Genomic DNA, 109191 nt, shown 5'->3' on the forward strand with positions numbered 1-109191 from the left:
TGCAGCTTTTCCTAGATGAACACAGGCATAAACACCAAAAATCTGGGGGCAGAAAGGTTTTGAAAGCTTAAGAGAACAGGAAAGGAAATCTTGCTAGAAATCAGATTTTTCCCATTTTAAGGATATTTATTTACAAGATGTATTATGCTTTGCCTAACACACTCAGGAAGTGTGACCAGACCAGGAGGTCAGTGCTACAGTCATTCTCTGCCATACCAAACACGGGTTTGGAAAGAACACAGTTTCAAGAAAAGGACATGGTTTAAAGACAGCAAACTTTAATACTGCTCTACTACTGAATAAGTCAATCCTTAAGAATCTTATTAATATAGTCAGAATATTTGAGCAAATTATTATTAATAATTAATAGAATAGCTATTAATCATTAGAATCCTGCATTTCTCTGACCAAAAGGCTTAACTTAATAGGCAACCCATGACAGGGACTTTGATATAGCCTCAAGCTACACAACAATCCAGGAATTGAGGATAATCAGGCAGTCCTTGATGTATCATTTCCTTACACAGACATACAATATACAGTTACAGTAATATATATGAAAAGATATTGATGAATTTCATGTAGTATTTGACAATATTACGTGTGTAGATCACTTAAGGAATGTTCTCTAACTACCTATGGAACTTGCTCTCACTACAGATATCCTGAGGGAGAAGGGGCTGGAAAGGGAGGAGAGCCCCTTAAAAGGAATAATTTAGCTGGATGAATAAATGTAGAGAAGCAAAAAACTGAAAAACCAACTTACCAAAAACCCCACAAAAATACCCTGCACCAAAAGAGACCGACTAACCAAAAGGTAAACCTTGGAAGTCAGTAACACAAGTTACCAACCTGAGTCAGAACTTGCTAACAAAAACTTCATTCTCCATATAAATAGAAAAACAACACAAGGAAACGACTACAGCACATCTGAAATTGAATTTGAAAGAGTACAAAGGAAAAACAAGATTCACAATGCAAATGCTTAAGACAGCATACCCCCTAACTACAGAAAATTATAAGAACTCTCATCAGATCAGAAGTCCCAAAGCAGAGATTTTTTTTTTTGCAACAGTACAAAATACATGATGGTATCATTTGATGTTAGAATGACAAGCACAGAACTAAACATAGGGAAAAAAAAGAACTCTATGCCTGGCTTTTGAACAAATTTTAAAGGAAAGAATGAATCAAAGGCACCAAGTCAATGGAAAATGAGTTGACAGAAAAACATGTGTAACAGAGATTGTGCCAAACAGCTCTATTTAATAAAGTAATATTTCTTAGGAAAAATAAAAGCAGTAGGACTAATCTATCTGAATTACATGTGGTATTATACAGGAAATTGATAGAGACAATTGAGATTAACAAAAATTATTTTAGTAATTAGAAGATTTACTGACAGAAGGTATTATAAAAAGGAGTAGATTAAAAGAGGGGATAAATGAGTAAGGCAGTGAGTGGAAAACGGGCAAGGGAGTAAACAATGGAGCTTTGTTTTATTTCAGTCCTGCTACATAATACTAACATCTTTGGATCACAAATGTGGGAAGTACCACCAGCGGAGGCAAAAAGATGATCTTAAAAGATACTGGTAACAGTACTGTTACCCATGACAGAAAATTTTAAATGAAGTAGGCATCTAATAGAAGATGGTAGATAAATAGTTAACCAATCCTAAAATCAGTACAGATTCTGTGACTAAACTCACAATGCAATGTAGCCTTGAAAAATGGAAATGCAGTAAGATGTACCTACCATTCTAGTTATTCTCAGAAAAGCTACAGAAGCATAAAAGCCATTCTAACAAAGCCCTGGTAAAACCTTATATGGAAGGTGGTATTTGCTCTGGTAAAAACGTCACTCTAAAAACAAGATAGCTAAAGAAGAGACTGAAAGAGACTGTCTAACTTAGTCAAAACACAGACTGAACAGGACAGGTCGTTATTAGATGGCACATGTGGCTGTAGGAGATAACAGGTGGGTAGAAGAACTACTTAAGCTAGAGGAAAATGTTGCCACAAAACTGTATGTCTACAAGTTTGCCACAGTCAGCCAGGCTGGAGGCCCCGAGACATCACAGATCCAGATTTTAGAGCTGCTGTTCAGCAGGAAAGAAGACAGCTAGCAATTTAATTAATATTAAGTTTGACACAGTTATGATAGAATTATCTCCTGTAATAAGAAGGGACTGGACTAAATGTCCCACAGAGTCTCTCCTTTCAGTCTTCAGGCAAAATCATGCAAGTGCATAGTGCATTAAGTTGCATTCTTGTCTACAAACATTCCATTATTTTACTGATAATTACTGCTATTTAATACCAGAGTACCTGGATGGCGAAGATTCAGTAGGAACCAACTGAAGTTTTTTTGTTCATCCAGCTTTACTTTCAATTAGTCTGATAAGAAGCCTTCTTAGGATCAGCAAGAATTGTTCCTTAAAATTAAACTGGAGAATGTCTACTTGTATTTTATTTCTAAAGATTTCAAAGAATAGTTTAAAACCAATTTTATGTCCTACAACACCTTCTGTGGAAGTCTATCTTATACCATCAAACACGTGAGAGGATCCACCTTCCTTATAGTAGTCATGCCTACATTTAACCTATATAGAGTACATGAGTATTCTGAATTCAAACATAGTTTAAGAGTTTTAGAATCACTGCCATTATAACCATGTAACCACAGTAAATGCAGACATGAAGAAAATATGGATACAGAAAACAACTACTGATACTACAAACATCCGAGTCCCAAGGTTAATAAGATATGAGCAGTATTAAAGTTGAATGCCTGTTGACTTCACACGCGAGGACTTTCTTGTCATATCAAGAGCTAGTCGGCTGCCCAGATACCGACATCTAGTGTAGGCAGATATGACACATCTACAGGAGACTCTGCTGCCTTTCAGGAGGAGCTCAGGGAGACAAGATATTTAACCAGACAATTAAGAACCCCATCAGGTCACTGATCTCAGTCAAGCAACAGGCTTTAGAATTGGTACCACTGATCTAAAACATGCTTGAATTCACGCATTGTCTGATCAGAGCTGAAAAATCTTTTCAAGGTCTCCCACCCCCAATTATTCCACATGTTAAAAAAGGGCTAAATGGTTTCCTGCTTAAAATTAGCCTACATTTCATTGTATATCAGAAGACAGGACAAGAGAAAGAGATATTGAGAGAACACCTACACACTGACATTTCCTCATCTTTATGGAAGACTGCAATTTTAAGTCTTCATACTGCTATGGACCAAGGCAGATAGACACAGAAATCCAGTTTCTAACATTGTCCAGTATTTCAACACAAAAGGCCAGATAAAAAGCTGATTGTACTCTGAGCTGGGAGGGCCTTCACTACTATTTTGATATGCAAGTCTTAACAAGGACTACTGGTCTTTGTGCTTTTCAAATTAAACTTTACAGTGTCAGCAAGACAAGCTTAAGTAGCAACTAATGGGATGTCATTATGCCTAATGACGAACAGCCAACTGGTGGAATATCACACATTGCCATAATTGGGTTAGCCCAGTAACGTCGTATTAGTACTTTAAGAATTTAGTCTCAAGGTACTATTCAGAACTCAGAAATCTTACTCAAAGCATGGTATTACTTATTGCACTGGATGAAGGCACTTCTGTACTTGAATCATTATTAATTAAGCTCAGTCTGGACTCAGTTGCTTCTCCCAGTAACAAGGATGTCCACATAAATACAGGTGTTCCTCTCCAGATGCCATTAGTTAAAAACAGAGAGGGAAACAGGACCTGTGTAGTGTTACCACACAAAGTATTAGGATGAAAATCATGACATTTTTATAAATTAAAACAATAGTTTGTGTAAAAGATTCATGGCCATTTACTAGACCACAAGCCTAACCAGAAGGCACTGTATTCCTAAGGCAGCCTCCATAAAGTCACTTAATAGCTTTGCATGTCCTTTTCCTCCTCCCAATCCATACCACAAAGATGACACCTCAGAGCAATACTGGCACTGGCTTGTGGTGCAGCTTTAAACACTTCAAAGAGTAGTTTATTTTACCATAAGAATAATGCAATATGCAACGAAACATATACACCTGGAATTCTTTTTAGAGATTATTTGCAATACATTAAAGATCACTTTGATTAACTTTAAAACAAAAAAGAAGCCACAACACCTAAACTAGGAGACTAATCATTTGTAATTTTCATTGTGAGTAAAAAACAAAGACTTCTTATTGTCAATTCTAACAGCAGAACTGCTATCAGCAGATACTATGAGTATCCAATTATCCACTTCACCACAGTTGAAATATATGCAACAGTCATTAACACAAGAAAATTAGTCCATTTCCCTCATTTTTTCCCTCAGAAAGCCATTCGGCAAAAATTCTTGTTCAGGAATAATCTGGCTTCCCAAGTATAAGAAGGATAAGAATGCATCAACTCCAAAAGACAAGCCAAGTTTTATTTTGAGTCAGGTACTGACATTCTATGTAGCTTTGCTAACCAGTCAAGCTACTTCTAAGGGAAGACAGAAATTGGCAAGGGTCCGGTTCTTGCTTTAAGTTATGGAATAGATTCAACAGATTATAAAAGAAAGGGAGAAAAAAAAATCTAATCCTGGCAGCAAGTTCTACTCTTTAAACACCTACAGAGCACATTGAACCTAAAATGTAGCTCCTCATCCAAAAGATAGAAGGATTTACAATGCTTTAAAGGAAACAGGCTTTTTACTGTACCTTTTGTCAAAATGCTCTAAATCACACTGTGGTAACATGGACAAGAAGTTCCCATAAACCGATTTATTAATTTTGCTACTGCATTATTTGGGAACAAAAACTAAACATTTGATGAAAGCAAGAGTTATAAAGGTCAACATTTTTCTAATGCCTCTCAAAACTCCTACTGTATCTCCACAAGAACATACTGATTTTCTTCTGAGCTCACTTAGAATATGAAAGCAGATGGAAATAATCTTCTGGATCCAGCATGCTGGTCAATGATGCAACTGCTCCCAGCTACTCACCACCAGCAGGAGGTTTTTATGCCCAAAGCTCTGACATCAAAAAGGACTGTGAGAACACTCCTCAATCTGCTGTTGGCAGAAGCACTCGAATTAGTTCAAACTTCACTCACCAGCTGCACACCAACAGCCTTTTCTAGATTCAGCTGTGCTAAAGAAGTCACTGATCTCACTTCCAGTCACCATTTCCTCCTTCTGCCAGTTAAACTGCCCCTGTGAGCCTCCCTATACATGTTTCAATTTGATAGATTAAGAGACCTAAATCTTACACAGTTGAAAGTGTTCTGAAATTCCTCACAATAACAGCTCATTTAACAGATCAGAGGGGGTGATAGAGGGTATGAACAAAAAGCTAAAGGATATGTCAGTATGATGGCCTCTTTCACAAAGGCAGATATTGCAGGGAGCACACGTATCTATATCCTGCTTCAACATAATGTAAAGTAAAATTGTTTAGTTGGACATGTAACAAAAAGCTATTACACCTCACCTAGCGGCAAACATATTTCTTCAAGACAATTGTGGCAGGTTAACTGCTGGCCAATCATATAAAACATTTTCTAGAAAAAATACAACACTCCACGCTGGATCTTTGCTCAGAATGGTTAGTTAAACCAAAAGCAACAGCGACACCTTCTACATTTATGCCATGTAGAGGTTATTTTTTGACCTGGTAACGTAAGTTATCCAAAACCATGCTTTCAAAATGAAGAACCAACTATCTATACTATTTAGCCATAGCTTTAATGATATTTAAGATGTTTGTCCTGAGCAGCCTTCAGACCATTCTATACATGACTGGACAAAGACAGCGTTGGGCATGTTTAATAAAGGACAAAATTCCATTTTATACACAAAGTTTTGAGTTACAGATTAAACAAGAAGTATTGTTGGGAAAGAGATAAAAGAACAGAAAAATTTAGCAGCAGATGAACAAAGACAGGTGCACAATTTAGTATATAAATGTTTATGCAAAAATCAATGGCTGCAGAGGGACAGCGCCCAGTTCCCTTCTAGAGATCCAAGATAAAGAACAGAAAAGAAACCCTTGACTAAGCCTCCCATATCCATGCTCTTCCAATCTACAGTTTGCTTCAGCAACCTGGATATAAACTTACAATAAATATAATATTCTTGGAAACTTAATTCTATATATTGTAGAAGAGTTCATATCATGAAATGACACTTTGACAGGATTCTCATAATACATACATTAAATTGCAGGAGATTAACTTATGCACTAGAGTAGCAGTGGAGGCTGTTCCCTAATTAAGGCTGCTGAGCTTCCATAAATCTGGTTTCAGACATTATTTCCTCTAAAGCACTCCTTCAAAAAGTTATGAAATCTAAATAAGATTATAGCCAGACTGAAAGTACAATTTTCCCAACAATATTTAATCATAATCTGTTGCTGATCTATGATCTCCTAGAAACAGAGGTTCCAAATACAGCTTTCAGAAATCTCTTAACGTTGTAATACAGCACACAACCTCAAAGAAAAGTCATTAAAGAAACATAATACCAACTTTAACAGGCTTGCATAGACACTACCTATCATCCAGAGTAAGTACCATATTAAGGCAATCACATAGTATCTTTTTGCCTCGAGTAGGTTGTGAATGACCTTATTATTCAGGTCTTGCATTGCCAAACGACTCATCTTTCCATTACTAAAAGGCTCAATTTGGAATGCAGTGTCTAACAAAAGCTCCTGGGTCATTCCTATCTAGCCATTACTAGGTGGAATGTACATGGGAAAACTGCCACTAAAAGCTTAACTGGGCTCCCAAACCCCAACGCTCCCGCAGCCCTTCCAGCCTAGTGGTGCCAGGATTACAGAATACTCCACCACTTCTATGAAAGCTCCTCAGATGTCACACTCGTGTATTTACTGGCTATTGCTTAACTCTCTTCATATCTATGAAATAAGAAGAATTAGAGTATGTCGGGAAATTTCAGAATCTATACACTTTAATAATCAGGACACCCAATGTAGTCGCTATTTTCACTCAGGTAGTAAAAGTTGTAACATTGAGTGGTCTAGCTCACCAAAACTGAACAATCTGGTCAATATTTATGTGTAAAAGTTTTTTAAAATTGAACGTATGCTGCATTTTAGCTAATTCAAAGTTTGTATTGCTCCATTAATATTATCTTACAACCCACTCTTTATGAACTACTGTCGAAAGTCCCATTTTTCCCCAAAGAATCCAAAAAATTCAACTGTATCAATGACTTTTAAAAGCCTAGAATACAATACCTTGAAACTTCAAATGTATCTTCCTATTTAAAAAGATGCGGCACTACATTTCTTAGTCAAATTCGCTGGGGAGAAGCAAATGTGTGAAAACGGTCATACAAAGATGTACAAACTTAAATTAACCAAGGCTAGTGGAGCGAACTGACAGCACCTTCAACTAAATAAAACACAAGCAGTATTTGTGTGTCATATCCAGAGCTAGACCTAAAGCACTTCACCTGGAATGTCCAGATAGTTTGAAGCAGTTTCACAGACAGACTTTAAGCAAGCAGCATAAAAGAAGTAAGACTAAGAAAATATACCAAAACATGAGATGAAAACCAAAAAATTTAATACAAGTTAAAGGAAGGAAAAAAAGCATAGACAGAATTACGCTTCAGAGAAGAATGCAGAAAGTACGAGCAGTATGTGTCTCTCCTTGGATTTCTTTCTTTATTCCTCTATATACACACAAAAAAATAAAACAGAATCAGAGGACCACTGCAACAGATTTGAGTAATTTGCCTGTCCAAATCTCTAACAAATCGTTTCTGGAAAACTGCTAACAAACCTAACCCAGTACACTGCACACCCCTTAAAATTACTGGTATTTAGTCAAACCCATTTTTACTCCTGAGAAAAGTAGTAGTTCATCTTGATAGCAATTCACAGTTCTGGAAAATAAAAAGTGACCTAGCAATAGCGAGCATGCAGTTACAAGTACTACATTTCCGACCTTCCAAGATTTAAAAAATATATAAGTCCTTATATTATCTTTACCACTGGAGTATTTTTTTTTAAATTAAGGAATGCAAGCTATAAATTATAGATTTTCTACAAAATACTCAAATTCTCAACCCACACTATCTACTGGAAAACAAACAATATTAGCTGCCTGTCAATAATATAATTTGTAACAAACAAATGGAAGACTGTCAAAGAAAACATATTTCCATTGTCATTTCTTTCTTCTGAAATAGCAAGTTGTTTGAATAAAACCATTGAAAAAATAATTTCAGAACTTCATTTTTGTTACTTTCATTTCAACAATAAATACATATTCCTAATCTAACATTCACAAGAAATACTGCACTGTAGGATTGTTTTGATCACATCTTCTGCTTAGTATTCAACCAAAAAGCAAGTCTCAAGTACAATACTCCTTGTAGGAGACAAAACATAAGAAAAATGAAAGTTAATGCCTCAATGCAAAAAGGCTAGTAGTGTCAGACACTGTAAGAGAAAAAAACCCCAATACATTCCCTATTTTGCATTAGGCACACAAGATTTCTCTAATTGCATACTAACGAAAAAAGGACATCAATATTAAAAATTAATACAATTAAAAACACTCCAGAACTCCATGCACTTTTGTAGATTATGTTATCTGACAATGCACCCTAAACGAAGCATCCACCACTCATTTGGTTTTTTTTCCTATCACCTCCCTAATCCAGCTTTCTACAGAGATCACACAAATCCAACAACGTGTATCTTCTACTATAGGCTTAATTATGAGAACTAGAATTTGTGCAAATCTCTTAGTGTGAGTAATCTGAATTCTTCTTAGACTCAGGGTAAGAAACAGCTATGCCTCACTTCTTTTACTGTCTCATTCTGTCTTGCCCATAAAGTGAAACCCTTCTTCAGTGCTGAAAACTCATTTTAAAATGTTATTAAAAAAGACTGTAAAAAACAGGCTGTGACACAGTTTGCTCTCGATTCTACTTACACTTTGGATTATAGCACGCTAGATACATCCACATGCAGATTTGTCCAACATGCGACAGCAAAAAAAAAAAAAAAAAAAAAAAAAGCATAATAGATTAACAACCCTCTGCTAACACTATCACATGCAACACTAATACAACATTTTCCCCCCAGACAACATAAAGGCAGGTCTAAATGGGAACCCGCGGTAGCCAATGTGAGCGCAGCACGCTTGCGAACAATTACTGCTAACCCGAGGGGCTAAACCCGAAAAACCCACCCCTGCAACACTTGGCAGCCCAGACCCCCGCCTGAAGGGCTCCGAGCGCTCCCAGGGCCACCAACCAGCTCCCCCCTCGCCCGGCTCCCAGAGCGAGCGCCGGCCCAGGGACCAACATCCTCCAACAAGTGACCGCGGCAGCGCGGCCGGGACAGACCCCGGGCCGGGCCGGCGCAGAGGCTGCGGCAGGCCGAGGGCGCAGCCCCGGGGCCGACCGGCGGCCTCACGGCGGAGCGGGAGCACAGCTCCGGGCCGCCGTTCCGTGCCCCGCTCCGCCAGCGGCGGCCAGCCCTGCCTATATTAGGGAAGAGAAAGGGGGCCAGCCTTTCCCCGCCGGACCGGGACCCCCCTCCCCTTCCCTCCCGTCCCTGCCCCCACGCCGTGCAGGTGCAGCCGGCTCCAACGGCCGCGGCGGGCGCCCCTCCCCCCGCGCGGGCCCGCCCGCCCCGGCGGCGCGGCCGCCCTCCCTCAGCCGCTGCCCCCCGCTCTCCGCACTGCGGGCGCGGCCCACCGCCCCCCCACAACCTCCCCTCCGCCGAGTGCGCGGCCCCCGCCGCCACCGCCCCTCGGCCACCCGCGGGGGCGCCTTCCCCGGCGGGGCGGCGGGTTCCTTACCGCGGCAGCGCGGCCGGCGGGCTGGGGCCGGCGCGGCGGCGGGCTCACGCACGAGGGGCGCTTAACCCCATCGCCAGCCCCGACAGCCGCCCGGGTTCCTCCTGCTGCCGCGGCGGGGAGAAAGGCCCGCCCCGCCGCGCCACCGCCGCCAATAGCCGTGCAGAACGCCAATGATCAACAGCCGCGCGGGCCAACGAGCGGCGTGGCAGCCTCCCCTGGCGCTGCCCGCCAGTGGTGCCTCTCAACGCTTACGCGGGCGTAAGCCCGCCCAGAAGACGATAGCCAATCGGAGGGGTCCGCCGCACTGACAGACGGCTGTGACCACCAAGGAGAACCCCGCTTTGGCGCGGAGACCGGCACCGCAACGCCCGCCTACTGTGGGCAGCCGACGACCACTGGCAGTGCGGCGGCGCGCAGATGGACTGCTGCCGCCGCTAATGACAGCGCGGGCGCCCCCTTCTCCTGGGCTCCCGTCCCCCGGCGTGGCGGCAACTCTCCCTTGGCCGTAGCGTGCCCGGGAGGCTCTGCTGCCGCCCGGGATACGCTCCACCCCGAGCAGCAGCACCCCAGCCCCGCCGGGCGCCCCCCGCTAGCCCCCCCGGCAGGCGCACGCAGAGCCCGCAGCCCCTGAGGGGCCGGCGCAGGGCGGGATGGGAGCTGTAGTCCCGGCTTAGCCGCGCACCCTTTCGCTCTGCGGGCCCCTCGCCCTGGCTCCGGCCCTCAGCCGCTCTTCCCGCCCCTCTCTAGAGCCGGCGGTGACGCCCGAGGCGCCCCGTCCTGCGCGCCCGTCGCTCACCCGCCCTCCTCTCCAGCCCGCCCGCCCCTCTCGGAGCGGCCTGAGCCGTGAGGTAACCGCGCCGTCTTCCTTCCCCTTTCCCGCCCCCTCAGCCCCGCGCACCATCCGAGCGAAGCGGGGGCCGGTACGAGGCACCGCCGGGCAGGAACATGCCGGTTAACTCACTGCCGGGAAAGCCGGGGAGGGGGGCAGGGAGGCGGCGGGAGGGAAGAGCAGAAAACATAAAGGGAAAAAACGGTTCTTAGGCCCGGAAGCGCCGCGAGCGCGGCGGGAAGCGCCCGGGCGCGCGCGCGCACCCCTTTTAGGTTTCGTCACTTCCGGGCGGCGGCTGTTTGAGCCCAGAGCCCGCGAAGGCGCGGGCCGGCGGCGGCGGCCGGAGCCGTGAGTGACGCGGCAGGGCCCGGTCTGGCGGCCCTCGCCTGCGAGCGGCTCCTCAGGGCGGCGGGGAGCGGGAGGGGCCGTTTCTAGTTTGCGCCCTGCGGTTGCGCTGTGGTGTATTGCGCAGCGGCCTGGGAAGGAGAGGAGGAGGGGGGTGGCTGTGAGGGGCGGCCTGGGCCCCCGCCTTGCGGGTGGAGGCCCGGCCGGGAGCGCTGCCCGGCCCCGCGAAGGAGCGGGGTGTGAGGAGCTGCGCGGTGAGCGGAGTCGGGGGTGCCCTGGGTGGGACTCGCCCAGGTGACTCCTCGTTCTTTCTCAGCCCGTGTGTGCCAGGTCTCGCTAGATCTATTCGCTCTGGCTGCTGCTAGGTTGTCACAGCGTGTGCTCAAGGTAGTTCTGCTATTGCAGGACGCTGCTGTGTTCAGGGAATTGCGTAAATTAAACAAAAAAAAAAAAAGTTGCCTTCAGGCAGGTATTAAGGTGTCTCTTTACCTCAAGCCCAGTTCACTGGCCTGTGCAAAAACAGTTGTATGCTACAGAGCTTTGTGATGTTCTTTGTTCTGTCTGATTGCGTTTTCTTGTAAATTCTAATGACTTGGGTAGTCTTTCAATTCCTTTTTATTCCACCGGTGGAAAAATGGCTGATGAATAACTCTGGCAAGGTCCCCTGATTTTCTTAGAGCCTTAAATTCCCTATTAAGTTTTATTAAACGTACAATCGTGGAGCAGTTAGGACCATCAAGACAAAATTTATGAAACAAACGCTTGATGGAAACACTAATTTGTTTTAGGCATCTGCTACTGAGCTGCATTAAGAGTCTGTATTTAGTGATCTGTAAAAATAGTGAGTTTGTATTATATCAGCTTGTGTTGACAAACAGCTATTGCAAAACTTAAATAGTCATTGAAGTTCTCATCAGTTTTGCACCCAACCTTCCTATAACGAAACATCTTACCTGAGGTAATACTTTCAACAAGCTGGGTCTCAATACATACCTCTGGAGGGATAAGGGTCTCTACTGAAATGCAGTATAGCAACAGAAGTAACAGAAAGAATTCCAGATGGTTTTTTTTATTATTTTACTAGTATTTACACTGCCCTTATCCCTTGGTGGTTACTTACTTTTCCAGATCATTTATGAATTCTTTGAACATAATAGAAGCTGGAGCAGATTCCTTTGAAATGTTGGTGTTGTTTCTCTCACGTATGAAGCATCTACTTACTTGTATTTTTAAAAGGTTTCAGTGCAATTTTTTCACATGTCAGCTCAGTTTTCTTAAGAGTTTGAGAGTCTTTCTCAAAAGTTTTCCTGGAAATTATAATTACTGTACAGATATGTTCATAAACCTTAGTCTGTTTTAATTTAATTTTGAAAAATAGTGGAAACTGGACTACATCAACCAGTTTATAGGTACATTGTGGTAGATCCCCTTCAAAAAAACTTCAGTAGACCTGAAAGATAAGACTCACCTTTGCAAAAGATGCATTGACTCCCACCAAATAGATGCATATATCCTGGTGTTTACGAGTTCTACATTTCATAAATTTTAATGATTTTTATTCCCTGTAAGTGAATCATGCTTTCCCCATTCTTGCTTTTAAAAGTTGGGGTCATTTACTACCAGCTAGTCCTGAGATACTAAAGCAATTTTAGATGAAAAGTTACTGGGTTTAGTAATTTGGTTATTTTATCCTGGATTCCATTTTAAAAGTTTGTGAAAATACTGTACAGTTTTTCTTTTTATTTTTTGGCTCATAAAACTTCTGTAGCTGAGTGAACTGTCTGAGTGAGAAGTTAGGTCTCCACACCAAACCTTTTAGATCTATTTTGTCTGAGAAAACTGAAGTTCCAGAGCTTGTGACCTAGATATTTGGGGAAGTTGATGGGATGAACAGACACAAATGAAAATTTTGGTTTGGAGAAAACATGCACTGATCTTTCTCTTGGAGAAATTCTGAGTCTGCAATAGGTAGAATAACAGACACAATCTGGTCTTCTGCTACGCTGACTAGAATTTTTTTGTTTTTTTAAAAAAAGGCTTTTTATTTGTTGACCTTTCTACAGTGATGTATATAACTGATCTGTCTCAAAACAAAATGTAAATGACCACCACTGCCAAAGTCATTATACTCAACTAAGGCATTGATTCTCAGTATAATTATTACTTTAGCAAATAATTACAATTTTTTTTAATTACAAAAGCAATTTGTTGGAATTAATTTCTTTCTCTGTCTTGTTTCATTACTTTTAATTCTCATTTCTACACAGCCAAAATAAATCTTTTGTGGTGTCAATATACCTTTCATAGTGCCTTCTGTAGCTTCAGATATCAAAAAATACCACTGCAGGTATGAATGTAGACTGAATATGGATTTTTTATCACCACTGTTTAGTCAGAAATAATGACAAAGACCTTTGAATCTTCGGGTTATGATTCTTTGTATGATCATTAAAAAGTGTATGTTTACAATAATTGAAGTAAACTTCAAAAGTTTGGAGAAGAACCATTCAGGTGTTGCTTTTAAGGAAACAAAAAAGTACGTTTTAGCTGTCTAAGTTCTTAAAACTTCATTCTGAAGTGCATGTTCTCAGACAATCATATCTCAAGCATCATATGTTTCATAAGGTGTTTTTTACTTGCCATGAATTTAATAGTAATCAACTGTGAGAGTGATATGTTATATATGCACAGCTCATGGCAAAGTCCACGTTTGAAAACTTGTATCCAAGTTAAAGTAATAATAATGTAGATAAAGGTAAATGCAAAGGATTGGAGCATAAAGCTGATAATTAGGAAAATGTTGAGGTAATGTGATTATGCGAATTACTTTGCTTTTCCAGGCAGCAATGTGTGAAAGATTTAGTAATGCACAATTCATATTGCTGTCTTGTCATGTGCTCACACTAGTCATTGTATATGTTTTTATAATAATTGTTGTTCACTGCATGTGGACTTCTTTAATGATTCACCTATTCTATAATTATTCACCATTCATTTTTTAATTATTCATCTGGAGAAAAAAATAGACAAAACCTTGTACATATCTGAGATTTAGTGCTTTCTGTGTTGCTGCTTTTTAAGATAGATCTGCAAAGTCAGTTTTAACCTTATTAGTGACTGATGCAGAAACATTTTTTTATTGTAATATTGCTATGTACTGATGAATCATATGGGCCTCCTCTAATTCAGATTTATGCTTCTGAAACTGCATGGTTTTTATTCAATGTTTCAGTGAAAGAATCTTATAATCTAGTTCAACAGAAAGTTAATTATGTTAACATTTCATTCTCATATTGTCACTTACAACAGGCTATGTAGCAAGCTGATCAGAAGTGTATAATTTTCTCTGCTTTTATAGAATAGAAAATCATCACAGAAAATGAGTCAGAAATTTTCTTTAGGGGTGAATCACAGAACTGAGTGTTGAACAGGTTTGTTGGGTCCACCAATGCTGCAGTATACTTGTTTAAGGTTGGCTCTACAGAAATGTTTAGTGTTTGTTTTTTTGCCAGCAGTCTTGAAGTACCTTAATCAACTTTTAAAGAAAAAAAAAAAATACTCTGTGGAAAATATTGTGATAGAACTATTAAAGTGGTTATGATTGCTTCCCCAACAGTTATTGCTGAAACATTTTTGTTTGCTCAACTGAGAGGTGAAGTGGGTATTTACCAGAGCTTTATGGCTTCTTTTCTGTGAAATGCATCTCTTGGGTATACAGGACAAGCGAGACGCTTTCCTTCTGTTAAGCAAAGTTCACTGATGGACATGCATCAAAGAGCCTTGATACTGATCATAGTACTTTTATTTGTTGTTGAATGTTCCAGAGGCCCAAGGTACAAGAATATTGTTCCATTAAAGATATGAGAAAGATTCCTCTTATAAAAATGGGGGGGTGGGCGTGGGGGTGGGGCGGGGGGAAGCCTCAGTCAACAGTGCAATCACACTTGGATGGTACAGAATGGTTTGCAAAAGAAATCTAGATTTCTTTTTTTCTGTAACTGGCTAATTCATTGACATTCAGAAGGTATCCCTCTTTATCTTTGGACAGGTTATGTTCTAGGTGGTCTTCAGGCAGAAGTCTATGAGGAGGAGGTTTAGCAGCACTGGGCTTGTCTCTTATTAGGTTAGTACCATGAGTGTGTGACCTGATGTGAATCTAGGGAGAAAAGATCCTGTCTTTCTTCTGGTAGTAGCAGGCTTCCTGTACCTTGATCGTGCTATTGGAAGTACAACAGCAGCCTCTATCCAGCTGTGGAGTTCTTATTGCTGTGTGAACCACTGCACTCATCCAGTGAGTAGCATCAGGTCTTCAGACCCTTGAGTTACAGGTTTTTGAGACCAAGGTTGAAACCATGTTTATAGAGAAGTATGTGTATATACGCGCACATGCATCTGTGATTCCAGTTAGGACTGTTATTTTCATACATGTGCAACAATATTTCTAGGCTTTTATATGTGGGAGAAAGGATAACTCTTCAAGAATATGCTTCTTAAGATAGATTCTCTAGCAGCTAAATCATTTAATACCAAATAGAACAAAATCCATAGCACTGGTAAATACAACCCTTATACCTCAACTTTGAGTGTTGCACAATATTTTAAATTTAAATTAACTTTTTTCGCCCTCTCACTGTCCAGCACAATGGTACGTTATAATGGTGGTGGTCACATGCCACTTTACTGTGAAGTGGTAGTTGATGCCCACCAAGAAGGTAGACACAGAAGTTCTCCAATGTTACCCGGTTCAATGCTTTCACAATGACAATCTGATGGAACTTGATCATAGACTCATCTGCAGCATTTTCTTTCCAGTTCTCTGAATGTCTGTGATATCTTGATGGGTATGCCTATAATTCATCATATCACCAAAAAAAGCACTTACTCATTTTCTGTCTATCTGAATGTCATTAGTCTGACTGGTGATGTCAGGGATGCTTCAAAATCTTCATTTTTCTAGGGTTTTACAACAGTTTAGTGGATTTCCAGAACAATAAGGTGTCCCCCCCCCTTTTTAAGTTTTTGGGAGGGGGTGTTCCTTTTTGTTTGTTGGGGGGAGTCCAGTTACAGACAGTTTTGTCAACAGTACTGACAGAGCCTTTTTTTTTGTTCTCAAGACGTGGAAAATTCCCAATAACTTATTTCTGCAGTGCTCTCTAGGCCTCTCTTCTTTCCCTTTTTCTTTGGATCTCGCTGATTTTAAGGCAACATTGCCTGTCGAACCAGCATGGACCCAGCTGACTCAGCAGTGTAAGCGAATCCTGCCCCCCATCTCCCCTCTGCACCCCATCACCCCCCCTCACCCCCCCACCCCCGGGTAAGCACCATGGAGAGGGGCTCGGGGCCGGGGACTTCCCACAGCCATGGGAAACTTCCAGTAGGAACCCCCCCTCCCGGCCCAGTGGAAGGAATTTTGCACTTTAGTCTAACGTAGACCTGTGGAAGATGAGGTGTTAGAAGATGTTTCTATAGTTGCACTAGAACAAAAGCCCAGGCTCTTTCAACTTGGGCTATAGATAGATACAGTGCAGTTAGAGCTAGATTCTCTTCGCTGGAGGGAATGCCACTTCAGCTGGGAGAGTGTACATCAAGCTTTGTAGCTAAAATTTCATAAATGGAATTCTTTAGGAATACAGAGGTGCTCTTCTTTCACTGTGGCATACAATTTCATCTGAATCAATCTGTTTGTTTTACCTCACCTGTACTCCATGACAATAGAAATAAACTGTTACAAACTCTGTTTTGCAGGATTGTGCTTTATGGTGTTGATTACTTTAATCACTTGCATTGTCTCTAGGTCTGTCTTAGTTTGTAACCACTCAGTGTGAGGAAACAGGTTACTCAATCCTTCAGATCCTTGAAGTGAATGACCATTTAGCTCAGCACATTTCTTTTTGTGAATATAATGGTTCATCCCACCAAAGCCCATCTGATTTCTTCCAAGTCACTTCAGAAATATGTTAGTTTCAAAAAAACTGAGTGCAATATGTTCAGAATTTTACTGTCAAACCTGGTGGTACAATGTCTACTGTTAGTAATGCAGGAAGCATAGTTTGGCTGATATTCTTTGTTCATATGATCATTAAGGTAATCGTGCTTCTCATGCAAGCCATCAATCCAAAATAATTAGGTAATGCTTTGTTGTAAAGGTTTGTTCCTTTCCTCATGTTTAGTTAGTGCACTGCTGCTGAGCTTTTGAACAGTTTGTTTGTTTAAAGTCTATCGAAGTTGTAAGAAATCAAAAGCTAGTATTTCTTCTCTGTCCCCTTGGACAAAAATGAATGAAGGATCCACGGTTTTAATCTGAAGCACAGTATGAGAATTTTCATTGATTAATTCTGTGGTTTAAGATTGTTTTTTTGTGGGAGGAATAAAGCTCCTTACTCTTTTTTTGGTTTGTTTCTTTTTTTCTTTCCCACAAACTGGACATATTTTGCTCTTTTTTTCCTGATTTGATTTTAGGTTAAAAATTTTAGAGTAATGTTAGTTCTGTCATCGGAAGGTTAAATAACCTTTTTTTCCCTGTAACTTTTCTGAAAAATGTTTCCTAGAAAAGTTGTATTTCAATGCCTATAGGTAGGCTCTATTTAAATGGGCAACAACTTTCATCCATGAATAGGCAACTTTCTCAAATAGTTATTTCATAGCATTGAGGAAGTGATACATGCTGACCTCTTTGTGCTGAAGTAGTTAGAACATTTTATTGATATTGAGGTGGTGGGCTCTTCCTCCTTCATCTGCATTATTTTATGCTTTCTAGGGAGAATTCTTAAGACTTGAGAAAAGTTGTGGATACTGAATATTTCAAGACACAATGATTATCATTGTTCCATGAAGCTTTATTCTGTAATAGATTGCAGACCTGTCTTTTAAGTAAGACATCTTTTTTTGGTTTTGTTTCCCTTAGGTTCAACATGGCTAGTACATTCCAGGAAACACCTACACTTGAATCTTCTTATTCAGAAAATGTTGATGCTAAGCTGTCCTTTCTACCTGAAAGACTGAGAAAGAAACTGCTCCCTTTTCAGGAGAAAGGCATCATATTTGCACTTCAGAGAAATGGCAGGTAAAATTCTTATTGTATAATATGTTAAAAATAATTATTTTAGGTAAGCATAAATGCATTTTTACAAAGGCTATGCAGCACTAGCAGCTCTTATGTGAGTTATATTACAGAAACCTTTTGTAAACTGTAAGATAATGTGGTTTAAAATGAGGGGTTGTTTTGTTTTTTCCCCAGAGAATGAAGAAATGTTCAATACAGCATTATGCAAAAAAAGATTGTAGTATCAAAGATCTCCTTATGTAAGAGGAGGTTGATATCAGTAGGACTATCCTTTTTGTCATGTTAATAGAGAATTCTTAAAATAAGTTAATTCACATTTGTTTCTTTAGTTCTTAATGGCGTGGTAGAGCTGTTAAGAGAATGACTAACAGATCTTGATGCATCTGTGTGGCATTCTATTTTAAACTTGGTACAATTTTGGCATGTAATCCGGGTGTTCTGGAGCTCACTGAGCTGCAACAGCAGAGCAGAAGAAGCCTTGCAGAGTGCTCAGTTAGCAAGTGCAGCAACTAATAGAGTAGACATTCAACAATTACCTGATATATCAGAAATATAGTTTATGCCACAGAGACTGGAAATATTTTGCTGAGTAGGAGCCCGTTACTGAGTTACAGGGGCAAAGAAGAGGGAAGGGGAATGCTATCTCCACATTTATAAATTTTAAAAAATTTAGGCAGTTGCAGCATAAAGCCGTGAAGCTATGGGATGTTCTTTTGGAAATTAATGCCATTTTAGAGTTCTGACACAAATGAAATTATTTTAGATTAGGTTTTAAAGAAGGATGTAGTTAGTTTCTGATCATTTCATCATGTTGCTCAGAACAAGAAGCTTAGAGTCTGAGAGGGTTTCTTGCTAACGTTTGTGATATTTTACAGGAGAAAAGAAACGTGTGTATCTGTCTAAAGGTAAAAAATTGGAAAGGAAGTGTTTGTCATCAGTTCTTGTAGTTATATGGAACTTCCAATCAATTAAAATGTCCTCTGAGGTTTTTCACTTTAATTCTATTCATCTGGCCAAAAACTTTCAGCAATTACAACATTGCTGTATTCAGGGAACAGAGCAAGCCATCTATTTTATGCTGCCAGACTAGGTAGCAGAGTAGAAAGATGAGCCCAGCCATTAATTTGCAAGCCTGAGATTTAAAAAGCTTTATGCTGTATTGACATTAACTTCTCTGTGACCCTTGGTCACCTCAGGCACTTTCCTGCTGCACAGTGTGACTGCGAGAAGGAATGCATACGGTTTTAATGGATCACTAAGACTTTGATAGAATAGACAACAAAGTCTACATTAGACTTGAATTTAATAGCCCTTGGCTACCATATCTCAGTTGATCTGAGTCTGGTAAGGGGAAACAACATTTGTATAGTAATCAATTGAGGTGCATTTGTATATACAAATAGGGAAATAACAGAAGATATCAAATGTGTATAGTTTCTTTCATGTTACTTAGTATAAGCTAGTGGATGTATTTGAAAGTAGCATCGTCTTCTGCAGCCTATTATATAATATAGAGGTTCCTCAGGAAGCTGCTTAACTGTAGGACTAGATAAATTTTAATCATATATTTCTTTTTGTTTGAGAAGTAACAATTGCCTGTGATAAGTACCTAAAAGGGTTTGGAATACCTAGGCTAATGACTCTGACAAGGAGGGGATTACCTTATTTTCATTAGGGCTATGGGCTTTGTGTTGTTTAATTGAAACCTTTCACTAACAAAAGACTGTTGAGTTAGATGGCACTGGTAGTTTTACTGTGGCACATGTATGAAAGTATTTTCATCATGATTGCAAGAAATCTCATTCCTTGGCGTAGCAGATTCTATATGTTAGCTGGGTCAAACTGAGGAATTGTGTGCACACTCTCAACCAGCCTCTATATAAAGTAAAATGTATTAAGTCAAACTTTCCTGAGGACTATTTTTTAAAATCTGTCCCTTGCTCAGGCAGATCTAATTTTCTTTCTGTCCCAAAACAGAGAACAAGAGCCTCTGCTGCTTGTAGCTGAATTTTCTTATTAGTTTGTCAGCCCTTGGCTCACCCAAGTCTTTCCCTTTTGTGTACTCTGTAATGATTTAATTCTTCTTTCAGTGTTCCCAGTGGTATATTTTAGCAGGGTCTGGTACTTTTCCATAAAAGTGTCTTTTCTAGTTTTAAAAATATATAAACATAGGACTTGAAGTAAGCAGTATGTGCATTTCAACTCTTATTTCTTCTCTCCCTCAGGCTATGCACTCCCTTTGCAATCATCACTTAATCCATGCTTTGCTGTAGTGGCAGGAAACTGGTCTAAGAGAAAGTGCTCTATTGTTGGCTGAAGAGATTCAATTAATATTATCTAAGGTTAGACAAGCACCCAGCATGAAAAGGGACTTATTAGAACAAACTTCTATTTCTTGCATGGAAGGGGCTGGGAGTAAGATATTAATTCCATTGTCTTTTCCCAGAGCATAAAATAAATACACTGTTGTGATTTGTGCTTTTGATTCATTAGTAAATGAATCAAAGGGTTTTTCAGTAGATGCTCCGAAGGCATCATTTAGGCTAACAGAGACTGCCCAACACTTTACTAGGAAATAGTAATTCTAGAGCCAACAAGACAGTCTATAGTTCAACATATGCTAAGATAACCTTTTAGCTTACAGACATGCCTTAAAGGTAAATAACTGCATGGCTGCTTATTCCTTACTAGAGATTATTCTTCAGAAGTACGCTTGGGAATAGGTATCTAGGGATGAAAACAATATTTGGTCTTTATTTATAACCTCAAACATTAATGTGCAGAAAAGATGGGTGTACACAAATTCTGTCCCCAAAAACTATTTTATTTTTATGCTTTTCTTTCAGGAAAAGTGTAAGTTATTTTTAAAAACAGCATCAAATATGTATTTATTTATATAGGTTTTAAACTGTCTCTTAAATAGAAAGCAAGAAATTTGTCCTTTCCAGGAACATAAACTCTTATCAATGGGTTTAGGAAATATTTAGGGTTATTAGGGTCACTTGTGTGTACACTGTTGGGAGGTGGAGGTGAGCAATTCTGTCTGCTCTTTGCTGGTTATTGGTCACAGTTTGGGCTGATGTGGACAAATCCCCATTTCCGAAGAGCTCAGGGTAACCATATTGCAAGTGAAGAGGCATAAACTGAAAACCTTAAAGTAAAGATGTCATCTTGCTTGTTGGGTTTAGTTGATCTGAGCATCAGGGTGTAATTTTCAGGCCTATTTTATTCTCCCATGTAAAATCTATGAAGTATGCAGGAGGAGGCTGACTTGAGAATGAAGGTCTAAACAATACCGAGAAGTCACCAGACAATGATCAGGTGTTAGGGAAGAGGACGGGGCACTGTCAAAGCACAGTACTCTAGAAAAAGTGATATAAATTTGGGCAAAATATCCAAGATGCAGAGATATATGGGCAAATGGCTTGATTGTACTGATAAGGATTGTATTCAATCTCTTTTGAGCCCACATCTCTTTCTGGATATTAATGGCTTTTACTGTTGCTGTTCACAAACATAGTGCTTGGAAAGTCACAATATCTTTCTTCCACGTATTATTTTATATCCTCTCTTTATAGAAATGTGCGATGTCTGTCTTGTATAATATTACCATTTTTTCATCTGAATATACTGTAAAAGTCAGAGGCATACTATTGTTTGAAAGTTGGGTTGCTTGCTACTGGGTAACATGTAGACCATATCACTAAATGCTTTATCAAGTTTTATAATAACAACTGTCAGCATGTGATTTGCAAACATTGGTATTTAGCATTTCTTCTCTTGTGGATGGTATCTGAAAAAGATGCCTTCCGACACATGGATATCTTTTTTCCTAGAAATGTTGGCAGAACAATTTGTTTAAGCTGTCTTGCATCTTGTGGATGCGAAAGAGGACTTGGACATATCTACCACGCATTTAATGATCTTTTCCGTTATAATTATGTGCTCAAACTATTTTACTGGGGTAATCTAGTTTCATACTGTTTTCTTCTTACTTTCTTACATAAGGTTCAAGAGTATTAACATTGTAACTTCTGTTTGCTAGGGAGAAAAAAAAAAAATTAACTAAAGATTGAAATGCTTATTTGTACATTTACCAGGATCTGTATTTCATTCCAGTGTTGATTTATTGATAATTTTTGCTTTTTTAATGGTACCTTCATAAATGTTAGAGGTACCACATTAACTGATATTTATATGTTCTGGAGCATGTGATTTTTAGTTTCTCATACCTGCTGACTTAATGTTGTTTATTGAGTATAGACACAGTAAAAAAGAGGTAAATGACAATGGATGGCAGTAACATAAATGATGAGAGTAACAATGCAGAGTTCATATGTGGCATTAAGAACTATCAGTTTGAATGAAAGGGTTATTTGTTTTGTTGGGCAGTCATTTTCTAGAGTAAGAAAAAGTTGTATAGCATTTAATGTTTTGGATAGTAGGCTACAGAAAATCATTATGATAGTGAGCTCATTAAAGAATGGAGCGTGAGTGTCCCCCTATTGTTATAACAAGTCAGTTACCTGCTTTTCAAAGCAGTATTTTTTTTTTTTTCCACACACTGTGTCTCTGATCTCTGGCAAGCTACACAGGAGAAACACGTAGTTTATTCTTTGTTAATTAAACCAGATTTTTAGTTCAATGACTTTATCAGTCTTCACAGAAATTAATTCACCCCCTCCCACCCTCAAAGCAGACCGGAAAAACAGAGGCTCAAATCAAAATTTTCTCAAAGCTTATGAACACAGCTAGAAGATTCTAGCTCCAGTTCCTCACTGGATAGGTAGAGGGTGTACAGTCTGCTAAGGCTGTAGTAATTGAATCATAGAAATTATAGCTCTTGAGCAGGAAGCAAATAGAAATGCTTAGAATTCCTAGGCACACTGTAGCCCTTTGTAGGGCCAGGAATTTCTGGTAAAAGTCATATTTAAAATCTCAGGCAAATTTGTATAGAAATTTCTTTAACTTTCTAGGATGGTAGTAGGAAGGAGTGGTGAGAATGCACAGAAACTGAGTCTAGATATCCATGCATCACAGCAGACTACTTTTTTTTTTTTTCCTCTTGAAATTGAAAATGTCTAAAATTTTCAGAAGTCCTTATTCTGAATCTGCTTTGTTGTATCTCATGCAGCCTGCCTGAACATAATAAAACCACCCTATAGTCTGCATGTCCAGTGTGTTGAGCAGGGAAGGGGTGGAAATGTGTCTCTTAATAGAATTTTTTAAGCTTTCTTTGTCTAGACTCTGAACTAGACAGTCTAAATCAGGTGAATTCTTCTGTATTATCCGTTGCGTAGTATGAAAGGTATCCTTTCTACTTGGGTGTCTAAGGGAGTTATATTTCTACCTTTTGGAAGCTGATGTAATAAGAGAAAATATGTTCTGTCTACATTTGCTTCCATGCACATTTTAGTTTGTGCTAGAACAGTAGATCCTTTTCTCTTACACTTTTGTTTACCTGTTTTTCCCTTTCACTCTTATTTGTGTCACTTCTACAGAGTTTGGTTCTGGTTTTTATGTTGTCTATTAATCTTTCTTTCTCCTTCTGTATAATGCCAGTGTTGCTTTCTGTCTTGTATTGCCTAAGTTAATAAATCTTTTTACTTTGCTTTTATCTTTACTATTTTTGATCCATGGTTACAGATTGATTTGCTTTTTCAGTGTATTTCTTTTCTTCAGTTTCTTGTCTTTGATATAGCTATTATTAAGAAAATTTCAGAGAAGACAATATATTTTCTTTCATTTTCATTTTGAAACACTAAGCCTAGATCTGTTACTGTCTATGTCTAATTTTTCTGTCATTTGTTTGAAAAGTCATAGGTTGCTGCAAGTCTTTGTTGTGATTAAATGCAAGACTAAATGCTTTTTACCAAAGTCATCTCTTTTTTTTTTTTTTTTTTTCATAATCAGCTACATGGTTTAAAGGAACACTTACCAAAAATATTTTACAGGCTACTGTTGTGTTTTCCCCCAGTATTATGTCTCAGTATTTCTCTTCTGGGAAATGCAGCATTGTTATTTTCAGTTGAATTTTGCTTTACTGTTTTCATCTTTGTTGTAAGTCTTCACAACACCACAGTCTATTAGTTAAGCAAGTAGCATACAACTTCATTTAGGCAGTGAAAACATTAACCATTAATTTCTAAAGAAAAATGTAACAGAAATGGTTGGCATGGAGAGTTCATCTTTTATGGAGCTATAGCTATTTGATAATTATCAGTTTATTATGAGTGTTTATACTGATAACTTTTATTTATACTGATAATATTATAAGGTTATGTACTGAGTATTGATAGTGATAACTATCAGCATGTACAGAGAACATTTTTAAGAATTTTTCTTCATATTGGGCTATTTTTTCCTGAATAAGTTGCTGGAAATCCTAGTGAGCATTCTGACTATTTCTTTGTAAGCACATAACAATGACTATCTATCATTCTTATATGCTGCAGGTAAGGATATAAAACTGGTGTAAGTACCAAACAGAATGTCCTTTAATGACTCCAAATTTTGTAGCACCACTGTTGTTGTGAGACTGGAGATAATCTGAATTGTTGTTATGAAACTTGTGACTGATTTGATCTTATGACAGAGTTAAGAGTTTAGCATGAAAATAAGAAACAGACAAGATGAAATTAATCATAGTCTCTTTTGGAAGATCTACATATTCTCTCTGGTTTTGTCCCACTGACTTTGATAGATTTCAAATTAATTAAATTTGCATGTTAGAAAATGAAATTCTTTCACTTTTTTTTTGCCTTGTCTAGGAATATTTCTATGAATGTTTCATTTTCATTTGAGTTTTTACTTGGTGACTTGCAGCATCAAGTTCTATCAACAAGTGTCTCTGTTATTTGTAGATCTTCAGATCAGAGAGAACTGGGAATAAAAATAATTGTTATTATTAATGTGATTTCTGTCACTAGTCTCAGTAGATCATGGTTAGGTAGTGTGAAAGATCTCTGAAACAAGGCATAAGTCTCTTGCTAGAGTAAGAAAGAAATATTTTATTCCAACATATTCAGCAACTCATTTTAGATACATGAAATTATTATAATTTTGTGATAAATCTTGAGTCCATAAACCCTGCATAATAATAGATGAGCAGTTGTTTCCAGTCTTGGAATACACAGCTGAAAAGTAATCACTGGGGAAAAAGAATGGAATGGCCATTTAATTAATATGTAGAGTATCAAACAGTTAATACATTTCAGCATTTAAATATGAAGTAGCTCTGTGAGTACTGTGTTTTTAAAGAAAGGTTTCTTTTTTTAAAGATGTTGGTTTGTAATGTTTCAGAGTACATTTCACATCTGAGAAGTGCCAAAGGGGGATGGGGAGAGAGAAAGAGATGATTACATGAAGATGCTAGCTCACAGACTGAGGTTCAGATGCAGGAAGTATGAATGAGAGATTGAGCCAAATTCTGCAGAGCTTTCATGGCCAGGGAGGCTTGTTTGGAAGTGATGCTGGAGGAACTGGGAAGCAATTCAAATGGGACAAAAAATGCATTGTCAGTAAGTGAACATAGAATGTCATTCAGGAGAGGAGCTGGGTGGGGTTAAAAAAAAGATTTAAGAACAGAAAAAAGCAATGGTGGTAATCTGAGAAATTACCTGGGATTAAATGTGGACTTTTAGCAGCAGGAATAGAGAAGGAAATACAGATTTTTAGAAATGCAGGGCACAATTTGTTAGAATGGAAGAGAAGAACCAAGTGAGATAAGACTACAAATGAAGGTAATATATTGTCAGTAGTGATGGAGAGAGGGCAAATGAGTTTGGTGTTAGCTGTGTGCAATGAAGGTTTGCAGCAGGAGAATCCACAATGAAAAATCGGTGTGTGTAACTATAAGCATCAGGGAGAGGGCAGAATGAAAGTGATTGGTTTTGAGTATGTGAGACAAACCACTTTAATGCAAGTGAGAAAAAGTAAGGTCTTGAAGTATGAGTCAAGTTCTGACTGGCTTAATGGAAGTTGGAAGGAAAGGAAGAACACAGGCAGAAGACTACCTCAGAGGTATCTGGGTAAACAATTTAAATCCACATGCTTGATAAGTCTTTGTATTGTGTTGAAGGGGGGACAGATTAGAGTGGAGGAGATAAATCAACATAGAAAAGATAAGCAGAATTGCTTAGTTCAGGATATATATATATATATATATCAGAAAAGAAGTGGGATATTCTGTCAACTGTTGAATGGCTTGTTGTTTTGAAGTATTGGTATGGAGAAGGAACCAAGCATAGGGGAAAACTAAACACTGGTTTTGAGAGCTTGGGGTGCTGGAGGGAAAAGACATTGAATCTAGGAACCATTAAAAATGGAGAGACTCGTGATAAGACATTTTTCTAGGTAATTCTTTTCCCTATTGCCTGATTCAGCTAACTTCAAAGGAAGAAAACATGAAGAGAGTAGTTCTGCAGCTCTTGCAGTGCAGGTCACTGCAGGGGGAGGTTCCCATAAAGCAAAGTTTTTTGGGGAAAAGTAACAATAAGTACCTAAATTTAATTGCAAGTCATTAGACTACATACTAAGGAAGAGCTACTGTTGATCACAGGTATTTCAGCCATGCCAATTAATACTGAGGTTCAGGTTTGTAGCCTAGATTGTGAGTAGCTGAAATCAGTTGATGTTGTTCCAACTGGTCCAATTAACTAAGTAAATTTTTCTTGCATTGAGTGAGCTGGTGAACCAATTTGTCTCTGAAGCCAGTGACTGAATAGTTAAAGAATTTTCACTATCACTATTAGGTGTCATCCTGACTAGAATTTTTTTCAGTTAACACTCAATTAATATATTCTAAAAACCTACTGAAGTGGCTGAGCTTAGCCTACAACTTGACCACTTTGGTATGTGTTATTCCACCTATCTTTGTCAAAGCTAAAATACTAGAAAATGTTAGGAAATGAGCTCTCATAGCTTTCAAATCTTAATAAAGGATTGTGTTTTCCAGTTACATGTTGAGGAGTTTTGGAGCAAAGCATAAACGGCATGACCATTCTCCGCGCTCCATTAAGAGAATCATTAACACTGAAGATGTGACAATTTAGTGCATCTTACATTAGGTTAAGGGTTGTTTTATTATTATTTAGGGTTTTTTTTAAATACCTAGTATAGTTCAAGAGCAACGGTATAATCTAGCTTAAATCTTCTGGGGCTCTATTTCTGGTGAAACAACCTTGATTATTTTTGCAAGGAAGTCAGCTCTCTTTGTTCTAGTTTTAGGATTGCGTGCTGTGATTACTGACACACAAATGTAATGGTTGCTTGCGCAGTTTTATATAAAAATGTACTAAGTTCAGATTCCTTAAATAACCCTTGGTTGAGATGTTAGTGCTAAAGTGTTGGCTTGTGAGTAGGAGGTAAATTATATGTTGTAGCATTATATAAAACTGACTCACATGAGTAGGTGAGAATCCCAAGAATATCAGGACACCCACACTAGTGAAAGAAAGATGCGAGCTTCCTCTGTACAACATGTTCCAAAGACTGCATTAACAAAAACAGCTTTAATTTGTTTGAGTAGTAACAAAATTTTTCAGTGTTTTAAGAAATGAAGTGCTACTGCTTTGACTGTTTGTCTTGGAAAATGCATTTAAGAAGTGAAAGAGTTTGTTCTGAGAAAGCTACCTGCAGTTCTAACTATTTTTTTCTGGATAAATAGCAGTTGAAAATTAACCAAGAAGTTTAATTATCCCCTCAAGCAAGCTATAGGTGTATTGGATTGCTATACCCTTTCAGCTTTTAATCCTCCATGTAAGGAAGCAGAACTGTCTAGTTTAGAGAGGATATTATTGCAAAATATTTCTGTAGTTACAAGAAACCTCTAGGACTGACTGTATGACTTAGTAGGATGCTTGGTTATATAGACCTTAGATATATGCTAGTGTGTTGTTAATTGGTATTCTTGCAGGAGCAAAATTCAAAATGAGATTTTTTGTCTTTACAAAGATATATAAGAACCTTTAATTGTATTGTTTGCTTGGTTAATATTGCTAACATTTCAAAAGGGGTGACCTGAATGTAACTCAGACACACAAAAATAGAAATTATTTTCATTTAAACATTTTTTTTCCTTCCCTGAAACTCATTTTATAAAACTGTTTTAGTATTAACCTCTCTGATGCAGGCTATTTTCGTGTGGCTGTGAGACATATGCCACATGAGCTTAGCCTCAGTTTCCTTCTGCTTCTCCAATCAACTAATCTGCATAAAATTTTGAAGATCTGCTTTTCCTTCTGCTTTGCAAAGTTGGTTCCAATCTTCCTGACATCAACATAACCAGGAGCTCTTTCTGTGCTCTTTGAGGTTTGAAAAATTACGCTTTCTGTCTTTCCAGAGGCAGAACTTTTCTGAGCAGAGCTTTCCACAGGGCTAGGTTTTGGGTTTCTTTCTTAGTTCCTTAGCCTATTTTTTGATAACTTCTGGTTTCTCTCCAGGGTTTGCTGTAGTAAGAATCTGTAGGTGCACCTTTGCTTGGTGCTTGATACCTTTACAAGGCTGTTCTGATAGTGTGTGCTGACTGGTGAATGTCTGGTTCCGGGGTTCTGACTCATCCAGCTTTGTGTGGTCCCTTAAGTGATGTGATTCTTCACATATAGAAGAAAGCTTCAAACACAGTGATGGGTTTTGTGTATAACCTCAGGTGCTTGCATTTCTTCTCCTTTGTGTAGGGATCAACAGTAACATTTTGGACCTATAGGCACCTCAGGTGAACCATCACAGTAGGCTTCTTGCTCTCTTCTCTGCCTGCATATTCACTTACCAGGATACATTCTCAGACAAAGCTTCCTGTTGTTGCTCTTTGTGTTTGCATTTTAATGGAAAATGTAGTTTTGTTTTAGAACTAATACAACATCTCAAAAGGAAAGTGTTGTTAAATCGCAGTGGAGACCAGACTATGTGGTTCCCTTCTATTTATGAAAGATACTACTGTGTCCAAAGCCCATTGCTAACCCTGCAACTGTAAAAGAGTTATGAATAGTAGGAAGATTGTAGCTGCATGTGCAATGCATCCCAATGAGATTCTGATGCTTACTGTTAGGAAAAAAATAGCAGATTTCCTTGATAAATGGACAGGGATTCAAATGCTAGTCACAGGATTCACTATGAATAAGGGAAACATTTAAAACTGAAATGGGAAGGAATCTGAAAGAAATTGCCATTGACTGTGGTGCTTTTTGCACGGTTGGACTCTGCTGCTGAGAGTAAGTGTAACTGAGACATCAGAAATGATTTTTTTTCCCCTGCTTTTCTGAAACTTTTGACCATGTGGGCTGAGCTTATAACAGGATATGAAACTGCGTATCATAGCTCTGATTTATATTCTTGCATAGAGCTATTATTAAGGTGTCATATGAACAGATGGGATATGAATGATGAAGCTCAGATTGGGTAACTACCAGTTGAGAGGAAATGACTAATTGAACTTCAGAGAACAAGAAGTCTGTCTTCCTGCAGTCAAAATACGTGAAACAAAAATACGTATTTGTCCCTTCAATGTAGCTGAAGATCTGTTTCTTCTGCTTTGACAGCATGGAACCTTTATGTTCATGTTGGCAGGTTGTCTGACTGCAGTAATATAGAACATACTGAAGTTTGTTTTAAATAGAAGCTGCATATTTTTAAGATTATGTAAAGCAAAATGTAAAGTATTGCTTTTTAACATCTTAATGCAAATATTAGATATCTTCTAAGTTCTGTTTGATCTTGGCTATAATGATGGGAAAGTTCTTTACATTTCAAATCTTACTGTTGTGATTATAAACTGGAAACATCTGATTTCCCTCTAATGTAAGCTATTCTTCATTGCTGTAGAGTCTCATATTTTGTAACTACATTAAGCAGGCATCTTTAAGGTTCTTATTCTAAAACTGAAAGCTACAGAAGATGAATGCTCTAAAATGCATCAAGTCATAATTTTAATACCCTCAATTTCCACTTACTAGTTTTATGAACTTCTACTTGTATCATAAACTCATCTTGTGTGTCATGTCAAAACTTTTATCAAGTATGTCAATAATGCTGATTTATGCCAATTAATTAACAATTTTATAATTGTTGCGCTTCAGGAATTTGAGTACAAAGTGTGGATCAAAGCAGTGATTCATGTTGCTAATTGTATCATAACAGAGCGCATAACACATTCGGATACTCTAACTGGAGCTTTAAAAACAATTTTGTGTACCTGATTCATATCAGTTTGTGATGTGTCTAGTCAAATGTTTAAATGACTAAGAACATATGGAAGAAAATCTAAACTACTTATGACAGCTATTTCATCATTGGGTGGGAGAAGAGAATCAATACTTAACTGAATAGCAAAATATCACTATAGATATTTAACTTTTAAGCATATGGGTGCTTCTGTGGAATCTCTATTTGTATTGGTACTGCAGTACCAAGGAAGATAAAACTGTTGATCACTTTACTGTGATTATCTTTTAAGAGTGGTTATGTCATGGATAAAATCATGGCAGTTACATTGTACTTCTATTCATTTACCAGCAACAAAATCATGAGTTTCTAATAAATATTTAAAAAACAGCAACTTTGTTGCTGCTATGTGAAAAAGTTGCACTTCAGACATATTAAGTGGAAGTTAATAGACCTGAAAACAGAAGATAGTCTATAGCAGCAAAGATTCTATGAACAGGCTGAAAATGAGTGCAAAAAGAAAAACAGAACAATTTCTTAAGCAGATGCTCAAGTCATCAAAGTTTAAGTGGCTACAGTTTAATGAAAAAATCTCATTTTATGGAGAAACATCTGTTCCTGTGGTTGACATTTTTAAAGGCTTTTTATTTTAATTGCTATTCAGCTCCTAATTGTCAGAGCAATTAGTAAATCACTCTGAATTTCTTAATTTTTAACTTGTTACCCTGAAAAAAAACCCCGAAAGTCCAAACAGTTCACATATGCCAAAGAGCAGTGCAGTAGGATCTTACGTATTCTCACTTTGATTTCTGTGTGTCTGAACTGGCATAATTAACCTTTAATTATTTATGCAATTTTACTAAAATATAAGTTGATACACTGAGAAATACTGTATTTATCAGCACAAGTTGTCAAGGAACATTTGTATTCCTGTCCTCTTTACCACATTTCCGTACTACCAGATGCTACTTGGGTGCAATATACTCTCAGTTATTGCTGTATTTATACATTTCTTCTGATACCCTTATATTAAATATACTATATTGTTGAAAAAGGTTTTTGATTTATTCTTGAGATGCCTCTACTCTGTAGCTAATTGCTGTAATCTTACTCGTTTTCTGCATTTGTAGTTTAAAAAAACCCTGCAACACTAGGTGGTTGTGTATTCCAATTGATCTCAGGCTTCAAACTGTTTTTTAAAAACATGATTAATGTAGTGAAAGCAGCTGGCCTATGAAAGAATCTGCAAAAAGAAAGACTTGTTTTGTAAACTTCAATTCAAGCAATTAACAATGAGTATTAAATAAAAAAAAAAATCAGTCTTTGAGCAAAAACTGACATTATTTTAAAATTAGAATTGTCTATTAGTTGTCTGCAAATAAATGTCTTTGCCCAGCTGCAAATCACAGGCATTAAAGCCCCACAATCATGAGTCGCCACTAAAAATAATTATCTTGCTGTCTTTTTTCCTTTGTAAATCTGTGCAGACTTGAGAATTTGGGGGTTTTATGTTTTCTTCCTTTGTTCGTTGCTCTATCCCGAACAAGCTGGGGGTGAAGTGTAGTTATAAATCTGTTGCAAGCAGATAGTTTGTTACTTATAAAAAATTAAGTTACATAAGATATATTTTGAATTATTTTTTATGTTAGTTGAAAGAAACTGATGAACTTGGTAGGCAGTGAAATTTACACTGGCTGGTGGAGTGAACAAACAGCGGTATACTGTGTTTCTCAGAATATCAAACATTTCTGATAAGTGCCAGTGTATGTTTTCTGCGGAGATTTCTATTTTGACCACAGAAATGTCCATTTTGGCCCCATGGCAAGATGCATGTTATTAGACATAATAACGGTTCTAAGTTGATGGTGCTGCTACAAGTATTAATCATTAGTGTAAAGTGGCTGAGTTTGGGGCACAAAATAAGACTTATGTTGTGCTTTTGTGTAGCTACACTAACTTCAGAGTACCTGTGAGTTCTGTATTACTTTAAAATATTTTTGATATCAAAATATAGAACATTTGTGTTAAACATTGGTGTGTTAAATTTTATTATAGACATAAAGACCTGGAAGATCTTTTCCATTTTTTCATTGAAGGAACGTTGCATTTGAGTTTCATGGTGCAGTGTGTGCATATCTAGTTATGTGGCGTAGGAGTAGAAGTTTCAGTTTCCCTTGAAGATGCAGTGGTTGGGAACAGACTGTGAAGAAGAATTTATCCAGAGCAATTCAAGACTCGTTTGCGTTCATGACTGAAAGCTACTGGGGATAAGTGAAAAGCACAAGGCAGAAGGATACTTGAGTCAGGGGGAAAACAAGCAGAGTAGCCTGTGAAGTTTATTGCCTTCCAGAGGGTGAAATATTTCATCATTTCTGAGAGTTGGCACTTTTTTCTGTCAGTAAACATTTATAAATCCTCAAGCAAAGTGATGGACTGCATAAAGCTGTCGGTCTATTGCTGTCATGTAGTTCAACCAACCACACTCGCTGCTGTATTTCTCAATCAGTGGTTTGACTAAGCCCATGTGCTTTTTGTGGCACTGTGATACCAACTGGTGGAAGTTACTCTTCAGATTTGCTTTTTATGACAATTTAGAAAATCATACAGTGCTTGGAAAATTTACCAGATGATTTAGTAGTTAAAGAATTAATCTAATTGTCAGTTATTTAACTGCAGCCCAAGCAGTATTGTTATCGAACTCTTGACAATTCTTGTTAAGTTGCAGAAATTCTCACTTTGTGCCTGTTTCAGATCTTGCCTTGGAGTTCCCAGCATTGATTCTGGTCAAAAGATAATTAGTAAATCTGGATTTTCATGCAGTCCAGGGTTGCTGAAGGAGAAAAGAGAACTTTAAGTCATAGTCTGGCTGTAAGGCTTAAAGGGAGTAGGTTGTCTCCTCACCTCTTTGTTATCTTAACAGTTTTTGCTTAGACTTGTGCCTTCCTCTGAATTTGTTAGTGTGAATTTAATATGTGCATTTCAACTATTAGTGGTAGAACAAGCTCTTGTAATTCTTAAGATAATGCTTTTGAATTGGATAGGCTGTCGGTTAGGTTGTTGGGGGGTGTGTGTGTAATTGTTTTGTTTTGGTTTTTTTTCCAGCTTGGAAAAGTTTGTAAAGTAGTAGAGGTAAAAATCTGTGAAATAGTTGAGGGTACACATTTGGAAAGGTGAAGTGTAATCCATTTAATGGCTTAACTAAATGTCCATCAAATAATTTCCTTTATCCTTGATCCAGTCTCAAAGATTTGATGACGAGGCTTGCATGGGCTAAAAACATTTCAGTTCCTTAGACCCTATTTGAGTTAAGAAAGTACCTACTAAATAACTGGAATGACCTAAATAATTTAAAATACATATAAGAAATTCATATCAAATATGGCATTTAATGTTTAGAAAATATAAATATGCTGAACAGAATTTACTAGTTTTGATTGGGGACTTGGACCTGTCATTGTCTTCACATGGAGTAGCATTAACTAAGTGACTTCAAAATGGGAAAAAAAATCAAGTTAATTTTCTACTACTTTAGCTAATACAATTGTTGGGGAAGAGGGAGTGTCTGTTTCTGTTTCAAAATAGAATATGACAGCTCTGGTAAGCAGCCTTTTAAAATAATTCTGACATATAAATAATCCTTAATCATGAAGCAGCAAAACCATCACTGTTTCTGAAAGACAAAAAGAAATTGAAGATGCACTTAATGACTTGAAAATGTCTCTTAAGATTACAATTAATATAGCACTAGACCAAAGCAGCAACTCAGTTTTACAGTGCAAGTTCTTCAGTAATGCTAACATTGAATATATGTTTTTAGAATAATAGGCATACTTACTTTCAATTTGATATCAAATTTACTTTTTGTCGTTGATATCTATAGGAATGAAGTCTACCTTTTTTTCTTTTCATTGATTCATTGAATCCATAACTTAAATTTATAGTAAACAGTTTGTCAGTATTGGTTTATCTGTTATATTTACTCTTAATGTCTGCTTTTTTTTTTTTCCCCTCTTATTTAGGTGTATGATTGCTGATGAGGTAAGTGATGTCCCTGTTCCTCTAACACCATTTTCTTGTGTCAGTGTACTTCATGTACATGTGACTTTTTGTTTGAGAGATGTGGGCAGAAAGGTTGCTAATGAATGAAGCCTAATTCCTGTGATATTTGTCAGATATTCTGAAAAGATCTAAGTGGGGAAAAAAAATGAAGCCTGATATAAGCTTAAAAGAATCTTTGTGGAAAGTTAGGTTACTTTTGATAGTATTTAGGTAGGTTAAATCTCCTGTATTGTTAAGTCTTAAAAATATTGACAGTTGATTTTTTTTTTTTAACACTTTATAATTGCATAGCAACTATAATGGCCCAAAGAGGTGGATTTTGAACAGATATGCCTTCCAAAGATGAATTTTCTTAAATGCACTGATCAAGTATTAGTAGGGATATTCATTACTTTCATACATTTGAAAATGTATATTCTATTCTGTAGGGAAATTTGAGTCCAGCATTTCTTCCCACAGATAAAACATTTTTGTAATAGAGTATAATGTTCTTGATGTGTTGTAAGTATAAAACCTTAGTGAAAATGAGGTAATGTTTAGGGATCAATATAGTCTCCCAATTCTAATTTGTGTTTTCTTGAAACTCTGGGAGGGAGAAGGAGACAGAGATGGATTACTGGGATTAAAGCATCTCCTCATACTATGGAAATCTCAATACAGCAGGAGATAAACTATCCTGGCATAGAATGTGAAATTTCTAGAAACTGGAGAATACAAAAGCATTCAGAGGAGGAGAAAAAAAGAAGCTGGGGAAAAAAAATCAAAATATCAGCAGTGGCTGTTTGTTTGTTTAAACAAAGTTTCTTATTTCTTTCCTTGAATGAGAAAATAAACTGTATGTAATTATGTTAGCAATAAAAAGTGCTGCAAGGTATATTTATTCTGAAGTAAACAATGTATATTTCATAATGACAATAGGTCTGGCACTGGAATAACTATTGTACAGTGGTGTGTACCTTGTGCAGGTTGACATATTTCTAAAATAATAAGAAAATGTTGGTGAAAGAAAACGTTGGTATTGTGAACTTATATACAAAAAGAAGTTATATATGAAAGCTAGAGATCATATAATTACTGTACATATACCTGGACTACGTAATTATATAAGGATTAAAGTAAAATAATAATAGTATCTTTTTGAAAGTTATTCTAGGAATATATTGCCGTTCTTTCTCAGAGTGGGGACAGGCAATGTTTTTACCCCAAAATTTCAGGTTTCCCATGTCATCCATTTTTAAGACTGAAAAGATGTGTTTAAATCAAAAATCAAGACCATAATATTTTCTATGGGTTTTTTTTGTCACTCACATTGATACAGTCTAGACCGGTGATTGGCTATATGGCATCTAGTTTCAGTTACAGGTGCACAACTGCCAAGAGACCTCCTTTTTATTCCCTACTCATTTCAATTCAGTTGCCTGGATCATCAGCAGTGCACCAGAGACTGGGCAGTCTGAGTTAGGAAGACAACTGTGGCAACAAAATAAAAACTAATGTAAATTTTTTTTTTAACCGATTTGTCATCTGGCTCAAGCACTACTGATGATACAAGGGGGGCTTGCAGAAAAATTTTTATGAAAACTTGGCAGTTTTTAATGAAAGCTTAGCATCACAGTAGTTTTCTGATTACTTTTCTTTCTAGTAATAGTAGAAATATTCATTATGTTTTCTTCTATACCTGGGAAATCTCCTCTTGATATCATTCCATCAGCCCGTTTAAACTCAATACTGAGGGTATAAGTAAGTTGTTCCTTTATGTCTGTACCATGAGTAGTTAGATAGCAGCAAATCAACTCAAATATCCACTGGACTCTGTGGAAAATTTGAACAGAGTATTTTAAGGCCAGTCTCTCCTTCAGTGCCTAACAGGAAACTGGAATTATCTCTTGCCATGTGAACAAGTAGAGAAAATATCTGCATTCTTTCATAACATCTTTGAGGTTTTATTTTTAAAATAAAACCCTAAATTCTGAATCTTAAATTTATCTGTTGCTATCTATATTCATAACTTATTAGATGGGAGTGTTCCTACCTTCACAGTCTGAAACATACTTTCTTGTTAAATATATATCAATGTATTATATCTTTACCCTTCACCTTGTCTGTAAATCTGAATTCTCCACTAGGTGGACTTCCTCTTCTGTGTTACAGAATAAAAAGAAATGGTGAATGCAAGCAGTAGTTTCTTTTTGTTGATATACTGGGTCAAAAGCAGAGTTCTTCATATGGATCTTCCTTTGTTCTTCAGTTCCCTGTGCAACTTTGTCCTAAGTTGTCATTTTTATGTTAAGAAGACATCCCATATTTTCTTTCCTTTGCATAGTCTTTTTAAAATGTTTTTGGTAGCTTGACAAGTTAGACTTTGATCTTTGTAGTCTCCTCTACTAGGGCCCTGGACAGAAAATCTTCTGAAATCAATGGAAATGCTTTTAGCTTTAATGAGCTAACGAGATATATTTATTAATCCATTTTAAGAGAAGCATCTTCTTTCATAAAATATGATCTATGGTAACAAATTGACAATGAAATAAGTGCTATGTAATGTGGTCTTTGCCTTTGTTACCTTTTTCTGGTTCTGTCTTAGAAAATATTTTTGGCTCTTCTGAATGGAATATTTCTGAGCAGAAACTTCTGTTTTAATGTGTTTCTTTTATTTTCTTTTCTTTTCCCAGATGGGACTAGGTAAAACAATTCAAGCAATTGCCATTTCCTATTACTATAAAAATGAATGGCCTCTCTTAATTGTAGTGCCTTCATCTCTGAGATACCCTTGGGTTGATGAGATGGAGAAGTGGATTCCAGAACTCTCTCCAGATGATATTAGCATCATTCAGAATAAAACTGATACTGGGTGAGTATAGATCATTATTCTTCTATAGAAAGTCTTGTTCAAGGCCACCTGCTCAAGCAGGGCCACCTAGAGCCAGTTGCCCAGGACTATGTCCAGGTGGCTTTTTAGTATTTCCAAGGATGAAGACCCCACAACCTCTCTGGGCAACCTGTTCCAGTGCTCAGTTGTCCCTGCAGTAAAAAAAAAAAAAAAAAAAAAAAAAGGAAGTTTCCTGATGTTCAGAGGGAACCTCCTGTGTTTCGATTTATGCCCATTGCCTCTGGTACTGTCACTGGGCACGACAGAAAGGACCCTGGCTCCATCCTCTTTGCAGGCTCCTTTCAGGTATTTATATACATTAATAAGATCCCTCTCAGCCTTCTGGTCACTAAACAGTCCCAGTCAGTCTTTCCTCATAGGAGAGATGCTCCAGTCCCTTAATCATCTTCATGGCCCCTCATTGTACCCTTTCCAGTACATCCATTGCCCTAAACTGGACACAGCACTCCGGGTGTGGCCTCACAGTGCTGAGTACAGGAGAAGGATCACCTCCCTCAACCTGCTGGCAATACTTTGTCTAACGCAGCTGAGAACACCATTCACCTTCTTTGCTGCAAAGGCACCGTGCTGGCTCACATTCAACTTAGTGTCCACCAGGACCTCCAAGTCCTTTTCTGCTAAACTTCCTTCCAGCTGGGTGACCCCCAGCATATACTGGTGCATGGGGCTGTTCCTCCCCAGGTGCAGGACTCTGTGCATCTCCTTGTTGTACTTCTTGAGTTCCTGCCAGCCCATTTCTCTAGCCTGTCAAAGTCTCTCTGGACAGCAGCATGACCCTCTGGTGTATCACCCACGCCTTTCAGTTTTGTATTATTATATTATGGTAGTTACTCATCTCATTTGAAAGTGACAAGTCTGGTTTTTTGTAAAGTAGCAAATGCTTGTCTGCAGAAAATTAGATTACTTCAGTGTGTCCCAAATTGAACATATAGAGTTATTTCTCAACTCTGAATTAGCTTGTATTCATTAGCTTCTGTAAAACATTTTGAACACATTTTTGGAAAACTGGTATAAATTACAAAATAAGGAAGTAATTACTATTAAAGTTCTATTTATCACACTGAGAAAATTTATAAGTTAGAGTAAGTATTCTCTAAATAACTGAAAAGGTCATCATGACCTAGGCTTTCTATCTTTAGACTTAATAGCATGAATTCATCAAAGAGAGTCTACAAGTCCTGCGTGTCATTAGAATAACTCTTCTATTACACTAAATTACAAGGGTATTTTTTAGTCTGCTTTACTGTAAATGACTTGGTTGATTTCATGGTAATGTCTAGATGTTGTTCTAAAACTTCTGGCTAGGGGAGACTGATCTTCGTGTTGTCTGAGGAATATCAGAAAGTGAATAGACCACCAAGATGTGCACATGAGGCAGTAGCTTGGAACATTCCTTGTGGTAAACAGAGAAATTCAACTGAAAATGCATTTTTAAAGCTTAATCAAGGAATAGTTGCTACTGATAGTCCAAATTTAAGTTTATCATAGGAATATGGGAACTGAAATAAGGATCCAATGACCCTGGGGTTTGGGGTTTTTTTTTAAGTTATTTAGCTAAAATGCACACAAACTTAACGCTATAGTGCTGAATTCAGAAAGGGGAAATGTGGAATAAGTAAATGTCTAACAGAATTCTGTTATTTTATTTTCAAAAAATTTTAAAAGGAGTAGACCTTTACCATTATCACTTAGTTTTATTCAACAGCAAGGGAAGAGGAAAACTTGGGTTTCTGCTTGTTTAACTCCCAGGAAGTTTCCTAGCTATAAGTGAAGTAGCTGTTGACCTAATTAATATTTTAACATTAAAAAGTGTTTTATGCATTTGCAAGAAAATGCAAATGCAAAAATACAGCTGCCAAACTTGGTTTAGCATTTTGTTAAATTCTGCTTCCATATGTTCAGCTTTGATTTCTCAGTTCAAACTTAGCTTTTCTTCAAAACTTCAGCAATGAAATTTACTGCTTGAATGTTAACTTCTTATTTTAAACAGTTAAAATATACTTAGGCATCAGTTTAGGTTCTTAAAATTTCTAACTAAATCTGAAATTGGATGTTTCTTGAATAAATTGATTCCACTAAGTGTAATTAATTTTATTTGTAATTTTTTTTTAATCCACACTTCACAAAGGGGATGGGGAAAGTCTTGTTTTCCTGGTTGCCCCATCTGTACAGTAACAGCCAGAGTCCTTAGTGCATTGACCACGGTGCCAGTGCTCTAACCATTGCCTCTTCTTCCATATCAAGAAGCATGAATGTGCACATGCATCCACTTTCTTCCTCTTAAATACTGAAGGAAACTTCAACTTAGTTGGTTTTTTGATCTGTTTCTACCGGAGAACAAATAAAAATCATGTCAGCAGAGTGGTAGTGTCTGACAGATGGGTAGACCAGTTATGACTTTCATTCTGGTGACTTTTGTCTGACAACTTTAAGAGTTTATGTGCTGCTCAAAGGCTCCTGAAGGGCCACAGTGCACTCTAGTGATGTTAAAATCAGTTCATACCTTGGACTTGTATATGTCTTTAACTGTAAGAAGTTCTTTTCCATCTAAATACTTATTTTTGATCATGTGACTTGTTGATTCCCTGCTTCTAGTTTTATGCTTTCTAGCAGAAAAGCTGGATAGACAGCTCTGATATGAATCGGTTTTTTGCAGGTGGTGAGGTTCAGCCTGGACTGTACTTTTGACACTACCCAAATACTCAGAGACAGTCTAGTTAATCATCTGAGGCTGCTGGTACGGTGACTCTTTGTACACAGAGCAGTAGATAGCTTGCATAGAGACATAATTACTTCAGGGGTTTGGGTGCTGTTTACATAGTGTGCTCATAATGATCTGACTTGTGTGTGTAACTTTTTATCCAGAAAGTGGATTTGTCCCGTGCGATACTTCTGGAAAAGGAGCACAAGTTGAAGCAATGAAGCCAGATAGATGAACGTCCTTTGAAATGCAATATATGTCTTCTGAAAATGGTTATGAAATGTGTGTGGTTTGTGAGATGCTGGAGTGTTTTAAACACTGAAAGCTGTTATTAACTTGACAGCCCACTAACTAACCAATTCAAAAGGTGTCATACATACCTTCTTAAAAAAAAATAATAATTGTTTGGTGTAATTTCTTTGCTGTATTTTTCTTACATGAAAATTTACTAAGAAAACGTCTGGATTTTTTTCTTTTAGGAGAATATCAACCAGCAAAGTAACGATTCTGGGGTACGGCCTGTTAACTTCTGATGCACAGACTTTAGTAGACACTTTGTACAGGCAGAACTTTAAGGTAGTTGTGGTTGATGAATCACACTATATGAAATCCAGAAATGCCACCCGCAGCAAGATTTTGTTGCCAATTGTGCAGAAAGCTCTTAGAGCTATTCTTCTTACTGGAACTCCTGCTCTAGGAAGACCTGAAGAGGTATTTGACATACTGTGTTTTGTTTGGGGTTTTAAAGTAATAATCAGTAATAAATGAACAATTTTGGTAGTTTTCTTGAATATGTACAATTACATGCATTATGACATCAAACAGTAAACTAGCTGCATTAGGTGGTACAAGTATAAGAAACTAAAACGATATCTTTGAGTTGAATATATTGATGTTTTGCAAATTTGTTTCAAGATCATGCACAAGTGACTTGAGGCAGCGTTTCTTATAAGAAATTAATCCTGCATGTAACGGACTGACTGTTGGGTGACATAGAAAACAAAGAATCTAAGTAGAGAACTGTTTGTTTCTACTGGGTAGGAGAGTCATTGGTAGACAAGAACATGTATTAAATCTTCTTCTTTATCATCTGATATACCAAGTCCTTTGTTTATCACTGGTCTTTTGAATATTCCTAATGTTCACTTGTATTACATAAGTGGAAAAAAATATATCCTGTGCTTGTTGCAGTCTAGAAAGACAAATTTTCCTTTGAAGGAAGTTCAATTTATGGAATTGGGAAGGAGCAGAGAGGAAACCAAAACCCACTTGGGTTTTATACTGAACCCAAGAAATCTGCCTTTATCAAATGTAGAAATAAATTGAATGTAAGAGTTCATTTGTATCCAGGGAATTGTAAGGGTTATATAAATAATACTTTACACTTTAGAGTTTTGTGTTGTGTAAATAGAACTCAAGCGAAGACCCTTTAATAATTTAATTTGTTCAGAGAGTTTGTGCCTTGAGAAAGATAGCCACTGTATGAAAAAGGGTGTGGTGTATTATGAGCATTTGCTTAAAAACTTTAAACCAAATATTTATATCTGTAAGTGTGGATAATTAGGAAACATCCTGCACATGTACAAAAGACACTGCAACCAACCCTGGAAGAAGAACTGAAGTTAGAAAGTGTTATACTTTTATACAATGCATTGATACCAAGACCAGTAAGCAACGTTGCTAAAGATCTTCAGAGGAAATTCCGTGTAAGCTGTCCTTAATCACAGTAATGGGGTTAAAATTCATGACCAAATGGAAAACAATCTGAGACATTTTTATACTGATGCCAAAGTTCTGCCATGACTTATAAGGCAGAGCGTAAAAAGCATTGTCTCTTTAATATTTCCTGTGTCATAAGTGGAATCTTTAAATTGAATATGTGTAGAAAATGAAAAGCATTAGTCACTTATATTTGCATACATTTACAGCAAATAATTACAGACAGTTTCTTGTTTGGCCTAGATCTACATCAAAATAGCATTTCATTTGGGCAAATAAATTAGTTTTGTTGGGGTTTTGTTTGCTTCCTTATTACTGCTTTTCCGTTCTCTAACATGTCTTGAAAAAAGCCTGTAAGGAACGAAATTAGGCTGCAGTAATTTTCTTTTTTGGAGAGGTCACTAGCATGTGATTAGGTAACACGAAAACTTAAATGGCAGAATTGATATACAGTAGACTTAAAAGAATAGCGGAAAATGCATTTAGGAGAGAGCCTTCTGTATTACTCATGGTTTCTATGCAACCTCTCAGCAGTGTGTTTTGGATCTAGTAGTGATCTTTGTATCCAAAAAGCTTTGATAGTAAAACAGCTTGTAAAGTGGGATTCTTTCTGGCTAAGGTTGTCTAAACTGATATTTACCTCCTGTTACTCAACCGTGAAGAAAGGTGTGAAATTTCTGGTCTGTTATTGACATTGTCTATTTTTTGAAGTAAAACTTAAGAATGAGTAGGTTTTTTCATGTATTTTAAGAAGCAGGCTACCATGAAATACCTGCACTGAAGCTTTGCAGAAGCCCATGTACCTGGCAAATGACAAAATTGTATTTTCAGGAATAACATCTGCTCATCCATGTTTGCTTGTTCAGTATAAATCTTTTCAAGTCATCAGCACCATGTTTCGGGTGCTCTGTTCTTTGAGGGCTTCCCACGACAGTTCTGTCTGAAGACACACGCATACTCCTATCAAATGTCTTTTGCATGTGTGCCAAGCTTTGTATTTTTTGTGCAACTATTGAATGTAAACTTAACACAATAATCACGTAGTAATTATTTCTGAATAGTCTTACATCTGCAGGCAATTTTTCACTATCACTGTTTGTTGGTTTTTTTTTTAATACAGCTTTTCATGCAGATTGAGGCACTGTTTCCAAGAAGATTTGGAACTTGGAGTGAATATGCCAAAAAATACTGCAATGCTCGTGTCAGGTATCACTGTACTTGCTCATTTATTTTCCGATGAGTGTTTTTGATTTTCTTGTCATGTGAAGTGAGAGAATCTGTAATGCTGTAGCGTACCATCTTGCTTGGAAACCTAGGGTCAGATACCATCTCCTCCATCAAAGAGGACTGGGAGAAGGATTAAACTGACAGGAGACTTTATTTGAGGACAAAATTGGAAGCTATTAAAGTTTGAAATAAAGTTTAAGTGCTAGCATTCTGTTAAGTAAAATTGTTTACAAATTTACTGTTGTCACAAAGAAGTGTTTAAGTTTTACCTTTACAGTTGGAGTTTCACCTACAGCTGAAACTTGGGAGTTTCTGATTCTCAGTCTTGTGCTCACATCATGTAATAGTTGACACCTCTCTCTATTATCTAGTCTTTTTGCTATCCCACCATACTTAGGTGAAAAAAAAAGTCTAATCCTTGTCTCTGTATTTTATAGTGACTAAGTAAAAATAAAGGTATGAAACCTCCAAAAGCACAGCAGTGTGTTAGTAATTCTGTTTGCGAGATTGAATATAGGCATTGTAAGTTCTTGCCCACCACTTTGCCTCCAATTCACTAGGTAACATTATGCACTTTTCCGCACACGTGCCTAATGAATTTTAACCCATTTTTATTCCTTGCATCTTTCATGAATTTTCATGTTTCATATGCTTTAAGTTATCAACTTAAGGAGGATTCATTTCCATCTGACTTGCTTCCCTCAGCTTTAGTTTAATGACTGGTTTCTTTAGCAATATTCTTAAAATAGAGGGGATAGAAAAAGCTCTGATTTAAAATGCTTAGTTTTACCCAACTGAATCTGTTACAATCTGGAATGAAAGAAGTTATGAGAAAGGGATAACCTTTAAAAAAAGTTCTTATCTAGACAATTTCTTATCTACAATTTTGCCTACATTTGAAATAATAGATTTTGACAGCTTAATTGGCTAGCATTTAGATTCTTACAGTAATATCTACATGGTTTCATTTTCATATAACTTGGTTTTGTCCCTCCATCACATGCATTTTATCAGCATTTAACTTCAAATAACATGGAAGAGTGCTGTTTAATTTTCAGACAGAGTAATGCTATTTTTTCCATGGTGTTTTGACTGAATGCATCTGTAATTTTCACACCACAAGTGTGCGTGGGTACAGCATGGTTAGCTACTCAATCATAGATGATTATCTTATTTTTGGAATACCATAAATGTAATAAAAATCAAGCTCAGGGTTTGGCAAGCTTTCAATAAATAACCTTGTCTTCATGACTTGGCTGAAACAAAACATCCTGTGGTAATAAACTTGATAGGATTATTTTATGCAGCACTTTTTGTGAAAATGTTATGGGTTTTTTTACTTAAGTGTTCATAGACACCTGTTTTGAAAGATGAGGTCCAAAGTATTCTATGAGGTTTTGCCTACCATTTCTTTTATATCCCCAAGGCTCAAGCTGGAGGGAGGAAACCTTTCTAAGGACAACCATATAAAGACACCAAATAAGGGATATGAGGAAAAAATGTTGCTGTCTTGCAGCTATGTAGCATTCTGAGTGTGTTATGACAATACTTCACCAGTGTAGAAGTGAGTCCCTCAGCCCCTTTCCTGAATGATTATAGGCAGCCAACTAGAACACTGTTGATAAGCTCAAGTAAGGCTTAAAATTCTCTAAATGATGTTTTATTTAAAAAAAAACAAACAAAAACAACCTAGTAAAATATGCTTGCAACATACTCTCCTGACCTTCGAAAATGCTACCTAGGCTTTCCTCCAAAGGCAGCATAATACGTAATGCTCATTATTTTGTTATCTCTTGGCAATGTTGACAGAGAAAAGCTGCTGTATCTGCTGCAACACTTCCTTAAAAACAACAAAGCAAAGAAAGAACAAGGAAGACTAAGTTAATAAATTCTTTTTTAACCTTTAACCTACTTCCTCTATTTAATGTTGCTCATTAAATATTATTACATTTAAAGATGGTACCTTAAGCTTTAAATCCTGTCTTTGTAACTAGGAGGGAGTTCTTAGGGAGGGAAGTAAAGGAATATTAGTGGTGATATTTGCAGCTTTCATGATAGCTTCCCTGTTAGTTGTTCCCCTCTATAATATAATAAAGAGCATTCTCATGGTGGCATGTTCTCATTAGCCCATTGAAACAAAAGTCATAAAATTATATCTGAAACTTCTCCTTCCCATAAAAAGGAAAGTGTTAGCTGGGATGATACAGGGGACTTCGTGCATTTGGTGGATAGTAATGCCTGTGGGCAGTGGTATCTGCTGGGAAGTTGAAACAGCTCTGACTTTATTGTTGGAAGGAATCCAACAGAAAGCAGGCGTAAAACAGGAATACCAAGTGTTGTTATCCAGAACACCTTCATATCTAGTAGTGTGGTTTAAAATTAATTATGTACTGAAGGTTTCTATGGAATTTGGAAGAGTTTTTACCCTCAGTGTTGATTTTTTCATTTTAAGGTTTTTTGGTAAAAGAACTCAATGGGACTGTAGAGGAGCTTCGAATTTAGAAGAACTACATCAACTTTTGAGTGAAATAATGATCAGAAGATTGAAGGGTGATGTTCTAACTCAGTTGCCTCCCAAAGTTAGACAACGTATTCCATTTGACCTCCCACAAGCCGCAGCTAAGGTAAGTTTTCCACTTTTGCTAAAAACACAATTGTTAGTAAACAGTAATATCTATATATGTATGTGTGTGTATTATGTGTAGTTACAAAGAATGTGTAAATATATGGCATAGCATTTGTTTTTCTTTTTGACATATAACATGAAGAACATGAATATAGCATTTTTTTTGGCATCAGATAATGATAAAGTTTGCTCCAGTTTTAGTATGATCTTCTTCTTTTCCCTTAGATTTTGAATCCTTTGGTTGCTTTTAGGCAAGTTTGATAGAGTTCTCAAAAGTAGTCAGTTTCTAAATGTTTCATGCTTGAAATATACATGTTGAGGTAGAACGTGCTTTGTACTATATATCTAACCACTGATCTCTTCTGCCAACTAGAATCTGAATACCACTTTTGCAGCATGGGAGAGATTAATGAGAACTCTGAATTCAGATGCCACTGAAAGCCACTTTTCTGAAGTCATGAATCTAATCACACGCATGTATAAAGAAACAGCCATTGCCAAGGTAAGCATAGAAATCTTTTCTTAATATATTTAAAATAATCACTGTTTTTTAACTTAATAAAATTACTTGTATTGTCCTGAATACTAGATGACATTGATTGGTTTGTTTTACAATCACGACTTGGAGAAACACTCTCTTTTGTATGTTTATGGAATAAGCTGAACCTCATTATAATGGCCTGAGCTAAGTGCTAAAACTGTTACTGATTAGATATCCACCAAGCTGGCTGAGACTGTTCAGACATAGTCTTCCAACAGCACTAAATGTGTCTGTCAGAATTAGGGATAGACTGAAGGTGAGTATTTCAGGGACACACCTGTGTGTTGGCAGCTGCTGGAGCTGACCCAGGATGGTCTGATGTCGCCCTTACTCAGACAGCATTCTGTCAGTACTGGTTCTCCTCATGGATAAATGTGGCAGAACAATCTCCTCTAGCTTCTCTCTTTCTGTTTTACCAAACGAGAGACTCCATGTTCTGTATTTCTTCCTATAGCACTGTAGCTTAAGATATAAGGAAAATCAAGTTAATGACCCAAATCTTTTCCTACTACGTTGCCTACTTTTTACCCTGCTATCAGGCTTCATTATGCTAATATATTTTTAGAAAATGACAGGGGGAGAAAAAAATGTTCTACGGGCTGCTGGACCAGTAAGAGTTGAGAATCTGACCAACTCCTTCAAATTTTTTTATCCTTGTCTTAAAAATATCCCTGTAGTTCTGTTGCTATTTTTCCCCCACTTTTCTGGTCTCTCTCCTTTGGTAATCTATTTTCAAACAGGAAGCTGAAAGGCAAAAAAAGAGGGGTGGGGGGATGGAGGGAGTCTGAGGACTGCAGTGGGTATTCTGTTATCCACTGATCACTGATAAATTTTGTTATTAACTATCATCATTACTTTAATAGTTTTGGTTAAAAGATATTGAAAATTATATTCAACACAGAAGAATTCTATGAATGTTTAAATAGAGCAATATTTTATGACTATGGTATCATGAAAGTATCAAAATTGTTCTTTCAGTTTTGATACATGGCTTTATGTGGGTGCAGATACAGAAGTTCTGATTAAACAATACCTTGTCCGTTTGAAATATGTTTGGGCAGAAATCAGTTTTATTTTTTCGAAATATGGCTTAAAACATCAGATAATGATGTTGTAACTAAATGTCTTAATCTGGAAGAAGTGCCATGTAATTATGTGATCTTCTGAGGATATTTCTTTTTATTTCGCTGAAGGAATGAAATGGGTTCCTCAAAGACAAAGTTACGGTATTTTTAAAACAAAATTATTTGAATAATTTTATGCTTAACAATGCTAGTGTTTGACAAAATCTTAAATGGATAACAAAAAGTGTGGAAATTAACATTTTCGTATTACAAGAAACTAAAAGACATTAAAATTAAAGCTGTCTTTTTTGACTATTTTGTATGACTAACTAATGAAAATGCACTCTCTTACTCCAGGCAGGAGCAGTAAAGGATTATATCAAAATGATGCTTGAAAATGACAAACTGAAGTTTCTAGTTTTTGCTCATCATTTAAGTATGCTTCAAGCCTGTACAGAGGCAGTTATAGAAAATAAGGTAATGATTTAACAAATGTGCACACAAATTTAACTTCAGACTTTTCAAATACACATGGGGTGTGTTTGAATTCAGTAGAACTAGCTGTGTGTATGGCAATTTATGGATTTTAAGTATATACAGGTCAATGCCACTGGATTAAAAGGGATGTGTGGCTTTGTAGAACTGTTCTGTATTTAAAGATAATGTAAACACTCATATCTGCTATTATTATTGAATCAATCTTGTACACAGTTATTTCCTAAGGTTTTCTACCAATGTGCTTCCGTCTATTTTTTTATAACAGAATACTGTCATCTCAACAGAACACTTAATGCAAAGAAGTAAAAATGTTTGCAAATGACCTTCATATTACTTTGTTTGTGGACTTTCAACTGTTTTTAAGGAATGGTGGCTAACTTTGCTATTTTGTATTATTTTGAAAATGCTTGGAATTTTAATAAATCGTGTCAGGGGAATTACAGATTCTTTTGCAGAGTATTGCATTTTAAGATCCCATGTTCATTCTGTCTTCTCCTTTTGTAAACAGGGTAAACTAAGTCTGCACCTCTCTATCTAGAGGCTTAACTGTAAATCAAAGGGCAAAAGAGTACTGTTGCATCCATATCCCCACGACAGAAATAGAACAGATGTTTTCATATTTTCATTGGGGGACAGAGAATGATTGGCTCCAAAAACAGAGCCAATGATAATGTCATTTTGTCTCCATTACAATATGTTGCAGGTTCGCTACATACGAATAGATGGAAGTGTTCCTTCTGCAGAAAGAATACGTCTTGTTAATCAGTTCCAGAAGGATCCTGACACCCGGGTTGCTATTTTGAGTATTCAGGCAGCTGGTCAGGTAGGACAAAAAAGAAAGTTTGTGAAGTAAGAAATCCAAAGAATATAGGTACTAAAGTCATTGGTGACTGAACTGATTTACTGAAGGCAATTTATCTTCAGGCAATATGCCTTCTGTAGACTCATGTATTCATTTTTTGTACTAATCGTGTTAACTGTTTTAAGCCTCTATTGAAAGTACTTGAGCAAAATCAAGATAAGCAGCAGCATCTCATTCTTGAATAATTACTAAAAACTTCATATCTCTGAAGGTACCAGATTAATAAGAAATTAATGTTACTTCAATAATGCAAAGCAGTATGCAGTCTTTGCGCAATACTGAAGTATTTTTTTAATCCTACATATATCTGAGGCCCAAGGAAGAAATCAGTGTAACAGGCCCATCTGCTGTCAGGGCGGTCTCTCTTATTTCCATATAAAAATCTCCTGTATAACCTTTAGTTTTCTTTTACTTCAGATATTCAGTTGCTTGTGTGTGGAATCTTTTTTCTAAAATGCATGTTCATATTTTGTTTAGGGTTTAACTTTCACTGCTGCTACTCATGTTGTGTTTGCTGAACTATACTGGGATCCAGGCCATATTAAGCAAGCAGAAGACAGAGCACACCGAATTGGGCAGTGCAGTTCTGTGAATATTCACTTCCTTATTGCAAAAGGAACAATGGATACTCTTATGTGGGCAATGCTGAATCGCAAGGTATGTGTGGAATAGAACTGAATAATCAAGAACTCTCTACAGTTAAAATAACACTTAAGTGCATGTGCCAAATAACATTCTTGCTTAAATGGAACACTCTCCTATTGTAAGACAAATTGATACACCTATAGCTGCTAATCATTAAAAAGTCCATGTCTGTTCCAGAGTAGTCTTTTCTAGCTTTTTACTCTCCATTTAAGATCCTAAGATAAATAAAGTGACTCTTTGCTGAGATGAATGGGATGGTTCACGTGTACAGGAGATCGTTGCTTTATCTTCCTTCTATCCTTCTTCAATCTTTTTATTGCTTTGGTTGTTCAGTTTACAATTTTAGGATGTTTTGCACAAAAATAACAAGTAGAGTTTGTTGGGTTTGTGATTCTTTGTTTCTTTTTTAATTGGATGAATGTTATGCCTTACTAAGCTTCATTTCTGAGAGGCAGAAGCATTCTCAAATAATTCTTCTTCAAATCCAAGATTACAGTAGTCTTATCTTCTGTTGCTGTTTTCCTCAAGTATTACCCAGTCCTTGTTAGGAGGAGTAATTCTGTCCTGCTTTTCCTTACTTGGAAGATCTTCAAGAGTTCACAGGACTAAGAAAAATAGTTTGGCTGTTCTGCTTTTACAACATTTTTGTAGCCTTTGATACCATTCATTAGTGTCTTGTTTGGATAACTGAGGCGTGTTTGTATTCTGTCGGCTCTTGTTTTCTGGCATTTCCAGAAGTGTCCGCATAGAAGGAACTGCCTTTTAAACTGTTTGCCAGAATTGTTTGAGATTGTGGTTACACAGGGTTTCTTCTGATGCAAATGCTGACTTAATGGTGATTGTTCCTGCATGTGGCTACCCCTGTGTTGTAGTAGTGCAATTGTTTGTGTCCATACAGTTAGTAGAGAAACTGATAATAATTTTTTTTTCTTGCCAATATATTCCTGTCCTGCTGAAAAGTAATCACAGCTTAAAGAATCTAGGTACTGCAAACTGTATTGGTCATTCAGTTGGGGAATAAAACTCTGTATTCTAATTCCTGTAGGTACCTTTGAAAAAACTCTCAGTCAGTCCAGTAAGTCTCTATAAACATGGCACAGAGTTCTGTCACTAAACTGCTTCTTTCAATTAATTGTTTGCGTGTGCCAAGCAAAACATGTGAGGACTGTAAGAGATGTGCATGATGTCTATGTTCTCTTTTCACTTCAATAAATACTGATAATTTGTCTACACCTTCTTACAAATCATGATGTGTTAAATATGTGACTTACTGTCATTCTTGCAGAAGTGGCTGCTGGAAGAGGAGTAGTTTTAATCACTTGTGTTGTTTTGATTTACTACAGCATTTCTGACTTTACGAATGCTGAATTAAGTTTGAAAAGGGGAACAAATGGAGTGAATAAATTTGTTCCAACATTTGAATGCCTTGGAAACTTTATGCAAGCTTCTTTCTGCAGGCCAAAGTTACAGGCAGCACCTTGAATGGCAAGAAGGAGAAAATGCAGGCTGAAGAAGGTGATAAGGAGAAATGGGACTTTCTGAATTTTGCTGAGATCTGGACCCCAAATGAAAGTTTAGAAGATTCCAAAAATGAACTTTTATTTACGCATGTAAGACTCAAAACTCATATTTTTTCTGTTTTCTTTCATTTAAAAAAATTATAACCGTTGTTCACTTAAGCTTTCTGTGCACTGCAGACTTTACTAATGGAGAAACACTAAATAAGTGGGAAAAAGTAATATAAATTTAATTTTTAAAATTAGGTGAAGTTGAGGGAAGTGCTCTGCTGAGTATAAATGTCATCTACAGGCTTCTGATGGGTCTTTATGTTATGTTTAGATGACTGACACCCCACGCCCCCCGAGTCAGATAAGACCAAGTAATTTCTGTTTAAATTACAGCTTTATTAGCTGTCCTGATTTTAATTATTTTATTTTAAATAATTATAAATTTAAAAATAAATCTTACTTTTAAAACAATGTTTAAAAGCCTTTTCTTGTAATAAGCATTATTTAAAAAGGCACATAGTATACTAGTTCTGTGTAGTTGTTTTCTGATGGCGCTATTTCAGAATTTTCATGGGAATATTGAAAATAGTTTTTTACAAAACAGAAGAAGAATGTTGAATTGCTCTTTCTGCTAGCTGTTCTTAAAGGAAGATACCTTTTGTTTCCATCTCCAAACTAAAAATAGCTTCTTGTATTATATTAATGGAGAAAAATCATAATTTTAACAGCTTCTGATGCAGTAATTATAAGTGGGGTTTACATATTTTATTTCCTCCTTCCTAGTTTGAAAAGGAAAGACAGCATGATATACGTTCTTTCTTTTCTCCTAATTCCTCCAATGAGAAGAAACGCAAAATATTTTCTGGTAATGAATCATTAGATAATGATTCAGAATCTTCTGAAGTCACAAAAGAAGAGGATACAGAGAAAAGCAATGAAAACTTGAATTCCACAAGATTAAGTGTTGTGGATACAATTTGTCATGAAAGTACCTATGAACGTGATGCTAAAAGAGCAAGAAGCATAAGTGGATCTACTCCCGTCAACTCCAGTAAGAAAAAGAAAATATCTTTTACTGGAAAAAAGCCCTCTTTGTTTTCAGAAAGTACCAATGAAATCTTTCCTCGTGGCTTAAATCCTTCAAGCAAAAGTACATCTTTATTTAAAGTTTGGCACTGCAGTGTTTGCACTTACAGTAATAATGAATTGCTCCCTTACTGTGAAATGTGCAATTGTCCTCAAAGCAGTAATGGTAAGTAACGTGTGCTGCAGAGAAAAATATGCATTTTTTTGTTTCAGTTGTGATTATTTTAGAAGATACAATATTTTTGCATATACGAATATACACAAATCCAGGCAAAATATGAAGAATGGTGACTTTACATGAAGAGATACCCATTAAGTGATCCTTCTTAATTTTGCTTTCCTCAAGGATCTTTTACATGATTCTAATTTGAAACAAATGGAAAATTCAGATAAATGTTAACAGGATATAAATTCAGTGAGGAAGAATGTATGCTCAGTTTTCCTTACAGCAAATGTAGCTTTCCTTTTCCTTGAGGTTTATGGTTATTGTGAATCTAATAAAATGACAAACTTTTTCTCTACCTGTAAAAACTAAATGATGTGGTATAGATGTTTTATTAACTTCAGTTATGAGAGACATTACCTGGACTTATGGCATTTCTTGCTCCAAAAGGTCAGAGTAGATGTCTTGTACTGAATTTATTTAATCTATCTGGAAATTTAATAAAACGTTTTTATAAATCTATCCCCCTCTATTTGCCATTTCAATTGCAAAGGAAGAAGTAAGGTTCTTTTTTTTTTTTTTTTTTCTTTTTAAAAAATTTTATTTAAGTCTCTGTGCTTGTTCAAGTAAGGACAGCTGCTGAATTTCACAGGTATAGATCAATCACTGGAAAACTACTTTGTGTGTTTATGGTATACAATAACTGTATATAATATAGAATTGCTAACTGCATTATTTACTGCATATATTTTGACATTAAGCTGGGTGCATGAAATTGCATAAATGGAAAACTTTGTTCCATATGTTTATTCTCCTAACATTAAAGGTAGCTCTAGTTCCCCAAGTGATTGTATCATTAGAAAATAAAATGCAATTGTATTTCAATTACATAGTCCTGTCTCCAGATGTGTATCGACTAGGTTCCTCTTTGTGAGGGTAGCATAAATAATTGCTTTTCTTGTTTCCTCATCTATAGTTGAGAGAAATTGTGAAGCTGCTGCTAGCCAGACTGAAGAAGATGTGTCAAAAGACTCCAGAAGAAATGAAGAGAGTGCAGGGTGCAATGCTGAAGACAGAAGAGAAGATTTGGGGGAAATGGTGACCCAGCAATTTGTTGAAATCAATGAACATGAAACTGTTGAAACTGAAAATGAAGAAAGTGAAAAAAGGTGTGGAGAAGGTAAAGTGGGACTCCCGTGAAAGAACTATTATGTCCCATTGCAAAACTATGTTAAATGCCCCTGGCATGAAGAATAACTTTTAAATAAAAACCTACACATTTGATAGGTGGAAATACACACACTAGCACATGACTTTCTCATTTTAACCTGGGATGTATAGTGAATTTTGATGATGGATAAACCCAGCCTTTCCACACAACTCCTAAAGCAAGAGTTTTTGACTGACATAAGAACTATGTCAAACTCGCAACTGTGAACCTGTATAGTTTTATTGAAACTTACAATGTCATTTATTTGTGTTCAGGACAGCCACAGGTGAAACAGATGATCAGTAATTCAGAAGAAAACAAAAAATAAAATACACAAATAGCTTAATAGCTTGCCATCTGAGCTGTGTATCTTATTATGTTGTTCTGGAATTAGATACAGAATCCTCATGTGGTATATATTCTCCTGTTTTTTTCCATAATTGCTGAATGTTTGAAGAAAAATTAAAAAGAAAGATTTACAGTGTTCATATAAAAAAGTGTTTGCATGTACACCAGATTGGAAAAATATACAAATAACTTCTTAAAAACGTGTAATATCATTTTTAATGTCTGAATAGACTGAATGAAATGAATGAAGGAAAAATTATTTTAATGTCAACATCATTTCTCTTTATAGGAGATGTAGATAAATCCAATGCATTTCCAATATATGATGGTCTTATGTTTTGTGCAAGCAGGAATACTGATAGAATTCACCTCTATACAAAGGTAAACCTGAAATATGTAAGTTTATTATGATTTTTAAATTACGGAGTAAAATGTTGTCCTATGAAATCTATTTGTGTACTTTGATTTGTTATGCCTTGTATGAAAAGACCAGTATTTTTGTATTAGCTGAAATGTACCAAAAATAGGTAGCTTATTAGGTAGTTCTTTCTCAGTGGAATTAAGTAATAATTCCCTAGACACATAACTACTAACTCTTAGTTTAGAAAATGGGGATAATACATTAGATGAATGCTCAGATCATCTGTTAGAAATGCAGGTGATAGCTGTTTAAGATTCATTTTTTTATTATAGTGTCTTATCACAAAATACTTTAATAGAACATTTAAAGCAAAAATATAAGTATCAGTGAATCCTGACAGACTAAGTAAATAAAATCAGATCTCACCACATTTTCAGAAAGCTAGACACTGATGCTGTGTATAAGTCAGTAACTTCCTGAATAAAACACATTATCATTAATCTGCAATGGTAATGGGAGTACAGAGACTAGCAGTTGGTAATTTTCCAGGTCATTTTCAAGGGGGAATCAGGACTTTCCAATTCCTTCTTTTAAGTGATAGAAAAGTTCACGAAGAAGATTTCTTCAAAGCTGCTGAATGAGTCATTGTATTCAGGTGCAACAGCAAAGCATCACAAATAACTGCGGGCAAGTCTTTGAAATACTGTATTTTTATTATGCTAACTGATACAGCTGGGGAAAAGTCAAAAAGAGTGTCCTCTTGTATCTGAAAACTTGTTCAGTATATTTAAAATGTACACTGCTTCCTAGCTTCACACACTTTACTGTAAGACAAAGATGCATTTTTGATTATATTGGGCGACTGTATATTGGTCTGGGTTGGTTTTGGCTTGGATTAGAGTTGCATTGTGCCAGATACTGCACAAGATCTTTCTGCTGAAAATTAAGACACCAGGGAATTCTGCTTTGAATCCCTCTCTTGAATGTTTGTGAATCATCAATAAGTCCCTGGGTCCCACTGGAACAACTTGATCCTTAAAAATTAAGTGTAAGAGAAATTGTTCAGGCATTTTAAAAAAAAAAAAAAAAAAGTTAAGTATAATAAACAATGTTCCATCTAAGATTCTGATTTTAAATTGTAATGAAGTGACATTCTCCAGTCTACAATCATTCGTTTTCCTTAGAAATTCAGTCAAGAGGACTATAAACCTAATTTAAGGCAGTTTGTGTGTCCGCACTATTTGCAAAGAAGAAAATTGAGATATTTTCAAAGTTAAAATTTTCACCCTGTTTACTTTTAGATAGATTAATGTGAATCATGTTTCTTGTATCTGCGGTATTATCATACATCTGTGGCTTGCTTTTTCTTTTCCTGGGAAAAATCTTACCTTGAGGGACTAAATTTAGTAGGAGGGGAAGTTAATTCACTTGAAACAGATCATTTTTTTCTTTTAGATTGTGCTACATTGTATCTGTAAACAAAACTGTTTGCTTGTCTAGGATGGTGAACCACTGAATCATAATTTCATCCCATTGGACATACAGCTGGATAACTGGGAGGATTTACCAGAGGCTTTCCAGTACAAACAAAATCGTTCATCGGTAAGAACAAATTCTAATGGCACAGTAATATAATATTTAATATGGAGGGCTCTGACTTTTTTTTTTTAAATAAATGCAGAACACTTCCAGGCCTTGGGATCTAGGCACAGTTTCATCAGTGCAAGCAGATCTTATAAATGTTGATGTGAATATTAATTACGCAGTCTGTTACTTTGGCAAATTATCATGCCTCCTGTTAACATTTCGGTAGATGGACTCAACCAGGCATCATTTAATTTCTCATTTACAGGATTAGTAACTAACATTTATAAGTCAACAAAATAGCATTTTAAAGGTTATGAATTAAACAGGGCACACTAGGATTAAGAATGTGCTAGATTGTGTCAGCTGCAGTTCTGAGCATGCCCCCATTCTCACTTCTTCCTTCGGTCTTCTAACAATTTTCAGAGCAGCGTAGGGCACATCTCCACTGACACATGTAGCTTCAGTTAATTCAGTAATAAGGATCACCTTCATAATGGTGTTTGAGGAGAACATTAATGCTTGTAAACCCAAGTACTCAAGTAAGGAAATACAACCTATAAATTGAATGTGCAATTATTATCTTCTTAACATAATTTTCTTAACTGTTTTCTCCATTTAAAGTGAGATATAATTTGGGTAATTATTGTATTGTGTAGAATTATTCTATTGTGTAGGAGCAAAACTGATTCTTTTGGTAGGTTCTCCAGCAAGGTTGGTGCTTAAATTCATAAGACAGATACCTGAGTGATTCAACCAATGTTTTTGTGAAACTGCTAATGAGCGGGTAACACAAATGTTGCCAGAGGATTTCAAAGCTGAAAAGACAAGTTAGGAATGCCATGTTTGTGGACAGGGAGTGGCACGGCCTTATGGAAATTCCTGTCCCTCGGCCTTCTCCTCTAGATTAGAAGATCTATATTAGTAAATGCTCCCAAAAAGAAGTAAGGAAGTACCTTCTTGTTTCTGTTCCCTTTACATCCTGCCATTTCATTGACTTCTTTCTTGTTGCTCTGACTCTGAGGAAGTGAGTCTCATCTGTACACTTTTACATTTGCCATGTAAAAATACTCCAAGGAGAAAAAATCATTGGCATGTCATAATCTTGAATTATTGTTCCTGGATAAAGCCGAAGTCACAATGAAGTCCACACTGCACGACGTGTTTATTCTTTCCATACTCCATGTTCAGAAACAGTGTGATGCTGACTGTTGTAGGTAGTTGCAAGTCAGTGGAGAAGAAAGTGGAAAAACAGAACAGAAAAAAACCCACCGAGCCACTTGTTCAGTTGTCATATTGTTACTCCTATTTATTTTCTATTGTAGAGATGAGGATGGGATGAAATCATTTTTCCCCTACACTCATCCTGAAGCAAAGAGTCATGTTATAAATTCTGAATTCCTATGTAGAACAGTTTTTCCCTCACTTCCTCACTGTTCTGTGTTTAAAGTTATTGGGGAAATCCATTAATCACACCAGTCCTGTTAGTTTACAGCTTCAAAAGTTTTTTTTCCCAGCCTGTAAAAAACCCTATTTGATTCAATATCAGAAATTAAGTTCCTCTGAGCTTCTTTATTTTATTATACTTTCAAATTCTAAATGCAAAATAAGGAAATGTGGTCAATATTGTGCTATAATCTCCATTTCCCTTCTGACTTTGTTGAACAGTTCAGTTTTTCACCAGGATCCAGTGGTTGTGTCAATTTGAGATTTCTGTGAAAGAAGATGAAAAGCAGGTTAAACTGCTCAAAACTGTTGTCCTTGGACAATTTTGATGGTAAAGCATATCTGCTTGCTAGAAAGATCTTTGTGTGCTACACTGAAATGCCACAGAAAAGAAGATAGCAGTATTGCCATAAAAGCAGATCTGTTATTATGATAATTTGGTGATCTGTTTTCTCATGTCATTAATTACTAATTTACTATAACAATTTTTATTGCATGGGTTTTTCTGACCTGCATTGTTATGAAGGAATATAATAACCTCAAAGCAATTATATCAGTGAGTCCATTAAAATTTTCAAGTTGGAAAACAGTTGCTGAGAAACAGACTAATACCCAGTTGAATTGAACAGCTCTTCCAGTTTACCTGTAGCTAAGCCTTTCACGCTGACATTAGGGACTGTACACTACAGATTGTTAATCCAGTGTTAAGCATGTATCAGAAGGTTAGAGGAAAGAAGAAAGGTCGTCTGTAAACCCAAGTATAAATACTGTTTAAGTAATGGGAGCAAACTTTCTGAGGGGAGGGCTGCTGTAAGAAGAAAACTCCTTTGCATATCTGTTTTTCTCATCAGCAAAATGTTTACTTGAGGCTTTATCACAAAACCCTTCTCCTACTGCTATACTTTAGATTAGTGAAGGCCATTTTTGGCCTTATTTTCTGCCTGCTGGATCAACACACGTAGCAAAACCATTTTTGCAGTCAGTGCCAAAGCTGTCAGTTCTTCCACCAGGTGAGGGTGGAGGATTGCAGCTTGTATGAAAAATGACTTGAAGGGACTGTCTCCAATCATACCAGCTGTTTTCATCCAGTTTTGAATGTGTTAATTCAGAGCACTCTTTCACTGTAATTAAATAGTTCTGTGTAATGCCTGTCATGCTGCTGACAATGGCATTCTCTACTAGATACTGAGGTTTGTGAAAGAATGGAGTCATCTAACAGCAATGAAACAGAAGATTGTCAGAAAAAGTGGTCAGATATTTTGTAGTCCTATTCATGCTGCAGAGGAGTTGTCTAAAAAGCAGTCAGCAGTCAGCAGCATAAAAAGGTATGTGGTTTTTAATTTTTCTTCCTTTCTAATTGCTGCAAGAAGTTTGATGTATTTAATGTAACTTTCAGTGGAAGGATGCTGAGACTGTAAATTGGTTGTTCGGTGATCGCTTGTCACATAGTGACAAATGCAGGCAGCTGAGCACAGCAGTAAATCTGTTGGAATGGAGGTGTCTGCTCCCCTGTCCGGCACTGTGCAGCATTCAGCAGCTGTTCTGGCTTTGCTGCATAGCATGCTTAAACATGTGGAACTCGCCAGAGAATTCTGAGGAAAAATCCAGACTTCAGGGACTCAACAGAAGAGTAAGGTCATAGAATCCTGTTCTTTGCACCTGGAAGCAGAAATAAATCATTAGGTGCTGCCAATGATAGAATGTTTTAATCTGAACTCACAGCCTACTCCAGCCCTTTCTGATACTCATTTTTTCTTTAAGCAATTCTGTTCTCTGTGGATGACATTTCTCAAAACTTGTTTTCCTTGCTGGGTGTCACTGAAAAGGGCTAGTGTTTAATCCTTGTTAAAATCTAAATTCACCTTTTTTCCACCTTATTTCCTTTTTCTGATATGCTGTCTTCCCTGACAAATATTTGCAGCTTCTGTGTTGTCATTGCTCTCCACAAAACTTCTCATGCATACAGCTTAACTCACTAAAGTGCCTCAGCAAACTATCTAAAACCTTTTTATTCCTCTCAGTCCCTACTGTTAAATTCTCCAGGGTGCCTCTGGCCACAGGGAAGAATTCAAGTAAATACAGAGAGTTTGTAATTCCAGTAATATAAGGAAAAGCAGCAGGTAGTGTTTTTTTTTTTAACCTGTTGCCTGATTGTGTCCTTCCATAAAATATAGGAAAGATCTAACCCTGAACCGTGTTAGAAGGCTGCTGTAGGTTATGGTAAGTTTTCTTGAGTAGTGTATAGGGTTTGGCTTAGGTATAGTACAGAGAGATGTACTTATGAGAAGTTGTCTGAATGCTGATTTTTGGAATAATGATCAGTGTGAAGCAATTTTTAGTTTTACTTAAGAGCAGTGGTGTTTTTTATGTTTTCACATTGAAATGAAGAAGGGAGTTCAAATAAAACTAACAGAGCAAGGAGTCCTCCAGAGCTTGTAAAGCTTCCTGGATTATCTAGAATGTCAGTGAGACTTCACAGAAATGAAACAAAATGGCTTTCGGATTTCACTGTCAAGTGATATAGTATTGCTTCATTTTTTAATTGTTAAATACAAAACAACTTATCAGTTTGCTGGTTTGAGCTGAATCTGTTTTAGAAAAAGAAATCTTATTTAATATGGAAATATTATGGCAAAGTATGTTTTCCCAAACTTTATTCATCTCTCACCCAGGAAACGAGGACTGTTTTAAGGGTCTTGCTGTACCAATCCTGCTGCAGCTAAGTGTGATTATTCTTTGAGGGAGATTGTTCCCTTTGTAGTGTATTGACAGAATTTTTTATTGGTTTAGGTACATGACCAAGGAGGATGTAGCAGCAGCTTCACTTAGCAAAGCTAGCAGCAGTGGGGGCAGCGTTCGCCTCATCTCAAAAGAAAGTGGGGTTTGTCTGAAGAATGAAAATGCTTCTGTTGAACAATGGGGTCATTCCACAAAGTAAGTTTATTAATGTAGTAAGGTGATTAAGCTCTTTCTCCACAGATACTTTTTTTTTTAACGTAGCAAAAATATTTGCTACATGTGTTTACTTTGCTGATGTACAGCACTTAGCTAAGAAACTTGTAGTGCTGATGAGCTATGTTTGATAACAATTTAGATTACATCTGTTGTCTGCTGATACAGCTGCTGATTAACTGATTAAAACAAAACAAGAAAATAGTTACACAGTTCAGTTAAGGAAAAAAGAATGTTTACTCAGGTCTGCTTGTTGAGGTCAACAGCAAATTGGGGACACCAAATTTTATTCTATTTTGCCTCAAAATTCAGAAAAAAGAACATGAAAATACCCACTTAAAAATGTTATTAAACAAGCAATGTGTATGTTGCCTGGAGATGAGCCTTGTTTAGAGCAGGAAATTGATAGGTAGCCATGAAGCTTGCGCAGAGAAACCAGGATCTTTCCTTTGACTTTTTTTACTTCTGTTGAAAGAGGGAGCTGAAACATTTTACATTTATATGTGTACATGCCTGATAGAAACCATCATTTCTTTATAAATACAGCATTATTTCAGCTAATAATTCAGTGTACATGTGTAAATGTGGTAAGATGTGCAAAATAAAAATCTGTTATATTGTCAAATTTTGTTTAAATGGAAGTGTAAACTAAGTAGATGTTATGCACTGTGCAGGTATCGATCTGAGCAAGATTTTTAAACTAAAATTGGTATTTCAGGGCATAAAGGATATCTAATGGAAATATACAGGGCATAAAAAACCTGCTGAATTGTGTTGCTGAATACCTCCTTGATTAACAGCTGTACTTTGTTCTGTGCAAACAGGTTGCTTTCAGAAAATGGAAAAGGCCCATCAGCTCTCCATTGGGAGCAGGGGGAAGCTGAAGGCTCCTCCCAACCCAGAGGCTATTTGCAAGCCTTAGACAGCCAAGGGAACCCTCTCTGCCTCCGCTGCCAGCAGCCCACCCCTCAGCTTGAGCCAGGCTGCCAGGCACGTGCTTGGGACACGCGATTCTGCTCTCATGCCTGCCAGGAGGACTTCTCAATTCGCTCTAGTCAGAGCTACCTTAGGACTAAAGTGTTTGAAATTGAACACGGTGTTTGTCAGTTTTGTAATCAAAATGCCCAGGAGCTTTATCTCAGCATCAGAGATGCGCCCAAGAGTCAGCGTAAGAAACTTCTGGAGAGTTCTTGGATGTCTCGCCTTCCACTTGGGCAGGTACTAGCTGTTACTGCTTAAAACTCAGTACTAATCTGTCTATTCCTGTAGCAGATAGTTTAGAGATATCCAAAATGTTGTTCTTACAGGTTGAAGAACAAAGGCTAACCTGGCACCAACAATGGAATAAGAAAAAACAAAATCTGAAATGCAGAAAACTCTAATGTCTTCTAACACATTTTTTCATTGCTGAAAGGCACAGGCATCAGAATTCAGATTCCTTAGGGATGTGAATATTGCAGCCAGATTACCTGAAATGCACTGTTAACAAACTTGATGGTTATGAAATGAGAATGGATGCAGTGTAGTAGTGTTAGGTTATTCCTACTTTGCAGAATGTTTGGTGGGAGCTTAACAAAACCAGCTGTCACAGCTCCTCTCAGTATCACCTCAAAATGCATTACAAACTACCCTTGTTGTGATGGCTGCATCACTGACTTGAAGGCAGTGGAGCAGGGAGGGAGTGTTCCTACGTAAAGTGGCATTTCTATTCAGAAACTGAAATGCTATTTCATTTTCTGCTGAGAAGTTGAAATTCTGCTTCAGAAGTTACTGCTTCTAAATTGTTTAAATTCTGCAAAAGAGTCGTTTACTGTCACTTGTCACATGCATGAGATCAGCTTTGCTGCTTGCAGCATTTTAAAATGAGGTGGTGCACATCTAAAAGACTGAGAAGTCTTGCGGACTTGGGGGTCTTTTTGTGATGGGATTATAGCTGTTGCACTCTTCTTATTTGCATATATATAGTATCAGCACTTGATGATAAAATGGCATTGAAGATAACTTACTGTATCAGTTGAGGAAACTGAACCTTCTGTTCTGTCTTTCCTTGATCCACTGTGATATGCTTCAGCACGCTAGCTGAAAATAACTCCAGCTAAAATCACAGTTGTTTCCTTGTCCTCTGGGAGTAACAAAAAAATGCTAAGGTTTACTTTTTCTCTCGATTAAAACTATAAATAGCTACTTCCCTGAATTATTGTCTGGTTCTTACAACAGAACATACCTGTAGTTCAGAAGGAATATCTAATGCTTCCAATGCCATGTCCTTTGTTTCCTGCAGTTGAATGAAATTATAACAAACCCAACAGAAGGCCAGTTCTGGCAGGCCGACCACATCAAGCCCGTTTACAGTGGAGGAGGACAGTGCTCCCTGGAAAACCTCCAGACGCTGTGTACAGTCTGCCACAGAGAGGTCAGTGTGGCGCCCTCAGGAATCCTCGCGCAATCACGGGCGAGGCTGTGGAACACACGCCAGGGCTGTGTTTACCCTCTCAGCAGTATGTGGGGCAGGGGGGACCGCTGGAGGTAACATGTAGCCTGAGCTGGGGCTCAGAGCAGGTTGCTCAGCACCCACCCTCAGGTGAAACCTCCTCCTGTGCCCATGTCTGTGGGGAATGCTGCAGGCAGGGCCCTGCCTCCTGCCCAAGCCCTGTGCTCCCAGCCTCTCCTTCCCACACAGCAGGGATGGGCAGGTAGTGTTAAACTGTTACAATACAACAGTTTCCTGAGGATTTGGGAAAATGTCACTTTAATAAACAGTTACATTTCATGATAATGTCTACTGCAAAATAAGACTGAAATTTAACCACAGGCCTGGCTTTCCATCCAGCACGCTGTTGCCAAGTAACAATACTGACTGAACAGACCTGTCTTTCTCTTTTGCAGAGAACTGCGAAACAGGCCAAGGAGAGAAGCCAGATGAAGAGACGTTCTTTAGTTACAAAGTATGGCTGTGATATCACAAAATTTTTTGTGAAGATGTAAAATACAAAATACATTCAGTTACATTATAAATCAGAAGCTAGTATAGTTATGTAGTTTTCCTCATGCACTGATTTAAAAAAAATATCTTTGTAGTCTATGATGCTGTTGGTAGAGGGGAGAAAATACAGAATTAAAACCAAGAAGTCATTTATAATGCTGACTGTCAGAGAGCCTGGGGTGAGTGCATCCAAGGTACTTGATAATGGTTATATTTTTATATATATAAAATTAGTGGTTTAAAGTTAAATTTCTGTGTGTAACCTTAATGCAGTCTTGAAGAATTACTATTTCCCTATTCTAGTGCAGTTATAGCTGCAAGAATTCAAGGATTTTCTGCTGAACCTTCTGCTGGTTTTTCAGGGTTTGGTTGTATTGGGGACATTATGGACCAAGGAGGTATCATAATTTTTCTCTTCTGTGTTCACATATCAAAATCGTTGGAGAAGACACAGGCTCTGGCATTATTACAACAAAAATAGCAAGAGTGATTGATTCCTCTCTTCTAAAACTGTCTTATATAGTTCTGATCAGCTGGGCAAGGCCTACCCTTGGCACTGTGCCTGATGTGTAGGACTTTGAAATTTGGAATTAATGTCTATTGAAATCTGTTTTTACTGAAACCAGCTTGCACTAAAAACTTATTCATGATAAGAAACAATAAACATTACCAACTATCTCATCAAAGGTAGTTTCTGGGAAATGCAATACTCATGTTCTTGTTAACAGGCTTCCAGAGATGCTGGTTATTTTGGACTGTGCATGTGGCTTTCTTTAGGGTTATTTCAAATAAATTTCCTGGTGATTTTTTTTAAGGCTTTATCTATTTCTTCCCCACCCCTTGAATGCTGTGAGGCAGGGCCAACCACATCTGTACACTGCACATCTTTTTCTGTAAGTACATGACTGCACTTTCAGGTACAGCTAGTTAAAATAAGCTGAAAATCTTTCTGGGTTATCCTTGTGAGGAAAATTCTTAAAGTTTTAAATGTTCTTTTTCTCAAAGATTTCAAATAAGGTAGTGTCATGAGTGTACCATTTGCTATAAAGTGAAACTAACTGGACTTTTCCAGGTAACAAAGACATCTTTAGGTAACCGCCTGAAAAGTGTTAGATGATGTGTTCTGAGTATGATTAAAGGAATCATCTCTTCAGCAGTTTAGAAGACCAAGAATAGCCTGATAAAGCAAGGGATTTCCAATTTGATACAGTCTTTACCTGAGGCCCTTCTTTACTGTAAAATTTCATGAAGACAGCAGGGCAAGAGAGGAAGGAACCAAGAGTACCAAGAAAGAAGCTTAAGAAGTTAAAGATTACTTATTCAGTAATTAGTGCAATTTCTTTTAAAGGAGCTAGACAGTTAAACAACAGCTAATTTGTCTTTGTCATCCATTTTATCAAAAGAATCCTCTTCAGGTGAAAACATAAACAGCCTGGAGAACAAATTCTGTGACAAGATTTTTCTCTGAAGAAAATTAACTCTTCCTGATCCTGAAAACTATTTCTATTTGATACAGCTTTCTGTGAGGGAAACACTCTAGCCCCTAACCCTGCTCTCCTGAAAGAATTTTAGGGTAACACCTGGGGCCCTACACGTTGGGCAGAACTTCTATACTTGATATTCTGTTGGGCAGAACAAGGCTGTTCCTAGGTCACAAGATGCAAGGATGACATTTAAAAAGTATTCTGACAAAACCATACCACTACTCACAGAAGTCTGAGCCAAGACTAAGTTCAGATTTATTAATGTCAGCAACACTGTAGCTGTTTTTACATTTCATTCTGTAAATTAACACTTTGCTGATTCTCATTAAAACGGACACAATTGTTGTAAAACAACATTGGCACATCCAGCTCCTAGTGTTTGCATGATATGCTGTGGGGTTCAGGTGGTGGAATTTCATTGCATCAAAGCGAAGACACAGTATGGATTCACAGGGTCTCTGTAAATCCCAGGAAGCTGCTTCCAGTGAAACACTTCTGTAAGTGTCCCCTAGAGCAAGCTCTGGCCCTTGCCTGCAGGGAAGGATGAGAGAAAGTACCCAGAGCCTCAGCCAGCCACTGCAGGCTTACTGGCCTGTTAGAACTCCATGTATTTATTTCTGTTTGGAAGAAGTGTCCAAGACAAGATGTTTTTGGACAATGCATGTTTAGCATGAACTAAAACGTATGGTATACTTTAAATAATTATATTTTAAGAGTATTTGCCACTTAGTGATTAACCAAAAAATACTGGGCTTAATGTTTATTATCAGCAATAAATACAAATTACTTCATGCTTGCACATCAATTTATGGAGACTAATGTCACCTGATGAAGTCTGATTAAGAACCATAAAGCAGCACATTCTGCATGAATTTCAACATGAAGTATTTGCATACAGCCCATTCATGTCCATTATTAAACAAGCTAATGCAGAAAAAAAAAAAAAGGCTGCCTTTGGCCAGCAGGGAGATTGCTAACCTTCTTCCCCAGAGAGCTGGTGAAATCTACTGGTGAAGCCATTCCAGACCTCCAGGCTTGGCTCTGTCCCTGGGCCCACAACACTCCCTCTGATGACATCTGCCTCCTGCCCCGTCCGTCTGTAACATCACCTTCCTGGAGGAAAAGCAACAGCGCGCTGCTTGTGAAAGACACGGTAATGCAGCCGGTTGCGTCAGAAGAATGTTGTATCTGCTGAAAAGGCCCCCGCCAGTCGAAAGTCTTCCCTGGTCAGCACGCTGTACATGCGCTGGGGCAAGGGCTTGGAGTAAGGGGCGGGGCGGGGGACGCTTGTGCGCAAAATCACCTCCCGGCCCGTGGGCGGCGGGAAATCGGAAACAGCCCCTGCCTGGAGTCGTCGCTCCTCGGAGGAACCCGATCGCCTCGGCTCTTCATCAAGCGGGGGTGCTGCAGAAACCTTCAATAAGAGCAGAGGGATAATTACAGGGCAAGCTGGTTCTTAACATTAGGATTCAGAAAAAATCTTAAGAGGAACAGTTGAAGATCAGAAATGGCAAACACATCGAAAGGCTTTGTGTGTACACAGAGCAAGACACTAATGGGATGTCAAGAAATAAACTGTGCACAATCAAATGGAAGAACCTTCAGGTGTGGGTGGTGAAGCTCAGCCTAAGCTCCTGATCTCCTGCCGCTGTGGTGTGAGGGGTTTGACCAGCTAAAATGCCCCCTTTCCCAAGCACCTCCCTGTGGCTGCACAGGGCCAAGCCAGCCTCCTTTTAAAAATAAACAGCGCCACTACTCGAGTCCCGACAAAGTCACCTGCCTTTTTGAACTCAAAACGCTCCTTCTGAACGTGCTTTTTGTGGCCAGCAAGAGGCATGCCGAAATGAGAGTGTGGAGCAAGCGTGATGCCGCGCCCTCTCCCCTGACGCTCGCGGCCTCAGGGCCAGTAAGCAGCAACACCCAAGTCTGTATACTGGAAGAAGGGCTGGCATGCTCCAGTCAGCCCCAAACACACGGCCTGATTCCATAGGGATAGATATATTTATAGAGATACACACCCCAATACTCTATAGGGTGATAAGTTAAGCGCACACTACTCAAGTTTATCAATGTCCTGAGGCATGGCAGAGCCCACACCCACGGTCCTCGTGGCCCCATAGCTGGTCACGCCTGCTCCCACCCCTCTCCCCCACAAGCCCCCAGGAGCAGGGACCCAGCCCCACTCAGCTCTGCAGCCTGTGCCACATGAAGAGGGACAAGTGCCACTGGTGCCCACGAGAACAGCTCTAGGAAACCAACGGAGAGGATGGTGCCTGTGCTCCGCTGCTTCACACAGTCACCCCAGTTCTTCCCCAACCTCTCTATCTCTGACCAAAAAGCTCAGTAGTTTCAGTAAGTCCTGGGACCTAGGATGGTGATGTTCAGGTACTGCTCATCGCTACGTCCCCCCCAAAAAAACATCTGGCTGTCCAATAAACAGAAGTCAGAAAAGAACATAAAGGAAAGGCCACATACTTCAGCATGAGAAAATGTTAATATTCACTTGAGGAAATATTTGTTTTAAGATTTCTCTTTTCACTACCTGTTAGGCTGTAAAAAGTCTGTGAATGAGGAAAAACCATTCTGGAAACATATTAAGCATAAAAATAATTTTATATGTGAACAACAGTACAAACTAAATCAGGCTGCTGTACTATATCTACCAAAAGGTTCAACTCTATGCAGCTAGGGAAGATGAGTGGGAAACGAGGGACAAAGTTGGTTACCTCATCAGAAGATTCAGTCAGCTTGGAAAGGGATGAGAAAAGAACCAGTGATGAAAGACAGAAACAAAGGCAAGTCAGAGGCGACTTACAAGAGGTTAGAAGGAGATTGTAGGTTTAAGAGACAACATGCACTCTACTTCCAAGAACATGCATTTGCTGTCATCATTTTCCTGAGAAAACTTGAGAATATAACAACACTTTTTACACAACTCAGAATGGAGTCCAGGTTCTGAAGGTAATGAGTAAAGAAATCATTCGACTTCTATTTATCAAGCAGCTCTCTACTGAAATAATTCATGGCAGATTAAACATGAGGGGGTTTTGTAGCAAGTCAGCTCCTGTCCCACTAAAAAGTCTTAATTAACAGTGACCAGCTATTTGTGGGAAGTATCTGTAGCCTAGCTTTACTTACTCGTGTTACAAATGCAACAAAATCTAGAAGTTTTAGAAACTAGAAGTTTACATACATCTTTATCAAACATTAACGCTAGAAATTCTTACTCAGCTTTAAAAACTCGCAGGGCAGAGTCTTAGGCTTTACAGGGAAGTCTGTAAGTGAGGCTGGTTGCCATGCTGGGATCTGCAACCAGATTTTCCCTAGAGACTAGAAGGATAAAGTAAGTGTTCTGGTTTTCATTTCTCAGAATAACCACAGTCTGTTTTCAGAATGATCCTTTTTATGCCGAGTTGCAAAATACAGACTATTATAAAAGCATCCACACCTTAGAAGTATTTAATACCCAATCACACCATTTTACAGCAATGATTTCCAAACAGGATTTCAGGCTCTAAGACATCTGCAATACCGTGCTACCTTGTTAGTACCACTATAGTTCAATTTCTGTTAGATAATGTGGTGCTATGAACAGGTGTAATTCTGACAGAAACTGAAGGCTGACTGCAGTCCAAGAAGTTTGGAAATTGATTCTTTAAGGCTAATTCTTACAAAGACTGCTTAAGAGAAAGGGGAATATTTATACCAATATAGGCTGGGGAAGGGTTTCCAGAAAAACAGATGCAACACTGGCAATAAGTAAACTGAATGTAGAATTGTACTGGAAAGGAACTGAAACTTCCTAAGCACGCTAGTTTCCACAGAAGAAATCTCAAGTATTCCAAGTATAAGCCTCAGTCTAAAAAGTCACTCCTAAAATGTTTACTTCCATGACACTGTTCCTCTACATTCCTATGTGAAACAGTCACCACACTTGATTGTTCTCACTATGACGTTACACATATTGTGTAACTTGACTAAAGCAGAAATTTGTGCCATAATAGCATTGCTGATGTTACCATTTTGAAGTAAATCAAACGTTAATGACACCTCTATCTACCCAGCTGGCTTTATCTGTTTAACATCCCAGGTCACTTACTCTTCTTTCGTCTTGCAAGGTTCTGCTATTGCCAAAACTACATCGAACATCACAAAAAACCTCAAGCACATTTATGACATACATGCATATACGCAGACAAAATAAACTGGCATCATATGACAAGTCGTTGCTTCATACTGCTTAAATTAGAAGTGTCTGCAAAGCAATCAAGAGCTCTCTTACCCTCTGAGCACTCACAAACAGCTTGTGAATAATGCTACCAGCAGGTCCTCTTCCTGCACCAAGAACTGACACTTCTGGCTGCTCCAGGAGACAGTTTACGAATCTGGTGGTACGAATTATTGAAAAGGAAAAAGGAATGTTTAATTCTCAGCTGTATCCAGTTTGCTAATCTAAAACCAGAATTGTTTCCTGTGAGGAGGTCTCCACAGCATCATTTGCACAGAGCCAGAACTGGCAGACGCTTTCAGGAGTTCTCCCTTTTGAAAGTTTAAAAAAAAAAAAACCCTTGAGATTTCTCAGATATCAGTGAAACACTGTCATCACCTCTTCACCCCTTTACTGCCTTCCCTCTGCCCTAGAGACTAAACCTCTCTCAACCTTCACTTGTTCCCTCCTACCTTGTTGCTTTCTTTCCTGCTAATACAAGCAGCTGTTCTTTCACAGATAGCGGAGGTCAAAACTAAACTGAACCCAGCAGCCTCCCATTTGAAATCAGGAAAGGCAGGATTACACGGCTGCCATCCAGCAGGGCCAGTTAACACCTAGGTGCAAATCAGCTTCTGAGAGGACCGGCTTCTCTCCATTAACTTATAAATGGAACCCACACTCCTAATGCAGATGCATAAATTTAGCATGAAAAAGCCTTCATTATGTCAGCCACACAGAAATAACACTATGACAACTTTGAGCACAGAGATACTGTGCTGGTCAGACATCACTCCCCTGAACTCCCAGCATGTTCTACAAAAATGTCATCTCTCCCTCACAGCACAGCAGCAAGAAGCTAATGTGGTTTTTTTTAACATTACATATTAAGTCATCTTAAGCAATAAGTAAATAATCTGACAGCAGACAGTGGAGCAATGAAGCACGGCTCATTGCTTTTCATTCATACGGTTCCTCAGTAATGTGTTTCAGATTAGTAAGGAGACTAGAATAAGAAAATGTAACTCTGGGGAGGGGGGTATATATTTCTTTCCATATTAGTTATAGCAAATACTAAGTTCCCCGTCCTTCTAATTTTACCTCTATTGTAACAAAGTTCATCACATGTATCTTTTACATACACAAAAAAAAAAGTTGCCAGTACTGTCAAGATAAAACCAAATTCCATTAAAATAACCTGTATCACATGTTTTCAAAGAGATGGCTACTTAGAGGGGCATTTAACATGCCACATATAACATCTCTAGGTAGCCTCAGGACAGGGATATGTAGTGTTTATAGCTACTAAATACAACTCCTTAACCACTTCCATCTGTCCTAAATTTTGAAACAACAAAAAAAGGGTATCAGAGGAAAAACAAAAAACACTGGGACAAGGGGAGAAAAAAAAATTATCAGTCACCTTTGTAGGTCTTCTTTCTCCTCCTCATTTTCACATTTCTCTACCCCAAATTTTGCTTTCAGAGACCTGGCCCTGGCAATGATAGCTTCCACACTCATGATCTGGGCAATGATTTCCTGCAGGAGTTTAATAAAAGTGAAAATTAGGAAGATTTTTTTTTTAGCACTCCCATGAACAGTGTAAAAGCCTATCAGGTTTTCAGCCCCAGCCAGTACAAAAAGCCTTACTTCCAACTTCTTGTCCTCTGGATTGGGGAATCGTAGAACTTTACTGGAATGAGATATTATCTGCTTAATGATCTTCTTAACTGAAGATATATCTTCTATTGCTTCTATTAGAAGGAAAAAAAAAGCAACAATTTTTAATTATTGCATCAGTGTTCAAGCTGAAATATCTTAAATAATTTATTAAACATTATTTACCTTCTTCCTTTACCTTGAGTACAGCTGCATGGATAATGCAAGGCAAGAGATGCCTTGCAAGGTCAGCTGGTTTCTGAACTGCGAGGTAATGAAGCACCTGCAACATTAGAAAATTAATACATTACTGATCAAAACTATTTCCCAAAGGTAAGGTTAACTACAAAAGATGAGCACTTACATTGAAGAATTCACAAGAAGGGAGCACTGTTGCTCCCTTGACCTATTGAGGCTCAATAGGTAGTTTTTTACCTTGATCCTCAGTGATTGCTTACAGTCCCAACAGATTAGAATGAAACTAAAGATAATTATGTTTTAGGAACACTAGTTTCTTAACACATTCATGCAGATAAATAATTCAAAGAAGTACTTAAGTAATGCAGCTTATGAAGTTACATTTCACACACTAATTACTTTAGATATTTCAAACACACTGTTGTACAGCAGCAAGAATTTCTGATAAACCCTAAGCCACGTACAAAACAGTTTAATAACTCCGAGAATATGGTCTTGCAGGAGAAAGAAGCAAGTTCTGTACAAGCATTACAGATCAGACTATCACTAGTCACAGAGCTTTTTACCTTCTCTGCCTCTCTAGTGTCATCGAAGAGTCTCTTCTGCCTCCGGGCCGGGACTGGTTTTGCTGTCTCCCAGGCCTCCACCCACATGTTGCTTGGAATCTTCATTCGGGCACTCAGCTCGCCCTTAATTACTATATTCCCCTTTTCATCAACCACTTCCTCTTCGATGTAATCCCGAGGAGAGTACCACCTCACAAAATCCTCCAGACAACAGCCAGGATTAGCTGCCTGGAATGAAGAGGAGATAAAGTTTGTGCCTGAAAAATCCTGTAAAAACATGATAACCTGGGTAGGAAGGCAATAGGGGTTTGTGGGTAGAGCACAGGAGCCAAAACTCAGGGAATTTTGTTCAGCCACCAGACTGTACACTAGGAAAAAGACCTGGGAGGGTGAAGGAATAAAAGCATAAACCAAGGCAAGGGGTGAAACCCACATCATCAACAAAAGCAAAGAAACCTTCTTAATCACCCCCAAACAGTATATTCATCGGTTATTTCAGGCAAACTCAAAATTATACTGAAGTCAATCTTCTATCTGGTACCTGATACTTGCAATAAATATGAATTTTCACTAATTTTTTAATGTGTAAGCTTATACTATTAAAAAGATGAAAAACAGCCCACACCTAAAAGAATTACTGAGTTGCAGAAATATGCTTTTAGCACTGACCTTCCATCTTTTAACATTCCAGTAACAAAATTCATTTTTAAAGGAAGAAGAAAAAGTGGACTTAAAAAAAATAATCTTCACCAAACAAAACAACTTAATTTTTCATAAACGCCATGTCAACACAAACACATAGATCCATAGGTCTAGAATATAAAAGGAAACTTTCTATTCGATGTACTTATCAAGAGTGCACTTCTACTTCAAATTATGGCTCTATACTCTTACTGAGATTTTAGATCACTTGCACCGTAGAAACAGAACTCCTATATATATAATATGACGTGAGTCACTGCTAATGAACTAATACTGATATGTTAAAATACTCTTACTCTACAGCACATCTATATCCTTTTAGTACAAAGTAATTAAAAAAAACCCCAACACTATTTCATGACACTATCTCCAATTTTTTTAGTTTTGAGATCCTTTGATGACAGCAGAGTATGTGCTCTTAGCTCCCTCTGCAGAGCTCAGAAAAGAAAAAGAACAAATTACCCAAAACCACAGTTAGCCCAGTCCCAATTTGATGAACAGCTGTACAGGACTTCTAAATAGTGGTAACTTGTCCCTCTTACTGAAGAAAAGAACATCTTCAACTATACCTAAAAATTATGTCCACCTCCTCACAGTCTAAATACAGAACAGTGAATGTGTTAATAGAATTTTTTTTTTTACTTTACACCACCTTTACATTTTATTAATTTGGAGTATGATTAAAGGTGCATTTTAGAATGCCAGACATGGCAGAAAGTGCAGGTGAGAGACACTAAATTAAACCTACTGGGTGGTGGGAGGGAGACACATGTAATTTTGATTCAGGACTTCAATGTTCAGTTTTCTTCTGACATTAATTTGTATGGGCTTGTCCGAGTTTTAATTCCCAAATTACCAACTGTATGTTTGGTGTCTTTTCCCCTTCCACAGACATTCATTGTACAAATTTACTGGAATGTTACAGGGTAATAGACTGGGGAGTCATAGATTTTGAAGTGTTCCAAGAGTTTTATCAATAGGTTCTTATTTTCAACTACTTTGAAACTGTTTTGTGGAGGAAAAAAGAAACCTTATCAGAAAACTTCAAAATTGTTCAACACAAGGAAGGACAGTTTAAGAAGAAAGCAGTCTCACAGAATTTTTCCAGTAGTACTACCTTGAAAGACTCCATATCTGAGAGCAAGCAGGCACTCTGCATGCGTGCCCGAAGATGAGCCCCTTCGGCTGATGTCCCTAGTTTTGCCAATACCTCAGACTGTTCTTCCAGCAAATCTTCAGTCATGGGTGCTGGTTCCTGTAATGTGGAAAAAAGACAAGTTTACAAATAGCCTCTCCTAGACTTAGCCCTTATTAAGGAAGGAGGAGTGGAAAGCTCCCTGTCACCAAAAGTTCATTCTACTTCATGGGTACTCAAAGAAAATAAATTTCTACTGCTTAGCCTAAAGCTGTGCATCTGAATAAGACTCTAGCAAAAAGAAATTAAAAAGAAAACAACCTGAGAATGAAGTACAATATAAGGATATACTGTTAAAATGCCAAAATCCAGATGAAGTCCGGGAAATGTTTGACTTGCACTATTTTGTTGAGACAGATAAAAATCCACATAAAGCAATGTACAATTTTTACCATTGATACTGTCAGCACATAATTAATTGACAATATTTTGCCTGGCTACACTCTCCTCAAACCTTTTACCCATGCAAAGTAACATTCATTAAAAATGATTTCTCTCAAGTGAATGAAAAATACTGTATTCTTTGTGCACGGCTGATTTCAAACTATTTCCTCTGACACCACTGTTTCCTATTTCATCCCTAGTCACTCTACAAGAAAGTAGCAGCAAGTAGTCAGTCATAGAAATTGTCATGGTAGAAGGATCACAGCAGTTCCTACTTTACAGGAAAGTAAGTAAAGAGGGGAGGGAAGATGCCTCAAGAGCTGGAAATAAAAAAAAAAAGCCAAATTTAAGGTAGACAAGACAGCTAAATTCTTGTTTAAAAAAAGTTGTTGCAAGCGAAATTTGGTAAGGAGACCCATTTTCAAATAAAACAGAGCACGTGAGATTTCTGTTTAACAGCCTCATTAAGTTTTTAAAATGGAAAACAAGGTCTTAGCAAATTTAACAACAGATCAGGCTAAAACCTGCAAACAACTCACAATCCTAGGTGTAAGCCATATTGCAAAGGAGTTGTATTGCACATCTGGCTCAGCTCTTGCTACCCAACCTGTGTTATTGGAATGTAGAGAGGCTCTCCTGGATGCAGCAGCGTCAGCTTTCCGTGTGGATGCAGACGACCTTCTGGTTTTATGTTTACAGGCTCTTTGTTGCCTTCTTTTGCTCCTCCTTTCTTTCCATTTTCCTGTCCATTTCCTTTAAGATCTTCTGTGTCGCTTAAACACTCAAAAAATTCCTCTTCACTGTCACTCCACGATTCCCAAGACTTGCCAACTTCTTTTTCCTTATCAGGGTTATCACCAGAGTGGTCTGCTCCTCTTCCAGTATCACCACAAGTACCACCAGGTGAACGATCAAACACACTCCCCTTTTTCCCCTCATCTCTTGCTTTCTTTCTTTCAATGCAACAATTTAACATCTAACAAGGTAAAGGGAAAAAAAAAAGTTATTCAGCAATTACTTCTCTCATGGAAACAATGACGCAGAAAAACTTGGAGAGTCATCAGAAATCTCTTACAATTATAAAAGATAACAATTCCATTGAACTTCTTGCTATAACAAAGATTTTCCCAAGAAATGGAAGTTCAGACCCAATAATACAAGCGTAACTAAAACTACAACAACAAAATAGTTAACTAATAATTGCTAAGACTTTGACAGTTTCCTTAGAAGAAAAATCATTCTTAAATTTGGGATATTTACCTGAAGTTTCTGATGCAGCAAACAGCATCTCAGATCTGGAGGGCCATTAGCTAATCTAACAAAAGGTAGAAGTGTAACCATTATCAATTATAAAGTTGAATCTTTCACACACATGTGGTTTTAGATCATATGAAATCCCAAAACGGGGCAAATATCCACACTGAACCCACCCCCAGCGTTTCAACTATACCACTCTTCTGTGGTCTCAGAAGACAACTAGTGACTGAACAAGCCCAGAAGTTAAACTATATTTATTTCCTAGAGGTCATTTCTGAAACTCAGAGACCATTTACACTAGTATGACACAGACACACCCTGCATTTCCTGGTCAGTTTACCATTTGGATGTTAAAAGGGTAACTGTTTTCAAACAAAACTTTACTTATAAAGCTGCTATAATACAGTAGAGTGAGCTCTATAAACTTCAAGCTCAATTTTATTTGTTATTGTAACCACTTGAAAGCAAACTGGCGAATAAATGGCCATCCCATCCCATTTTAAAAAAAAAAAAAAAAAAGGATGTATTTTTGCTTTACATTTATATCTCATCTTGACAGAACCTTTCATTTGGTCTGTAGCAAGCTCTGGAATACTTGAGACAGCATCGGCTGCCCAAAAAGGCTACTACACCAGCAGGAACTTGGAACAGCTCCCTTAGGGAAGCGGCAAAACTACACAACAATGCCAAGGTGTTTCTGACTATATCAGCTCCTTCATTTTCATCTAATGATAAACTGGAAGAAAACATTCACATAAGCCTTTCCCCCAGCCCCCCGCTCACACACTGGAGTGCTCTTTACCTTGAGCTTCCTCCAGGCATCTTGAAGTTTTTAAAGGAGGGCAGAGATACTTTTCCCTACTCCCTATTCTTTCTTGCTTTAAGAAAGTATGTTACCCTAGAGGACAGTAGTTGCGATTCAAAAAAACCCCAGTATGTTTCAGTTATAGCGAACTGTTCCTGAAACAAAGAACATTTTCTATGGCAAATCAACAACAACAACAATCTTACCCTGGAATAAGGTAGTTGTTCTCCCATCTGTAGCGCATTTCTAACACAAATTCTTGCCAAAGGTGTGCCACTCCTTTTACTCCTCCATGGTAGAAGTTTATCATACAAAGACATAAAGCTAGCTTGTACGTCAGACTATCAGAAGGAGCAGATTTAAACTGACTGAAGAGATTCTACATAAGAAATAAAAGAAAGCAGGAAATACAGGAACAATAGCATTTTTTCCAAAACCATATGATCTCTTTCCTGTTTGTCAACACAAGTAGCTAACTAACATTTTAAGCCTGTAAGTATAAGCTACCAAAAATTACAGTCTTTAGAAGAAAAAAAAAATTAGAAGGAGGAAAAAATATTATTGCTTATACCTAGAGATTCCACAAAGGTGAGTTCCTTTTCTCCAAAAATTATCTGTTACAAGACATAGGGCAACCACAGCAAAGTCTGTATGAACACACACTCAAAATTGCTTTCTCTCTCAATGAGTGTCAGTCAGTAACACTTACATAATCTTCATTCTCTGGAGGAGGATTGTTTCCTGCTGAAGTGCTAGTTCTGCTTTCAAATCCATCTGCAAGTTTGTCAGCAGCATCAGGAAATAAGAACTTGGAGACACAAAAAAAACCCACCAAACTTCCATCAGTATGTTCTTCCTGCTTTTCCCACTTTCTCCTCAAAGCTACTGCTGGTTACATACCAGCAATCCCTATAATTAAAACTGTTAGCAGAGTTCAGAGCTCATTTTCAGTTCATTTATACTGCACAGACTTGTAAGAACTTAAGCTGCTTCAAGAAGCTGATCAATGGAATTCAAATAATGGAACTGACATTAGACACTTTGATTTATAACTCTGCTATAAACCAAATGCATCAGCGGAAGCATGAAATATATGTTTTATATTCATTTAACGTGCATGGAGAGCTCACTTACCAGAAGAATAGTGTTCAGAACTTCATTGTTTAAAGGTGATTCATCTACACCTCTGTGTTTGCGAATTTTTTTCTTCGCACTGTGAACCATATTTGAGACTGATAATTTATGGATTGGGACTGGTGCTGGCTCTGTGAGCTTTGACAACGCATGGGTAATATCAGCAACCTCTATAAAACAAAATAAAAATAATTAGAACAAAAAAACCCCACCAAAACTAGACCACCTCCCTTTAAAAGTTCACCTGTCACATTCAGTCTATTTAGCCCATATTGACCTTTAACACCCTGTTAACCAGAGCTACACCCTTGTACAGTGCTGTCAGGTTCCATACCTTATATCTGCTGTTCCTAGCCACAAAGATAAGCAGCAGAAAGAGGTCACAAAGGAGTCACAGACTGTCCTTGATTTAATTTACTGAATGAAATCTAGACTGAGTTGGCTGTAGATAGTGCCTGCCACCTACTGTAGTAGTACTGCATGCTTGCAGACAATTACAGGCAAAAAGCCTACTGAAGAGCCACCGTTTAAACTTTAATACATCATACCAATGAATACATTGCAGATAACAAGGACCACTCAAGCATATGTTAGAGCTTTAAGATAAGCCTTAAATAAATCCAGTATTAGCACTATATATATAACCTTACATGGTGTAAGCACTATTCTGGTTTAATAGAGTCCTCAGGTAAACTCAAATCAAAAGATTTTTTCCAAAGTTGGTGCTGGTAAACTTTAGAACCTTTCTTATGATAAAATGAGTTAACATTGTTAAAAAGAGGCCAGACAAATTTAAGTGAATAATTACCAACAGCCTGGAAAACCTCCTCTTGGCAAACATTTCAAGAAAAATGAGAGATAAGGAGGGCTAAAGAGACTGTATGTCAGGCACTAAGAGTAATACATACACCACTCAGTCTAACACATTTTTAAGCTATTACAGCATGTAGCAATGACCAGAAAATTCCTAGGAGTATTACAGAAAACTCCTACCAATTAAAATCAAATAACACAAATCATCAAGATTTTAGTTTTACCTTTTCCTTCCTCTTCAAATGCAGACCTTCCAAGTATCTCATCAGTTGATTCCTTCCGACGGCAAAGCTTGAAGAATTCAGTAAGAAAGTCACCTATAAGAGAAACATAACTTCTGAACTACTCAAAATCTAATTGAACAATAAGCTAACCCTCAAAGTGATTCCTAAGGGACAGCAAATTTTATCTTTTCATCTCAAAGAACATGATCATTTGTTCTGAAGCACAAATATCTTTAAACCACACAACTAAATCTTAGGAAAATGCACACCCAGACACCTCTCCAGAGAAGTTCTGCATGCAATTTAATCCCCTTCTTCACCTAAAGCAAGATGAAACTTCTGCAACATGTCATTTTTTGTTTGTTTGTTTTGAAGCCCTTTTCCCCACAAACTGAAAGGTGAGGATGGACAACAGCTCTCCAGGCATATCAATCCTGCCTGTCAGACAGATTGATTCAGCTAAGGAAATGGATATATGCAGAATGCACTTAATAAAATGTAAAGATTCTAGGAAATCTAAATTTTCACAGAACACACACACAGTAAATGCTTATTCTCTGGAATGCGGTGAAGTAAGAACAGCAGTGAAGTTCATGGTACACAGACACAGAATAACTACAATAGAAACCTACATTTCTGCAAAGTTTGTTTTCTTGAATAAGCAGCCCAAAATATTGCCCACTCAAAAAATAAAGGGGAAGGAGGTAATAGAAGTCACCAGGTAACCACCAATTCAATCCTCAACTCCACAACTTAAAAACCACAAGAGGAGACAGGGAATTATGTCGTCTTACCCAAGAGACACTGAGGGTTATCTGCTTTTCTGACTCTCACAGACCACTGGGGTGCTTGAATAGGATCCAGATCACTTCAAAACAAAAAAAATCCCAAGTGTCATGCTGCCACCATAAGTACACAAGAAATTAGTATCAAATTCCCAGTAAATGGAATTTCATAGCCAGTTAGGCCATGGAAGCCATAATATATGCCACATTACACAAGAGAACATGACAAACATTAAAATGCAAACAAGAGTCCTTGTTCTCATATACATGCATAACAAACACATGAGAACAGCTCAGTCACAACACAAACTGTCTTCCTTTAAAGTATATTAATGTTGAAAATTCATTTCTGAATTAATTAAAACAATAAACCAATTTTTTTTTCTTCTTTCTTAAGTATCAGTATACCCTGTTTTTCCTCTTTAGGAGGCTTAGCATAAAACCTAGATGATAGTTTTTGGGAAAGGGATGTCACTCAGTTAATTCTTTTTGCTTTCCACCTTCCATTATCATCTTTCCCCAAAAAAATGCAATACAAAAGACTTAAGTCTAGCATGAGAATATGCCCAAAAAATAGAGGTGTGTGGTCTGTTGAAATTACAATAATATTTTCTCACACAGAAATGCATTTCAAAAGGTGTTTTCCCAAATGAAGCGTTCTATCAACTGACCTTAGCATTCTTCAAAAGGGGTTCTTACACACAAAGCCACACACAACGTTTTAGATGTCACTAAAATGCAGTAGTTAACAAATGAAGTACACTTCTAGGTATTTGCAATTCAGACAAAATACTTACGAATAAACATCATTGTCAACAATTATACCTTCCGTTAGGTGAGGCCACGTGGTAGCTAAATGAAGCTCACTGAAATAAAATAAGATTTAAATCTTTCAGTGCCATCAGAAAGTGTTCTCTCCATCATAGTTAAGATCACAAAAAGTATTAGTGATAGTTTATATTTAAGTCCCTCTCTGTATTTTGCAGCTACATTCAGAAATGTGCATGTTTTCCAATGAGTTTTCTCACCAACTACATTCTATTGAAATTCAACAGCATGTCATCCAGTATTGCACTAAATTCTTCTGACATGTAGGACTCTCTCACAACTCCTCTCTACAAAAGGAGAGATTGTGCATTGTATTCTAGGCATCCAGGTACAGAGGAAAGAACAACTTCCACCAACTGCGTACAGCATTAAATGTCTAGTACATTAAAATGATTTCTAGATTTGCTAAGTGGTGATGGGGTGTTCAGAAGAAGACATAGGGAGATCATAACAACTCATGTTACAGACCCTCTCAATTTAAGTCTTCTACAAGTGTCAAATTAAAAGATGAGAGCCAGTCCAACCCTTGAATGAAGACACACCATTTTTAAAGTTTATCTCTACTTAAGGTATATTTCAACATAATAGTTTCAGAGATAAATGGAATACTCCAGAAGTTTATGGTGGAAGAATTATGAGCTAGAACTCTGAATATCATTTAAAAATCTTTATAGATGTTTCTTATGTACTTGAGTCATTAGGTATCTGTTAGGGACATACTAAGTGCTAGGCAGGCAAAGCTAAGATTTGAAACAACATAGCTTTAAATCCTCCATTAAGGAAGTTATAAGACACAGGTTTTTACACTCTTATCTTACCTAATAGGATCCTCACAGGCACCAAATGGTAACTTCCCAAACTCAAGGCCTCCAACTTCTCCCCCAACTAGAGCATCTATATCTGAAGACAGATCAATACATTTTCCATACAGAATTTATGAAATATTTTAAGAAGCATATCATCTTAATTTCACAGTAAAAAGACTGCAGCATGTAGGATGACCAGAGAATAGCTGAGCAGCTAAGGTGACAGAGCTATGAAAACAGAGTCCTAGCATGAAGTCAAAGTAATTGTTTCCAGCAGAAACTGGGAAGTAATCATGCAACAGGACATTCAAAATTCTTGTAATACATGTTGAGGAAAGGTAATTCCCTTCACACAGGCAAAGTGATAGCTATAAAGGCAGCCTTAAAGTCACATGTTGACACGAGAATAGACAGACACAAATTTGCCATAAAAATCTTTAGACAGGAAATCAGTTGCAAGCAGAAAAGGAAGAAGAGGAACTCTTGCAGAGTGAAAACACAACTACTTCTAAAAGGTTGGCAATTATACTGAAAGAGTGCTATGTCTCCTACAGTTAAAGATTTAACACAATAATCTGGGATATTCCTTGTAATCCCAGGTGTACTTAAAGAGGCCTCCCAGCATCCTCAGCCACTTCCCATGTTATATCCTTCAAATATATAAACCCAAACCAGGCAGCCTTCACTAAGCAAAAATTTAAATGGGTAATTATGTAATAATGTAATGCCACTATAATAATGCTATTACAGCATCTGATCATTAATTTTAAAAACATCTGGTAAACTGTTTACATACAAAACAAATGAGGTATTAGAACAGATAAAATATTTGGATAACTTAATTACATAATTTCTTCCACAAAGATGACATTTAAATTCTTTGGGTTTATTTGGGAAGAGCTAATTGTGTGAGGGTAATAAAGTACACATCTAGTTCTTCCCAATGAACATAAAACCACAACTGCATGTAGCAACAGCAGTGAAAAAGATGTTGACCATCTCCAGTTTCTGCAATACACTATGCCACTAGCTCCCTGAACCAGAACTCTTGAAAAGAATTCATTCAAACTGCTCAAATCAAGACATATGGTCAGAGTGGTACCCCACTCATTCATCAGAAACCGGGGAACCTGACTTAGTGATAACCATGGCAAGGCAGAGAGACTACAGAAAATACTAACTTCTGTGTCTGCAGATATATAAAAAGTAACATCTGTAGAAAGAGCTTCCCAAGTTCTTAAGGTAAACTTGGTTTACTTACAAAGAGAAGCTATCACTTAAAACAGCACTGATTTTCTCTGACCCTAAAGAGCAGGATTCATTTTCAACATTCCTTAGGTACAAAGCACACAGGATCAACTTCACTACAGACTTCTTCAAAACATACTGTTGATTAATGTGAGGTTTTTTAATTTTTTTTTTTTTATTTTTAAGGCAAAGCAAAACAATTAGGTAACTAGACCAAGGTCACACAGGTTCTGTCTCTCTAAGCCCTAAATACTTTAGCCTCATTATGTAAAACTACTACCAAATTAAGAACAGAACTTTGGCATTTTAATTACTCCACCACCTTGTACCTAAACCACCACATTACCGATAAAATGTATGTTAAGAGGAACTAACATTTCCCTTCATCCTATAGACTTATTTACTTTTGAGCCAGGAGAAGTTTATCATTTATTTTCTGATACTACCTATATAGAAACAAGTCTGTTAAAAACAAATTCTTGATACCTTGAAAGTGATACCACCAAGCAAGCATATGAGTTCATTGTGAGAGTACCAAGTGAGCAAACTCATTCTGTTTTTCCTAAGTAGCATCACTATGGCATACACTTATCAAGTCTGGTGTATATACTTTAAATTCAAGGCTAGACATTACTTTTCCCCTTTTCGCCCCTCGTAAAAGGCTTGATCAGAAATTTTTCCTGCGTGAAAAAAATAATTCAATCAACTGCTTGGCTCATTTAGCTCTGTATAAACAACAACAGAAATCCAAACTTTTATCTCAAGTGGGGTCTATATAATGCTTTCTTGTTAATACTTTCATTGTTAATACACTTAGATAATGAAGTATTAAAATCAGTTACTTTATGGAAATAATTGACAAATACCCCTGTGAAGTATTAGCACCTACTAGAACCTGAGTCCAAATGCTTCCCTAAGGAATTAAGAGCAGTATTCCTTACAGATTCAGACTCAGTCAGCCTTTTCCCCCCAGATAAATACTACCATTTTAGAAGTATCACTGTATCTTTAAACACTATTTTAAAAAAAGCTTATTTCTAAGCATGGCCCTAATCAAAACACCTGCCACAACCATAAACCACACACATGATTTCAGAGCAGCTTTAAGCTTGTTAAGCTATCATAGGGAGTGGGATGGCACTCAGTTGTAACTGAAGCCTTTCCTGGTAATGCAGAGAATGTTTTCATTCTTTTGGCAAAATACACAAACGTTTTCTTTATTGTTGACTGTTTATCTTAAAACAAGTTATTCTGAGGACACAAATCTCCCACCTGGTGGCTGCTGTGGCCAGAAATACTGCTGCCAGTCTTGAAGAACATACGTAAGCCGAATCGCCATGCTAACCGGAGGCAGTGGTGTTAAAGGGCATCCCTTGAAAATATAAGGGAAAAAATTCAATGTAAAGAGTACATCCTCTCAAACACCTCAGGCCTCGAACATAAATTAGTTATGATACCTTGTATTATTTTAACCAGAACTGCAACATCCCATGTATTACTAGTAAAGCCACTGCTCAACAAGCGGGTAAAAGTAAGCACATAAGCTTTCTAAAATGCACGAGATATTCATATGCTCCATCTAACTGGTAATTGAGAAATAACCCTGACCCAGAATGCGTTAGGTTTTCATTAAGGATTTTTCTCCTCAGTGTTTTGATGAGATTGCCGACTACCAGTATTAGTTGTGAAGTGTTGCAGTCAGCCATACAGCTCCATAAACAAGCAGTTCACTCAGACTCCCCACATTTCCTCATGTTGTTCTCTGTTCTTAGCCTAGGAAGCTACAAAGTATCAGAATAAAAACCACCCCAACCCTCCCTTCTCCTTTCTACTAGCAAAATAGAACTTGTTTTGGGGAGGGGGAAGAGAAGGTTGTTATAAAGAGACTATAAAACAGACACATTCTTTCACAAGCCAGTGGAAAATAAAAATGGAAGAAGGTGGTAATACGAAGGAACAAAACCCACACCAATTTTCCCTCTTTATTGCTAGATACTGGCAACACCTACAAAAAGGCTTTGTTGGTATCAGCAGTGTAAGCCTCATCCTTACAAAAAAACCTGAAAAACCAAACCAACCCTAGAAGACAGAAGTGAATCTACAAGCAACCAGATAATAATTATTTTTAATATGTTATATACATTCAGACACACTTACAATCTTGGATTTGAAGATATCCAGTAATCCTGATAAATGAGTATACTGATTTGGCACTTTGCGAAGATGAACCATTTCGAAGTCAGTTCGAACTCCTGGACCCTGACATTCTCCAACATACATTCGTCTCCATTTATGATGTATTTGCACAAATAGCGGTACCTGACTATAAAATATGAATACTTCAGATTATTTAAACTGTCATGCAGTCTTATAGTCTTTAAAACTAGCTAAATATTTTAACATAATTTCAACATACTTTCATATTCTTCAGAATAAATTTTCTCTTAGTGGAACACAGTTTAAAATGCTTAATAAGGAATCAAAGAAAAATAGTGTTAACTTCAACATTAAATAGAATGCCTAACAAACTGTCGTGTCATAAGCATCAGTCTGTCCATGACTTCAGTCACCTAATCTTCAATTTAAATATTTTTTTGAGGAAGATTAGAAACTTGCTGTTACCACATAGGGAAGACATTCTCTTCCAAAAGGTATGTTTTGTATACCAGTTATTCCAACAACTTCTAGCAGCTTCTAAAAGCCTCTAGTGTTTTTAAACAATGATTAACATAAACAATACATTGAATCAATCTTTTTAAAGTTTCCATGGGAAATCTTTTTTTTTTTTTTTTTTTTTTTTAATCCTTCTGTAACGATATTACGGTGCAAATACAACAAACTCTGAATGTATTTTGCTAACAACTTATTACTTTTTCCTCACAATAGCAGTATGCTCAAGTTTTACCTGGGCACGTAAAATGGTTTATGCTTTCACCTACCAGCCAGTGTTCCCCAATGCAATGGAAATGGAACTCAGCAAAAGGTTACATTTGGATTCACTAAGAACTGCATCATTATTTGCAGCCGGAGCAATAACCACAAACTCACGTAAGCCATACCTGAAGAGAGAGAGGCAAAAAGAACACATTTTTGGTTTTTAGCAAGTCATCTGAAACACAAAATTTTTAGAAATATTGTAACGTGAATAACCTGTCATCAACAGACTCTGAAATCTGTTCTTTTGATGCGAGTACCTCTTTCAGAGAGGTCAAGAACTGAGGGGGCATGGAGTGCTGCAGATTCTCAAATCACAAACTATCGGAGCTTAACAACATTCAAACACTGTACTCAAAATAATGTGAGAACTTCCACGTCTGCCAGTCCTGATTTTTTTACTTTATGTTAATAACAACTGTAACTATATTTAAAAACAATTTCTCTAGAGCAATGCTATAACGTGCTAAAGATTTACATTACTAAGGATATGATTGCTGTTTTTTCTTAAGGTGTTGCAGCTTCCCTTTTTAAGAATGCATCCAAATATTACAAATATAAAAGCTTGGTTAGTCCATGAAATTCAGAAAATAAATACTTTGGGGGGAAAAACAAAAAGTACAGATAGGCCCACTATGGTGGGGGATTTTTTTTCACTCCTTTCCTGCGTCCAGTACAAAGCAGCATTTTATTCAAGCTTTAACTTTAAAACGGTAAAAAAAGGAAAAAATACACAAGTGATCATAACAGCATCAAAGACTTTTCAACTGCTATGCTTATTTGTATTAAAGACAAGAGGCAGCATACATACCATCTCACCAGACAGTGAGCTCTAGGAGGAAAGTCATTGTTCATGCACAGCAAGTCCTGCATAGGCAGAGGAAGGGCATCTGTGAAAAAAAGTGATAGACAAGAGCTTTGGCATCCATTCAGCTGACTTACAATTTACTTATATTAGCAATTTGTTGAATGCAAACCATACTAAAAGCAGAAATATCAGATCACACCCATCAAATCTCAGAAAATTTCATACAGAAATAAATCAATGCACTATGAATCCCACATTCTGAAATTGACTTTTGACATATCCTTACAGGCATGTAAGGGAACTATCAGCTACCTTCTACCAGTTCTTCTTTCCCATCTTTGTCACTGGGTTCTTGTACAAGATAATGATGGGTAATTGAGAATTTGAAGTCTGCAAATGAAATTTCATCCGATTTCTCTTCCCATGCTCCTGTGGTGTATACACCCTGCATATAAAAACAGATATTATTTGATCACATAAATTTAGGTTAACATTCATAAGCCTTAAAAAGTGTACTGCCTACATGATCTATAATATTTATTCAACTTTTTCTACTGCTAAATATTTATTCTTGAAGAGCTACGCCCAGTTTAATTTTAAAAAAGATAATTCTCAAAGCACTTAATTATAAAGGTAGCTGAATGCTAAAATCCATGTTGCCAATAACCATGTTCATTTCAAGAACCAGATATTCTTGGGAAGTCTTCAGAATTATATGGCAATAAAGATGCAGATACATCCTCTCATATGCAACTACATATCTTAAGCATACGCACCCTCAACTTTGCCCAAAGATAGGGCAAAGTTTTCCACCTGGTATTTTATATATATACACACCTATACCTTTCTACACAAATAGTACTTTAATGTTTACTTTGCATATGCTTTCACCGCTAAATGATTTTGTGTCTATAATTTGCAAAACTTCTGTGTAAGGATAATTAATTTTTAAACAAAAAAACAGCATAGAAAGTTTCTAGGAAAAAAATCAACATAACTGTCCAGAGTTGTATGCTACTAAAGAGCCACTCAGACAACCCTTTGATCTGTAAAGGGTGTCTGCTCACTAGAAATCGAGAGGTCTGGTCTAGAAAGAAGACGTGTAGGAATACACTGGCAGCTAAGGTTAAAAACTAGTTAATTAGATAAGTTTTTGTTCTGAATACTCTGTACCCTGACTAAATTTAAGAATCATAAAATTCCTCTGGAAACACAGCAGACATTCAATCCGGAACAGATTCATTTATTTGCACTAGTATGCATAAGAGCTCATAATTTCCTCTGCATTTTACAGGACTGATAAAGCACCACAAAGGCTCTAATTAGACTTTGAAAAAAATCTTTCCGATCTATGAAACATATTGAGTCACAAATATTACTATGCAAACCTCAACCATAAGTATGTGAGGCGTGACAAAGGCACAAGACAGGGCAAAAAGAAACTCCTTTAAAATTTTGAACAGATTCAACCATGTTTCCAGATTCCAAACTTGGAATAAAAAAAATAAATCCCTAGGCCCTATATGAAGATCCAACTCTACCCAGGCAATAGCCTGTTTGGCAGATGGCCCATCAATAAATTTACAACTGTTTGTCAAATTGCATCTCTTACAAACAAAGTCTCCCAATACAAATCATTGTCTACTACGATTAAGTATACATAACATACATGTGTATTACTAGCTAGTAATTAAAATTCTAAAAGAAAATTCAGAAGCAGCAACTGACCTTTTCTAGAGGTTTGCCTGAAGAAATCCCAATAAGCTTCCAGTCATTCAATACTTCCTCTATTTTTGAAATAAATCTATTGGGGAGGGGAAAAGGCATTAATATTTGCCAAACACTAAGCTTGTACTATAATTCAGCTCCCTAAAAGCAGGCAATATGTTGCCTTACTACGGAATTCCTAAAAAAAAAAACCCCAAAACCAAAAAACCCAACCAAACAATAAAAAACCCACAATTATCTCAATAAAAACAGAACAATTATTTCTTTGTACAAATAAAAGGATCCTCCTATGTTTACATTTCAGATGATAGTTTTAGCAACTGTTAAGAGCATTCTTCACAGATTAACAAGCATTTGACACAGTTATGAACTATATTTAAAAGGCAACGCTTAGAATCTTTGTCTCCTGTCATAGGCATGGTCACTGGAAAAAAAAGCATTTTAAAAAGTAATACATTAAGAATTTAGAGCATTATAGACCTTAAAATTTCTTGTACGTTTTTTTATTAACTTTTAAAGGCTTCAGCTATAAAATGACTGTTTTAACGATCAGGCAGCTACTTAAGAAGCACATAAACCTTCTAGATGTTTACTCTAATCCCTTGCGAACAGACACTAAACCAGACCTCTCACTCAGTTCAGACACGGCTTGACTGCTCCTCTTCACTCAGGCTGCGGCCTGACCCTCCGCCGAGACACGCCGGTAACGCCGGAACAGGCTCCGGGCGCCACCGGGCAACGGCCAAGGCGGCCTCCCGGCTGCGGAGGCGCGGGGGCCCGGCTCCCCTCGGCGGGAGCGGACCGGGGCAAGCACGGCAGAGCCCCGGGGACCCGCCCGCGGCGGCCGCCGTGAGGGGAGCGGGACCGGCGGCAGCACCTACCTCTCCCACTCGGAGGCGGTGGTGAAGTCCGTGATCTCAAACACCTCCGACTCAGGCTGCGGGGAGAGAGCGGGAGAAGCAGTAAGCGGAGAGGCCGCCTCAGCGGAGCGCACAGGGGAGGAAAGGGGGAAACACTCACTTCGCTGTCCCCCGCCATCTTGCGCCGCTGCCGGGACCCCTTCGCCCCGGGCGCGGAGGCTGACGGGAAGGCGGCGGAGGGCGGCGCGAGCCCTCCCGCCCCGGCGCCTCCTCCCGCCCCGGCGCCTCCTCCCGCCCCGGCGCCTCCTCCCGCCCCGGCGCCTCCTCCCGCCCCGGCGCCTCCTCCCGCCCCGCCCGGTCGCGGCTCCCTCACGGACCGGCTCCCGCCGCGGTGGCGGTGGCGTCACCCCATCCCCTGGGGGACCTTCCCCGCAGCCTCCGTGGGAGGGGACACCCGGGCGGCCCTCCCGCGTTGGCGGCGGGCCGGAGTGCCTCACGGGCGCTGCCGAGGAGACGCCCGCTGCGGCCATTACCTCACGGCGGGGTGAAGCTGAGGGCGCGAGTTGATCCCGGAGACTTTCCGGCTCCTTCAAGGAGTAAACGGAGTGACTTAACGGCTGGGTGGCCGTGTCTCCGGGGTACCGGGGCGGGACTGCCGCCGCAGCTTGTCACCGCGGGGCCGGTTGTGCGGGGTAACTGTAAATGTAGGAGTAATACACCCTCCTTCAGCCAGCCGGGAGCTGAGGTGTCCCCCAGGCCTGGCGTTCCTGGTGCCCCCTCTTGCTTGTGCAACTCGGCGGTATCCAGGATGCCTTCTGGCATCCAGCAAAATAGTTCCCTTCAAAACCCTCCAATTCAGCTTGAGCCCGACTCTACTGTACCTCTTTTATCCTTTCTTCCCCCTTAGCATAATCTGCTACTTTTAAAAAAAATAAAAAATAAAAAATAAAATCCTTGAAGTCTGCTGTTTAAGACTGCCAAAAAGGAGAAAAGGAGGTAAACTATTCACGAGTAATGGGGAGTGTTTAGGTGAGGGGACTGAATGCACAGCTAAAATCACGTAGAAATAGATATGGAACTAAAAGTATAAATGGAAATAGAACAGAGAAATATGCTTTGCTTTGAGTGCTGGGAGAGCTGTCTTGTGATTAGGACTTAAAATGCTACCCCTTGGTTCAACTGTGTTTGTCTTCCTAGGTCGTTACTGCTCTTTGAATTAAACTCCTCCAAGCAAAATGCCCCCCGGGAGGGGGGAGTTGCCTCGGCAACACCGTGTAAACTCAACAGCCTCGTGTAGCCGGAGCTGCCAGGAAAATTTGCCTGCACAAGAGTCTGCCTCAGGAATTACTACTACGTGCTCCGCACTAAGAAAAACACGCCAAAAATAAAATCAAAGTATATGTAATTACTGTTTGAATTCCTTGCTGTCCAGCAAAGGAAGACATCTGTGAGCTAAAAATGCTCTGAACCTACTCGTTGGGTTGCTGTGCCTCTTTTACACTTCACTACTGAAGCACCAGGTAAGATCTTGTTTATGCCGTTTTATAGAACCTTTTCAGTTATTATTTTGAAGGGGGTTTGTGTGTATCCCCCCCAAAAAATTTAGGTTTGGAGAAGTTCACCATGTAATATGACTCTTTACAGACTAATATAATGGGATAAACATTTTAATGGATTATCTGGTGTTTAACATAAGAACGAGAAACCAAGAGACTTCTATAGCTACTTTGGCACAGTTCATTGGATGACCTTGGTCATCAGCTATAGGTCATTCAGATTTCCTCTATCTGTTTCCTCTTCTGTAAACTAAGAATGACAGTACTGTCTGATGCCTGGCTGTTACATAGTTATAAAATAATGCACATTCCTCAGATAAAAAGTGTTATATAAAATAGTTATAAAAATTAATTTAATCTAGGGTAAATGCATGAGTCTCTTGGGAAGGCTGCTGTATGCTTCCAAGTAATTGTATTTTTTGCTGATAGAATCAGTAACGAAAGCCTAATTATCTTCCTGACTAGCAGTATTGAGTGACAACATGCTACTGAAACCAACAAAGGCCACATAGGCCTTTGATTTCCACTGACCTCTGTTGTAACTTTGAAATGGAACAGTTCTTTATGGACAGGCAGCTACATTGATTGTTACTTTCCATTTGTTACATACATCTTACAATTGGTAGTACTTTGATATGAGCTGGGTTTTCCCCCATACGTTAGTAGTACTACTGAGAACCCTGAGCTCAGCTGCAGATGAAAAAAAAAAAAAAAAAAAAAAAAGGTATTTATGCATAAATTAAGAATAGGAATTTATGAGGTAACTCAAAATAAAACCCAAACAACCAAACCAAAACCATCGCTGGGGTAGTACCCAAGATTGCTGTTAGGAATAACTTGTAATAAAATTGATGAGTGTTGAAAAGGTTATGTACTATTAAGTGCGGAAGATGTATAAAACAGTATTTTATTCAGTTGAGTCAAGTAAGAACAAGCAATGCAGTAAAAATATGCATGTGAGGAAAGAAACAGAGAAAATAAAATTTTATAGAGAAATCAGCAACATAAGAGCCACTAGGTGCCCTATTTTTCATAGTTCTGCCTATCTTTGGATTTAATGAACATAAACATGATTTTCTAAAAAAAAACCCCTTCTTTTTAGCCTGCCATATAAATTAGGTTCTAAACCAGATTAATTTGGTAACATGTATGTGGTGGTTATATAATATTTTTGTGTGAGGGGAGAATGTATTGAGCAAATTAAACTGAAGATGCAAATGCAAGAAAATGGAAACTTTTTTTGAAAGATAATTGTTTTAAATGGACAGAATATGTATTTCTTACACAGCTGAATAGGAGAATCCACTGCCACGTTATATCAATTATGTCAGTACAACAGAACATTTCACCTGATTCAAGAAGGATTAAAATATTTATGCTGTGTAAAAAGTTAGACCCTGTTCAATAAAATTAGCAGCAATATACATATGTAAAAGATATAAATTGTCATATTACATACTTCTTGATTACCTAGTAGGAAAAAAATCCTTATAGGCATATTATTACATAATTTTCCATTATGGACTTCATAATATTCCTCTCTAACACCCAGAGTCATCCAGTGTAAGAATCTGACACTGTTATTTGTATATGTTTAAATGTATATTCATATTCATTCATGTACATTCACACACATGAGATATTTGACAATATCTTATTTATTTTATGTACAATAGCTTATGTATTTTATGGGGTTTTTAAAACTATAAGTTATTAAATTATAAAGACACTGGGAAACATTTTAATACAGATATTAACTAATATTCATATTTTCTTTTATTCATTTCAATTCACTGTCTTTACCTTATGTGTTCTTGTCACTTGAGAAACAGTTCATTATGTTTTTCAGAAAGAGCCCCAAATCCATCAAAACTATTAATTTAAATTAATTTTATTTTAAGAGTTATCTGTCTAGAATTTCAACTCTTCAAATCCTTTGATTCCACTCTTTCATGTCACTTTAAGAGTCTGCAATTTGTGATTGTTTATGCTACTATCTTCTTATGGTATTGTTATTCTTTGAGTTTAATTTTAGAAAAAAGGGTTGATGTTTTTGTAATCCTAAAACAGCTCACAGAACACTTAGTCACCATATTCAGGAATAGTGTTAACTGTAAACAGGATCAATATTGCCCACACATAGCTATATTAACCAGGAGGGTGACAGCTAGCTCCTTTCCCACAGCTATGGCTGATTAGTTGTGGGAAAGGTTTATTACAGTTTCCTAATTAAGGGTAAAGACTAGTAAAAGCATCTTTATCTGGAGAAAGCAATGTTTGGGCACAGCTTGTTCCCACTGTGGGAATTCAGTAATGCCTTAGAGATGATACAACATAGGGGGTAATAGTCATATGAAATAACATTAAAACTTAAAATCACCATGGTGGCATTTCCAATTTAAAATGTGGGGAGGGGGTTAATCTATTTTGATCTTTTCAGTGTTTTTCAACAACTGTCAGCTTTAATTTTTTTTACCAGAAGATACAATTTTCTTCAGAAAAAAACCCACCATTTAGATCAGCTACAGCTAGGAATACAGAGGCAGTAGACACAGAGTTTTAAATGAACAGTATAATTAATTCAAAATACATACTGTGTTTTACTTCTGAAGCAATCTCAAAAATAAATAAGCTCCTCTGAATTAATGTATTTAAACACTTTATACATTTAGATGATTAGCATGTTTTCTTTCTATGTTAAGATTTACAGAGCTCAGATAAGTTTGTAAGAGGATGCAAGCATCTGTGCTAGGTGTGAGAAAAGAATCTATGTGCTCTGCTTCACAGGCGTATGCTTTAAGATCTGAGCCATTGTGAAATCTCGGTCCCACTGAAGTCAGTAACGGAACTACCAGATGTCTGAGTTTCCCCAAGTATGTTTTTTTCTGCAGGAACTGTAGTATTAAATTCCACTGCCACTAAACTACTTTCATACAACCTGCATTGTAGACTATGACTTTGCTGCCAGTTTGGATGAGCACATAGCTATCTACTGTTACTTCTGCATAGAATTGTTAACATAAGGTGTAGAAAATAAGTGTCCAAAGAGAGAAATACTCGCTGTTTTAATTTTTTTAAAATGTTTGACTTTGCTGTTGTGGGCTTGTAAATCTCACTGAAAATCCTATTATGCTAAACTGCAAATACAAGGCATGAGTACTCACAATGAACATTATTCTTACTTCTGTTTCTGCCTGAATTTAGAAATACTGTAAAAGCATAACTTTGAATATGCAAGTGATTATTTATCAATGAGTTTATCTCTATATGGAATGTTTCAAGGTTGGAAAACTGATCTCTAAAGGTATCAAAGCGTTAGTTGGGAATCCTGATGGCAGTCTCTTTCAAGCCTCCCACACAGGCGTAGAGAGCTCATATACCCTCATAGAAGGCCAGCAGTGTACAGTGCCAGACTACAGATGGTACATGGATAGCTGTTATTCATTTCCTTGAGCTACTGTTGTGTCTCTCAACAACCAGGAGTTAAAATAGCTAATGTCTGTAATACTAATTCAATGTTTTAAAGAGTTTTGGGTTTATAAATTTAATACTTAAATAATATATTTTTCTAAACATACAGAGGTACTAAGGTGCTCAAAAAAGGTACGCTTATGGTTAAGAAAGTGTTTCTGACAATACAATAGTTTTAAGTAAGAAACAAAAGTATACTACCAGTAAGTTAATAGGCTAACTCTTGTCTCGACTAGTGACTCTTGGTTATGTCAAATTCAGTCAGATGCCTGGCACAGGTCACAGGAATTCAAAGGCAAAAATATAATGGCTAGTTATTTTTCGTGTAAGGTCTAAACATTTTAAACGCCTAAAAAATTTACCTTTGTGAATATTCTGAGAGAATATATTGCCATTTATATATTTATGAATTTATAATAGGTCTGAGATAAAGCATGAAATTTATACCTTGTTGCTGTCAATGACATTTTTGTTAATGTTTTCAGTCAAATCAGTCTGGATGCACTGGCTCTGTAGAGAAAAGTGCCCAGCTAAGTTTTGAACATATGTTTAAAACTAGACTGTATTATGGGCCAGTTATTTCTCAAGATACTTAAAAATTATTTACAAAGTAAATTACATAATTTTCTGAAATTTATAAAAATATTGCAGTTGACTTCCCATTTTTTTGGAATAAGCTATCAAAGAGATTTGTTGAGGCTGGAGAGTACAAGCTATTCTGTGCTGAGAAAGTTTTGGATGTTGAACCTCTTCAGCTGAGAGATAGTTTTGACCTAGTAGAGAAAGATACACATTTAATTCAGATTTGGTTTCTCAGTAATATGTTAAAAATGCAGTTATCTCCCAAATGTGAAGTGTTGATTTTCTGGTCCAACAGTGAGGATGATATCAGCAAAATAATACTGATAGCTTTCATGTCTTATTGAACATCGCATATGTTGAGTTTTTAGCAATAAAAACTGTCTGAACCATTTGGTTCTGTGTATTCGCAGGAGAGGACATTGGATGTTGTTAAATTATAACATTTTTAATAATTTCAAGTACTTTAAAAATATTTCTTTTGTCCTTCTTATGGCTCTGAAATAGTGAAATATAAAGTACTGCTTCGTACATGTGTATTGGAAATCAATTAATGAAACTTTTTTTCAGGTTTCTGGACCTTAATACATCTAAGGACAGTATGTCTGACAATGAACAAAATATGAGGAGAAACAAAGAAGGTAGTCTAATGAAAATTTATATGCATGAAGTGTAATGTGGAATTTGAAGAAGAAAAAGGACAATATTAACTGAAAATCTGGCTACTTGTCAAAACCAAGCAACCACAAAAAAATCTGACATCAAACTCAGAGTTATTTTCCACCTTTAAAAAGTTCTGAGATTTGTTTTGGTTTTAATAGTTTTCCTATTTTTAAATGTTCTACTTTTGCAGAGTTTCTGTCAATATTTTTCTTACATTTCTGTTCTACTGAAATAGGAGTTGTAAGTGGATTTTTTTTTTAGATGTTCTTTGCTTTTATAATACATTGAATTAATACACTTACCTAAATAACTAAAAAAATTCAGATTTATGCATTCACATTTCCAAAAATGTAACAGGAATTATGTATAGGTATCTTATACAAATGAAACATGAGCGCTTTTTTTTTTTTTTTCCTGAAAGTTACTTCCTGTATTTCTTTAAAATATTTTAATGTCCAAAAATAACTGCATTTGCATTGTGTTACTGGTCAGTGAATTATACTGCTTTTATGCAAATACTACTGTATTGTTGCAGGTTGTGGAAGTGGTGTTGCTCTTCAGAATGCAGATAAGCTAATGAAAGAAATGCATCAGCCACACAAAGCTCTAGGAGAAACCAGGTTAGTATTAATATTTAATTAGCAGTTGTGTATGAAAAAATGGAGACAAAGCAGGTAGTAGTCTATGAGTAAGAATCCTCAGTGCCAGATGTTAGATCCAGCTATATATGTTGTGTACTGTTTCTGTCTTCCCAACCTCAATTATTGGCCGCTGCTGGAGGCACAATATTGCACCGCAGGAACAAATTATTAGGTACAATATGAAAAAACATATGGTATATGGTTTTACGTCAGCATTTGACTTGTTAAAACCAGACAATTATTTTGCATGCAGCTTCAAGATTAACTTACGCTACCTTTCTGTACCTCTTTTTCAGCCACAGTATTTATTTTTTTCCATATTTGGATTTTTCGTTCTTCAGAAACTAGTTGGCAGAAATCTGAGGCTTGCTCACACAGCCTCTATTCTTTCAGGCAGGCCATAGCATATTTTATAAATAACAAAGGCACATCTGGTCTTCAGAATACTTCTGACATCCTTTCCTGATGATTCATAAAAAATACACACTGGAAGCAATCAGTTTTTGTCAAAAAGGTGAAGGTGGGCAATATGTTTTCCCATTCCTGCTGTTGCTCGGTTTACATTGTTTGTCATTCATTCTCCCTTGTAGTCAGTCTCTGGCATTGCAGTCGGATGCTTCCAATGAGAGCCACAATTTCCCAGATGGATGAAGAAAGAAAACATACTTTGGCATTCTTGGATCTTACAAACTTCTTGTTCACATTATTCTCCAGTCATATGATTATCTGAACTGAGTAGGCTTCTTCCACTTATTTTCACAGTTTTGTTTTTTTGGTTTTGCCTTTTAGCACAATACCACCAAAATCCAGACCATGGCCAGATCAACAAGTGGCATGTTTTCCACCTAAAAATCAGTTAGCATTACAGATGAGACATCACACTTCTTTACCTTTCTTCCTGAAGAAAAAGATCGTAGGGCATGGCTTTGACTTCAGCTTTCTGCTACAGGCCTCATGCCCAGAATCCAACGTTTCAATATCATTTATGGATTTAGATGCTTTTCAGATAATAAAAGCACAAATACAACAAAGTAAGTTCAATTTTTAAACTCACAACTTTATTTAAAAGTTATAAATTGATTATCAAATTAGATGGCAAAGCCTTAGAGGTCCTTTTACTTTAAACTTTGTGTTTATGTCTGTTTGACTTCTTCACGTAAAGTAGACTTCAGTCATGTTGACCCTCTTCTTTAATTATATGTGTGTCTGTATTTGCAGAATGAAGGAGATGAAGAAGCAATGACAGACCTCACCATTCCTGTTACTCTCTATAGTAAAACTGAGCCCACAAAACGCAAAGTAATTTTCTGTAGCTGGAGTGGGGCTATGATGGCATCCCTTTCACTTTTTTCCTCATACTGGCAATATTATTAGCCACATATTGAAAATAACAAGCATCTGAAATTGAGGAGAAATATTTGCTTAAATAATTAAAGTATTTGAAAATTATTGTATTTTATAGCTTTCTATAGAAAATGGAATTGAAAAGTTCAGTATTACAATTAAATTTCAACTTACAAACTTTTTCTGCGTAGCAGATTTATAGCAGTTCTGCAACAACACATCAGACAGATTCTTGGTCCCCAGAACCCTACAGTTTGAAATTAATTTATAAATGAAAAATTGTAGTCTGTTTAAGAACTCAAACTAACTTTTTTTTTTTTTTTTTTTTTAAGGGCTAAATATAACAACATTAAAAAACAGGAACAGGAGATCTGAGGTGAGATGGTATTATGTATAAAACTGAACACCGTTAGAAGTATTATATGCTTTCAAAATCTTTAAAATAGAAATACAGAAGTGTAAGTAGTTTCCTCTGTGTAGTGCTTGGGGTTTTTTTGATGAACATGAAATATTTTTATATATATTTTATATATGTGTATGTGTGTCAGCAAATCTTCAGATGTATATCAACAATTTGTCAGTAAGGTGTTACATCAGGGATTTTTGAGGATAAAGGGTTGGAAGCTCAAAAAGATATAAAAACTTTAAAAATAGAAATCCGTAAGTTAAAGTATGCACATGCTATATGTTAAACATGTTAGATGTCTAGTTTTGCCAAATTTATAATTACAACTTTCTTGTATTGAGTGGTAATTTAAATTTGAAGCTGAATTGAAGAACAGTCTTGAGATTAGATGCCTGCTGAAATTTATTGTGCTAGGAAACAGAAGTAAGATTTTAAGAAAAGACATACCTGACATGAAATGTTGTGATAAGTGTAAATAGGATTCCTGAAAAAACTTTTGTACTTATAAAAAAGCTAGCAATTTTACATGTATCAGTCCTTGACACACCATGAGCCTTAAAAGTTACAAAAAATCAAATATACTGTACTTAGAAAAAAGATAATTTAGTCTTTATAAATATTAATTAATAGCTCTTTGCACAAAAGACTTGACTAATTGAACCAGCTGTATACTTTAGTGCACCCACTACAGAATGCAACAGTGTTCATAGGAAAAAAATGAAGTATAGCAGTAATAGCAAGAGTTCTGACAGAAGATCATAAAAAGGGCTATGGAAAAAAAACATTTCAAATAGAGGGAAATGTGTGAGAAAAACAATTTAGCTGACCTGAGTGTGATTTAGTGCAGCTTTATTTCATGTCTTAGGCTCTGATGATTTGTAGAGGCATATAATCTGGGATAAACTGAGCATTCATATTAATGCCATGCAGGCTAGACAAAGCCTTCAGAACTGTAAATTTCAAACCATCACACATTGCTTTTCCTGGCACATTCAAACCTCAGTTTGCCTTGGAATGCAAGCCAAAATTTCCTGCAGATTGCAAACTGATGTTGAATATAGACATGCAAATGAGTACTCAGAGCATATGACTCTGTGATTGTTTCTATTGCATTCAATTGCATAAAAATATATGGTATATCCAAGCTTATTTTTTCTCCATTTCCTATAAAATAAAGAACAGAAATATTATTTTCAGAAAATTATTCTCACTGTTCATCTGAATAATCACAACAAAGTACTCAAATTCTCAGATCTGTACTCTTTCAAAGATATATGGTACTTTTGAACTAAAGGGATGGAAAAAGAAGGAGAAAGGGAGGAATAATAAAATACATCCCCCCCACACCAGCTTCTATGTTAGCTGCCATATAAAAATGCCCTTTGGGTAGCTATCTGTTTAACTTCACTCAAAGTGAAGTGCAGACTTTAAGTACTCTTCCAAAGTACTTAAAACTCTGTGAGCTAAATCTGTGGCCCATATAATATGGTTTATGGAATTTCATAAAACCACACTAAACATATGGAAAATCTGTATCCTTAGATTTATAATAATTCTTTTAAACCCTATAAATAATTTGTAAGAATTGTTTTCTCTAGGGATAAAAATAGCATTCTGTTATAATAGTCTACCTTTTGCTTTTTAAAAATAGCTTACACGAGATCTAGTTCCGTTGGGAATATAGTGTCAGCACACTTTGGAGGTTTACATAAAAAGACTTTATATACCAGTGTAAGCATGGCGTGCTCATTCAGTGAAAGAGCACAGCAAGAAAGAAACTTTGGCACATGAAGCCACTGACCAGCCTTTGAATTCCTTTAGCAAACATGCTACATGGCGTAAAACATAATTAATAACTGACAAGATTATTTGTATGTGTGGACAAAGCTTATTATTTTTAAATCATGGAGAATGACTTGTGCCTTATAGCAAAGGATCCCACTTTCTGTACCATGAAATACTTAGAAATAATTCTGGATGTGAGAAAATTGATGTATTTTCTTAGGGTTTTGATATTACACTTCCTATTAGGTTAAATCTGGGAATATATAAAAGAATAATTCTTTTCTGATTTATTTTCTTAGTCTGCTTGGTTCTTAGTGATTATACTTTACCTGTGTCTGTTGTGTAGTCCATTATTAATGTTTTTTATGGAAATTACAGTTTCATTTGCCACCAGTGACATTTCTGCCTGTAAGAACAATTCATCTTGCTCCTCTAGAGGATAATACTGTCAATGAAAATACCAACATCAGAAATATTCTGATTATGAACTCTATTGCTCAGCCTATAAAGACAGTTACTACATTTTATCAGTATCAGTTAGACAATCTATTAAAAAGGTACATTGAAAAGTCATCAGACCTAATTGTGGCTACTCTTTCTGCTAAGTTCACTCCAATGAAAGACCTGTGCTACTTCAGCATGACTAACTATTATAAGTACTCCAGCAACAAGAAAGAAGAAATTCAAAGCAATTTAAAATGGAGGGAAGCTACCAATACTGAAAAGAATGACCAGATGAAGTACCAGCTTTCAGTGGCTTGTAAGAACTTAGATCTCATGATCCAAGCCAGTTTTTATGATGATAGTCATCCCTACTTGAGCTCAAATAATACTCTGATAAACTGTGGAATATTTACAGCTCAGACAACAATTACAATGTCAAGCAACAGAGATGCCTCAAGAGCTGGCAATGAGGAAAGAAGAGCAGGGACTTGCTGTAGAACTGGTCTGGAAGCAGGAAATGCTCCAGAGATCATATGGGATTATAGACCACATGAAGATGCCGAGAGTGCAAACTTTGTGCTTGACAATCATGATTTAGATTCTTCCTGTAAAAATGAAGTGATAGAGGTTTACTCTGCCCTAGAAGATAATTCTGTAGCTGCAGTATTTGCCAGAGCAGAAGAGCAAGATCCTTCTGGAAAACAGACAGAAAACAGCATTTGTCTTTCTGAATTTGAAGTGGAAAAAGAAGCAATGTCAGAAGCAACTGCAAAAGATCAAAGTGAGCTTGTACCTGTTGTTCATGTTACGTTCTCTGAACAAGAACCATCTAGGGAACCACACATTTCTAAGCAACCTGCCACAAAAAAGAATGCCATTCGTAGCCTGCCTCCTCATGTTACTCAGAGCTTCAACATTCTTGCTCGCAAAGAAAATGACAAAAGTAAAATAAAGATAAATAGAAATAAATATGCATCAAAATCTAAAATGAGTAGCAAGAAAAAGATATCTGAAGACATAATTGTTTCTGATGAGAATTCCACAAAATGTAATGCCAAGTCTTTGGAACTGCCACATGTGGAATCTGAGACTTTCCTGAAACATCAGAAAAAAAACCCTCAAGCACACAAAGACCATTTTGCTCAGAGTGCTCAGAAACTTAAAAACCAAAATTTCTCCTCCAGCTGCAAAAATTCAGTCATCTTAAAGAAACCTGTTACTCCACTTCCTCTACTGCATGCACAGTCTGCTTCAGATTTTGTAGATCTGAAATACAGTGACATGTTCAAGAAAATAAATTCAAATGACAAAGGCCCAGGTATTTATGAAATGTTTGGAACTCCTGTCTATTCTCACATGCGTGAGCTTGATCAACATGAGAACAGATTTGATAGGGATGTTTGTTCTGCTCCATCTGGGAGATGCACTGCTAGCACCTGCAGACCTACCTGCAATAAAGGGAGAGAGAGCAGTCAGGTAAGAAATACTCAAAAGAGAACATATTCTAAGCCAAAAAGGACCATACCTGGCACTAAACAAAAGCAGAAAGGTTTAATTACAAAGGACAGAAGCACCAAGTTGAGTGACAGCAACACGGAGCAAAATAATGTAATAACTTCCAATTCAGATTTTCCAATAAACACTTCAAGGAGCATGACATTGTTTCATGAAGACACAGGTTGTCAGCTTATGTTTTTAGAAAAGCGTTCACAATCAACTAAGCAAAGTAAAGTTTTTTCAGATTCAAATTTATCAACTATTAAAGAAGTTTCTTTGGAACAGTCTTTATACAGTCAAGATATATCCAGCCATCAGAGAGCTGCTAACTGTAGCCAGAATCTTCTCCAGTTCAGTGATAAATACTACAGAGAATGTGTTACTCTAAGTAGCAGTCTACTAGCAACGGACCAGAACATTTGTGTACCCCAGTGCAAGGTGGATGTGGATGGCTGCAAAGGCCTGGAATCAGACCAGGTCTCTTTCGAGTCTATAAATAATTGTGAAGCATTGCCCTTTTCAGATAGACTGGAGTGTCAATCCCCTGCAAAAAAATTAAATCACAGTTGTGCTTACACACCTCAGAACAGTGGTTTGGCAAATGAATTGACTCAGCCTTTAGTGATTCAGACAAAAAATGTTACAAACCCCAGTTGCCAGACAAGTAAAAATATTTTGTCCTGGGCAGGTAATAAGGATGTGACTGATGAGTTGCTTTGTTGTCTGGCCAAAGAATTGCTAATGCTTGAAGAAAAAGACATCAACTCTTCAAAAACAAAAAAATCAGGTTCTAAAATGCAAAATACACATACTAAAGAACAAGAAAATACGATGAATGGAGCTGGAGCTATAGAAAATAGTCCTCTAGAGAAGGTAAAAGTAATTTCTTGTAACTTGCTAGCTCCTTTGACTGATGCTTCTACACAAGTTTGGATGAAAGATAGAAAATCTGTGCTTGTTAATGATCAAGTCCCTTTTCCTTGGGCCAGCTGCCCACTGATTCTTCCAGTTCTCATTTGAGGATACCCATGTTAGAGGCTGCATGTCAGGACAAAAGTCAGATGGTACTAAGGCATGACAGGAATAGCTATCGGGGTGGGTCAAGATACATTGAAAAATTGTAGTGAGTAAAAAGGAGAGGCTATTTTAACTGAAGAGCGTGTATAAAAAGGTACTGGGGCAAGGCAAAAGCTCTTGACATCTTGACATCTAAGGAATATGAAAAGATACCACAAATGGTTCTTGGATATCCAAAAGGGCAATTTCCTTGAATCTCTGAGTGCAACCAGATACTTTTCTTGGTATGAACTACAAGTATTGTCTTATCTGACAGACTTGGGGCTGTTTAATTAATGTTTAATCAAAACTTCAAGCTCAGGAGGCTTAGATTCTGGCTCCCAAGTCAGTTAAGAACCTGCACTACTAAGGCGCTTATCTACCTGTACTGCTTCCCCTTGGCCTTGTTAGCTTTTTGTCTATCTAAATTACAAATTTATAAGGAAATTTTTTTCAGTACATGCTGATACAATTCCTTATCCTTCTGCAGACACAGGTGCCAATTATACTTCCATTCTCATTCTCCTAGAGAGATCCATGGCTAGATGGAGTAATTATTACCATCTTTCAGAAGCAGTCTCTTCCTCCTGTGAAGTCATGTCCAAATTGTTTTCATCAGACTTGGGTTACATACGTTACCTAGAGCAAGGCAATAGTCATATTCACCCTTCAGCTTAGAAACTGTAGCTACGTGACAAAAATGTAGTAAGCAGGTGTATTTCCTGCTCTTTTAAGTGTTCCTTCTGTCTGCTTTGCTGTCTATGGAAAAGATGTCATGCTGTAATTTCCTGCTTATGCACTATTGTGATATATATTTGAAAATATTTATATAGTCTTACTTAGTATAACAATTGTATTGATGAGGTCGTCAATGAGCGTGTATATATATATATTTTAAATATATGAATTTTATAAAATACAATTTTAATAAATATATAATATAAAAATTATATTAAATATAGACATTCTATAAATATAATAATTTTAATAGACAAAAATCTATAGAGAAGAGTCATACCAGGTAAAAATTACTCCTTATAAAAAATGTAAGGATAATATGAAGCCTTTCTTTTCCTCCCTGCTTTCTCCCCACGCTGACCATCATCTTTCAAGCAGAGTTACAGTAAAGCCTTTTTGGTAACGAATGAAGAAAGTGACCTGCTAAACTTTGAGGAATCTACTAAACTACCAGGAAGCACTTTAACTAACAAAGATCCTATCATGTGGACCAGAGGTGAAGTCCTTGGAAAGGGAGCCTATGGCACAGTAAGTTAATGTCTGAATATCTGAAGAGATGTGCTGGTTGTCTTTGAGCTACGTCTTACCTTGTAACTGGCTGTTGTCCTATTGAGCAAACAAATGTTTTGGGTGATACAATGAGACATGAAACATGATGAACACAAAGATACTATTTAAAATAAGCAAATACTCAGTTTTATTTCATGTTTCATTTTAATAATTGCTAGTTTCATTGTAGGTATACTGCGGTCTGACAAGCCAGGGACAATTAATAGCTGTAAAACAGGTTGTTTTGGATACATCAGATCAACTCACTACAGAAAAGGAGTATCAGAAGTTTCATGAGGAAGTTGATCTTCTGAAGACATTGAAGCATGTCAATATTGTAACTTATTTAGGAACTAGTCTGGAAGACAACATTTTAAGCATTTTCATGGAGTTTGTTCCTGGTGGCTCACTTTCTAGTATTCTTAATCGTTTTGGTCCATTGCCAGAAATTGTCCTTTGTAAATATACAAAACAAATTCTACAAGGGGTTGCATATTTACATGACAATTGTGTGGTACATAGAGATATCAAAGGCAATAATGTTATGCTCATGCCAAATGGTATAGTAAAGCTAATTGACTTTGGCTGTGCCAGGCGTTTAGCTTGGGCAAGCCTCAGTGGCACACAGAGTGAGATGCTCAAGTCTGTGCATGGGACTCCATACTGGATGGCACCAGAAGTTATAAATGAATCTGGATATGGAAGAAAATCAGACATCTGGAGCATTGGCTGCACCGTATTTGAGATGGCAACAGGAAAACCGCCCCTGGCTTCCATGGATAGGATAGCAGCCATGTTCTATATTGGGGCCCACAGAGGACTGATGCCTTCCCTACCTGATCGATTCTCCAGCACAGCAGTGGATTTTGTGCATGCATGCTTAACCAGGTATGTAGATATTTAACTGAAAAGTGAAAGGAAAAATGCAAGTAGTTCATATCGTAGAGATTGCTGATGGGAGCTTAGGTTACCTCTTACACAGTACATATGACCCTATTGTAAATGCATGGGTTTTTCAACATTTTAGGAAAGCCTTTAAATAGTAGCATACATAAAAGAACTTCACGCTCTATAGCAATATAAAAAGCCCCTCACAAATTCTATTTTGTAGGCCTTATACTCATTATTTACTTTCCCTGTAATTTTCATGCAAAAACACGGCACCATTGAGTTTTAGACAAAATGTTTGACAAATTTCTTTGACGTGCCTTGCTGTTCCAACATCACATTGACTGAGTGCAGCCTATGTCAGGCAAGTTGTTTTGAGAACAATATTCTAAATGAAAGAGCTTTCACTTAATTATCTTCTGCAATAGAAAAATCTATTATCACTGCAGTTCAGGAAATTTGTTTGAAACAAAGTTCTCTATATAAAAAACCCAAAACTCTAGCATTCACCCATTATAAGAATTATTTTTGTGGTGTTTGTTTTAAGTATCAGCTTTGTCCTAGATGTTTAAATGGACTATCAATTTCAAGAGCTAAGTTCCTGACCTCTGTGGGTAGTGTTTATAAGATTAATAGCAGCCTTTTACATGTCTCTAAAGACCAGATTTGAGCGTTAGAGAGATGCATGTTATTTAGTGGGTATGGCAATGGTCTTGGAGGCAGAAAAACTGGTTTCTAACTCCTGGGTTAGAATTGTTCCTCTGGACCATGTAACAATAATCAGAAAAACTGTGAACTGTATATAATGATATTATATATACTTTGCCTCAGAGAGAACAGTGTCTAAAAAGTAGAAGGAATTGATAGGCAGAAGGAAACAGAGATGTAAAGCATTTACTTTTTCAAATGAAGTATTTACTTTTTCTAAAGTTAGGATGCATCTGTGGCAGCAAAGTTTTAATATACAATCTCATCATGTCCTAAATATAAACGTCTCCCTTATCCCATCTTCCCCATTAGTTTATTATTTAAAAAATCAGTGTCCTTTACTCCTTCCCCTGTTTTTTTCTCCAGATTGAGGGTTGAAAAAGTCCTTGGCTCTAGCAAGCCAATATTGTAATTACAGTACTGTAATTCCATATGGTGTCCTTAACATGCATGACATTGATTGGAGATGAAAGAACAGCCTGACTGACACAAGATCAAACAAATCATTGTCACCCTCCTTAAACAAATTTTGATGCATCTGAACCAGCCCCACTAGCAGAATTACTCAAAGTTTTGCAGGGAATTTAGAGGAATAAAGAATGATTTCTGTAATAATAAAATATTTGAGTTTTATAATTCATAAATTCCAACAGCCTCTTCCCATAAATCCTGCCTTTATCAAAAAGAACCAAAAATGAGTAACGACTGGAGAAATGAGGGGGGGGGGGGAAAGGCTAAGTTTGCATTTAGGTTTTACAGTTACATCACAGGCATGCATATTCATTTTATGTACTGATTTTTCAAATCCTCCATGCAGAGATCAGCATGAACGCCCTTCTGCTCTGCAGTTGCTGGAACATCCCTTTGTGAAAGGAAGACAGTGAATTTTTCAAAACTCTTGCCAGAGGAGTATGCATTTTCCACTTAAAAAATTTCCACTTGTGAGAAAAGATCAGAAGGAACTGGACTTAAAAGCAACAGTTGAAATTACTAGAGAGCAATTGTGTACAAGGAGTCTATTATCAGACAGCAGTATGATTAAAGTACCGTTTTTTGCAATGTCTGGGCTGACTGGAGCCAGCATTCCTTCACTGTGAACACAGGGCCACGTCTTGTTGTAGCTGGAGAGACTACAAGAGAAAAAAACACACATCACCATCACCAGTATGTGACAGGTAAGGTAAGTTGGAATGCCATTTTGTCTGTAAAAACCTCTGGAATGCATGTTATTGGCCAACAGTGTTGCAGATGCAGAAAGCACTATGAAAGCTCTGCAGGAAACTCTGCTAAAACTTGTAGATGAGCCATTAAGTGTGTCTGCGATGATCTCACAGGTACCCCAAACCATTTAACTATATTGGCATGAAACGTACTGAAGATTTTATTTAGCTAGATGGGCCCTTTAATTTTTAGCTGGTAAAAAAAAAGTTTGCATGCGTGTATCATTCCTTTGTTACCGAGGTACTGGATCACTATGAGATACTGTCATGCTAATGACAGGAGATACCCCGGTGTGCACATGTGCATCTTTATTAAGCTTACCTCAAGGTCATTGTCTGGTCTGGCTAGAATTCTGAAGCTAATCTTTGTGACTGTCTTTTCTCAATGAAGTAGTGCATTTTATGGACAGTTTCAGGTCACAGAATGGTTGAGGTTGGAAGGGGCCTCTGCAGACGCTCTAGTCCAATCTCACTGCTCAGGGCAAGGTTGGCTGAAGCAGGTTGCTCAGACCCTTGTCCCGTGGGCTTTGATTGTCACCGGGGATGGAGACTCCACAGCCTCCCTCAGCAACAAGTTAGAGCCTTCAACCACCCTCACAGTAAAAATGGTTTTGTGTTTGAACAGACTGTCTTGTATGTCAGGTTGTGCTCATTGCCTCTTGTCCTGTCACTAACACGAAGAGTTTGTTTTTTATTTCCATACTGCCCCCATCAGCCATTGATACTCTTTGATACAACTCGCCCTGAATCTACTCTTTCATCGTGCAGGGGCATATTTTCTGTGTTCAGATTCTTACACTTCTGTTCACTGATACAGAGCAGCAAAAGCATAGGAGCGTTACCTTTCTCTTGGTTGCAAAGGCTGTAAAATGCTGTTTGAATCATGACAGTCTACTGCTATTTTTCAATGTCCTTAATCTGAAATAGAAGAGCAAATTTGATTCTGAACCCTGAACTGTTTTGGGAAACACTTGAGTGAGCACTATGTAATTCATCAGCACTGCAGAAATATAACTAGCTACTACTAACTGCTCAAAATTAAATAAAATTTGAAGATTATTATATATTATTAAAACAAACACCACCACACACCCCACACACCCCCCCACACCCCACCCCCAAGTATTAGTATTTAGATTGCCCTCTTTCTGGTAAAGATTCTTCCTGAGTCTTTTTCAAATTTAAAATTTCTGGGGAATGAGACACTGTAAAAAACAAAAATTAGTTTCACCGCAACATAATGTGGTGAACCTTATGCCTTTGTGAGCACTTAGGCTCCAGGAAGAGATGCAGTAAAGCTCAGCCCTACAACTGTTATGGGCTGAGCTCTCAAGAATTCAAGACCCTGACTTCAGTGCCAGCAGTAACACGAAAATTACTGTTTTACAAAAGGGAAAGAACATCTAATTTTTATATAAAATCAACCTTCCCCAGAGCACTAAACATTTTAGTTTCTAAACAGCTTTTGAACTTTATTTTATTCCAGTAGCCTAACTTCAGAGAGTTGGTCTAAACTTTGTAAAAGCAAGGAGAAATCAGTATTTCTAGCAAAATTCTTTATTAATAGTTTCTGTAAGTATAATGTCACATAACAATGACAGAACATATGCCAGTATAAGAGAAATCCTAACATCACAGTAATCTTCAAAGTTCAAACAGTTAACAGTCCCATTTTGAGGAACAGTGGTTGGTCCTCATAACAAAAATCCATGGCAACTTCATGTTAAAGTATCTTCATGTTAAAGTACCTTGCAGAATAAAGGTAGGAGCCCTGGCATATGAAATCAAGTGGGATGTACATAATTCCATGCTGTATATTAATTCTTCTCAGATTAAGGTAGCATCTCCAACAAAGCTGCAAAGTAAATATGAGTTTTTATTTATCTTGAAATGAAACTGAGATGATGGTCATAAGCAGGGAAATGGGCATGCTCTAAGATATACAGTTAATTAAAAAATGTCAGAATTACAAATCCCCCTTCCCTATGCACACGTCATAAGCAAAACGAACATCTTTTGTTGAGGTCTGAGTTCCCCCATAGTAAGGTGATTAACTATCTGCAATTTAAATGTAATGTTTAATCCAGCTAATTGCACTAAATTTAGACTCCAGCTTAAAAAGTTTGTAAAATTTTAACCTGAGGTTTTAATCAAAATGTGGAATCACATTTTTGCTTTTGTTTAACCAGAGTTAGAGAATGAGGTGGTTGTTTAAGACCAGCACTTGCAACAAATGTATTGCAGCTTAATCATTCTGAGAAGAGGTGATGTGGTTGCATCCCAGCCCTGTGCTCAGCACAGCTAAACCAAGAAGTATGTTGGGTTAGGGTGCCTTGGGCTGCTTGGCTGAGTCCAGTCTATATAAATAAGTCTATATATAAATAAGTCTAACTTTGCATATTTCTGACTTGAGATCATAGATTTCCACATCAAAATCCAGATAATTCAAGACACCTGTAATAAGGTATCTAAGTAGTAAGGGGAAAGGTGAGAAACTTGAAAAACCTTCTTGAAAACCTTTATTTTCAATGAAAAGTGACTCAGTGAGGAGGGTCACACGTGCTTAATTATTAAGTGTTTGAGCAGGGCAAGGCTTACTGTTTAAAAAAAAAAAAAAAAAAAGAGTAGTCTTCATTTCTAAAACCAGTGAAGAACCTGTGACAAAGTATGCAGGCTGCCAAGTAGTATCTATGACCACTTTGCTGCAATGGCAAGTTTCGTCAAGATTTGGAGCTCAAATTTGAGAGCCTGAAAATATGCTGTCCTTTTATCATTGTAGGGGATTATCTAGTATTTCTTTTATGCAGTAATATATAAAGCTCTGAGCTACTGCTCAAATCAGAGGAAAAGGGAGGGTTCTTAGGCATGTCAGCCCAGATATTTTACACTGGTCTTGAAATTACAAACAGCAATGATGTAAAAATTTGTATCTCAAAATACTCGCATCAACCTTTCTTCTCACGGAAGCAGACACTGAGCCAAGAAAACCCACAGATTTTTGAGGTTATTTGGTTCAAAATTAGTGCTTTTTCACAAATTTCAGCAGGAACTGCTGCCATTTTCTACAGCCCTCTCAGGTGAAAAGTTCTCCTGAGGAAAGGCTTCCCATACACACAGCAGAGTGCCTTTTCTCCCCTCCTTTCCACTTCCCAGGGGACATGCACCATGAGACAGCTTCAGAAGGGGAATTTTACAGGTCTTGCTAAAGAACGCAACCTCTGAATTAAGGTTAAAAAAATGGTGTCACAATAAGTGCAGGAATATAGAGGAATCAAATCCAGGTACTGAAACTTTAAAGGTTAAAAATTTGCTTTGGGTTTGCTATATCCACCTCAAGAGAAGCCAGGGAAAGTCAGTCCCACTAGCAATGTGAGAAACACTCCTGGTATTAATTACATGTTTTTTAAAGGTGTAAACATTTCAGAGAAAGGAAGAATAAAGTAGCTGTTAAACTTTGGCATAACTTCCAATTCTTTTAAGACATTTAGTTTTAGAACTGATTATGGGAATGTACATTTACATCCCAATTAAAGAAAACAAAGCATTGGCCCAATCCTCTTCATTGCAAAACAAGGATTTGAAACCTTTTCCCCCCTAAAGTCTTACAAAGATCCATGGTATGATCTCATCACCCTCCCCCCACCCTGCTTAAAAAAAAAATAAAAATCAAGCATGGCCAGCCACTATACAATAAAATTAGGGCACAGGCTCTTGATCCCAGGGTTGAGTGAGGGAACTGCTTAAGATGGCATAAAATTTCTAGAATTTGCTTTTCAGGTATCTCATACCCGATTACCATAATGTAAAGGCAGCAAAGGGAACAAATTAGACTTCAGACTTTCAAGCATTCCCCTCTTTGATTGATTTAATGAAAACCAGCAATGTTTTGCCAGTAACTGAAAAGGGATCTTCTTTGTGTTTATAAATGAAGTTGGAACATTAAACATAGCAAAATGGGATAATTTCTGCACAATAGAGGTGAGGTAGGGAATTTTATTGAAAATACTTTTTTTTTTTACAAGTTCTTAGAAATAAAGTTGCTTTTTCTAATCTCACACAAATGGCTGTACCTCAAAAATTCAACTATGCTAATATGAAACATTTATATTTACAGTTAGCCAAAAGAATATACAGAACTGCCATTTTATGCAAATACCGAAGTACCAGATCACAGTGAGATACATTACTTCAGCACTCCCACCATTAGGAACAGATTAAGATTCAACATACGAAAGAATCTCACTATTCTACAGACCTCATTATCTCACAAAAAGGGAAGAGTTTTAATAGTGTTGTAGCA

At 37.3% G+C, this 109191-nt stretch overlaps 4 protein-coding genes across 15 annotated transcripts in view; 2 read left to right on the forward strand and 2 right to left on the reverse strand.

Moving 5' to 3' along the window:
- The first annotated feature begins 10203 nt into the window (after positions 1 to 10203).
- ZRANB3 (zinc finger RANBP2-type containing 3) lies at positions 10204 to 64335 on the forward strand. 11 transcript variants are annotated; one of them, XM_074911452.1, is made up of 23 exons: positions 10980 to 11029; positions 13294 to 13373; positions 15075 to 15149; positions 17931 to 18089; positions 34268 to 34286; positions 36980 to 37158; positions 40378 to 40609; positions 42738 to 42823; positions 45297 to 45468; positions 45844 to 45972; positions 47433 to 47552; positions 48277 to 48396; positions 48913 to 49092; positions 50538 to 50690; positions 51372 to 51840; positions 52814 to 53017; positions 53685 to 53776; positions 55257 to 55358; positions 57969 to 58111; positions 59577 to 59720; positions 60563 to 60956; positions 62020 to 62151; positions 62625 to 64335. In XM_074911452.1, the coding sequence occupies exons 4-23, from the start codon at positions 17938 to 17940 to the stop codon at positions 62721 to 62723; spliced, it is 3321 nt and encodes a 1106-aa protein (XP_074767553.1). In that variant the 5' UTR covers positions 10980 to 11029; positions 13294 to 13373; positions 15075 to 15149; positions 17931 to 17937; the 3' UTR covers positions 62724 to 64335. The 11 variants fall into 11 exon arrangements, with proteins under 11 accessions (XP_074767558.1, XP_074767550.1, XP_074767553.1 ...); XM_074911454.1 differs by lacking the exon at positions 13294 to 13373 and adding an exon at positions 11343 to 11413 and having other exon boundaries at positions 10999 to 11029; XM_074911451.1 differs by lacking the exon at positions 10980 to 11029 and adding an exon at positions 11287 to 11320.
- Positions 64336 to 64436: 101 nt separating this feature from the next.
- On the reverse strand, positions 64437 to 87613 carry RAB3GAP1 (RAB3 GTPase activating protein catalytic subunit 1). Of its 2 annotated transcripts, XM_074911460.1 has the most exons (25): positions 87507 to 87613; positions 87368 to 87423; positions 86487 to 86562; positions 85071 to 85203; positions 84762 to 84840; positions 83956 to 84075; positions 83174 to 83339; positions 82289 to 82388; positions 79781 to 79862; positions 78932 to 79000; positions 78144 to 78217; positions 77350 to 77442; positions 76313 to 76482; positions 75888 to 75986; positions 75385 to 75557; positions 74377 to 74431; positions 73724 to 74092; positions 72655 to 72792; positions 70836 to 71063; positions 70258 to 70354; positions 70063 to 70166; positions 69836 to 69951; positions 68488 to 68590; positions 66932 to 66952; positions 64437 to 65619 (listed from the first exon to the last, which is right to left on the reverse strand). In XM_074911460.1, exons 1-25 carry the CDS (start codon positions 87522 to 87524, stop codon positions 65377 to 65379), a joined length of 2982 nt encoding a protein of 993 aa, XP_074767561.1. In that variant the 5' UTR covers positions 87525 to 87613; the 3' UTR covers positions 64437 to 65376. The 2 variants fall into 2 exon arrangements, with proteins under 2 accessions (XP_074767561.1, XP_074767562.1); XM_074911461.1 differs by lacking the exon at positions 66932 to 66952.
- A 1127-nt stretch (positions 87614 to 88740) lies between these two features.
- Positions 88741 to 104959, forward strand: MAP3K19 (mitogen-activated protein kinase kinase kinase 19). The gene is made up of 9 exons (XM_074910743.1): positions 88741 to 88866; positions 93523 to 93593; positions 94151 to 94235; positions 95046 to 95287; positions 95933 to 95976; positions 98170 to 100605; positions 101905 to 102054; positions 102266 to 102963; positions 104489 to 104959. The coding sequence occupies exons 2-9, from the start codon at positions 93554 to 93556 to the stop codon at positions 104553 to 104555; spliced, it is 3762 nt and encodes a 1253-aa protein (XP_074766844.1). The 5' UTR covers positions 88741 to 88866; positions 93523 to 93553; the 3' UTR covers positions 104556 to 104959.
- A 1504-nt stretch (positions 104960 to 106463) lies between these two features.
- Positions 106464 to 109191, reverse strand: part of CCNT2 (cyclin T2) — a 28581-nt gene continuing 25853 nt past the window's right edge. Inside the window, exon 10 of the mRNA XM_074911514.1 lies at positions 106464 to 106746. Coding sequence (XP_074767615.1) covers positions 106724 to 106746 — 23 coding nt within the window. The 3' untranslated portion in view covers positions 106464 to 106723. The remainder of the gene's footprint in view (positions 106747 to 109191) is intronic.

This window comes from Athene noctua, chromosome 7 (assembly GCF_965140245.1).
Source record: "Athene noctua chromosome 7, bAthNoc1.hap1.1, whole genome shotgun sequence".
Taxonomy (NCBI): Eukaryota; Metazoa; Chordata; class Aves; order Strigiformes; family Strigidae; genus Athene; species Athene noctua.

What these genes read in the sequence shown, in the direction of transcription:
- ZRANB3 (XM_074911448.1), top strand. Translation starts at nt 16,251, where the DNA reads ATGGACCCAGCTGACTCAGCAGT. An exon ending in AAGAAACAGCCATTGCCAAG is followed by an intron (nt 45,973 to 47,432) that starts GTAAGCATAGAA and finishes CTCTTACTCCAG; the next exon opens with GCAGGAGCAGTAAAGGATTA. An exon ending in TGAAAAAAGGTGTGGAGAAG is followed by an intron (nt 53,018 to 53,684) that starts GTAAAGTGGGAC and finishes TTCTCTTTATAG; the next exon opens with GAGATGTAGATAAATCCAAT.
- RAB3GAP1 (XM_074911460.1), bottom strand. An exon ending in TGCTGCATCAGAAACTTCAG is followed by an intron (nt 74,093 to 74,376) that starts GTAAATATCCCA and finishes TTACCTTGTTAG; the next exon opens with ATGTTAAATTGTTGCATTGA. An exon ending in TGACTGAATCTTCTGATGAG is followed by an intron (nt 65,620 to 66,931) that starts GTAACCAACTTT and finishes CTCTTATTGAAG; the next exon opens with GTTTCTGCAGCACCCCCGCT.
- MAP3K19 (XM_074910743.1), top strand. Translation starts at nt 93,554, where the DNA reads ATGTCTGACAATGAACAAAATATGAGGAGAAACAAAGAAG. An exon ending in AAAGCTCTAGGAGAAACCAG is followed by an intron (nt 94,236 to 95,045) that starts GTTAGTATTAAT and finishes TTTGCCTTTTAG; the next exon opens with CACAATACCACCAAAATCCA. An exon ending in AAAATAGTCCTCTAGAGAAG is followed by an intron (nt 100,606 to 101,904) that starts GTAAAAGTAATT and finishes TCTTTCAAGCAG; the next exon opens with AGTTACAGTAAAGCCTTTTT.